Consider the following 144,179-nt stretch of genomic DNA (forward strand, 5'->3'; position numbering starts at 1 on the left):
TATTCTGGACTTGTCAATATTAGATTCTGATACAATCTGAACTGCAGATAGGTTGCTACGGATAAATGCGTAGATCAGCCGAGTCCAAATCTGATCAATAGTATATTAACTCGAGTCCTTGGGCAGAAACGCTCTTTTCACGAACTATTTATCTTACCAATGCCCTCGAATATGAAGGAATGAAAATATATATATGTCTTCGTATTTGTTGCCGGTTTCTAAAAAGCAGTGTGGGCATTCCAACCGTAAAACATGTGAGCCTCTGAGAGAAAAAAATAGGCACCATCAATCAGCAGTTCAGGCTCAGCAGAAAGAGGTTTCATTTTTCCATACTTTTTTGGGAACTAGCCAATGCGTATCTCTGCTGAACATACGTGCAGACGCCATTTCCAATTTGAAAAAATGCCACTTTATTAATAATGCACAAATACTTGTCACCACAGTCATATTTCTAGCCAACTTTCTCTCGGGGCATTCTGTACTCAGAAGCACTAACAAGTCGTCGCATCAGTTCCGTTAAAAACAGGCTCACTTTCCGAGCCTGGACTCAGCACCTTCATACAGGCTTTTGAGAGTTGGGAGTATTTTAATCTTTTAAACAACCTTTCAGCAAAAGAAATGACATGGAGCACCCATGCTGTATAAAAGTGGAGTAACGCCAGTAGTGGCCGGTATCTTGAAGGCAATGGAGTGGCTCATGACCAGTACCGATAATGCAGTGTTAGCACCACGGATGGGAAGCTGGGAGCTGCCAACTAGGGAGAATGGTCTGCTTGTGAGCTGTAGCTACAGTTACAGGTCTGCAGTGGGAGCATTCTCCAACTCCCAAAGTCCCGCTGGTGTGTTGTGGGCACTGGGAGCACTGCAGGAATAAAAGCTCTGTCTTAACTAAAGAAATAAGACAAGCATTGGCAAAGCCAATATGTCTCGCCTATGGAAGGTAATTTAGCCATGTTGTACACCAGTGTGGCTGCTGTTCAGCATGGTTAAAAGTTAACAGCGTTGTGTGTGGCGGGGGTGGGGTAGATTGGAGTGGGATAGATTGAGTAGGGTGGAATGGGGCAGATTGGGGTAAAGTGGAGTAAGGTTGATAGGCTTAGAATTGAATGGGGTTAGAGTGGGGTATTTTGGAGCGGGGTAGATTAAATTTGGGGAGTTGGGTAGATTAGCCTGGTAGATTGGGGTGGGGTAGATTGAATTGGGGGAGTTAGGTAGATTCAGGTGGTAGACTAGAGTGGTGTCGTTTAGGTTGGAGTGGAGTAGATTGGGGTAGATTAGAGTGGGATGGACTGGAGTGGAGTAGATAGCATTAGGGTAGGATGGGGTAGATAGATTTTGAGTGGAATGGGATATTTTGGGATAGATTGGAGTGGAGTGGGGTAGATTGGGGAAGTGTGGTAGATTGGAGAGTTATGGGGTAGATTGGAGTAGGGAGCAGTTGGGTGGGTTAGAGTGGGGTAGATTGGAATAAAGTGGAGTAGATTGGAGTGGAGTAGATTGGAGTGGGTAGTTTTGAGTGGAGAGGGATAGATTGGAGTGAAGTTGAGTGGGGGCAGAGTAAATTGGAGTGGGGTTGATTTGAGTGGGATACATTGGGTGGAATGCTTGTTTGAATGAAGTTGGATACATTAGAGTCAAGTGGGTTAGATTGGAGTAAGATAATTAGGAGTGGGGTAGTTTGGAGTGGAGTACATTTGAGTAGAGTAGATTGGAGAGGAGTTTGATAGAATGATGTGGGCTAGAGTGGGATGGGGTGGGGTAGAATGGAATAGGGTAGATTGAGTTAGGGTGGGGTAGATTGGAGTGGAGTGGATTGGATTAGATTGGGATTTATTGTAGTGGGGAGATTGGATGGAATAGATTGGAGAAGGGTAGTTTGGGGTGGAGTGAGGTAGATTGTACTGGAGTGGTTATTACAGACAGAGCAAAGAGGGTTTCACCGGCACTCTAATTGTACTGGAGTGGGGTCGTTTTAAGTGTCAAGCGTTAGTATGGTGTGAAGTGAAGTGGAGTGGGGTAGATTGGGTAGAGTATAATGGAGTGTGGTAGATTGGGGTAGAGTGTAGTGGGGAAGATTAGGTTGACCAGAGTGGGTAGACTGGAGTGGGGTAGATTGGGGTACAATGGAGTGGAATAAATCCAATTAAAAAAATCTATTGCGCCAGAGCTATCGCTTCTGCATCATATGGCGCAAGGATATGGGGTATAGCTAAAGTTGATTCGCTACAGCAAAAGGAACATATGTTCTATAAAAAGCTATTTTCCATCCCTAAAAGTTGTTCTAATTATATTATGCACCAGGAACTACAAGTCCCATTTATATCTAATTTGACCTTTATAGCTCCGGTTTTACTCTGGAATTCAATCTGGACCAGAGATAAAGTGGGACTTACTCAAAATATTATTCAAGATTGTTTATCTCTTTATAAGGTAAATCATGTCCCATGGTTACGTTATGTAAAAGACATACTGGTAAAGCTGGGCTTAGAGACCCTTTACTCCGACCCATCTGCATGTATGGGCATATCAGAAACTGTAATTAAAACACTTCTACGAAACTACGTGGCATTATACCTAACCCTTCCATTAATTTCAGGAGAAATGGACTCATATTTGACATTTGTCACAATTCCCCAACATAGATTTGTTTTGTTAAGGTTTAGATAAACTGTTATCCCATGTATGTTAGCTTATCCATCAGGGCTGTACTCAGTAAATGAATTTCCAGTTTGCCCCTGTGATGATATATTTACTCAATCTAACTTACATTTTATATTTTTCTGTAAATTTTATTCCAGCTTTCAGAAAAAGTATATTCGCCCACTGCTGTTAATATATACATTTATTCAATGCCGCCAGGCCCTGTTTTTTATCCAAACACTTCCAAATCCATATGTTAATTACTGTGTTGCATCGTATTTATGCTTGGCTTTTTCTAAAAAGAGGTCCATTAGATAATATATTGCACCTTAATGAAGACTGTATGGCAAACACTTTATGAATATATGCTGCTGGGTAATAAGTATCCCAAGTTCTTATAAGTATTGTAAGCGATATTGGACAATTTGAATTTTATGTATTTTACCTAATGCGATGGTATTGTTTGCAAATGGCACTCTTTAACCCTTTTACATGGTATGCTGCTTTTTTTTGTACAAAGAACTTTACGATTGTTGGTGATGTTTTTTAGCTATTAATTATGATCAATGTATTTTCCTTGTACTTTTATGATCTTAATGTTTAAAATCAAATAACATTATTATTGATTGATTGACTGAAAGATTGATTGTTTGAGTAGAGTGCAGTGTTGTTGGATAGATTGGGGTGGAGTCAAGATAAGAAAGGAGTAAGATAGATTAGGGAAGAATGGAGTGGCTTAGGTTGAATTGGAGTATAGTGGGGTAGATTAGGGGGAAGTGGAGTGGGGTGGATAGGGTGAGTTAGATTGGAATGGAGTAGGGAACATGAAGAGGGATGATTGGAGTGAGATAACTTGAAGTGGGGTGGCTTGGAGTAGAGTTGGGTAGAGTGAAATAGAGTGGGGTGGATTTGATTGGAATGGGATAGAATGGAGTACGGTGGGCGGGATAGATTGTAGTGGAGTAGATTGGAGTGGAGTGGGATAGAGTAGGGTAGAATGGAACAGAGTTAGTGGAGTGTGGTAAATTGGGGCAGAGTGGGGTTGATTGGAGTGGAGTGGAATAGGTTGCAATGGAGTGCAGTGGGGTAGATTGGGGTTGAATGGGGTACAGTAGATTGAAGTGGGGTAGATTGTAGTGGAGTGGGGTAGTTTGGAGCGTAGTGGAGTGGATTGGGGTAGATTGGAGAGGAGTGGGTTAGATTGGGTTAGAGTGGGGTAGATTGGAGTGGAGTGTGGGTGAGTAAATTAGCGTGGGGAAGATTGGAGTGGAGTAAATTAGAATGGGGTAGATTGTAGTAGAGTGAGGTAGAGTGGGGCATAGTGGAATGGATTGCTGTTGATTAGAGAGGATTGGAGTAGATTGAGTTAGAGTGGAGTAGATTGAAGTGGGGTAGCTAGGAGTGGAGTATTGGTGAGTAAATTGGGGATGGGTGGATTGGAGTGTGGTGCAGTAGATTGTGGTGGAGTGGGGTGGATTGTTGGAGTGGGCTAGACTGGAGTGGAATAGATTGGGACAGATTGTAGCAAAGAGAAGTGGAATGGGTTGGTTTGGAGTACATTGGGGTAGAATGGTGTGGAGTAACCCTGAGCGTAGTTTGCGAAGTAGCGGTACGCGTAGCTACGCGAAGTGCACTTTGCACTACGTGAACGATGCGCAGCGCTACGCAAACCGCGTAGTGTGCTGTTCGCGATGATTGCACAGTGCCGGATGCTTATCCGCATTGTGCAATCATTGAAAACGGCATCTTGCACAGTGCAAGCTGTCTTTTACTGCCGCTCGAGTAGATTTTTACTCTAGTTGCAGCTTTCTCAACGCAAACTGATAGTTTCTCATTGCGAGTGGTCACGAGCATACACAACCACTCGGAATGAGAAACCTGACTTCCCCGCGTTGAGAAGCTCGCGGGAGGTTTATTTTCCACGCTCGCGATTCGCAACTTGATGTTGGGGATTGCGAATGAGGAAAAAGTCTCGCCGGGATGTCAATTTGCTTGCTCGCGGTCACCAACTTGAAGTTGAGGACCGCGAGCAAGCACAAAATGACCGCTGGACTACGCTACGTGTGTTTGCACTGTGCTACATGCAATTTGCGTAGTGCGAAGTAACTCAAACTTCACAAACTACGCGAGCGTAGCGTAGTGCGACTGGAGTGGCATGTCATAGAGTGGAGTGAAGTGTTGTAAAATGGAGTGGAGTTGCATAGAGTGGAAGGGTGTTAGATTTGGCATCCTTGGTGAGGTTTCACCTAAGTTTTTGCCTCTACCTCCTGTATTTTGACAGTATGTTGGACTTTCTTTTTGATGGCTTAGATGCTTTCAACACTTTGGCCCTGCTGATCAGTGTCAATGTGCAAGTGCTCCCTGTGTAAATTGTTATTATGATTGGTTATCTATTATTGTCATACTTCTTTTACTGCTAAGTCCCTAGTACTGTACACTGTGTGTGCCCAGGGCCTGTAAATCAAATCCTAGTAGTGGACTTGCAGCACTGATTGTGCCTTCTACGGGAAACATCCTAAACAACGAAGTTGTAATGACGACTTACCTGAACAACGAAGTCCGAACAACGACAAGTCATGAACAACGAAGTATTAAACCGCGAATCTTCTTAACAACGATTCCCGGACTGCAATGCACTCTTCTAACTTGGAAACCCCCCCCTGACTGCCCCCACAAACTGCTGCTAAGGCATGTCACTCTTCTAAGCATGTGTGGCTCACTCTCCATGCCTGCGGATCTGGCAGGGTCACATGATTTAATCAGGCAAGCAAGGAACGTGTCACATCCTCAACGAGCACAGGTTTGCAGTGTGCATGCAGACCCTCTCCAATCATGTTTCATGTTTCTCCTTAGGAACGTGACGTCAGCAACACGCCTAACACTCCTCACAGGTTGTGGCTTTCATCAGCTGTAAACTATGCCAGGGCATGTGCAAATGAGCAGGCGAAGGCGGAATATTATAATGGTGTACGGAAATGGGATGCGTCTATGGCAGAATTTCATGAAACTGTTTTTTGTGCTGCTAGTTTCTGTTCGAAATTCAGCAGCAATGCAGTGTGCCTGGCAGGAGGGCAGAGCAACTGGGGGAAGCGTTTAACATATTTAAATTTGTGAGTGCCATTAACAAGAAGAAATGCATAGCACAGTTATCCGGAGATGTAAGTTAAAAAGGCGCCCTATAGCAGGGCTCCTTGGATTAATCAATATTTTGTTCTCCCATTGCCAAAGTTAATCAAAATCTACTTTGTTTAAGTAAAAAGAGAGTGAGGCTTCGAAACTAAGCCCTGTAACAAGATCTCTCTCGCCAAAGGAAAGGAAGGGCGGAGAGGGATATTCGAGGAGGTGAAAGAAAAACATAGCACAAGATTTGCCTCAGGTGTGTGTGGGTAATCGTGTTTATAGGTTTTTAGGGTGGGTGCAATTAGTTTTTAAGGGGTTGGGGATCTGCGTAGTAGATGTAAAGCAATTTTTTAAAACACACATTCATTTACCACGAAAAAACGTGGTAAAAGAATGCGTGGAAAAAAAAGTCGTGGTTTAGACTAGGTCGTGGTTGCGACCTCGTTATTAGGGAAGTCGTGGTTGTGGAACTCGTTGTTCCAACATACAACCGCCTCCTACATGAGTAGCTCTGTAAAAGTATCTCAGACCTGCCACTGCAGTTTCTGCACAAGCAGTTTTAAACTGCCATGTCGACCTGGCTAGTGCACCCACTTGCCAGACCCCAACCATCCCTTTTTTAACATGCAGCGCACCTCTCGGGAAGGCCCAAGGTACCCCTACGGTGCACTATTGAAAGGCTATCTGTCCCATAGGCTAACACGGTAATTGCTTTGTAACATCATTCAAGTATAGCTTTTCATTAGGACAAGATGGAGAAATGGAGTTTAGGCTCTATGAACTCAGAATTTAATAACACATCTTTTTAGGGAGTTTTTTACTTGTGTGTTTGAAAATGACACTTTTAGAAAGCAACCAAATGGTTCTGTTGGGTAGTACAATAATAGAGTTAATGTGTATTTAATATCAAAGCAAGCAACCAGAATAACCAAAGTATTACAAAACAAATTTGAAAACAAATGGCAGAAACACACCAAAGAAGGTAGATTTGCAAAAATGTGAGTAATTTACTCCTTTGTTATTTACAAAAAAGACAACCACGGTTGTCAAAATGGAAAGCCTTATTGCTGCATAACTGAAGTGACCTTTGTGAAATTAAGTGAAGAAAGTGTGACAAGTGAAATCATTGGTGAAATATGTACAGGACAAATATAACTGACATGAATTTACAAGGTACAGACATCCGGTCCAATACATACAATTGTTACATGAATACTAATGTAAATGTAAATGTAAATGTAAATGTACAGGAATTTATATAGCGCAAATCACCAAGCGGTTTCTAAGCGCTTGCTTAGGGAACCCGTCCTGGTATTCCCCTGTGAGATAACCCTGGCAGGGTATCCACAAGGTGAAAGCCAGGCATCCCGCCGCGAGGGGCCGTTGTGGAGATTAAGCAAGCTATTGCCCAGAGTCGCAGAGTGTGAACCCGTGAATTGAGTAGGCACCGGAGCGAGAATTGTCGAGTCCATGGACATTTTAGGACTCAAGACCCCGCCGAGCCGGGAATTGAACCCTGGTCCCGGGCTGACCTCTGCTTCCAGGTCTGCCTCCTCTAACCAGTGAGCCACACTTCTCCACTGATTCCAATGTTAATTTGAAATTTAAAGGAGACTGTATGGACATAGATAACATTAATGTTGATTTTTCGACCCTTAAAGTAGCACAGAGTATACAGCGTCAATGCGGGTCAGGACATATAAAAGACGAAGTGGACAGCCTATTAAATTAATTAGGAGAAGTCCGGGGTATTCTTACTGGTGAAAGGAAGTGATTTTATATATGAGGGTAAGTAAGGACATGGCTTACCACAGACACAATAAATCCAATGAATAGTTTTGTGAAAAAGCTTGCAATGGTTTCCACTTGATGTCGGAAGGCGTGGGTTTTACAACCAGAAAGAACCACCATTAGTGTCATGGCGGTGTCATGCTTAAGTCTATATTAATGACTTAGCCAAGCATACTTTGCTTTTGTGCTCAAGGGATACACATTATTTGAAATGAAATTGGATTTCCAAAGTTAATGTGCAGCAAGCTTTTTGCTGGCATTCTGAGGGAGACAGGGTCACCCCATTAACTTTAATGGTACTTTTAGAAAGCAGGCATTTTCTTACTTAACCATTCTGTGCGCCTCTGTTGTTTGTGTATTGACTGTCTGGTTTTGAGTGACAGGACCTGGCGATGTGCATTTACTGTACATGGCCACAATGGAGGTTGAGATGTGTCTTGCCTTTCCTGGGTGGCTCATAGCTGAGCTGAATAGACCTTGGCTGCATTTAGAGCGGTAGGAGTTTCACCAGCGCCTGAATAGGCTGTGTCTCTTCAGCACACTGCTATCTCCACTTCCTATAGTAAGGCCGGGCCAGAGAGGACAGAACTGGTTTTGACTGGGCTCAGAGACCCTCGCCACAAAGAGAACAAAGAAAAAATGGGGTATACATATTGTACCTTAACCCCCCGGAGAATTAGATCACTTCTGGATTCAAGAGGACCCTCTGCCAAGGAGAAGAGCTGGAAAGCTGTAAGGGGGTGTACTGCCCCATTTGCTCTGTGTGCTGTTTTGGATGGACCTGAAGTTGCTGCTTCTGTCAAGGAGAGGGCAAGGACTGGAACTTTGTTGTGAACCATATTGAAGAAGAATCTCCAAGCGTTTGTGTGTGCTTTCTTCCGGTTTTGAAGTCTCAGGGCCACAAAAACTTCACCTGCACTGACTGACCAGCACCTGTACACTGACTGACCAGCACCTGTACTCCTCTTCGAACTCCTGCATTAAAAAAGGCACCAGTTCTTGTTCCTGGGCCTTGAGATTTGTGTGGTTGGTGCTGCAAAGCAAGAAAAATAGCTCCGATACCATCAGCGCTGGCGCCATTGATGCTGCAATCTGCACCCAGGCCAGGGACACTGCTTGTGAAGTGCACGGTGCACAGCCCTGCCTGCACCACGGCTCTGACGCCTACCGACGCATGCCGTTGACTGCAACTATCAGCCTTCCTGACGCCAGTGCTTGCACCAACACCGTCATCGCTACCATCACGTTATCGTGGAGTCGATAACCTACGAGGGTAACCCACAAACTCTAACAGGTCGCATCGCCTCACTGGAACTGACTCCTCACCTCTGACACCGCCTAACATCTCCTGTCCTGGATTCGACACCTCGCCTCCTCACGGACACAATGCTTTGCCTTCCCCATGGCAAAAAGGAACCAGCTTCACCTTGGCACCGTATAATTGCAGGGGAAACCCAATACACCCTTGGAGGCTTAGGAAAAACTGCTAATAACAGGTAAAGAAGCCTACAAGGGACTTTGTTTTAGAAAAAGATAAGTAGTTATTTATATAGGATCTACTCTTAGGGTGAGTATAATCAGAATAGACACCCAAATGTCTTTTGACAAAGTCAATAACTGAATATATAAAGCACAACACAGGGGGATATCTTTTGAAAATACAAAAATATTTATATGTATGCAGATCAAGTTAAAAAGGAGTACACGTGAAAAATGAATGCAGCAATAATTCATGAAAGAGGTGAAATCAAATCTGTTTTACAATTCATGAAAAAACATCTATTCCAATCGAAATATCAATGACATCTCTCCTAATGAGAATAATAATCACTTGGATAAAATCAATATTTTGGAAGTAGATGATGGAGTCGAAGTTTCGGTCTAGGGTGGCGTCAGTCCATCGGACCATCTTCAGGACAATGGATATTGCATAGGAGGTAAGACCCCTATATAGATATAATACAATCAGTTACATTCATGTATACATGATTGAGCTGTGACCATTTGGTGCAACAGTAGATCAAGATACCCGTGTGCAATCAAATTTTGAGGTGGCAACCAAATTAGACCAACATATTGTGCAGTGTGGAAATCTATATACATTCAAGGTGATAGCAGATAGCATGCTGCATGTCTATCACCAACCTCAACTGCAAACCTGTTTATTAAATAATAGCTTTGCTTACTATTCTTAGTTGGACTCAACACAATAAATCCTTGTCGTGGAGCTGTATTCAACCCAGCTCTTGTAACTATCAGAGCTCTCACTGGAAATTAAAATGAACAGATGTAATCAACTCATATCTGTTTAACCCCTTCCATGCTCATGACGAGCTCAGCTCGTCATGCAGTACACTGCTTGTGTGCTCATGACGAGCTGAGCTGATCTCGTCATGAACAATGGGAAAGAAGGATCTGCAGTACAGAGGATGAATTGCTGTAGCATCCATGTGGTTAATGAGCTAACTTCAACTCTAGAATTGTTATCATGACATACCTGATCCTTAGATCAAAGTCAATCCAAATTTAAGGTGGCAATATGAGGCTCAGTCCAGATGTATGGCGGCCGTTATAGGAGAGAATCTTGACTCCTCCAATCTTAATTTACCAACTGTGTCTCTGTAATGTAGAACAATATCATATACTTGTCATGTTGGAACTGATATCTATGACATCTTGTTAATGAAGCTGTCATGATTTTCTCCTCTTGTGATGATAACCAAATCTGCAAAGTTGTTCCACATATCTATTTGCCTCAACAGGTCGAGTCTTGGATATCAAGATTATCCAAGTGATAATATAGCTTGTATGTAATTTGCACCGAAAGTGGTGCACTGCATACTTGTCACAACCAAGAGTATTTCAGTCCCTTCTTTATCTACTGTGTTGTGGTAAAATTAACAAAGAAGAATTGTAACTCTATTCTTGGTATGGGCCTCGCAGAATGTATTCACGTAAGACATTGCATGTAACAACTCATTCTGTGATGCTGAACAATGAATTATTTATACCTTGGCACCAACACCTCACCTTCGCGATGCCGTGCATTGTCTAATGACTTAGTTTCCAAGGTACCATTGTTTCGGGGTCCATGGGACTCTTTGCCTCACTCCGCTCACCCCTTGTTTGGTGCCGTACTTTGGAGTTATGCCTGTCATGGTGTAGTAATAGCCCCAGGTTGAGCTATTTGTTTCTACAACTGCTATTTTTGAAATATAGGTTCTAAAAGTAATATCTTGATACATGAATGTTGGGTTTTTGTCATTTTCGTTTTGTTTAGTTTAGATAAAGATATTTTATTTTTCTAAACTGGTGTGGTCACTGCGGTAGTGTGTTTGGGTACAAATACTTTACACATTATCTTTGGGATAAATCTGTCTGCTTGTGCCAAGCTACCAAGGGGGTGAGCAGGGGTTATCTTACATGTGTAATCCCCTTGCCCTGACTAGAAGCAAGGGCCCCTACCTCAACAAAGGTGCATACCTCTGCCAACCAGAGAACCCATCTCTAACAAAAGGCATAGAGTAGAGTGGAGTGGCATAGTGTGAAGTATGCATGGTGAGGTAGCACACTGCCATTACAGGCAACACATTTTCAATTGAACTCACCATTACATTTGCCCCGAAATACAGTTTTACTGCACACAAATGATAATGTTTGCAAATGCCATTACCTAGTGTATTGATGTGTTTTGATCATATTTTAATATTTATATCCCCCACGCTTTAGAATTACAAAACAAAAATGTGCATCATTTGTTCTGAAATATCAGACAAACTATTGATGGACGGAATGCAGAACAAATCAAAACATTCACACCCAGTCTAAAGATCTGAGTTAAATCCATCATTCTATTTCTCACCATGCCACCCCAGTTTAGACCTGGGCATATGTAAATCAGTCTGGACCCTCATGGGAATCATGGGAACAGTCCAGCCCGAACTGCCAAGCCAAGTCCCCCCTGGACCGGAAACAAGCATTCTACGACCGGTTTTGAAGTTTCACCCCTCATCAGCCAAGATAGCTTGAATCCAGTGGCACAGTGAACCCGGGACCCACGTCTGGGCATACCCAGCGCACTTAAGGTGAGAAAGCAAAAAACAAACAATTGATGGGCAGAATGCAGAACAAAAGTAAACATCCGGTCTATGCTAATTGGGGAGGTGTGGAGGTGTCAGGTGTTGAGCCCATTCCCTGGACCGACCACTTTCTGGTGGCATTCTCCATACAGGGCATAAATCCAATAAAGCCAGTCAGGTACCCCCCAACTACCTTAGGAGGAAGTGGGCTAAATTCTCGGTGGAGGAGTTTAATCAAGCCTTAACCAGGGATGGTCAGCCTGGAGGCGAGGACATAGAAACAGCGGTCTCCAACATGAATCAGCGCATCACGGAAGCGCTTGATCAGATAGCCCCACTTTGCCGTACAACCACATGTGCGCGGAAAGATCGCGCAGCTCCATGGTTTAGTGTTGAGCTGAGATCAACAAAGGCGGATTGTAGGCGGGCAGAAAAAGTGTGGAGAGGGTCCTATGACTACAAGGCCAGGGATTTGTTTTTGGAAAAGAGGCGCCTTCATCATAGGCTGATAAAAAAGTCTAAGGCAGCCTATTATGCTGGGCAAATTCAGGGGGCGAAAAACTCCGCTAGGGAACTCTTCGGCATCTATAAATCCTTGACTTCGGTAAATGTACCTATAGAGCCGGAGAGCTGCTCTACGGAGTCATGCGATCGGATTGCCGAATATTTTTCCGCTAAAGTAGAGAAGATCTACTCAACCTTCCCTATCCGGTCGACAGGGTCTGACCTGGAGGTTGCAATGGGGGATACAGAGACGGCAGGGCATATTACACACTTCTGCTCCCCTCCTCTTGAGGAATTAATAGCGGTGTGCCGCTCTGTTACATCAGGGTCCCCGTGGGATCCGGTGTCGCCAAAACGCTTGGCAGACAGCCTGGAAGTCTTGGAACCTTACATAAGGCATATCCTCGACGTTTCTTTCAGATCGGGAAAACTGCCGGAGGGGTGGAAACAGGCGGTGGTGCTCTCGCTCCGGAAGAAACCCCACTTAGGCTTCGAGGTATTAGAAAATCTGAGGCCCATCTCCCTCCTGCCTTTTCTGTCAAAAGTGACGGAAAAGGTGGTCAATACCCAAATTATGAAGCACGTGGAAGAAAGGGGACTGCTCCATGCGACGCAGTTTGGCTTTAGGCCACGACATTCAACCGAGTCCGCCCTTCTCATGGCTACGGAACATCTGAGAGAGGGCGTGGATGCAGGCCAAACTATGGCTTTGATCCTGCTGGACCTCAGCGCGGCGTTCGACACTGTAGCACATACCATCTTGCTACAGTGTCTGACCAGAGGTGGCATCTCTGGCACCGCGCTGAGATGGATCCAAGACTTTCTCCATGGGAGAAGTTTCCGAGTCAGGCAGGGAGACTGCTATTCAAAGGGGGTGCCTTTGGGCCAAGGCGTGCCGCAGGGCTCGTCTCTGAGCCCAGCCCTCTTTAATATGTATGTCGCGCCTGTTGCCTCGATTGTGGAGAGCCATGGCCTCCAACTGGTCTCGTACGCTGACGACACGCAGCTGGTGATCTCCCTATCGCATGCGCCCTGTCTTGCTGCCGATGGCTTCCGTTCGTGCATGAAAGATCTAGCCGAATGGATGGCCATCAATTGTTTGAAGCTGAATGGCAGCAAGACAGAGGTGCTGGTGGTGGGGAGAGCCCAGTCTGCCTGGTCGTCGGCGTGGTGGCCTTCCTGCCTTGGACCTACCCCAACCCCCTGCCAAGAGGCACGCAATCTGGGGGTGTGGTTTGACACGGGTCTCACTTTTGGCCCCCAGATTAATCGGGTGGTGGGAGTCTGTTTCGGGATTCTGAAGAAGCTGAAAAAAGTCTTGGACTTACTCCCGATTGAAGCCCGTCAAACCCTGGTCCATGCCCTGGTGACAGCTAGGTCGGATTACGGGAACCTGCTGTACCTGGGCGCTCCAGAAAAAAGCATGGCTCGTCTGCAAGTGCTGCAGAATGCGGCAGCGCGTCTGATTCTCAGACTGCCTAAAAGGGCGCATTCTAAGGCGGCCCTTCAGCAGCTACACTGGCTCCCTGTGAGGAGAAGAGTGGAGTACAAAGCCCTCTGCACATGTCACCGTATCCTGAATGGTAGGGCACCCGACCCTCTGACAAAATTGATCGAAGTGTACAAACCAACACGTACGCTTAGATCCACAGGGGGCGGCCTACTGAAGATTCCAAGAATTAAGAAGGCCCGCATGGGAGGCAGGTCTTTCAGATGCCTAGCGGCTACTAACTGGAATAAACTGCCAGCGGACCTGCGCCTGGAACCAGAGGAGGCCAGCTTCCGAGCGAAATTAAAAACATTTCTCTACACTAGTTAACGGCCCGCGCAGATTTTGTGCCCCTGCTTTTTGCCGCTCCCACTGTTAGCGCGTGGACACGCCGGTGTGCGTAATCGCTGCGCTCTACAAATATCCCAATAAATAAATAAATAAATAAAATTCACACCCAGTCAAAAGATCTTGGTTAGATCATTCATTATTTTGTTCACCATGCCGCCCCAGTTTAGACCTGGCCATAGGCAAATCAGTCTTGACCCTGTGCCTCATTGGAACAGTTCAGCCCGAACTGCCAGGCCAAGTCCTCCATGGACTGGAAACAAGCATCCTAGGACTAGTTTTGGGGAATGGCATGATGAGCAAAAAACCGATGGATTTAGGCCCAGATCTCTGTACTCGCGTGAATGTATGACATTCGTTCTGCATTCTTTCCATTAATTTTTCTTTTTGCATGTGGCACCCCGAGTGGGACAGGTATGCCCAGATGTGGGTCCCGTGTTTTCCATGCCACTGGAGTCAAGCTATCCTGGCTGATGAAGGCTGAAAGCCCTAAACTTTTCCTAGGATGCTTGTTTCCAGCCCAGGGAGGACCTGGCCTGGCAGTTTGAGCTGGACCGTTCCCATTGGGCGCAGGGTCAAGACTAATTTGCATATGGCTCAGTCCAAACTGGAATAGCCTGGTGAGCAAAAAAATGATGGATTGAGGCCCAGATGTCTGAACTCCGGTGAATGTATGACATTGTTCTGCATTGTGTGCATCAATTGTTCTTTTTGTATTTGTCACCCCAAGTCAGACAGGTTTGCCCAGATGTGGGTCCTGTGCTCTCCATGCCACAGGAGTCAAGCTATCCTTGCTGATGAGAGCTGAAAGCCCGAAACCGGTCTTAGGATGCTTATTTTCAGTCCAGGGAGGACCTGGCCTGGCAGGTCGGACTGGACTGCTCCCATTGGCGCAGGGTCAAGACTGATTTGCATATGGCTGGGTCCAGACTGGAATGGCATGGTGAGCTAAAGAACAATGGATTTAGGCCCAGATCTCTGTACAGGGTTCAATGTGTGACATTGTTCTGCGTTCTGTCCATCAATTGTTCTTTTTGCATATTCTGAAACATCAGCATAGTTCATTTTTGTTTTTGATGTGTGCAAGGAAAATAATCATCTTACATCCTCTCCTCTTATATGGGTACTCAGCAGAATTGTCACAAACTATCTCGAATTGAAGTCAGAAAAAGAAAAAAACTCCAAGCTCCCTGGAATAGAGAGCCTGACTTTGACCTCTGTCTCTGAATGCAAGAAATTGTGACAAGATAATAACAAGATTCAAAGGCCTGTTCACAAATAGCCAGTTTGTGAAAGAATACAGCAAACAAGGTTTGGGCCACTGAAGGGACAAACTCAAACTGAACAGCCTAAAACAAACAAAGCCAGCAAATAGAAAGACAGGAAATGTGAGTTACAAACCATAAAGCCCATGATAAGCAACAGGTGGAATGCATTCCTAGGTCAGCTTTCTCAATGTCCCCAAGATGTCTTTATAAAACCAGACAGCTGCACTCTCTCATAGGCTTTGACCTAAAAAGGGTCAGCCTCAACCATAATGAGTTCACCAACTGACTACCATTTGATCAGCCACCTACTACAGAAGGATCATCAAGAAGGGATTCTCTCTCCAGCTGCTGTTTGAATCAGGAATATAATCATTGAGAATAACCATCAATGTAGAACAGCGACAGCAAACATGTCATCAACAAAGTAGTCTGAATCAAAAACAATGTTGGCATCTGCAGTCTAGACTTCATCAACCTCAATCCAACTTTTTTTAACACAGCTGATTACCAAGCCTTATTCAACACCCACTCTACTTAAATGGGCTTTGTTTATACTGCCCTGCAGCGATTTGCTTCCCAACCGCCCAATAGAGACCGGTGGATATACTGAGTGTATTCTACTACAGAGGACTGCTGGGTTCTATTCTCTTGCTGGTTATATGAAGTCTCTGGATAGAACCATTTGGCATATTCCTGTATGACAATAGCAACAAGATCAACCAATACACAGATGAGACAGAGCTGCACTTGAAGGTCTCAACTGATAGTGGATCAACCACAGAAGGTTGTCAGACAACACTGGTCTATTCTAAACTCCGACCAAGCCACTCTACAGACTCCCCTTTTTTCATTGAAGAGAGGACCAAATCTTAGAGATAGACTGATCCACACTAGACCACGTATTGAAGAACCCAGGGCTCTGGGTTCCCTCTGGGACCTTCCTCCAGTTACAGGTCATCATCCCTGTGGGGCGTGTCATTCCTGTCCACAAACCAAGAAATCAACTGAGATAGACATAGGGACCACGAGACCATGTATTCAGACCAGATTCACGAACTGCAATAGCAGTAACCTTGTCTATCTCATTACCTGTCCTTGTGGGCTCAAATATATAGGGATGACCACCCGGAAGATCAGGGTCAGAATATCAGAACATAAGAGCACCATTAGGTGTAAAAGACAGGCTACGAAACTGACTAATCATTTTTTGGAAGCGCGCCATCGATCAACGGCGTTTCAATGGACAGTAATTGAGCAGCCATATATCCCTGCACATATTACTGATGTGTCCAAATATCTCCTTCTCAGGGAGCAGAAGTGGGTGTTTAAAATGGGCACAAATCGTGTCGGCCTTAATGATGATATACCGTGGGCTATTCTAAAAATCTAATTTCAGGATTACTTTACTCCACTCTTATCATCCTGTGAGTCCTCATATACACCAGAGCATTCACATAGTGTCTGTATTCCTACTGTACTTTTCTGCATAACCCCCTTCTGTATAACAATCTGTCTTTGGGGATGTTACATACGCTTTTTTTTAAGAGATGAAATTTAAGAGATAATGCTCTTTTCAGATAGGGGCATTTATGTCTTAATGGATTTAACATTGGGCCATTTAGATCGTTATTGGATCCATTTTTATACTTTTTTGGTTTGAAAACTTTCCATCTATACTTGGTGAGGAGGCAAGCACATTGTGCTTTTGTTAATAGTTGTTAAAGTTTCTCCTTTTTGAAATTCAGGTAAGACAACCCCTCTCGTCTTTGAGCGCCATTCATAAAGCACTATTGAAAACTCTGTGCAGGTTCGAACTTGGTGCAGTTTTTCCAGGTTTCTGATTGGCTGCCCTCTTGCCCAATCAGATACCCTGTTGAAGAACTTGAGTAACACGTGATCAACGTTTGACCAATCACGCGCCGCTTCTTGTACAGACTCGATGCCTGCCCGAGTACCTCCCCGATCGGCTCAGAAGTTGAGTCGCGGAGTACCGACGGACAGGTAAGGTGCCCTTTCGTGAGCGCGTCACTTTGAAGCTTTGCTTGTGTTTTTAAAGGGGGTCTTGTTTGGTACACGCGTTGTCATGCTGCGTGTCTAGCGACGTTTGAGCTAATCTATCTGGCTCTTCACGATCGACACTGAAACAAGCCTATTTCTCATACTTATGGCAGCACTATCAGCCGCTTATATCTGAGTTAAACAGTTGCTTATGGTTTATTTTTAGCGAGGCATTTCTAAAGGTGGCGCTGATTATTTGGTATTTAGATAAACGAAAGAGTGGCATCAGTCTCATGTTTGTGCCTCTTCTTTCCCTAGAGCGGTGCTTCCCCTTTTCCTGAGCTGTGGCCAGGTGGGGTGAGGTTTGTACATCTCCCAGATCGGGTAAGGTGTTTTTCTCCCTTGATCACTTGTAATTTCTAGTTTATGTGGAGACATCAGTACTAAATCACACGGGGTAACAACATTATATGTTACTTAGTACTTAATGCAAGGATGCCTAATTTAGCACCTGGTAGACTCATGCAATGGTGTGAACGCGACATTTATTGACAGGGGATTTGTTCTAAATCCTTCTCTCTTTTTTCACCATTCTTAGATATTGATCTGAACTGGGAAGGTGGAAAATGATACGGACACCTAGTGGATTCAGGTGATCTCTGTATTATGTATGGTTTTGAGCACAGTTTTTTTCATTATCACTAGGTTGCAGTAGCTGTGAGTAGAGATTGGTCCTGAAGAAAGCAATGGCAAACTGCCTTATTTGCTGAAACATGTCGACCTCAATATACATCTAGAAAGTTATAATGCTTTGATTGTCTCTGACTACTTTTTAATATTGGTATAGTGGGTAACAACAGAATAAAATTTGCTTTCAGTGTCCTCTAATCCAATTTTAACGCACTTTTTCTTTTTCACACACACTTCTTTGCACTGCGACATCAGTCGCTGATACTTGTACATCCTCACAAATGAGTAGTAAGACCACGTAAGATCTGTCTGAACGATTGAAGGCTTCTTTAACATCTGGGCCCTCCTCGTGAAAGACGAGTGGCACCCTTTATGGTGGTCTTAAAAGAAACCCAAATGATGAAGGGCGGTTTCGTGTGGTGACTGATGGGCATCCTTTCCTGACCACTATGAGGGTTTTGGTGAAGGGTGACTGTGGGTGGACCATACACGAGGGATGGTGATTTCGTTTCTTGTTTATTTTTTGTCTTGCGTTCACTTAGCAGCCCTGAGACCCTCTGGTATTTCTGTAGTTCAACAGCTTACTTTCACCTGGATGAATAATACCTTTGCTTACCAGTTTCCCAGCCGCCAGAACTCCACTGGATGCTAGCCAATCCACATTTTCTTTAGAATCGGTTTCATCTTCTTCAAGGCAGTCCCAACCAACACAATGCCCTACCAGGTAAGCAAACACTCTGGCAAGAGTCTTGCTTTGGATCAAAACGTAGATTAATGATTATTGCTAAATGTTATGAATTATAGGATTTTACTAGATTTTGCCTGATGTTTTATAACTATCTCCTGATCACTGTTCACTGTATAAATGTTTTAATGCCATTTGCTCTGCTCAATAAAAAAAATCAACAACAAAAAAAAGAGTCTTGACCGAGCCATTTTAGAGAGCAAGAAGGTCAACATACACTTTTTGATCTAATGAACAAAGGTGAGACCCTTGGATCCCACTCCCCTTGGCCTTTACTTGGACTACTACCTTCAATGCTTACTGAGACCTTATCAATGATACAATCTGTCACATCAGGGAACTTGAAAGAGGTGTGTTGTACTTGGGGATGTACTTTTTTGCACCTTAAAGGTAAAAGCGGAACCACAGCATTATGACTTAAGCTGCCCCATAGCAGTTTATGTTTCAAGCTGAGTCTCACTCCTGAACAATATATGGGGATTATCAATTAACATCCCTCCCCATCACGAATCTTTTTTCTCCAATTTATGACCCACCCTCCTCAGTTTAACCCTTCTCGGACAGATATTTGCCCAATCTGCCCAATCTGCTTCTGTTGCGCTAACCTGCATTCTACAAGGAGGGACAACTCACCTGTTGCAGTGGTGGCGAACCTCCGTTGTCACTCTGGACCAACTGTTCATGGAAGGGATTTCGGTCTCATTTGAGGACCTTTGAGAGATATATACTATCCTTGCGGGACAGTTACTGACTCATGCAGCTCTTGGGGAGGAGGGGGGTTGTTGGGGAGGTTTGGGGAGACGTGAACAAAGAATCCAAAGTAGATGATGTACTGCCGCGCTCACATGGGGCCCAGAGAGATGTCGTATTGCCAATGTATACACAGTGATGGGTCAAGCAGTGGGCCTAGCATTATCAGGTCTATAAGACGGATGGAGTCATGATCTACAGATTGCCCTAAACGATGAAGACCGGAATAAAATATTGAGCCACATCCTGCACGTCTTGAGGACGAGCTTCTGAAACTGTTCCAATTCAACTATGTCCACCGCACATATCTAAGCACCACACGTCTGCACAGGATGTTTGGCATGGTGCCCCAAGAATGCCCTAGATGTGAAGCAGCGCAAGAAGGCTTTTACCATATGATGTGGCTGTGCGCAGCTCTGCGCCTCTTCTGTACTGATGTCTACACCTATCTCACACCCGTCACTGGTAGGCAGCACATCAATAAGCTCAAGAAATGTCTGTTGGGCTTGATGCCTAGCCCCAAGGCGGACAAGGAAAGGAGTAGGCTTATAGACCTGGCAGTCGTGCTGGAGTGCTGAGCGATAGCGATGCATTGGCAGGCGACCACTGCACCGGCTCTAGCAGTTTGGAGAGACAATTATCGATGCTGACCAAGAGCAGAAAACATGTGCTCTAGTGGCTCTGCCAACAGGCTGGGCGGGACACCTTTAGCATGGGATGGGGCGTGTTACTGCTAGCATTGGAGTCTGATTCAGACGTGGGGCTATCTTGAGATGGTGTGACTAAGGTGATACTAAAAGTTCTACCCACTAATGTCTTAGCGTTTGGCCCCTTCCTTATGTTCCTGTGTAATGTTCAATGTGGCTCCAGGATATTTAATCCCTTTGTATATGTACTTCTAAAGTGCATGACCGTCTGTGTACGATACTGTTGTCCTTGTAAATGGCCCATGTCAGTTTCTTCCTTAACATGTAAACTTTTAATAAAGAATACTTTTTTAAAACCCAGGGGATATAAGTGGTTTACTAATTGTCTATAAGCCGCTTCCCAATGCGTTGTTTGCTCCTTCTGTGTTTTGTCCATCTTGTTATTTTCCTTCAGCATATACTTAAACTATATATTGTTTTTCTACCTGTTTGCGAAGGACCAGTTGCCAAAAGAACTAAAAAAGTGAATGGAAATAGAGAATAGGTGACATCGTTGTATTTACAATGTGGGTCATGTCAGAACACTTTCTTGCTTTGTGCGGCCACAGTCACCACAGAATCAATGTCTTTCTCGCTCCCTTTACCACTATTTTTAATTAGCCTTTTTCTTCAAAACACCCACAATGCACTTGTCCATTGTTCTGCCACAGCAACCAATTTAGAGTGGCTTCGCCTACTAAAGTAGTAGGGATTGAGGACAACACTCTCTAAAACTGTGATATTTTACCTATTTTATTCACGCAAATAAATGATTTTTTTTACAGTGTTAATAGAAGTTTTTGTCCATCATGTAATATTGTTTTATTGTTCCCCTGATGTGTTAAAATTGCGTAAAGTTAGTGGGTGTGTCACTAAACTACTAATTCACGCACCATATAAATGTGAGTGCAATTTTCCGACTTTTGATCGATATCATTGACAGATGTCTGCTTGTAGCTACGTAGAACCTGGTAGGTCGCCATCGAAGTGTTATTATTAAAAACTGGGCCAGTGTGCCCCACTTGCAATGGCCGTTCTATGAATGTCTTCCAAATTGATTGCTGTTTTAATCTCTCACTACTGTGGAGTATTTAATAACCCTCACTTCTTTCAATGCTGTTTTCAGCCCAAATCATACGTTACCTCTTTTTGGATTATTTTCGTGAATTTAAATGTAATTGACTGATAGTCTTCCCTCTAAATAAGCAGTATCATGAAATGATCTTTGTCGGTCGGCACAGAAGCTGAGTATCCTTTGTTCTAGTCTGCCTAAGACACCTAGAATTTGCTGAAATTTCTTTTTTTAGATATTAAGTAAGATCAGGGTAAATAATAAGCATGCATTACTTTATGCACTTAAATAGTGTTCTCTATTTGAAGAGATTGGCCTCACTCGGTGTAATAATGAAATCCGGATAGCATACATCCAGGTTTATTTGCACATTTGAATGTGTTGCGAACTTGTGCCTTATCAATGCTGATGTGTTGAATGCCATGCCTTTGAATGAATGAAGTAAATGCTAGCTTTACTTCGCGGGACCCGACACAGAAAATACTAATAATACGCACTTTCATTCTGTAGGTGAACAATACAGGGTGAAACATGTCACTTCCCTGAGTTTGTCCAATTAGTTGATGGCCTAGTGTGCGCCACATACCAAGCAATAGATTTAGGATGTCATTTGCCTGGCAGGCCAATGTCAAGGTTTGCATAGAAGGCACTTGAAATGAGGGCGCCATGTTGTTTTTGCCCAGATTATCAAACTTTTTATTTTTCAGAAACAAATTTTCAAATTTGGGGTTTGTTTCTGAAAAGCAGAAGGCTAAAGGGTCTGATGCACTGTAATATTTTAACCAGTAAGTGGGGGTCAATAATATTGTTTCCTGTACTAGACTACCAGCCCACACCTAGAGGTCCCGTCCCAGACAAGAAACATGTACAAACGAAGGACCTTGTAACTTACGCTGAGGCTAATTGCGTAGGGCCAATGGTCAGAGGTTTTTCCACGGTAAATCTTGCCGAGCCTCGTTTACCAATAACATTGGACTTTGTAACTTCAACATTGAGGGCCTCATTTATGAGGCTCTTGCATCATCGGAACGTCACTTTTTGTGACGTTCTGTGGCGCAGAAGCCTGCGTGATATTTATCAGGCAGCACTATGCCACTTTTTTGGGCTTAATGCTGCCTGATAAATATCAGTCCCTCTAAAGCAGTTTTCTGCGTTAAAGGGGTGTTGCTGGGGGCGTTCCCAGCAACATACATGGCCTTTTGACACTGCCCAGGATTTACGAGAAATCGTAAATCTGAGGCAGTGCCAAAAGCTTATGCCTCCCCAGGGGAGGAGTAATGGAGGTGCAACGGGTAGAAATATCTTTATTTCTCCTCGTTTTTCCTATTTATATGTGTGCTGCATTCTGCAGCACGCATAGAAAGAGTAAAATACTCTTGTGATTATTTTTGTACAGAAAGGTTTCCCTTACTGTACAAATATAATCATCCCCGCAATACAGGCACCCTTGCACCATTGTGCAAAGGTGCCCGCATTGGCGCAGGAAGCCCATGGTGCGCCGGCGCAGAGGAAAAGGACAGGAATGCACCATATCTTATAGAGACGGCGCATTCCTGCCCTTTTCTTTTGCCTTGGGAAGCGCAGCAGGAAGACCTGCTGCACTTCCCTATGGCAAAACCTCATAAATGAGGCCCTATATTCATAAGATATTAAATCAGACCATATATCAGAAGGCTACAAGTGGGACAAAAATTACTATTCATTGAACAGTTGATGTGAGGTGTTGGTAGTTGAGAATATAGATCATATAATGTAGGAGCATGAACAATGTAAGCATCGTATATTTTGGATTTGTTATTTGGTGCCTAATGCCTATCTATGACTTGAACTCCAAAGAAAGTCATATTTCGAACTATATATCAAGGATAAATGGACATTGTATCTACACAATTGAAGGTTTAGAATATTAAAAAGTAAAAGAGTGTAGAATACATATGATTTAATTAAGTTACTAGTTTACTAGTGGACGCCTGAATGGTGGCCATCAGACCTGGGCCCCAATCCTGCCCCCAAGTTTGTGGTGAAAAACCTAGGCATCCGGCTAGATCAAGCCCTAACTCTAAAAGAGCAAGTAAATTAGACAGCTGGCTCATGCTTCCATGTAATCGGATTGCTCCGAAGAGTCTTTCCGTTACTTCCGGACTCCACCCGGAAAACTTTGGTCCAGGCCTTAGTGCTTAGCCGCTTGGACTACTGTAATGGGCTGCTGATTTCAGCTAATGATACCTTACTTCAAGTAGTCCAAAATACAGCGGCAAGGCTAGTCCAGAATGCGCCACCTAGGTGGCCATCGCGCCCTCTGTTGGTGAAGCTCCATTGGCTGCCTATCCGCCAACAGATCAAGTTTAAAACGTGCTGTCTTATCCATAAAGCTCTCCGGAACATGGCCCCCTCTTATCTTGCGGAAAAATGTACACCTTATACCCCTTTACGTGCTCTCCGCTCCAGCAGTAAATTTCTTCTTGAAGTTCCTACTATTAAGAGGGCAAGATTGGGAGGGAAGGCCCTCTCCTACCTTGTCCCTAGCCTCTGGAACAAACTTCCTGTTTCTCTTAGACTATGTCCAGAATACGCTAAGTTCAGGAAACTGTTAAAGTCCTTCCTGTTCCGCACTTACTAAGTATTCTAGGATCTTCAACCTCTTTCAAGTGTCCATTTAAACGCAGAGATAATCCTTTGGGAGCCGATTCTAGCGCTATATAAACATATAACTAAAATAAAATAAAATAAATAGTATGCTTTGTAGATAACCACAAACAGTAAGGGGCACATTAGAATGGCGGGCGGGCTTTGGCCGGCAGCCACCCTAGCGGAAATTGGGACCGTCCGCTTAAAGGGCGGGGGTCCCGACATTGCCATTAGGATGCCCCCGCCACAGTGGCGGGCGCACTCCTCAATTTAACATTGTGGCGGGCGGTGCTCACTGCACCGCCCGCCACAATGTTAAAAAACAAAAGCACGCCTTTGCACAATCGAAGAGGCAGGCACCGCGCGGTGCCTGCCTCTTCGATTATGCAAAGGCAGGGGGGTACCACAGGTACCCCCCGTGTGCCACTCCCCTTTGGCCTTCACTCTGGGGGCCCACAGGGGCCCCCCAGAGTGAACACCGCATGCCTTTCCATGGCAAGCTATTGAGAAAAGCCCATAGTAATATGGTGGGCGGGGTCTAACAGACACCGCATCCATGTTAGTCGTTTTCCGCCCCGGCCGCAAGGCGACATGGGCGGAAAACAGCCGGGCGGTGTTTTTCACCGCCGCCTTCCCCTCCGCCATCCTAATATGGCGGGGGGGATTTGGACTAGCGATGTCGGGCGGTTTGCCTCCGCCAGGTCGGCGGTGGCCACCGCCAACCTGGCAAAGACAAACCGCCCGACATCGTAATGGACCCCTAAAGCTTTTTCACTTTAAACACTGTGACTCAGGATATTTATTTTCAGATGTAGCAGTGGAAACACAGATCTCTATGCATTGAAAACTGAATTAGGCTGCCGGGACAATACCACAATGTGTGTAGAAAATGTAATTTCAGAATAAGGGAGAGCTACCTCCGTCACAGTGGCATCAATATAGAAAACATGTGAATGGGCCGCGGATGGATATATTTCTTTTTAATGGTCTTTAAGCCTTGGGACAAGTTCATTACCCTCAGAAAAAGTCAAAACACTTGGATTCATTTTTGGCCGAGGCCTCAGTGGTACTCCTAAACTAAATGAAGTGATTACAAATATTGACTTTTTACCCTGAACGCCGAAAACCCCAAAAGAACCTGAAAACAGCGAAACAAGGTGAGGAGCATATAGTGAAGCGGATGATACAATCTGGGCCTTAAAAACAATTCACTGTTTCCTGCTGGAGACTAGGATCACATTAAAAGCTGAAGGACTACCAGGAAAAAGGTCTGTGGTACATAAACTAGTGCCACATTATACCCCTTTCAGATCCTTAAGAACAGCAAATTTCCACACATTAATCTAGCTAATGCCAGATGGATGGAGATAGAGCCCTCAAAGAACATGGTCATGAGATTTCCAATACCTTAAATTCAACATTGAAAGCAGAACCTGTTATATGGCCTTTAGAGACATTGTCGACATTGCTAAGTTAGCATGAGCTTAGCTGCCATGATGCTGCTTTTGCACATGTTACTACATGACTTTGTTTTGCAAGACTAAGGGGCTCATTAGGATGGCGGACGGAAGAGCCACCGCGGCCCTGGAGTAGGCGGAAATAGCCTTTTCCGTGTCCGCCTGCCGCGGATACTCCGTCCGCCATATCAGGATAGGAAAACGTGTCAAATTTCCGTCCGCGACGGAAAAGCACGCTCCGCCGCCGAACTACACACGAGACCGTGGCGGACCGAACACATCCGGAGGCCCCGCCGTACGTACTGATGTCGAAGACCGTCCCCCAAATCAAGATGGCGGAAAATACACATAAAACCGCAGCGGAAAAACAACCTGTCTGAACACGGCGGAATCCCCACTGCGAAGATAGGTGACATAGCAGAGATACCCACCGCAAGCTGACCACCACCATGGACCCAGCGCTACACGCTTTCCCGATGCTCTTCGCGATCCACCACGTCCTAGTCATGGCCCACCATGGACGACGACGCAGGTAAGGCACAAACCATTGGCTGTCTGCAGGGGAATACCAGTAAGGGACGTGACGTAGGGAGGGGGAGTGTCATGTTACCGAAACCACTGATGAGAAGCAAATACAAATACACATTAGTAGTACGCAAGCAGGAATGACAACGACAGACCACGAGACCTGATAGACTACCTTTATTGTACAAAATAGGGGTATAATCACAGTGTATGCGTGAGCATGGGCAAAGTGGGCACCACAGCAGCTACATCATTGGCAGTCAACGAGAGGGCAGAATGCAGTATCAGAGCATCAACAGGGCATTGTGGAGTACAGAGCAGGTACATCAGAGCAGGTAACGAGAGGGCATAATGCAGTATCAGAGCATCAACAGGGCATTGTGCAGTACAGAGCAGGTACATCAGAGCAGGTAACGAGAGGGCATAATGCAGTATCAGAGCATCAACAGGGCATTGTGCAGTACAGAGCAGGTACATCAGAGCAGGTAACGAGAGGGCAGAATGCAGTATCAGAGCATCAACAGGGCATTGTGGAGTACAGAACAGGTCCATCAGAGGCAGTAAACAAGAGGGCAGAATGCAGTATCAGAGCATCAACAGGGCATTGTGGAGTCCAGAACAGGTCCATCAGAGGCAGCACGTGAGAGGGGCTAAGTGCATCAACAGTCCATTGCACAGAACAGGCCCATCAGAGGCAGCACGTGAGAGGGGCTAAGTGCATCAACAGTCCATTGCACAGAACAGGCCCATCAGAGGCAGCATGTGAGAGGGGCTAAGTGCATCAACAGTCCATTGCACAGAACAGGTCCATCAGAGGCAGCACGTGAGAGGGGCTAAGTGCATCAACAGTCCATTGCACAGAACAGGCCCATCAGAGGCAGCACGTGAGAGGGGCTAAGTGCATCAACAGTCCATTGCACAGAACAGGTCCATCAGAGGCAGCACGTGAGAGGGGCTAAGTGCATCAACAGTCCATTGCACAGAACAGGTCCATCAGAGGCAGCACGTGAGAGGGGCTAAGTGCATCAACAGTCCATTGCACAGAACAGGCCCATCAGAGGCAGCACGTGAGAGGGGCTAAGTGCATCAACAGTCCATTGCACAGAACAGGCCCATCAGAGGCAGCACGTGAGAGGGGCTAAGTGCATCAACAGTCCATTGCACAGAACAGGCCCATCAGAGGCAGCACGTGAGAGGGGCTAAGTGCATCAACAGGGCATTGTGGAGTACAGAGCAGGTACATCATAGGCAGTAAACGAGAGGGCAGAATGCAGTATCAGAGCATCAACAGGGCATTGTGGAGTACAGAGCAGGTACATCAGAGCAGGTAACGAGAGGGCATAATGCAGTATCAGAGCATCAACAGGGCATTGTGCAGTACAGAGCAGGTACATCAGAGCAGGTAACGAGAGGGCATAATGCAGTATCAGAGCATCAACAGGGCATTGTGCAGTACAGAGCAGGTACATCAGAGGCTGCACAACTACGTGTCCCTACCAACCCGTCACAGGGACCACAAGAGTGCCACGCAGTTCTCAATGGACACACCATGTGAAGTAACATTTGAGTGAAGTGTACAGCACCTCACATCACAGAATCAGGGGGACTGCGTGAACTACCTGCCTCGGACACACTGGCAGCACCAGCAACAGGAGTGTGAGACACAGCCACAGCCCGAGTGACACACACATGGGCCACGGACCCAGACACACTGGCAGCACCAGCAACAGGAGTGTGAGACACAGCCACAGCCCGAGTGACACACACATGTGCCACGGACCCAGACACACTGGCAGCACCAGCAACAGGAGTGTGAGACACAGCCACAGATGTAGTCACTGACACGTGAGCCACTGACCCAGACAGACTGCCAGCACCAGAAACAGGAGTGTGCAACACAGCCACAGATCTCCTAACTGACACGTGAGCCATAGACCCAGATACCCTGCCTGGATCTGCTACAGGAGAGGGCACAACTGACACTGTGCCACCATCTGATACATGAGAGTCAACTGCACCAGCGCCACTGGGACAACTGAAATGATGAGCCACAGGGCTGTATGGGCCAGGAGGCAGGGTGGGCCTGAGAGCTGGGGATAGCTCACCTAGAGCCAAATCGGGGTTGGCAGGTGTCAATGGTGTGTGTCTGCGTTTCTTAGGGAGGTGTGAGTGCACCCTGGACAGGACTGGACTGCCAAGTGGTGGGGACTCCAAAGAATCACCACCCAGCATAGGTGGAGCAACTGCTGCCGGGGATCTGGTTTCTGGGGACGTGCTGGAGCCTGCTTGTCGTTTGCTCTGTGCCTGCCGCCTGGACTCGGAATGATGTGTAATGGGGGATGCAACAACAGGGGACACCCACCTCTGCTTCTGACTGGCCTGGATGGGAGTGGAGGTATGGGGGGACTCCGCCGCGGAGACATCAGTTTGGCGTGTAGTAGAAAACATCAGCCTCAGTGCAGCCAGGGGTGAAGTATGCCTGTCCTTGATAGCGCCATTGTCCATGCTAGATGCCTTGTCCGTAGGATGTGCCTTATCCTTAGGTGGAGTGTTGTCTCTGGATGTAGCCTGTGCCCTGCTCGCCGCTTGTCGTCTGTGGTGCACCTGTCTCCAGCAGACACCTGCTCTCTGTGTGTGTCCCTGCCCTTGGGAGTGGTCCTATCCACTGCTGTGGGCCTGCTCTTGGGAGTCTCCCTGCTCTTAGTAGGTGCCTTAGTCTTCTCACTGTCCTTGGGAGTGTCCCTTACCTCTGCTGTGGGCCTGCTCTTGGGAGTCTCCCTGCTCTTAGTAGGTGCCTTAGTCTTCTCACTGTCCTTGGGAGTGTCCCTTACCTCTGCTGTGGGCCTGCTCTTGGGAGTCTCCCTGCTCTTAGTAGGTGCCTTAGTCTTCTCACTGTCCTTGGGAGTGTCCCTTACCTCTGCTGTGGGCCTGCTCTTGGGAGTCTCCCTGCTCTTAGTAGGTGCCTTAGTCTTCTCACTGTCCTTGGGAGTGTCCCTTACCTCTGCTGTGGGCCTGCTCTTGGGAGTCTCCCTGCTCTTAGTAGGTGCCTCAGTCTTCTCACTGTCCTTGGGAGTGTCCCTCACCTCTGCTGTGGGCCTGCTCTTGGGAGTCTCCCTGCTCTTAGTAGGTGCCTTAGTCTTCTCACTGTCCTTGGGAGTGTCCCTCACCTCTGCTGTGGGCCTGCTCTTGGGAGTCTCCCTGCTCTTAGTAGGTGCCTTTGTCTTCTGACTGGCCTTGTCCAAGGAACAGTCCATGGACATGTGAGTATCCCTTGCCTTGGGAGTACCTTTCGTGTTGAATGCCTGTGTAGCTCTGGAAGGCATGTCCCCCAACAACACTTGTGGATCCTGTGTGTGTACTCCAGTGCATCTGACGTCGTCTACCTGAACAGATTTAGCTGATCTAGGGGATGGGGTCTGTGCCCTGCGTGCCCTGACGTGGTGTCTGACGCTGCTTCTAGTGCAATGACCTGTATTTGAGTCCTGCTCAGAATAATCACTACCCCCTGAGACATCCAGCGGTGTAGATGGGGAAACAGAAGTAGCACCCTGTTCGTTCGACTGTACTATTGCAGACGACACACTGCTTGCCAATGACTGCACTGTCCTGTGTAGACCTGCAAGATCGCCATGCATCCCTTCCATGAATGCCACCACCTGCCCCAACTTCCTATCATGGTCCTGGAAAGCATTTGTCATATTGGTCTGCCCCACACACAGCTGTCGCAGCAGATCAACGGCCTCAGCACACAGTGCATTTTGGCTCACCGTGGCAGGGGCAGCGGTGCCTGCACCGAACGCCACTCTGCTCCCCCTACTCCTCCGGCCACGAACAGTACATGGTGCAGTTGGCGGAAGTGTGGGCCCTGTGTGCTGTCTTACGACAGAAGGTGATGAGTGCCCACTCCCAGTCTGTGACAACAGTGCAGGCTCACCAAGAGTGTCCGACGAGGAGGACGATGGTGTCTCCACATGCGAGTCCTCAGGGACGGTCCTGTCCCCCTCTCCGGCGCTGGCCTCCTCCGTGTCAGTCTGCGTGTGTGCGAAGTCTGAGCCGGACTCATTTCCTCGGCTACTCTCCACCGTCTGTGGCTGAGTGTCCTCTGTCAAAGCTGAAATGCACAGAAAAGTTGTGTGAGTCATGGGCACACTCACGTACAGAAGGAACAGGATAGCCAACTCACATAGCAGACAAAGGTTTAGGAGCCCTCATCCTGCACATGGCCCACCCCTACCAGTCATCCTCACATTTTCTGCCATGGGGCCATGGACCACTAGGGGATGTGCTTTAACACTCAACTACTGAGCAAGTGGCGTGTCAACATGGCGGACCTGGATGTCAAATGAGTACCACCCAATGGGACCAAAATGGCATCACAGGCATACATACGCAACACGGAACTCAAAAGTGTGTCTGTGCACCAATACATGCATAGCACTCACAAGTTTCCTACACAGACAGTATGCTCACCGCTAGTTTGCTGTTGATCGGCACTCAGACGTTCGGCCAGTTCAGGATGCGTCACTGCAATGATACGGTGCATGAGAGGGGTCATGGAGCGTCGGGCCAGACGGGGCGTCCTTGGAATCAGGCCCAGTGTTACTTCCGCTACATTCTTGCTCAGCCTGGAAATGTCGTCCCAGCGTTTGTGGCAGTGTGTATGTCGTCTGTTGCACACCCCCAATGCCCGTACTTCCCGTGCTATGCTCCTCCACAGGTCCTTGCGAAGGTGCAGCTTGACCTACCATGATGGGAGACAAAAGAGTTTAAGTCAGTGGACAGGTGGCCTGTCACACACATAGGGGCAAGACGTCACTGTCAGCAGCCATGCACAATCAGGAACATATGTCTAGCCCACACTACACAGCTAAGATAGAAATAGGCCTGATCATTTGGCCCCCTCATGCACACCAACATGTCCCACACTGCACTTACCACCCGTCCCGGTGCGCCGTAGAGGCGTCCATAGTTGCGGAGTACACCGTCCACGAGGACATCAAGCTCCGCGGCGGTGAAGGGTCGAGACCGGATCTCTTTGCCACGCGACATGGCAAGATCACGGAGTATGGCACTAGAGCAGCAGTCGGTGGTCAGCTCAGCAGCAGCAGCAGGTCGAGGTGATGGTCACAGGCAGCAGTCGGTGGTCAGCTCAGCAGCAGCAGCAGGTCGAGGTGATGGTCACAGGCAGCAGTCGGTGGTCAGCTCAGCAGCAGCAGCAGGTCGAGGTGATGGTCACAGGCAGCAGTCGGTGGTCAGCTCAGCAGCAGCAGCAGGTCGAGGTGATGGTCACAGGCAGCAGTCGGTGGTCAGCTCAGCAGCAGCAGCAGGTCGAGGTGATGGTCACAGGCAGCAATGGTCCCCAGGGTAGGAAGTTTCATTTTGCCCAACACACATATATAGGGCCCTCAGCACGTGTCAGTGGCATACGTCGCCAGCAATTGGTCAACCCTGGAAGCGTGATCGTGAAATGGGCCAATGACTGGCCCTGTTGTTGCGGTGCACAGCTTCCGCTACTTGCGATTGGCCGTATGCGGCCAGCGTCCCTCTTCCCATTGGCTGCATGTGCAGGGACCGTCACGGGCACACATCGGCAACCGCACGTGCAAGCCTCAGGCACGGATGCTTCAGTAGCAACAATGTACTATCACTGGCGCCTCCATGGCGGTGCACGTACACAGCGGGGGAGGTGCAGGCCTATACACCCTGTAGATGTACTCAATGGACATGCCAGTTCATGACCCCCCTTACAGTCACCTTGCATCAGCCACCGTACACCGGCCGGAGCGGCCGGCCCATGAACAACCGCCGTGCCAGGCCCTGCCCAGGACCGCCGTGCCGGCCATGGCAACAACCGCCATTGCACGGACCGCCAGGGAACGCCGGTAGTGGAAGGGCCGTGCAATGGCGGTGGTTGCCATGGCCGGCACGGCGGTCCTGGGCAGGGCCTGGCACGGCGGTAGTGGAAGGGCCGTGCAATGGCGGTGGTTGCCATGGCCGGCACGGCGGTCCTGGGCAGGGCAGGGCCGGCCGGCCGGCCGGCCGGTGAAGGCTGGATGATGCAATGGCACTGTAAGGGGGGGCATGACCTGCCATGTGCATTGACATCAGCTAATGGATGTGTTGGCCTGCACGTCCCCCGCCGATCACGTGCCCCGCCATGTTGGCGCCAGTGATACAACATTGTTGCAAATCGACCATCCGTCCCGGAACCTTGCACATGCACTTGCCGGTGTGTGGGCGTGACGGTCTGTGCACGTGCAGACAATGTGAATGTCGAAGGCGGCCCGCGTATGCCCAGACGTAAACAGCGGATGCAGTGCACCGCCATGGCGTGGTCAATGTTTGCATCTTAGCCGATGATGCACCTTGTACCATTGTCTGCAGCTGCCTGCTCACGGTTGTGTGCGTGATTGCGTGGCTACACATGTCATGCTCCATCCCATGTGTGTCCATACCATGGCCATCGGTGAGCCACAAGTGTCCATCACGTGTGCATGTCCACATCGGGTAGTACCCTACACAAGTTTGTCGTACCTCACATGTACACAGTAGATCCCGTATGTATGGGCACCTGTGAATCAGTTGTCAGTGAGTGGTATGTGTCAGATGATGACTATGGTGGGGGTTCTGTTGTGTACTGTACATGTGTGTTGCCTATTGTGTCCCCATGCATGTGATGTCCGTATGCCCACCATTCCTGGTGTTGCCATTTGTGCATCATGAAATGGGGGGGTGGGGGGGTGTTTAATTTAGTATGTGTGCATGTACTTGCATGTGTGCATGTGATGTTGGGCCTACACATGTGGGTCATGTCACATGTCTGGTTGGCAGTGATGTTGAGGTGAGACACTGTGCATTGCACATGTTGCTAAACATCATGTTGCTAGTGGATGCACATTGTTGCTACGTCAATCCATGTTGTCCTGACAATCAGAGGAGTCACACATATGACAAGCATACAGTGGATACTACATGTTGGTAGAGGGCGTTGACATGTGATTGAGTTGCACACACATGCGTTGTATGTGATTTGACTTCCATTCCATCTACTCCCACACAGGAGGGCTCCAAATGTCCTTCGCCCATACACTGTGCTGGAGGATATGGTGGACGAAGAGGTGATCCGGAAATTCAGGCTGGATCGCCGTCGATTGTTGGAACTTGTGACCCTATTGTCTCCTCACCTGCAGCCGCGAAGAACCTATCCAGGTTCCATGACACCCACGCAAAAGGTGATGGCGGCACTCCATTTCTTTGCAACAGGCACATTCCAGTACACAGTTGGAGATGCCGGGGGAATGTCACAGGCCATGTTCAGCACGGTACTCCGGGATGTACTGACAGCCATGATGCTGTACAAGCATGACTATATACATTTCCCTCAGGCGGCGGAGTTGGCAGCGGTCAAAGCTGACTTCTATGCCCTGGGTCGTATACCACACGTTGTGGGTTCCATTGATGGCACGCATATCGCTATCATTGCACCACGGGCACGTGAGCAGGTGTATAGGAATCGGAAACACTTCCATTCCCTGAACGTGCAGGTGGTGTGCCAGGCCGACAACATCATCTCACATGTGTGTGCAAGATTCCCTGGCTCTGCACATGACGCCCACATCATGCGGAGCAGCATGGTCCCCCAACTGATGGCAAATCTGCGTCCGGCACAAGCGTGGCTTGTTGGTGAGTATGCTGTGGTGACAGGAGTGATATCTGTGTGGCATGGTGTGCCCCACAATGCAGGTTGTGAGGTTTCTCTCTCTCTCTCTTCCACCAACACAGGCGACTCGGCTTACCCAAACAGGCCTTGGCTGCTCAGTCCCTTACGCAATCCCACTACAGCTGGAGAAATGAGATACAATGATGCCCATGGTAGGACACGTCGAGTGGTAGAACGGACATTTGGCCTGCTCAAGTCTAGGTTTCGGTGCCTGGATAAGACTGGAGGGGCCCTGCCTTACTCACCAGGCAAAGTATGCAAGATCGTGATAGCGTGCTGCATGCTTCACAACCTGGCTGTGCGCTATAACATTGAACTGCTCTTTGACCCTGATGAACTGCAAGTTCCTCGCCCTCCCGACCCACCCATGTCAACTGATGAGGATAGTGCTGAGGAGGAAGGTGTGGACCAGAGGCGCCAGATCATTGATCGCTACTTCCCTTGATTGTGAGTGTGCTCCTCTTGTGCTGCTTGGGTATGCCCTGTGAATGTGTGCTGGTGTTGTGGCATAGTGGTGTGCTTCATCTCTGTGTTCTGCTATGTGATGCATGCATGTGTGTGTGTGTGCTAAATTGTGGCCAATGCACGTCTCCATGATGTGTGTCGTCTCATCCATTACTGTTGTGATGCGTGTGGGTTGTTAAATGTCGCACTGCAGTGTGTTCTGATGAGTGTGATCATGTTTCCTGACGTGTCTTTGCGGTTTCTATTTTCCCTAGGTCACTCCCGCAGCGCCATGATTCTGTACCAGTTGGATACCTGTACCTAGTAACATCTGTTTCTGATGCATTCATGTGAATAAACATGGAGGCAACACATGATTGAGTGAGTAAGTGGCTTTTATTTACAAATTGTGCATGGGTGTAGGTGCATATTTACAAATGAGTGAAGGGGTGGGGGAGTGAGAGTAGAAGGTTATGGCAGATGAAATGTCCGTGCGGACACCACATAGGGTGGTGTCTGCCTAGTACAGCAGGCCTGTGGCAGGTGGGACCGGATAGTTGGCAGGGTGAATGGCATGCGCAGGTACTGGTACAGTCATTTTCTGTTCCTCTTGGAGCGTGTGGCAGCTGCTTCCACACTGCTGTCGCCCACTTCCAGCCTCGGACGGCCCCTCCGTCTTTGTGCCGCTACGGAGTCAGCTGGTTGCGCTGGGGCATCGGGTACCACATCCGCCGCAGGTGGCGGTGGCGGTGGCGGTGGCCTGATTGTCCTGGTGAAGATGTCCACTAGTTGGCCAAGCCGCCTCTCAATGGCCCCCAACATTGCAGTGTTATCTACAAAGTCCTGGTGGGCCCGGTCTGCCTGTGCCTGACCACGTTGATAGCTCACCTCCACCCTGCCCAGTGCCTCCAATGACTGTTGCACTGGATTGGGTGTGTTGGTATCCTCGCGTCTTTTTTGGCGTATGCTCCTGCCTGCCGGATCTGGCCTTGCATCTCTGCCTTGCCTCACACTCTCCCTGCGTGGCTGGGATGGCGCTGGCACGGCGTTGGCCGTTGGGTTGGGCAGGGTGGCAGGGGCAGGAGTGGTGGTAGTAGTGGTGGTAGTGGAGGTGGTGCTGGTGGTGGCTGTGCAGGTCACAGTGGCCGGTGTTGTCACAATGGCAGAGGCCGTAGTTGTTGGTGCAGGGGTGACCTGGGAGCCAGATGGCCCTGGCTGGCTGCTTGTGCCGGGATCATCCTCTGCCCCGGAGGTGGCTGGCCAATCGTCCCCTGAGACGTCTGTGATTGGCGAGTCTGGAGGGCGGGTGTTGCTTCCAGCTGTCAGATTTGGATGACCTGCAAAACCAAAATGTGAGGATGAGTAATGTGGACTTGACAGGTTGTTTTCATTTCTTTGCCGATTCTGTCTGCACTGGTACTCACCCCACCCACCACCACCACCGCCATCCCTATGGACATGGGGGCCTGTTGGGAGTTGTAGTTACATCCCCTCACACCCACCACCACCGCCATCCCTATGGACATGGGGGCCTGTTGGGAGTTGTAGTTACATCCCCTCACACCCACCACCACCGCCATCCCTATGGACATGGGGGCCTGTTGGGAGTTGTAGTTACATCCCCTCACACCCACCACCACCGCCATCCCTATGGACATGGGGGCCTGTTGGGAGTTGTAGTTCCATCCCCTCACACCCACCACCACCCACCACCACCACCACCACCGCCATCCCTATGGACATGGGGGCCTGTTGGGAGTTGAAGTTACATCCCCTCACACCCACCACCACCCACCACCACCATCACCACCGCCATCCCTATGGACATGGGGGCCTGTTGGGAGTTGTAGTTACATCCCCTCACACCCACCACCACCGCCATCCCTATGGACATGGGGGCCTGTTGGAGTCATTTCGACGTTGGTGAGTATGTGGACTGCATGCATGGGTTGGGGTCTGGGAGATGTGTCTTCACAGTTGTGTGAGGCACACCATGTAGTTGTGCTCGTGGTGCTTGGTTTGTACTTACCAGCCTCTTCTCCCTCAGGAAGTCCATCAAGGCTCTCAGGGTGGATGATGGTCATCACCTTCTCCTCCCACTCGGTGTAGGGTAAGGGCTCCGGGGGGGTTCCACCGCCTGTGTGATTAGCCCGGAGATAGTTCTTTGCTCGTATGGATTTGACTCGGGTCTTTAGATCATGCCACCGCCTCTGTATGTCCTGCTTCGTCCTCGGGACGCTCCCGGAGGCATTCACCCTGGTGACTATCCGGTCCCACATGCTGTTTCTCCTGGCTATGCTGGTCTGCTGCACTAGGGCCCCGAATAAGTGGGGTTCCACACGGATAATCTCATCTACCATAACCTTCAACTCGGTGTCAGTGAATTTTGGTTTTTTTTTTGGTGCCATGGTGTGTGGTGCTCGGGGTGTGGGTTTGCGTGGATGGGGAGGTGCAGGTGTGTGGTGTGTAGGATTGGTGTGGTGGGTGTTTGTGTGGTGGGTGTTTTTGGGTGTGGGTTGTGTGAATGCTATTTGTCTTTGGTCTCAGTTCAGTGGTGTGTCCTGCTAGCAGCTATGCTGTGATGCAGAGGAGTTGTGGAGTGGGTGGGAGTTCTTTTATGGTGTGTGTCTAGGCCGTGTCTGAATGGTTATTGGCAGTCAGGTGGTAGGTGGGAGTGTTGCCAGGTGTGGATTGTGTGGTGCTTGGCGGTGGATCATTGTGTGTTGTGATTGGTTTGGATGTTTTGGGTGGGTGGCCGTTTTTTTTCGTGTGTTTGGTGATAAACTTCCGTGGCAATGTATGGCATTGGTTTGACAGTAGGGATGTTGTTTGTGTTGTCGTTCCGCTGTGGAGCACGGATTCTCGGTGCATTGGTACCGCTGCGGACGTGGATGGCGGTGACTACCGGGGTACTTGCGGAGTTATCCTAATTGCGGACACGGACATTGCGCAGGTATCGCGGGGGTAGTGGATGTATTCGCGGTCATGTGCGTACGCGGCGTTCGGTGTTCTTTCTGTTCCGTCCGCCTGCCGCGGACTCTGGTGTACTCCGACCGCCGCGGACGGGGATTGGTGTACTCCGTACGCCGCGGTTGGCGTTTTTTGCATGTTTTATCCTAATTGCTGTTGCGGATTTTCCGCGGACAGGTCCGGAGTATCTTGCCACCTTCCGCGGCGGACGGTACACGTTTCCGTCCGCCATCCTAATCGACCCCTATGTTTGTGCCTTTCACATGAGAACGGTCTGCTGTTTTGGCGTTCTTTGCTAAGTTCCTGGAGTTTAGTCTGAACACGATGTGCAAGGTCGATAAACAATGCCCCTTATTATTCTGTTCTGGTCAGTCCCTAGCACCTACACATAACATGCTAAACACAGCTGCAATGCTGGAGACTCATGCTTTGATATCATGGGGATGCATGTTGTTTTAACACACACTTGGAGAAAGCCTTTCCATTGAGAAGAGCTATGCTGTTCCTATGAAGTAAACCTTACATCCAGGCTTTAAGATATGTGGTCTGCATTCAAAGCTTAGTGATCTTCCTTTATATAACTAAACCTCTACCAGTCAAGGGGAGGGTGGTTAGGTCTTATTGTCCTTTTTCCACTATCTTTATATATTGAGTTTCCATTTTGTACTCCATGGAATTGTAACAATGCTAATTGTTTTGAGTTTTTGCATTTTGCTGCTTGTAGTGTCTCGTATACTGTATTGTAGAGCATGATAGTTAAAATAAACATTTTAAACTATTACAGTGACTCTGCCAAATCTTATTGTGGACAAGTAAGAGTGAGTGAGTGAAAGAGTTTGTCTTGCTGCCCTGATTCTTGAGAGAGTCAGGACTGTTGTGTTCTGGGTTGTCTAATCATTTGTAGCTTAGTGATTATTGGAGGAGAACAAATGAGACACTATAGATAGTCGGTTTGGGGATTTTGGGTACTAAGGTGGTAGGTTGGAACACACCTATACACTGACGTACTGTTTTCGTGCGCATAGTTCTATGTATGTGCAGAATCCCTGCAACATGGTGCTGCCAATGTTTGGTCTGGTTCTTATCTGCGAGATGATTGAGTAGTGCTTGTCCACAAAACACTCACTTCTGTTTCCGGAGACAGCTGTGATGGAGTAACCTCCTATATTGACGTTTTATAGGTTCTTTCAAGCTTGAAGTTTTAAAAGGTTCTTTCTCTTAGTGACCCGTTATTGCATTGCAGTATTTTAGGTTGTGTTGTATCTTTACCTTTAATGGTGTACATTCCTTGCTAGGAATGTCATTATGTCATGGGTTGAAATGTGATGATTTGAGGGTTGGACAGTTGTAACTTGGACCTGGACTGAACGACTTGCCTCCCTGTTGGGCGTAATTAAACTACTTAAATATCACTTGGTGATGTGTGGATCTTTTCATTACTGGCAACGATGAGCCCAACAGGCGATGAAGAACCCTGCGTGATTTGAATTTAAGGAATTGTGAAAGAAAAGGATTTCGAGGGCCACTGCGGTGTGGAAGTACTTTTATTATTTTTTTTTGGAATCCTTTCGAGTGGTTTCGACAATCTGATTTGATCTGCGAAGTGGCGCTGTCACATGCGGCAAGTACAGTGTGGAAGTGTTTAAATTATTTAAAGTATTTCGCGGAAGTGCCTACCTTCATAAAGTGCGTGTTTTGAAACGTCTGCGCGAGCGGTGCATGCGCCCTTGATCGGATTCCATGGCATTCAGTTGCAGACTTGCGCGGAAGAGCCGTCACGTTTCCTCTTCCGTCACACGTATCTCGTTGTGACACGCACGCTTGTTACACGCATTTTGCGGAAGTGCGCTCCGTTGTAAAATTTTCACTCGGATGTCACTGTATTATAATTGGATCGAGGCAAGTTGTTTAAAGAAAAGAAGGAAAACAAGTGTAGTTTAACCAGATGTCCATTGAAGCGAAGTGAAGAAGTATATATATATATATTTTTTTTTTTTTGGGGGGGTGAAAGAAAAGTGAAGTTCCTACCTGATGTGCACTGTGAAGGAAGGAAGAACCTGCTGAAGAGAAGTGAAGTTCATAATTATTATTTTTTTTAAATATTTTTTTTTGTGTTTGGTTAAAAGAAGCAGAACTGTTGTTTTGAAATCCTTATTTTAGGTTGTTGTTTTTCCTTCATTATTTTGAATTGTTATTTTAGATTGTTGTATTAGCTTGTTTAGTTAATTTTCCTTTTCAGGATGTCGTCATCAACGAGTGGGATGAATCAACCACCTCAGTTTTTGAGTGAGCAAGGTGAACCAATTTTACCATGGAAAAAATGGAAGCCAATTTTTGACTCATACTTGCTTGTTATTGGTGGTGAAAAGTTTTCTGCAATCAGGAAACAGGCTGTTCTATTAAACAATTTGGGTATTGAAGGAAGGAACATTTACGATAGTTTAGATACTATACCTATTGGTAGGGGTGCCGGTGAACCTAGTGATGTGTACGAAATGAGTGCGCTTCTCTTAAAGAATCATTTTGGAGCACGGATTAATGTTGTCATGGAGAGACATAAGTTTTTTATGCGTACACAGGGTAAGAACAAAAGAGTTGGAAATTATGTGGCAGCACTCAAATCTCTTGCGCAAACTTGTGAATTTGAACTGTTGACTGACTCCCTCATTCGTGATCAACTTGTACATTGCACTAATGATCAGAAGATTCAGGAGAAGTTATTGGCGAAAAACCCAAACTTGAAAGAGGCCATACTCATTGTGGAGAGTGTTGAACATACTTCTACTCGGGTGAAGGAGATTAGGAAGGGTCCTACCCAAAATGATTCTGTTTCTAGTATTGGCAATGAAAATCGACCAATCTTTCAACAGGAAATAAGTGTTTCTGCAGTAGGTAAAACTCCTTCAAAACAAGAGAAGTCTACATTAAAATTTAAAAGACATAAACAAAACAACAGTTTTAACAGAGACAGTAAGTTTAGATGCCCCAGGTGTGGTAGTGAGAAACATGGACCGAACTATGCAAATTGCTTTGCCAAGAGTACAGTTTGCAGGAACTCTGGTAGGAAAGGCCACTAGGCAAGGATGTGTAAAAACAGCAAAGTTAATTTTGTAGACGACGAAGAAGAGTACATTAAAGATTCTGTTCATTGCATCACGAATTTGCAGGGTGATGTTGTGAATGGTGTGAAAGAAGTAGATGAGGATGTTGTAATTATGCCCTCTTGTGACATTTATATTGCCAATAAAGTTGTCCCTGTACTGGCTGATTCGGGTTCACTCTTCACTCTTATTAGTGACAAATTTTGGTATTCTAATTTTGAGGCGGACAAGATCAAGCTTTTAGCTCCAGATATTAATCCTGTGGGGTATGCGTGGCAGAAGATTGATTTGATTGGGTATTCTATTCAGACCATTTCCTTTAAGGGTAGAGAGACTGTTGGGAAAGTTTATGTTGCAAAAAGGGGGGATAATCTTCTTGGTTGGCGTCACCAAAGAGACCTAGGGATTATTTTGAATCCCAATGCTCCTGAATAGGTTATGTTGGTCTCTCAACTAGGTGATTTTCTTGACATTTTTGAAAAATTTCCGGAGGTTTTTAGTGATGATTTGGGTCTCTTGAAAGGTTTTAAACAGAAAATTATTTTGAAAGGGAATGCAAAACCTGTAGTACACAAAGGTCGGAAAGTGCCAAATCTTATGTTGAAACCACTCCAAGATGAAATTGATAGGCTGTTAAAGCTGGGGGTGGTTGAGGAGATAGAATCCTCAGAATAGATTGCGCCAATTGTTTTGGCACCTAAGGACAAGGGTAGCAAAATTAGGATGTGTGCGGACCTCAGGAGTCTAAATAGCTCAATTTGGGTTGACAGGCAGCCTTTGCCTAATATAAATGAGATTTTTACCAAGTTGGGTGGGGCTACTGTGTTTAGCGTGATGGATTTTTCAGCAGCGTACCACCAAGTTTTGTTGCATGAGAAATCAAGGCATTTAACATCTTTCGTAACTCCTATTGGTGCTTACAGATTTATTAGGATGCCTTTTGGGCTAGCTAGTGCAGCTGCTTGTTTTCAGAGGATTATGTAAAATGTGCTATCTGGAATTGATTCTGTTTTGTTCTTTCAGGACGACATATTGGTGTACGGGAGTGATGTTGGCAGGCATGATGACATTCTTCAATTTCAATTTCAAAAAATCTTTATTTCGATCACGGATCATAAAAGATACAACGCAGACAAACATTTTAAAAACTTATTAAACATTAAGTGATCGGTAAAAAATCATTGAATATTAATAACATTCGGGGAAATCGCTGGAGGAGTCCATTATACCAGTCTTTTCAGCATGCGAGTTCGAGTGACCCATAATGCAGTTAAAAATTTTGACAATGCAAAAACTACATGAGGAGAAAGATCAGATTTTAAAACTCTATACGCAGTATGAAAAGATCTAAACCCTAGGTTCCTGAGCATAGGGACTAGCCAATATTTTCTACTTCGGTCATAGCCCCTACAGAAGAAGATTGCGTGGATGTCATCCTCTATCGGGCAGGCGCACATCGGGCACGATGGTGTCGTAGGACACGCTGTCCAAGACGCTGTGTACGAGGCCAGAGGCAGACATCCATAGCGCCACTGGAGGAACAATTTCCTTGTTAGTACGGGGAAAATATTGTCCAATACCTTTTCGAGAGTGTAAGTGTCTTTAATTTTCAGGAATAATTTTGTCAGGGACCCCTCAGGGGAATTATTGAAGGCTTTGGTGAGCATTAAGTCATTATAAGCGCTAGTAAGTGCCTTCTTGGAGGTTTTTGTACATGAATTAATAGGGTCAGACCATAGTTCTGAGAGCCCAATTTCTTCGAGCCTTCCCTTGACATAGGTCAGCCAAGGAATCTTCTTTGTCTTCCCTGTTTCCAAGAATTCCTGTAATTCCTCTCTGTAAGTTATAAGATCAGGACTAGACCACAGCCGCCTCCAGAATTTTAGGGGTTTAAGTCCCAGTTCCTCTGTGATTGGAATGATACCCAGATCTAACCTGAGTGGAAGTAATGGGGTACTCTGGGGAAGGGTGGCTAGCTGTCGCAGAAATTTGTTCTCACTAACCTGCAGCTTCGGGTGTTGAATATAGCCCCACAACTCACCCCCATAAGTAACCCCTGCTCTCGCTTGCATCTTGTATATATGGATGATGGGGGCAAGGGGTCGATAGCTTGATTTATTCGCCAGGCGCAAAGTGCCACCCGCCAACTGTGCCAGTTTGATGGTCATTTTGGCCAGGTGAGGTGACCAAGCAAAATATTCATTTATCGTAATGCCCAAATATTCAATGTTATGGACCCGTTCTAACTGGATCATTCCTAGGATGGGAGGGGCTCTATTTCGGGCGCTCGGATTTAGAATCATAAATTTGGTTTTTTGGGGGTTTATTTCCAATCCCCTCTCAGAGCAAAAGTCAAGGAAGCCGTCCAAAATACGTTGGATCCCCATCGGAGATTTAGACAGCAGCAGGGTGTCGTCCGCAAACATGATTGCGGGCACCCTGTTGCCAGTCAACTTTGGGGCATCGGAGTTAGCAATCCTGTTGAGGTGGGCAACTACCCCGTTCACAAAGATACAAAACAGGGTGGGTGCAAGCACACAACCCTGTCTTACACCTCTGCGAACGGGGAACCTTTCGGTTAGCTTGCCACCTTTGCCACACCTGACTCGAGCATAATTGTTAGAGTGGAGTCTCATCAGGATTGCCAAAATATCCTCAGGGACATTCAGGTCCTTCATGACGCTCCACAACCTTGCCCTGGGAACCAAATCGAAGGCGGCACGGAGGTCTACAAAGATGGTATATAGACTGCCGCCCTCGATAACCGCTGTTCTCCAATAAAGGAGTTGAAGCCTAAAAATTTGGTCAGTAGTAGATACACCCTCCCGGAATCCTGCCTGGTATGGTGACAGGATGTCCATATCATGGATCCACACCTGCAAACGATTTAAAATCAGTCTGCCAAAGAGTTTTTGGGATATATCTATCAGACTGATGGGGCGGTAGTTGGATGGGAGCAGAGGGGATCCCTTTTTAAAGATTGGGACTACCTCTGCTCCCATCCAAGTATCTGGTACAGTCATTCCACCCAGAATAGCATTGAACATGAGTGTGAGGTACGGTGCCCAAATCCCTGGTTCTTGTTTGAACAGATCCCCCGGAACCCCATCTAATCCAGGTGCTTTTCCAGCAGGTAAGCTCTTAATAGCCTGCCTCACTTCTTTCTCTGTAAAAGGAGGTCCAGAGGGGGTTGGAGAAATCAGAGAGGGCTCGAAGGTAGGATCCCCAACACCCTGCTCATACAATGCTTCAAAGTGGGCCTGCCACACAGAAGGGGCTATATTTGGCTCAAGTGCAGGGGATAGCTCAGTCGTGCCATTCGCTACTACCCGCCAGAATTTACGTGAATCTCTGGTTGATAGTGCTTTCGTAAGGGTCTCCCAGTAATCATGATCCCATTCCGCCTTGGCATTCACCACAAGGCTCTTGTAGTTTTTTCTCCTGTCACTAATTTCTTCCCTGCCGAGGCGTCCCCTAATAGCAGCTATCAAGTGCGCCTTTGCATTTCTACACGTGGCGTTATACCACGAGGTCTTAGTCTTTAAACCCTTCTTTTTTACGGCGGATGTGAACAAGTCATGTTGAAGGGAGTCTGTAATATTTTTGTGTATTGTTGCTAGTTCGCCTCTAGATACTTCATCTAGGTCTTTAATACCTAGCTCGAAGGCACACTCAAAAAATGGAATTAGCCTTTCATAGAGGCACGGTATTTTATTTGCACTAATGACTAGCGTCTCCCACTTGACTTTCCTACGATTATTTTCAAGTAGGAGGCCTGACTTGTCACTGCCAGTTCCCTGTGACGGTTCCTGGTTCCAGTGAAGGGAATAAGTCAATTCCAGGGAATTATGGTCACTATCCCTTCTTGGGCATACTTTAAAATCAATTATTGCTGGCCACATGAAGGTTTTGACCATAATGTAATCTAGACGGGATTCACTACCAGGTTTGTTGTAAGTCGGTTTACTTGGAATGTCCGAATTACAGCGCCCATTACATGCCCGGAGTGCCAAGTTAAGGGTGAGGGCGTTTATTTGTAAGGCCAAGGGGGTCCAGGCCTTTGGAGGTGGTGCCGCCGACTCTGGAATCAGCCAGGTGGAGTCTTCGTCCAGAGAAGGACCATCCCGTAGTCCGGAGAGGGGTTCATAATGGGAATTAAAATCCCCGCCCACTAGACAAGGGTGATCACACGGGAAGTCTTCGAGAAACTTTGCCAATTCGTCTATAGTGGGTGATTCTTTATACATTTTAGTAGGCCTAGAGTAGATGTTGATAACTAAAAGCTTTAATGCGCCGGGCCACTGTAATAGGACGGCCAACAGATCATCGGAAGCGGTCTCCCGAACGGAGGCCTGACAACCGAGATCCGTTGCTATCCCAATCAATAGTCCCCCGGATGGTCTCCCCTTTCCCTCCCACTTGGCTATTTTAGTAAAAACAGCAAAGCCAGATAGATCTACTGGATCTCGCGCCCAAGTTTCCTGTAGTAGTATTATATCCTTGGAACTGACATAAGCACCCCACTCTGGACAATCTAATTTGCTAGAGAGCCCAGCCACATTCCATGAAATTATGATTAAGTGTGGTACTTCTGTACAGGGCAGGCTCACAGCCATGTCGTTGGATTCGTGCTGGGCCGTAGAATTAGAAGAAGGAAATGTAAAGCCAAGTGGGCTAGATACACTCGGTGGGGACAGATTTGTCATAACTGGCATCTGGATTGGTTCGTCTAGCGTTGTTGCCAAACTGTCCTCCATTCTATCTGATAAGGTGAGCGGTGAAGGACTCTGTTGCTGGGGAGCGATCTCAGGGGGAGATGGGTCTCCAAACCTCCCGAGTCAATCCACCTCCTCCAGGCAGCCGTACCTGTTTGAAGTGGGGGCCCCCTGCCACCAGTTGAGTTGATTTTGTCCGACCAGTCTATACGTTGGTCGACCAGGGTTTCTAACAGTGGACCATGGCCCCTCCCTCACATGTTGTTGCCTAGGAGGATAAAAAAAGGTGAGTGGCCTAACCACAATCGTAGAGTTAGGCTCAAAGGATGGCCCTGCGCATAGACACCGGGCTGTGAGGGGGTCCGCAAAAGATACCACCACACAGTCACCGGGTATAGATTTATGGGTATGACCAATCCAGGGAACTCTCCGCACCATAAGTATATTACTTCTTTGGTGATCGGGTAGTTGTTTATTAGAATTGAGCCAGTGAATGACTTTATTTTTTAAGGAAAAATCATTTTCCTGTGATTGCTGATCTAACTCTGGAACACCCGCTAGAACAATAACGTACGACCCTGCTTCTGGCGGGAGGTCAATAAACCCTCCGCGAAAATTGTGACGACTAACCTGTCGTGTTTGGTTATGCACCGAGGGTGGCCTGGAAGGGTGGTTAGCCGGTGCCCTAGATACTATATTCGGCCTCTGTGCTGGTTTCTGGGAATGAGAAGGTTTTCGAGTCACTGTACTCGGAGTAGGGGGAATAATATTTAGAACAGTGGTACGGGGTTTAGGAATAGGCTTAGGAAGGGTCTCGGGAATGCTAAGGATTCCTTGTGCGGGAGGTTGGACAAGTTGTGTGTCTCTAGGCTGTGAAGTGGGTTCCGTTACGCCTTTGAGCTTAGCGTCCATTTCCTTAAGGCTCAAACTAGCTAGAGTCACTATAGTCCTATCCATTTCTAGGAGGTTATTCTCTATGCGAGAGAGCCTCAATTCCAGAGGGGAAAGTAACTGCTTTAACGTGCCCCATACTAGTTGAAGAAATTCACTGTCACTCTCCCTATCGTGTACGGATGCACTCCCCCGACCCTCCAAGGTGTTTATGCTATTCTGACTAGGAGGGATGGTGAGAGTATCATCTTCAACCCGACTGGGTAATTCAGTAGGGATTTCCCCGTTAAAAACAGTGTTGATCAATTTGGGGTTAGCGTCATTCATTCCCAGCGAACCCATGACCCTTCTATTGTTAAAAAACTTTAGCCTTGCTATTCTGGCTTTTTTCCTGGCGTGTATAGTTCTTGCCAGACATTTCTTTTTGCGTGCCGCAGCTTTCTTGGCGCTAAAATGACTGGGAACTTGGCTTGTTTTGGGGGAGGGGAAGGAACCCGCAATATTAAATATAGGGGCAGGAGCAGTGTTCTGTAACACTGGGTCAGAGGGGAACTTTAAAGGGGGATCTAAAGGAATAGTGGAGGGAGCAGGATGCATGACTGCCGTTATTATCAGAGGGCGTGGGGCAGCTGGGCAATCAGGGGAACGAGCAGATGCAATTTCCCCCAAGGAGGATTTTTTGGTGTTAGCAATATGCGCCGACAACCTACGTGCAGCATCAAGTTCTAACGAGACCTTGTGCTGCATTTTGGTGATCTCCTGGTCAATCGCCAAATTGGTTTTGACCAGGAAATCATCTATCGATCTATTGGAGTTGCTGGCCGCCATGAGAGTTTTGCTCCGGCTACCCCGAGAACACATCTTACAGAGTACAAGTTAATAAATAGCTATACACACAACAATAAAACTGTAAAATGTGACAATAATGCTGGAATGCAACAAAAAGGGGGGTAGCCCAGCCCAGCCCTCTCAGTCCTCGAACGGCCTCAAACGGCCCGGTCTTTGCCCTGTCTTCGCCCGGGCTGCGTCCCGCGCTGCGGGAGTGTTGAACCTTAAAATAGTGGGCGTGCTATGCAGGGGGCGGGCCGGCGGGGAGAGCGGACCGGATGGTGAGTCCGTGGTCTTCGCAGGGACTCCTGGGTATTGGAGTCCCTGCACACTCGCAGCCCACGCCTTACCTCGCACCCCTGCCTCCGCCCTCAGTAATCAGCTGCTGGTGAGAAGACACGCACTCCTGTGCGCAGCGGCTCCCGCGAAGCGGGAGCGGCAAGCCGTGGGATAAAAACTGCCCCAAAGTTCCTACAACAGACAAGTAAGTGACTAGCACTCCGTTCAGCGTCCCAGGGGTTTGCAGGGAAGAGCGCCTTTTGCAGGTTCAGGTGTGCAGGGGGCGGGCCGGCGGGGAGAGCGGACCGGATGGTGAGTCCGTGGTCTTCGCAGGGACTCCTGGGTATTGGAGTCCCTGCACACTCGCAGCCCACGCCTTACCTCGCACCCCTGCCTCCGCCCTCAGTAATCAGCTGCTGGTGAGAAGACACGCACTCCTGTGCGCAGCGGCTCCCGCGAAGCGGGAGCGGCAAGCCGTGGGATAAAAACTGCCCCAAAGTTCCTACAACAGACAAGTAAGTGACTAGCACTCCGTTCAGCGTCCCAGGGGTTTGCAGGGAAGAGCGCCTTTTGCAGGTTCAGGTGTGCAGGGGGCGGGCCGGCGGGGAGAGCGGACCGGATGGTGAGTCCGTGGTCTTCGCAGGGACTCCTGGGTATTGGAGTCCCTGCACACTCGCAGCCCACGCCTTACCTCGCACCCCTGCCTCCGCCCTCAGTAATCAGCTGCTGGTGAGAAGACACGCACTCCTGTGCGCAGCGGCTCCCGCGAAGCGGGAGCGGCAAGCCGTGGGATAAAAACTGCCCCAAAGTTCCTACAACAGACAAGTAAGTGACTAGCACTCCGTTCAGCGTCCCAGGGGTTTGCAGGGAAGAGCGCCTTTTGCAGGTTCAGGTGTGCAGGGGGCGGGCCGGCGGGGAGAGCGGACCGGATGGTGAGTCCGTGGTCTTCGCAGGGACTCCTGGGTATTGGAGTCCCTGCACACTCGCAGCCCACGCCTTACCTCGCACCCCTGCCTCCGCCCTCAGTAATCAGCTGCTGGTGAGAAGACACGCACTCCTGTGCGCAGCGGCTCCCGCGAAGCGGGAGCGGCAAGCCGTGGGATAAAAACTGCCCCAAAGTTCCTACAACAGACAAGTAAGTGACTAGCACTCCGTTCAGCGTCCCAGGGGTTTGCAGGGAAGAGCGCCTTTTGCAGGTTCAGGTGTGCAGGGGGCGGGCCGGCGGGGAGAGCGGACCGGATGGTGAGTCCGTGGTCTTCGCAGGGACTCCTGGGTATTGGAGTCCCTGCACACTCGCAGCCCACGCCTTACCTCGCACCCCTGCCTCCGCCCTCAGTAATCAGCTGCTGGTGAGAAGACACGCACTCCTGTGCGCAGCGGCTCCCGCGAAGCGGGAGCGGCAAGCCGTGGGATAAAAACTGCCCCAAAGTTCCTACAACAGACAAGTAAGTGACTAGCACTCCGTTCAGCGTCCCAGGGGTTTGCAGGGAAGAGCGCCTTTTGCAGGTTCAGGTGTGCAGGGGGCGGGCCGGCGGGGAGAGCGGACCGGATGGTGAGTCCGTGGTCTTCGCAGGGACTCCTGGGTATTGGAGTCCCTGCACACTCGCAGCCCACGCCTTACCTCGCACCCCTGCCTCCGCCCTCAGTAATCAGCTGCTGGTGAGAAGACACGCACTCCTGTGCGCAGCGGCTCCCGCGAAGCGGGAGCGGCAAGCCGTGGGATAAAAACTGCCCCAAAGTTCCTACAACAGACAAGTAAGTGACTAGCACTCCGTTCAGCGTCCCAGGGGTTTGCAGGGAAGAGCGCCTTTTGCAGGTTCAGGTGTGCAGGGGGCGGGCCGGCGGGGAGAGCGGACCGGATGGTGAGTCCGTGGTCTTCGCAGGGACTCCTGGGTATTGGAGTCCCTGCACACTCGCAGCCCACGCCTTACCTCGCACCCCTGCCTCCGCCCTCAGTAATCAGCTGCTGGTGAGAAGACACGCACTCCTGTGCGCAGCGGCTCCCGCGAAGCGGGAGCGGCAAGCCGTGGGATAAAAACTGCCCCAAAGTTCCTACAACAGACAAGTAAGTGACTAGCACTCCGTTCAGCGTCCCCTGTCCCCTGATGACATTCTATTTGGAGTTCTATCTAGGCTTAAGGAATCTGGTTTGACTCTAAAAGATGACAAATGCAAATTCAGGGTGAATTCTGTGTATTTTTTGGGGCACACCATTTCTGGGGAGGGTATCAGTCCCAAGATTGATCTGGCGGAGGCTATTCTTCAAGCTCAACCCCCTTCTAATAAGGATCAGGTAAAATCTTTCAATGGGTTATCTGACTATTATTCGAAGTTTATTCCCAATTTTGCTAGCGTGATGCAGCCTATTAGGCTTCTTTTGAAAAAGGGTGCAGTTTTTAATTGGGACAAGGACTGTTAAGGAGCTTTTGAAACGGTAAACACACATTACAACGCATTTTTTACAACGCACTACCATTACAACGGAACTTTTACAACGCAAATACCATTACCACGCATTTATTTACAACGCATGTTTTTACAACGCAGGTACTTTTACAACGCATACCATTACAACGTAAGTATTAGTAAGTATATAATTATATTTAAAATGTTATATGTTAGGTTTTTTTTAAAGGGGTATTTTTAGGGTTCAGGGTCAGTTTTAGGTTTTTGGGTAAAGGGGTATTTTTAGGGTTCAGGGTCAGTTATGGGTTTTTGGGTAATGGGGTATTTTTAGGGTTCAGGGTCAGTTTTGGGTTTTTGGGTAAAGGGGTATTTTTAGGGTTCAGGGTCAGTTTTCAGTTTTTGGGTAAAGGGGTATTTTTAGGGTTCAGGGTCAGTTTTCAGTTTTTGGGTAAAGGGGTATTTTTAGGGTTCAGGGTCAGTTTTCAGTTTTTTGGTAAAGGGGTATTTTTAGGGTTCAGGGTCAGTTTTCAGTTTTTGGGTAAAGGGGTATTTTTAGGGTTCAGGGTCAGTTTTCAGTTTTTGGGTAAAGGGGTATTTTTAGGGTTCAGGGTCAGTTTTCAGTTTTTGGGTAAAGGGGTATTTTTAGGGTTTAGGGTCAGTTTTCAGTTTTTGGGTAAAGGGGTATTTTTAGGGTTTAGGGTCAGTTTTGGGTTTTTGGGTAAAGGGGTATTTTTAGGGTTTAGGGTCAGTTTTGGGTTTTTGGGTAAAGGGGTATTTTTAGGGTTCAGGGTCAGTTTTGGGTTTTTGGGTAAAGGGGTATTTTTAGGGTTCAGGGTCAGTTTTGGGTTTTTGGATAAAGGGGTACAGGGTAAAAATAAAATAAAATTAAATTTAAATTAAATTAATTAAATGAAATTAAATTAAATTAAATTAAATTAAATACAATTACATTACATTATATTAATTTTAAATAATATACAATTAAAAAAAAAATATATACTTACCAATACTTACGTTGTAATGGTATGCGTTGTAAAGGTACCTGCGTTGTAAAAAAATGCGTTGTAAATACATGCGTGGTAATAGTATTGGCGTTGTAAAAGTCCCGTTGTAACGGTATGCGTTGTAAAAACATGCGTTTTAACGTCATATATCCTTTTGAAACTGTTAAGTCTGAGATTGCAAAATGCCAACTTTGGGGCATTTTGATGTGCACAAGAAAACAATTTTGTCTACTGATGCGAGTATACGTGGTTTGCGGGCTGTACTATCTCAACTGGTGGATGGCTCGGAGAGGGTCATTGGATTCGCTTCTCGTTCTTTGAAGGGTGCTGAGGAGCGCTATTCGGTTATAGAGCGTGAGGCTCTGGGTTGTTTTTGGGCCATCAATCATTTCAGATTCTATTTATGGGGTATATCTTTTGTTACACACATTAGTGACGAAATGCACACAAACCTTTGGTGCAGTTGTTCTCTTGCAGAAATGTTGAGTGTACAACTCCAAGGATTAAGAGGTGGGTTGAAGGGCTCATGGAATACAATTTCTGTGTGGAATACTTACCTGGACTTAAAAATATACCTGCTGATTTTCTTTCAAGATCGCCCCTTGATAAGTTGGTTGTGTGCGATTCTGAGTCTCCAGGTGTTTCATGGGTAAGTGAGTCAGCATTGAATGAAGTAGAATGGAAGGATAGTTTTTCAAGTGATCCGGCCAGAGATTTTGTTTTGGAATCCACGGTTAGTGGATGGCCTGTTTTGAAAGAGGTTCCTGATCCTGCTAAGGGTTATTGGAATGTAAGGGATGAGTTGAACATTGTTCAGGGTGAATTGTTCAGAGGCGACAGGTTGATTCCTCCTTTTGGGATGAGGGAGAAGATAATAAATTTGGCACATGAGGGACATCTTGGTCGTAGTCTCACGAAGGCGAGAGTCAGGGAATCATATTGGTGGCCTGAATTAGACGGTGAAGGTGAGACTGTTGTAAGAGACTACAGTATTTGTGCTGGTAATTATAAGTCCAGAAAAGTGAGCACCACCCCTCTCTCCCCTGTTGCCATACCTGAGCATCCTTGGACTAAGGTGGCTGTGGATATAGTTGGACCTTTTGAGAAGCTAGCTCCTTCTGAGAGGTTTGTTGTTGTTTTAGTAGATTATACATCGAAGTGGTTGTCTGCTTCTTGTATGGGTTCTGTGTTGAGCAGGAACGTTATTGAGTTTTTGAAGGATGCTATTACTTGCGAAGGGGTTCCTGACATCCTGGTTTCTGATAACGGTGTTCAATTCACTTCACAGGAAATGGCTGACTTTTTGAGAGATTTATCCATCACCCACCATAGAACTGCTCTTTATTCTCCGCAGGCAAATGGTTTAGTGGAGAGCATGAATAGGCTAATTAGAGCTTGTGCTCAGACTGCTTTGGAAAAGAGGCTCCCATTTAAACCGATTCTCAGGGGGAAACTGTGGGCACTAAGGAATACTCCTAATAGCGTGACTGGTTTGTCACCTTTTAAGAAACTGAAAGGAAGGGTTGCTGGTTCTAAGCTTAATCCTTTGTGGCTGTCGGTGAAGGATAGGAGATGTGTGGTCAATGATTGGAAGTTGAAGAATTATCAAGAGAAGTACAAGCGGAGTTTCGAGTATGTCTCATTTATCAAGGTGTGCAGAGGGTGGTGGAGTTGTGAAACTTAGTTCTGATGGTTTTGTGAATCAAAAATGTTTTAATCATTTAACACAGAATGTTCCTTTCCACAGCACTAGCACTAGAACAAGAAGACCTCCTTTGTATTTTACAAGATTACTGTTCTAAGTGAATCTTTTGTGTTTACAAGACCATTGTTTTATCGACTTTCTCCATTTTCTTTCTTTTGCATTCTTTATCTTTTCCTGTGTTATTTACATTGTTTTTTCTTGTTTCTTTTTCATGAATATTTCATCTTATGTCTTTTGTTATTATAATAAGGGAGATGTGTTGTATCTTTACCTTTAATGGTGTACATTCCTTGCTAGGAATGTCATTATGTCATGGGTTGGAATGTGATGATTTGAGGGTTGGACAGTTGTAACTTGGACCTGGACTGAACGACTTGCCTCCCTGTTGGGCGTAATTAAACTACTTAAATATCACTTGGTGATGTGTGGATCTTTATATTAGGTTGTTGTTCTTTTTTTTTAATTGTGGCGGTCGATATAGCGCCTCATCGCCACCCATAGACTCAATATGGATTACCTGATGCCGGTGTTGCACTTATTTTTGTTGTAGAAGCGGATGCAGCATACCGCTTTGAGGTGTTTTATTCTTGGGTCACCTTTCTGGTGGTGGATGAAACAGATAAATTATTTCATGAATAAACTGCCACAGCCCTTCTTCAAGCTTATCAACCATATAGTACTCTTGAGGTTCCGCTCATGGCTTGGCAACAGCAAATTTGGTTTAATGGCGCTCTTCCTCACCCAATAACTCTGTACCATTTAGGTCCTTTATCGATAGATGGGGCCACGTGGCCCATTTTGGCTGGGTATACCTCACACCACGTCGTCTGACAACAGCAACGCTTGCAGAACTGCGCGTGTTACATACGTCTCTAATACGCTTGGATAGAGCTGTTATACAGTCCATGTCGCGCAACTTCCAGGTAGGACCCCCTGGCATTGCTGAGCAACCTGCGGGTCCTGGTGGTGTGACCATCAGTCCCCTTATGGTTAATTCAGTGACGGGCAAGCATCCATAGAATAAGGATGAGTTCCCTTATTAGGTGGCTGAGAAATTTGTACAAATAGACGCTGTTTTTCCAAATACCAGTCATGTGGAGACGCACAGGATCTTAACTGTAAGTTTGCCTAAAGACTTACTTTCTGATTTAGCTGATTGAAACACCTGGGGCAAGGTGTTTGCAGCAGTATATTCGAAGTGTTTCGGCATTTCCTCCATGACCATACTTTCCTCCGTAATCAAGCATGCTCAAGATGAACATGGAGCCAAAGTAGATGTAAAGTTGAGAATGAGATTGGTGGGGGTGTTCAACGTGGTTGCTGATATGAACCTTGCTAATGTCAAGGGTGATATGGTAAGCTTTCAAATGGCAAACCGCTTGGAGGCTGCCCCAGATGCAGACAAGCCACGCGAAATGTCAAACATTTTTGCAAAATCTTACATAACCATAGGCCACAATAGTCTGGGAGTTAAGCCTTTTACTCAAATGCAAACATAATCTTAAACACAACAAAAAGCCCAGTCTGATAAAGATGGGCGTCTGTTCTTTCCTAAAAAATACTAGAAGAACAAGAAACTGTGGCAGCAACAGCAGAAGCAAGGTTTGCGTGCTGGTTCACCAACACCTGAGTCTTCTGAGTGTACTTATGACTTGCGCGACCGCACAAAATTTTAGACTACTGACAGATTTCAGGTCCCCAATCAGCACTCTCCTCATTCTTTACAGGACCCATCAGGCTCTTAAATTGGTAGAGGTGAACGCCAGGATCGTGGTAAAAGTCAACCTGCGCCACATCGACAGGATCAGCCTCCACAATTTGATGTTAAAGGAAAACATGGAGATCTGCCTTGTTTTCGACCCCTGTTTCAAAAGAAAAAGGTTGCTGCTTTAACAGTGAGATATCTCTCAGACGGTGAGAATGCGACTCCTGGATCGGACATGGGGAGGTTCTCTGCTAGACAGCGCAGCAGAGGTTACCATAGTGCGGGAGGCTCTGCGTCCCTGTCTGGAGGCGACAGCAACTGATGCATTCATTACAGTAGAGACAGGAGATACCTGGCTTTCCCCCCCGGATAGGCTCTATGAGATTATTTTCCTAATTGAAGATGATACACCTCGTCCACTCAAGGTGGTTTTCTGGGAGAAACTAACCTCCTCGTATGACATTTTGTTAGCGGAGGCAGATTTTTCGCGTTTTGTCCCTGAGAAGCGTGTAAAGGCTCTCACAGTGGAGTGGGCTTTGGCCGTTGCCCCGGCGGTGTACCATAAACAGGTGGGTTAGGATGTTGATTTACTGGCCCAGGAGACACCTTTACAATCCATGCCACACCCACAACCTCAATATCCAATCAGGCGTGAAGCAAAGGCTCACGTTTGTGACATTCTAACACAGTTAGAGTATCAAGGAGTGATTGAATCATGTACATCACCGATGAATAATCCTCTTTACGGTATTGAAACCTGACGGTTCACATTGGATTGTTTTAGATTACCAAAATTTGAATAGTCATTGTCTCACTTTTGCCGTGCAGAACACACATAGCTCTGCGCTGGTGAACAATCTGGTTCGCAAAAAATACAAAACTACACTGGACATTTCCAATGGTTTCTACAGTCATAATCTCGCTCCTGAGAGCCGTGACTTGACAGCATTTACCGCCGTTGGAAATCAGGAAAAATATATACATTTGCCTATGGGGTATACAAATAGCCCCGGGGCATTTGAGGCACGTGTCGTGTCTTTGGTACACGACATAGACCCAGATGCGTTCTCGTACATTGATGACATTTACTGCAATGGACAACGAACTTATGCCGCAACTTGTCAGAGTTGACAGAGTTATTTCTTCCTTTGCTGACTATGGATACAAGTTACATTTTGCAAACTCGCACATCGCCTTTTTTGGCGGTACTTTTTTTGGGCTACATGCTCAATAACTAAGGCAAGGGGCAAACCCCCCCACTTCTTGGAGAAATGTGCACAGTTGCAACCCCCTTCTACACTGAAGAAACTTCAGTCTTTGCTGGGATTTTTGAATTTTGGAAGGGCATACATTCCCGATTATGCCTAGCATATGAAACCGCTTTATGCATTGATACAACCCACATATTCTTCTGCCAGCTGGCTTCCGGAACATACCTCTATCTTACAATATTTGCAATCTGAGATGATTGCAACTAACTACTTGTTGACACGTGATAACACCGCAAACCTGGTGAGACGTATAGTTACAGGGACGGTGGGTTTCACTTACGTGACGTTCGATGGGGGAGACACAATACTTATTGCATACAAGTCACATAGCATCGTGCAGCACATACTCTTGGTAATTCTTTGGCTGACGAAGCTGCCAAATCAGCAGTAGCCATGTATTCCGTAGCAGCAGTTACAAGGTCCATGACTAAAATGGATAATAATATTCTGGCAGGAGTGGCAGCTATAAGGGAGGGAACTGATTATCCTCACTGTTTCCCTTCGAAATAGTCTTACCATATAACTCCCGAACAGGTTTCCTATGCTATGATTCCTTCCGTTGGGGATTGGCTGATTTCCAAGTTTGGACCACAGACTTGCTCTGATCAAAGCAGCACACGAGGGCATTACATCAGTGCATGCCGGTGTGTCAGTGACGGTCTTGATTTTGCAGCAATGTTACTGGTGGCGTGGTTTATATAAATAGACGCATAATTATGTACTTTCTTGTGACCTTTGTGAACAATTTTAACCGTCTACGGTCACACGCCCACCTCAAACACATCTGTGTATTTCTAATCAACCTTTTGGCTGTGTGTATCTTGATCACTGCGGTCCACTCTCTTTTGATACTGCGTATAAATATATATTTGTTGCAGTTAATTCATGCACTAGATTCCTTTGGGTTTGGCCACAACACAGTGCTGATGCTCGAAATGTCATCAGGTTCTTGCGTTTCTTTGTCGGAATGTTTGCCTGTGGCACCTTCCGTTCTTAATAAGGTCCAGCATTCGCCTCTACTGTGTACCAGGATGGAATTAAGTCATTGGGGGTGCTTGTGCAGTTTTAGTCTCCATACAGGCCTGAGGGCAATACAATTGTGGATCGAATGAACCGCGATTTAAAGCAATCTTTGACAGCTAGAGTCTTAGGTACTGGCACGAACTGGCTGGCACACTTGTATTGGGTTCAACGTGCACTTAATAAACTCATTAGAAGATCTCTAGGTGGGCAGACCCCATACAAAATGCTCTTTGGCATTTAAATGGTTGTGCCAGATCTTGATGGTCTTGACGTTGTGGTGGCTGCCGCAACTTTTGACGTAGATAATCATGCTACTGTGTTACAGGATCTACAAAAGACCTGTGACAGCTATGCAACTGAACATTTACCCTCTTCCACTGATGCAGCACTGCTGATTCTAGTTGCCAGCTGGCTTCCCAAAATCGGAGATCTGGTACGAGAAAAGCGGGAGAATAAAAACAAATTTGGTCCCTCTTATCATGGACTGGTTCCAGTGCTTGGACTGAAGGATACTCAGTAGTCATTTTACCACCTTTATCTGGTCCAAAAGACAACAGATACATCTCAGTAGACAATTTCAAATTACACCGTGTGGCCGATTTTGAATAGTATCACGCCTTCTTTTCGTGCAACGCAATTTCATTGGCTCCACTGACTTCATCCTCTTCCACTGGTCCTCGTGCGGCTAAGGAAGTGATGGACACTGTAATTTACATTTCACCCATCCAACTTATATCTTCCAATGCGGACGTTGAGTATACATATCCTACAGATGAGTCCATTGGTGAGGTGCCGACCATTCCTCAACAACATCAGGTGGACCCGGCACTGCCACTTCTGGCTACTAGAACTACAACTGGTTACTTTGGAGATCATGTCAGCTTCTCTTCTGACTCATCCTCCTCGACATCCAGTTTGGCAGTCCCACCGACTAAATTATTTTCTTTTCCTGGTTCAAAAAGACTTACCTGGTCCCTCCATGGACCTACATTTGGTTGGTGCTGATCCTGATTATCCTCTTCATGTCAATTGGATTTGTGACTGTGTTCTTTTTACTCATCAATGGTCATTATTTGCCAGAACGCTCTCCTGTGAACTTGGACGATGGAATCCTGGCCCCTCACACATTGTACCATATCATGAAACGTGATCAGACACTTGTGAACATTTCAGCATTCTCAGTTGCAGATGGCATTGTTTGACAAAGTAGCCTTCAGAATTCACGGTCTGACCGAGTAACTCAGGGTACCATACATGTTTTGCGTCTCATTAGGAGATGTGGTGACATGGGACATACTTTCTGATGATTGGGACGGGCAGACAGTACATTCATTGTTTTCATATTTAAAATATTATGCTGCTTTTGATGCTGAAGATTTGTATTTAAACTCTGCCAATTATGCTGATCTTTTTTGGTATCAACATTATGGGCATAATTTTTTGCACAAAACAAAGATGTTAAGACCTGTTCTTAATTACCGTTCAGTGACTAAATATCGAGGGACAGAATATCGACTGTCCAGAATATCGATTTAAAAATATCGAGGGACAGAACATAGAATCCCTATCAACAAACAGGTAAGTACTAAAATATCGAATACAAAATGTTGATAGTTAAAATATAGTTAACTAAAATATCAAATTTTTTAAATGTTTTAAAAATAATATAAAAGTAATTAAATAATAAACACAATTAATTAAAACATAGTTAAAACAATGTAAAACAGCTTAACATGTAGAAATAATAAATGTTATGTTACAAAACATAATTTTTTGAAAACATATATTTACTTATTAATATTATAAACTAATTATTAATCTTAATTATGAAATATTTAAAATAGTATCAAAAATATATTTACATATATATAAATAAACCTATTATATAAAAAATAAAACAAAATATTATATAGTACTTTAAATAATTAAAGTAATACTTCTTATGTTAATTAATAATTTACACTACATTAAATATAACAAAACTAAAAACATTACATAGCTAAGAGAATAAAATTAGTATTCACACTCCAACAAGTGCAAAAGTAGAGAATTTGTTGGATAGCGGGTGGGTACAAATTACTATTCCCACTCCAGTGAGTGCAACAGTAGGGAAAGTGTTGAATAGCGGGTGGGTAAAAATTACTATTCCCACTCCAGTGAGTGCAACAGTAGGGAAAGCATTGGATAGCGTAGGGGTAAAAATTACTATTCCCACTCCAGTGAGTGCAACAGTTGGTAAAGTGTTGGATAGCGGGTAGGTATTTACACTCCAACAAGTGAAAAAGTAGGAATTTGTTGGATAGCGGGTGGGTACAAATTACTATTCCCCCTCCAGTGAGTGCAACAGTAGGGAAATCGTTGGATAGCGTAGGGGTAAAACTTACTATTCCCACTCCAGTGTGTGCAACAGTAGGGAAAGCAATGGATAGCATAGGGGTAAAAATTACTATTCCCACTCCAGTGAGTGCAACAGTAGGGAAAGCATTGGATAGCGTAGGGGTAAAAATTACTATTCCCACTCCAGTGAGTGCAACAGTAGGGAAAGTGTTGGATAGCGGGTAGGTATTTACACTCCAACAAGTGCAAAAGTAGGAATTTGTTGGATAGCGGGTGGGTACATATTACTATTCCCTCTCCAGTGAGTGCAACAGTAGGGAAATCGTTGGATAGCGTAGGGGTAAAACTTACTATTCCCACTCCAGTGAGTGCAACAGTAGGGAAAGCATTGGATAGCGTAGGGGTACAAATTACTATTCCCACTCCAGTGAGTGCAACAGTAGGGAAAGTGTTGGATAGCGGGTAGGTAAAATTTACTATTCCAACTCCAGTGAGTGGAACAGTAGGGAAAGCGTAGGATAGCGGGAGGGTAAAAAATACTATTCTCACTCCAGTGAGTGCAACAGTAGGGAAAGCATTGGATAGGTAGGGGTGAAAATGACTATTCCATCTTGAAGGAGTGCAACAGTAGGGAAAGTGTTGGATAGCGTAGGAGTAAAAATTACTATTCCCACTCCAGAGAGTACAACAGTAGGGAAAGAGTTGGATAGCGTTGGATAGCGTAGGGGTAAAAATTACCATTCCTGCTTCAGTGAGTGCAACAGTAGGGAAAGAGTTGGATAGCGTAGGGGTAAAAATTACTATTCCCACTCCAGTGAGTGCAACAATAGGGAAAGCATTGGATAGCGTAGGGGTAAAAATTACTATTCACACTCCAGAGAGTTCAACAGTAGGGAAAGTGTAGGATAGCATAGAGGAATAATTTAGTAGGCCCAGTCCTACAATTTAATGAAAATTAATTTAAAAAAATATATATTTAAATTTGATTTACTTCTCACTATTTTACACTATAAACGTCACCTCCAATAATCTAAAATATGAATAATTAATTAACATGTAAATATTTAGCTAATCAATCAATATTAATAAAAATGTATTTTCAAGTATTTTAATAAACACCATCCTCCCCTATAAACACTCACAGACTCCGCAAAAACGTACACAATTTACATATTTATCAATTGATTAAACACTTTTATTAATAAAGTTTTAAATATTTAATAATACATTAATTAACGTTATTAGCTAAAATAATTATTAACCAAAAAATTATTAATTAATAAATGATTATTCTTTTTTGTTTAAATTACATTACTTCCCACCCTATTCTCCTATAAACTCACAACCCTCTACAGAACTAATATATGCAAAAATGCATTACGAATATTAAATATTAACCATAACTTTATTAATTAATATTTTTTTATATTTTTTATTTTAATTAAATTACTTCCCACATTATTCCCCTATAAACCCACAACCTACTACGGAACTAATATACACAAAAATGAATTAACATATAATTCGTTATCTTAAAAAAAATTGTAACACATTAAAAAACATATTATATATACTTTTAACACATATACTAACATACAATATCATTTTTTTTAAAAATCGATATAATGGCATTCTATATTATGACATTCTATATTACAACATACTATATAATGACATTCGATATTACTTACCTATGTGTCAATATTATTTCCAACTATATTTGGGCCGATTTCAATGTCGGACGGACTCAGGTCCGTCCGACATCGGTCAGGAGCCGTAACCGACCGACCTGCTGTCATCGGTTACGGCCCTGCGAGTACGATAAGACCGAACAGGGTTCAGTCGCACTCATATACTTCACAATGCAAGCATGCATTCTGAGCGGAATGCATGCTTGCATTGTGAAAAGCAGGGGTGCAGTTCATCCCTAGACCCTGTGGCCAGCACCCCAAGTTGCCTGTTACCGGGTGCAGGATCCACAAAGGGGCACCATAGGTGCCCCCAGGCTGCCATTTGGCAGCCTCACACCCATGGGGGCCCTACTGGGGGACCCCAAAGACAGTTTCCGACTGCCTTTTTGGCCCGGAAAAACCGGCACAAAAAGGCAGTGAAAAACTACCATTATACACCCTCGGTCGCAAACAGGCAGCTGGGGGAGTACTGAGGGATTTCCGGACGGCGGACGGGCTCTGCGAGCCTGTCGTCCCCAATCCTGAAATACGAGTCATATTCCTTTCCGACCAAGCCCATCAGAATGGCTCGGTCGGAAAGAAATCCGGGCGACACATTCCGGTTTGGTCGGAAGGGCTCCGACCATCATTCGGAGCCCTTCAGACCGATAACGGAATCCGCCCCTATGTTGTGTCCATTCTATATCCTGTCCTTTCGATATTTTTCATTTGATATTATGTCCTCTCGATATTTTGTATTCTATATTTCGGGTGTTTACCCTTAATTATACTCAATGGGAACATTGTCCTTCTCCTGTACAAGGGAGTTCTAAAACTCTTCGAAATAAGTTCACTTATTTTACAGATTATGACACGTGTAATCCGGAATCCTATTTCTTTAAACTACAATTGTCTTCTCAGTCCAAATTTATATTGACCCATACTAAATTGATTCACACAAACTCATTTAGGACTAAATTAGCTACACAGGGTTATGATCATTGGAAAGAGACAGTTGATTTAAAATCAATCTGGGGCACAGAGCCTTGGCAGGTTCAGGGAACTGAGGCTTTACATCGTGCCTGCCTGATCCCATCTCAAATTTTGTTTTTAAATGACACAGTGTACCAAATAACTTGTTGATGCATTACAAGCTTTGTTTCGGAACAAGACTAAGCATGGGAGAAATCTGCAAAATCGCGGTCCGTGAAATCATGCGAAAGCGAATTAGCGATCCGCATAATTCGCGAATTCGTGCGAAATTGTGAATTTTGGGTTTTTTGCGTGTTCGCGGGGCTTTTTGCGTGTTCGCGGGGCTTTGTGCATGTTGCGAGCCGCTTGCACGGCGAAGTTACCCATGCGGTTGTGTATGGGCACAGCACCCTCTGGTTCACCACTGCCACCCTCTGGTTAAGCACTGTCACCCTCTGGTTCACCACGCCACTCTCTGGTTCACTACTGCCACCCTCTGGTTCACCACTGCCACCCTCTGGTTCACCCCTGCCACCCTCTGGTTCAGCACTGTCACCCTCTGGTTCAGCACTGTCATCCTCTGGTTCACCACTATCACCCTCTGGTTCACCCCTGTCACCCTCTGATTCACCACTGCCACCCTCTCGTTCACCACTGCCACTCTCTGGTTTACCAATGCCACCCTCTGGTTCATAACTGCCACCCTCTTGTTCATCACAGCACCCTCTGGTTCACCACTGCCACCCTCTGGTTCATCACTGCCACCCTCTGGTTCATTACTGCCACCCTCTGGTTCACCACTGCCATCCTCAGGATCATCACTGCCACCCTCTGGTTCATTACTGCCACCCTCTGGTTCATCACAGCACCCTCTGGTTCACCAGTGCCACCCTCTGGTTCATCAATGCCACCCTCTGGGTCACCACTGCCACCCTCTGGTTCATCACTGCCACCCTCTGGTTCATCACAGCACCCTCTGGTTCACCACTGACACCCTCTGGCTCACCCCTGCCACACTCAGGTTCAGCACTCACCACTGCCACCCTCTGGTTCATCACAGCACCCTCTGGTTCACCCATGCTGCCACCCTCTGGTTCAGCACTCACCACTGTTACCCTCTGGTTCATCACAGCACCCTCTGGCTCACCACTGTCACCCTCTGGTTCATCACTGCCACCCTCTGATTTGCCACTGCCACCCTCTGGTTCACCAGTGCCACCCTCTGGATCATCACTATCCCCCTCTGGTTCATCACTGCCACCCTCTGGTTCATCACAGCACCCTCTGGTTCACCACTGCCACCCTCTGGTTCATCACTGCCACCCTCTGGTTCATTACTGCCACCCTCTGGTTCGCCACTGCCACCCTCAGGATCATCACTACCACCCTCTGGTTCATTACAGCACCCTCTGGTTCACCACTGTCACCCTCTGGTTCACCATTACCACCCTCTTGTTCATCACTGCCATCCTCTGGTTCATCCCTGCCACACTCTGGTTCATTACTGCCACCCTCTGGTTCACCACTCTCACCCTCTGGTTCATCACTGCCACCCTCTGGTTCATCACAGCACCCTCTGGTTCACCACTGACACCCTCTGGTTCACCTCTGACACCCTCAGGTCACCCTCAGGTTCAGCACTCACCACTGCCACCCTCTGGTTCATCAGAGCACCCTCTGGTTCACCCCTGCTGCCACCCTCTGGTTCAGCACTCACCACTGCCACCCTCTGGTTCATCACAGCACCCTCTGGTTCACCACCGTCACCCTCTGGTTCACCACTGACACCCTCTGGTTCACCCCTGCCACCCTCTGGTTCAGCACTCACCACTGCCACCCTCTGGTTCATCACAGCACCCTCTGGTTCACCACTGTCACCCTCTGGTTCACCACTACCACCATATTGTTCACCACTGTAGATTATGGTGGGGAAAGCACACCTTCCCAGCCTCAACTGAGATGAATTAATTTGGTGCTGGTTAATGTGTCACTGAATTTGAGCTTCAAGTCTGGCACGTGCTTCCTTAGCTGTAAGTGCTTCCTGTTGCAGTTTAATTTTTATAGGAGCATTGTGCCATACTTGTAACTATTCTCTGACCCTGCTTTGAGGGTCAGAGCAGGGTCACAGAATAGTTGCAAGTAGGCAAATGAACTCTGGAGGGGCCCCTCAGGAAGCACTACAGGGAATAGTTACAAATTAGCTTGAACTTTTGCACCTGCTAAGTGCTTTCAGTTTTCCAAAATTCGTTTTTCTGCCATTTTGCGACATTCGCGGGGCGCGAATTAGTGCGAAATCGAACTTGCAATCCGCGAATTCGTGCAAATTTGCGGATTTCTTTTTTTTTTTGCGTGTTCACGTGTTTTTTTGCTTATTCGCGGACCGCTTGCAGCGCACCGACCCTGAGGTTGCCCATGCGGTCGTATATGGGCGCGGCCATCTTGTTTGCGTGACGTGTTTCTGTTTCCGGGCGCTAGTTGCATGCTCGCGTTGTATGCGACGCGCGATTACGTGTTCGCTGGCGTTTTCGCGTGCTCGCAAGGGAAATATCGCGCAAACTTACCCACGTGGTCCTCAATGGGTGTGGCCACCTTGTTTTTCATTCATTGCTATGGTTCTGTGCATGCTTTCTAATCCTCCTTTCATCTGTGCAATCCTTTGTTTCTTTGGACTTTTTTTGATCTTTTCTACTCTATATCTATCCCTCTTTTTTTCTAGATCTATATTTTGTGTTTTTTTCAACTTTTCGTTACTTTTAAAGCTACTTTAAAAAAAAAAAATGTACTTTACTTTTTCCCTATTCTTTCCTTTTTTTCTTTTCTTTCTGCTGTACAGGACCAGGGCAAAGTGAGCCGGGAAGGAGAAGGGGAAGGGTCCCATACCCCGTAGCCGGCTCCCAAGCGGGCGATTGCGGGGGGAGAACGTCACAGTCCGGGAGATCTTTAGCATGGAGGAGGTGGCCGCACTGATTTTTTATGTCTAGCGCCGCCTCGCCAAGACCATCGCGGCAGGCGGCAGGATCGCTGGCGGGTACGGGCTCCGGAGCGTCGGAAGCTGTGGGAGAAGGTGTGCCGGGCCATGTACAAACACTCTTGGATCCGGCACACCTACAACCAGGCCACGCACCGGTGGTCCGACCTCCTGGACCGTAAACGCGACCTGCTCGACCTGCTAGGCGTCGAGATCACCGGGCTTGGTGAGTAGTAGTAGCTATTAAATCACTACTCTGTTTTCTCCTGCTCTATGTGTTATCATATTTCACATTTTTTGTTTGTTTCCGAAGAGCAATAATGCTGCCGATTACATTGTAGGTAAATTATGTTTCAAAATGTTCTGTGATTGCATTTCAGGTGCACTGCTCTCCTCCTCAGTGGCGGTGCTACTATGCTTATTTGTTTTCGATTTTTTGTGTTCATTTCATTGGCCTGAGTAATTTTGTATGAGTCTACTTTACAGAACTGCGTAATGCTAGACACCAAGGGGCAGATTTACAATTACTGGCGCATCCCTGCAAATTAGCAGGGATGCGCCGGTAATTGTGCGCCACGCCTCCACCACCCGTGGTGCGCCGCATTTACAATGCGGTGCCCCATGGGGCAAAACCAACTTAGAAGCGTCACGCATTTGTGCCCTAAAGTCAGCGCATTGCTGGAGTTGCATCGCAACCACGATGCAGCTAAAGCAATGCTCTTGGGTGCCCTATCTCCCCAATGCTGCGTCAAGCTGTATATCTGCTTCAAGCAGCCGCAGGGTTTAGAGTGACGCAGCATTGGCCTAAAAGTGACTGAGTGAAATATTGTAGATTTCACTCAGCCACTTTTAGAATGCGTTCCTGCGTAGGAACGCCCTCCCTTGCGCCGGAACGCCCCCTGATGGCGCAGGGCTTTACAACGTGATGCATCTCCCAGATGCGTCACGTTGTTAATATACCCCACACCATGGTGCCTCTTTTGCGCTGCCGCTGCATCACAAAAGTCACGCAACGACGGAGCAAAAGAGCCGCAAGGGACTTGTAAATCTGCCCCTAGAGACTCAAGTCCAGTCCTTCCTTTGTACACCTGCCACTAATAAGAGTGGTGGTGGATTGATAGTTTGAGTCTTTTAATGACTGGTTATGTAGTAGGAAACTTACTTTTTAGTGTTCTCACTGGTCTGCAATCACGATGGACTTTGTCACTTCGCATGCTGCGGAGTGCTGCCTGCCAGTCATAGTCGAACCTTTTTGTAGTTGGTTTAGTGAGTTACATATCTTTCCAAGTCGGCGGTCCGCGAATCCAGCAATACTAATATCCTAGTAGACCACACCAGATAGGTCAATAAATGTAGTGCAATTGTTGTCTATTTGCTATTTCCCCAAAATAATTTGTTATTGTTCTTTTGAAATGTTTGATTTAGTTGACAACAATCATCCATGTTTGGGTATTTCTTTCATGTTGTACATCAGCTCCCCCCTTGGGCATGAGGACAGAAGGAAGAGGAGGTAGCGGCGTCGGCGGACGAGGACCAGGAAGGCCAGGCTCGGTCCGGTGAGGGCTCCTCTGCTGGCCCCAGTAAGTTTTCATGTTAATATTAATAATTATACTTCCCTACCTTTTAGAGTACCTATTTTTTACTAATGTTCCTCATTCGATTTTTCCTATATCGTCTTTGATCTTCTTGGAGACTGTTTCTAAATTCTTATCCTGCCTCTACTATGACTCCCTGTGGTACTACTAGGTAATTATTATTAGTCTGTCTGTGTAGCTAACTAAGCTTGCACAGTTGGCAAAAGGTGTTAAGCGAAACTCCCATTCTATTCATCAATAGCTCTATGCACTGAGTGCAGTCCTCTGGTTTGTCCATAATGTCTTTTGAAGTCTTCTAAATGTTTATGCTTTGACAATTCCCAACAAGAAACTGTCAATGACCACCAAGAAAGAATAAGATACTAGTTTACTTTTTGATTGAATAGGAGGACAATCCATACTACTATTGTTGCAGGGACAATTCTGCACAAACTGAACTATGGACACTAAATAGTGCATTGTTCATCAATTATAATAGGCGCAGTTAGACTTTCCACATACCTCAGTCATAACAGAATTTGAACCCCCCATCTCCTTACTGACTAGTTAGTGTGACAGAGTCCTTTAGCTCCCTAATTCATGGATGAGTGATCCCCAATGATGATTATCCAACCCAGGACATAAGACTACGGAGTCAGAGTCCTGAACTGTCAGAGCCACGGACTCATGCTTGCAAATTGCAAACCCTTTCGCTCACTCACTCATGACTAAAAACCACAGAGTCTATGTAAGTTTTAAAGCTTTATTAAAAGTAAAAACATTTATTAAAATCAAGTTCATCATACAACATAAACGGTGGATTGAAAATGGAAAAGTGCTTACTGATTTCACACATTAATTGTGAGCGAGCCCTCACCTGGTTGGAACTTCAAATCTTCTTTGTGGTGCTGAATCGTTGATGACTCCGTCCTAGTGATGATGATCTGATGTTGCTCTTGTTTTTAGAAGGGAAGCTTCTGTCTGTTATGAGAAAAACGGTGCATGTTAAAAAGCAAGCATTCATCAGTTGTGCCAAAAACTGTAGCAAGACAAGCAACACCCTTCCCTGAAAAAAAGTGCAATTTTTAGTTTTGAATAGACAGTCACTAATTATTACATTTGTTTGTGTAGTCGTAGTGACATTTTTTCATTCCTAGACAAAATAGTAGGGAGTGGTGTATATGGCATCTAAGAATCTGAAATGTATTTTCTAGGCGGAACATCGGCACAACCATCCACCGGTGCCGGGGCCAGCGCGGAGGTGGGCACTCTTGGGGCGGAGGCGGTGCAACAGCCAGCGGAAGCTGCTGTGGGGGATGCCACGGTAGTGGCGGACAGTGGTAAGCTATTATATTCCTTACTTATTGAGATAGCAGACTGCGGAGTGTGCTCTCTGCACGGGTGTATATGTTGTTCAGTACAAGTATACAATACTGTTAAGAAGACTTACAAATTTAGAACTAAGTTTTTATTAACCAGGTAGCAGCCTCCTCTAAATTGACTTCAACTCAGCTGTGAAAGTTTTTTTGAGAATCCAAGTCAGATCAGAGATGAACTTAATGGATGGGATGAACGAAAAGGGAAAGAAGGGTGTAAGTAAGTGTGGAAGGACGAGCGAGTTAAAATTAATGATGATTGGCAAAGAATGATACGTGTTTTTCAATGCTGCCCGAGGTGGCTGGGTATATGATGCATGGCCGGTTGAAGGATGAAGCAATGATGGGTGGAAGGAGAAAGGAAAGAGGACTACCTGGGTGGGTGAAACAGAAACTGTATGTGTGCGCAATATATCCTTTGGTTGAAATTCAAATGCAAGTCAAGCACGGATGCATGGCTTGCGGTTTCCAAAATAAAATGAAAATGTTGTTTTCCTGTGAGAAAAAGTAAGATTTGTCCACTTGAGACATTAAGAAGAATGATTGACATTTACTTTGAATGGATGGATGCCTGGATCATGGTACTATCTGACTCATAGATAGCATATGTGCATGTAAAGAGAGTAGACGGTCACTGGATGAACTAAGTGTTACTTTGAAGAGCATGTAACACCGCACCCGCACGTCCGTTCCAGTGTAGGAAAGGCAAGGAAAAGAAGTTGTAATTTTTCTGAATACTACCATGAATAGTAGCAGTACTTTGTATTGCAAGCACAGCATATATCCGGCGATTACGGGGGCCACTCACTACCTCTGTTAATAATTTTAGTACAACCCTGTCATTCATGTGTGGCATATCAGTGTTCACTCAATAAAAAACAAAGCACTTAAAGTCATCCCATATGTAATCAAATACATATCCTGTGAAGGGATAGATAATCATATTATTTATTTTCTTCATTTTCCTTTTCTAGTAGTCATTGGCACTGTAGGGTGAAATTTAAATTAATTAAGCAGTAGCCCTTGTAACAGAGTATTCTCAGTGCCACCCGTCATAGAAAAGTAAGAGCTTCAGCACCTGCATGTACTGGACTGGTACAGTAACGCAAACCCGTGTCATCATGGCGTGCATCTGTTTTTCTCGGGTGCAAGTTGACTGCGCTGGCATTATGCCGGCTTCCAGAAGTTTACGTACTAATTTCGCTAAACAAGAGAGAAGAAGAATAAGACTGGTGTATTGTCATAGTCGACTCTAATGTAGTGAGTCCATAGTGCTCATAGAAATGATTCCTGAAACTCCCACTAATGTTAGAGCAAGGCTGAAGAAGTGGGAGGTTAGATAGATACAGGCCACAAATGTTATGTACTGTGCTTGCAAGTTGCTATTTCTACTGTGACACAACTTTCTGCTGAAATATTTTGTGTTAATCTTAAAGAGCAGTGGTTACAGACTATGTTTTTCTTTCTTCATATAGATGCTCCTTCCAAACTGTCACAGAAGGAGCTGGCTAGACGGGCCCGGCAACGGAAACTGGAGGCACCTGTCGACAAATATTGGCGGCTGGTGGCCCAGGAGGAGGAGGAAACGCAGTCGCAGACCACCACAACATCCACAGAGACAGCTGCATCCTCCTCCGCTCTCCCTGGGTCAGCCAGTCAGCGCAGGCCTCCAGCGGTACGGAGCCGTGGTACCGCAGCCACCCGCCACCGCCAAGCAGCAAAAAAAAACAGCTGCCCCCACAGCAGGTGCAAGGCACGCATGCACCGCCTAACCCTCAGGGTGTCCTACCTTGAGCAGGAGCAGAAGAAACTAAGAATCCTGCTCAAGAACCTCCGCAAGGAGCATGACCACCTGGCCCAAAAAGTACGCCGCTGCCAGCATTAGAGAAGGAGAGACTGTCCCTTGCCCCTTTTTTAAAGACTTTTGGGGGGTGGGAATTGGGAGTTGGGTTTTTTGGACTTTGGGGACTTTTTATTTCACGGACATTCTTTGGGGTTAGGGAGGGGGGTGGGTCGGGTCTTGCAGGATAGTTTATTTTTGTTAGGGATATAAATAATTATTACTTTCAACTTAAACATAGCATACGTGTTTTTACTGCAGTTGAGGCTGGAGGGGGGGTTAACTGTAAGTTTTTTTTCCTAAAATTTAAGTGGCTTCTTGATTCAAATTGTGTTAGTAATTGCCCAAATGTTTACAAAAGTAAGTGCCTCTCACAGAGTTAGTGAATTCAATTGTCCTAGGACTTTACTAGTACTACCGCCAGTCTCTCGTCTCTCATACTACTCCATTATTCTTCCTCCCCCCAAACGCTTATCTTACCTGTAATTCGTGTTTGAAATTAGGGCTAGGCACAGGGCTGGCTGCATGGCAAATGGCGATTAAGGTTGGCAATCCTTGGCGGTTGAAATGGCATCATTGCGGTGGTACTAGCGGTGGTACACAGTGGCAGTTGTAGCATATGAAAAAAAATTAATTGAAACCTTGATTGGCTTTAGCGGAGCATTAGAACGGTGCAATAGATACTATAGCACGTGACAGTACACTAGAACAGTGCCAAAATGTAGCCTTACAAATGCTAAAGTATTGAAAGTATAACTACTACTTGCGTGGAATTTGACATTGGCTACTACTACAAGAAATAGTACTGAAGGTGAAGGACACAGCAGCATAATCATTTGCCACGTGTAGGAGGAGGATGTTCTTCAAGATCAATCCAGTTGATGGCGCCCATGAAAATCTGCTTTGATTTGCCAATAGTCATGGGTCTGTGTCAAGCTGAGTAAGAATATATCCTAAGATTCCTTCACCAGCCTTGAAATGTAATTCATTTTCAGTTGCTATGACCTTATCCTTCCCAGCAAGTGTGTGGAATATTGCTGTCATTTACTCACACATCAATGAAAACCACACAGCCCGGGGGAAGAGGGTTAGGGTTTGGAAATTGGATGGGAATGGGGTTTTTTGGGAAAGTTTTGTTGAAAGAGGAAAAAAAACACAGCATGGCCAAACAACAAATGAAGATAAACAAATCTTTGGATACGAAGATATCCATAAATATTTTAAGGGACATAAAGGAAGTGCATGCACTACTGCAGGCATGAAGTTGATTGCTAAATGGATGGTTAGGTTACTTAAACTAAGTAGTACTTTCTAATGAATGAAAGAATGCGACAGTACAAGGCTGCAGTAATTATGCATTTTCACTTGCCTATCTCTGCACTCAGAGAAACAATGTGTTCATTAAATTAGTTTGAAAAATAGCAAAGTAAAACTATACAATGGCTGGAGGGATGAATTTAGAAGCAGAGAGCAAAGAAATGCAGAGTCAAACTCATCGAAGTTCACAGCAATAACATTACTTAAAAGATAAGTAGGAATGAATGGATACTGTTACTGTATGTTGTTGTACTTGTCCTGCTGAATTTGGGAAGTTGCATGCAGCAAGCCATTCCTCTTATTTGCGGTACTCCTCCGTTCCATCTGACGCTTCGTCGATCAATGTTGGTGACCAGAAGACACCCTGTCCACTGCCTGCCTGGCGGATGCTGAATTGTGGGTCGCTAATGTGAAGCCTGACTTCATCCTTTTTTCCTTTGCACAGGGTGAAAGCTGCCCTGTAAATGTTGATGGAAAAACAGGAAGTGATATTAAAACACCACTGAGACAAAAATATAAGGTACGTACGCTGTGTAGTGCAAAAACTCACACTTTCAGTTTCAGAATCGACAGTACAATAGTTTCGAAAGGGCATACTCTGAGTCTCCTTTTGAAGGATAAATAAGTATGAGCAAATTTTCCGGATCTTTCCCTTCAAGCTAGGTGTAGTGTGTAAACTACGATTTTAGAACAAAATTAGACCTTCCCAGCAGTGCTCCCAGACCCTTAAACACGGACGCTAAAATGTAGAATACCCCCAATCAGACCCCAAAAACGTGCGATACTGCTACCTGTCTGAGGCCTACTGGAAAATGGTGACAAAACGTACTTTGAAAGTAAAGTAGGCCAAAATCCCCCGTATTGGATGGTCTTCAAACCACTTGCAACCAAAATTAGACATTTCTCGACAAGTGCTCCAAGAGTAGACCCCAGAACCCAGTTGTCAAAATCTCGAACACCCCCAAACACATGCAATAATGCTAACCCTAACGAGCCCTAAATTAAAAATAGTGTCAAACGCTTTCTTCAACTAGGCCCTAACTCCCCTTTGCCACCATGGATATTCTCCAAACCACTTGCAATCAAAAGTATCCATACCCAGCGTTGCTCCAAGACCCCCCAACCACCCCCCAAACACCAGGAACCCCCCCCAAGCAGGCCCCTGAAAACACGAAAGTGAGAGAAAACTCTGTAAAGTGAAAAACTTTTTCACCACGGATTTTCTCCAAAACACTTTTATCCGGTATTAGACCTTCCCAGCAATGCCCCCAGACCCATCAACCCAGGCGGAAACAAGTTTAACACCCCCAAACAGCCAAAAAGCAAAACCTTAAAAAGTGAGACTTAGCAAATTTCGGGCCTACCTGGAATTCAGTCCGAATGCGATGTGCAGCTAGGTCCTAACTCCCCTTTTCCACCATGGATTTCCTGAAAAACAAATGCAATCAACATTAGACTGTACCAGCAGTGCTCCCAGACCCCAAAACCCACCCACAAAAACCTAGAAGCCCCCCAAACAGCACCCCAAAGACAAGCAAGTGAGCAAAAACGCAAACACTTTTTCACCTCCGATTTTCTCAAAACCACTTTTATAAGGTATTAGATCTTCCTAGCAATGTCCCCAGACCCGTCAACCCAGGAGGAAACAAGTTTAACACCCCCAAACAGCCAAAAAGCAAAAATACAAAAATGGGGACATTTTTAGGCACATTTCTAAAATCACTCCATGCATGCTCTGCAGCTAGGCCCTAACTCCCCTTTACCACCATGGATTTTCTTCAAACCACGTGAAATCAAAAGTATCCATACCCAGCGTTGCTCCAAGCCCCCCCAAACCCCCCAAACACCAGGAACCCCCCCAGGGAGGTCCCCGAAAACACGAAAGTGGGCGAAAACTCTAAAAAGCTACAAACTTTTTCACCATGTATTTTATCCAAAACACTTTTATCCGGTATTAGACCTTCCTAGCAATGCCCCCAGACCCGTCAGCCCAGGCAGAAACAAGTTTAACACCCCCAAACAGCCAAAAAGCAAAAATACAAAAATGGGGACTTAGAAATTTTTAGCCACATTTCCAAAATCACTCCACGCGCGCTCTGCAGCTAGGCCCTAACTCCCCTTTGTCACCATGGATTTTCTTCAAACCACTTGCAATCAAAACTATCCATACCCAGCATTGCTCCAAGCCCCCCCAAGCCCCCTCAAACACCAGAAAGCGAAACCTTAAAAAGTGAGACTTAGCAAATATCGGGCCTACCTGGAATTCAGTCCAGATGCGCTGTTCAACTAGGCCCTAACTCCCCTTTTCCACCATGGATTTCCTCAAAAACAAATGCAATCAACATTAGCCTGTGCCAGCAGTGCTCCCAGACTCCAAAAACCCACCCACAAAAACCTAGAAATAATCAGCACCCCAAAGACAAGCAAGTGAGCAAAAACGCAAAAAACTTTTTCACCTCCGATTTTCTCCAAACCACTTTTATCCGGTATTAGACCTTCCCAGCAATGCCCCCAGACCCGTCAACCCAGGCGAAAACAAGTAGAAGACCCCCAAACAGCCAAAAAGCAAAAATACAAAAAGGAAAATAAGATGAAGACAGTGCTGATGATGGACTTGTTGTGATTAGGCGATTAGAGTTTTGTTGTGGCAAGAGTAGCAAAACAAAGAAAGACACACAGGAATAAAAGTGAATAAGTACGGAAAAAAGGAAGACATTTTCAGGCCTTGGTGTCAGGGAAGCAGAGCTCGTCCTCAAAGTCTATGAATTGAGACGGGATTAGGTCTGGTGACCGAGAAGAACTTCCGTTGGCGTCCTCTTCTTCCTGCGTGCATTCACGTATTTTGTAATCGGGTGGTATGAAGTGCTCTTTCATCTTGATTATTTTTAACCTCTCCACATTTTTGGGCAAAAGGCGGGTACTTTTTGAAGTAACAATGGCACCAGCAGCACTGAAAACACATTCAGAAGACACGCTTGCGAGTGGGCAAGACAAATAATTTAGAGCCAGGTTGGTGATCAGTCGCCATACAGAGCTTTTTGTATACCAATATCCCAATGGGTTCTCATTATTACAGACCTCTGTTGGGTCATCCAGATAGGCCTGCACCACGACTCAAGGTTCTCCAAGGTGGATCCACTTTGCGTACCATCTGTGACCTTTGCATCAGTGGACCGAGCAAACCCTTGCTGAGTTAGCCAATCCCCTTCCGACAATATTTGTTTGCGGCCTGGTGCAGGTGAGGATGATGATACGGTTGCTGGTGTCGTTAACGGCTGTGAGGGAAAATGACTCCCTTCGGCCACGGATTGAGAAGTGGAACTTGACGCCAGATGGCCTGCTGATTCAGTTGTATTTGTGCTGCCTCCTTGAAGGTTCTGCCGCTCTTTTTTGAACTGAGTGGCTGACACAGCTAGCCAATGTTTGTACTTTGAAACATCTGCTTCATCAAAAGGAATGAATGCTTTGCTAGCCACTGCCTTTTTGTACCGTGGATCCAGAATAGTGGCACAAATGTAATGTTGTTCTGTACGTATCTTTGTAAGCCTTTCATTGCGAAGTAGGCTCCTTAATAACTTCTCTGCCAAATCATATGCTTCTCGCTTTTCACCATCATCTCGGAACGTTGAAGACACCTCCTTCAGTTGGTGCTCTAGCATGCGCAACAATGGGATAGCTTTGCTCAAAGAACAATCCTCCCTGCTGACTTCACGCGTGAAGAGCTCAAAAGGACGAAGCATGTCTGTCAGGCTTGCAATTAGCTTCCATTCCTCCAACTCTAGCTTCATCTCTTTGTGAGTAGAACCCAGTTTATAGACATACTCATTTATTACCCCCCACTGCTCAGACAGACGCTCAAGCATGTAAAAGGTTGAGTTACAACGTGTTGCCACCTCCTGGATTAGTCCTTTGACTGGCAGTTTACATTCATGTTGAAGGCTCCTCAGCTGCTTCCGGGCCTTAAAAGAATGGCTGAAATGTGTGCAGATTCTTCGGCAGATGGTCAGTAATTTGATGACTGGCGCTTCTGTTTTCAAGAAGCCTTGCACCACGATGTTAATACTGTGCGCTAAACACGGCACTCTGAAATAGCCACCTTCCTCCATGGCCTTAACTATATTACTGCCATTATCTGTGGAAACATAACCAACTGTGCGATTTCTTGGATGCAGCCATTCATTGACCTTCCTGTTAAACTCCTCCAAAAGGTAAGGTGCAGTTTGAGATTTCTCCATGGCAAACATGCCTACTGTTGCATGTTTGCAAATAGCTTGAAAAACTTCCCCCGTGTCAACATCTTTGTGTTTTAACTGTTTTTCGACCCCTGCAAAAGAGACCCAGTGTGCAATGATGCACATGTAATCAAGGGCTTGGCAACTGGTCCACACGTCTGTTGTCATGTGGATAGTGTGAACAGCACTCTTCAGAATAGCTGCGCCAATCACCTCCAGCACATCTTGATGTAGTGCTGGAACAGCAACCCTGGCAAAATAGGACCAGCTAGGAACCTTCCATTTAGGGCAGACTGTTGCCACCAATTCACGAAAACCCACCCCTACCACGAAAGAGAAAGGGAGAAGGTCCAGCGCTAGCATTTTAGCCAGCTTTGCGTTATACAGACGTACCGTTGGGTGGTTGCGTTCAAATGGCGCATCCGACCAAAACATGCTGCTAATGGTGGGCTGGACCGTTTTACGTGATGATGATGATGATGCATACTTCAAACCAGTTAGGCTCATTGATTTAGTTTTTTGCATTGATGTCTGTACCAGACTCTTAGTGTGCCTCATACATGTTGCAGGGGTAGAGGGTGTGGGCGCTACCACTGCAGTGCTGCTGCCAGGGGTACTAGGTGTACAAGAAAAAATGTCGGTTGGTTCTTGACTTCCCTCCTGCACAATCAGCCCCTCGTCAGCATAAGATGCAATGTCAATGGATACATTTGGATCAGTTCTACTTTGGACTTCCTGGATCTTACTTAGGTGCTCATACCACTGGATAGGGTGGTGTTTTTTGAGAGGACCTCTCTGGCCTCCGGTACCATAGTTGGTACCAAGCTTACCCCGACTAACTGATACTTTACAAATCAAACAAACGACCATGTTTTCCACCTTTTTGCTAACAGTAAAGAAGTCCCAAACTGGGGACTGGAGATGTCTGCTGGTGGTGGAGGTGCTACTTTTATTTTCAATGCCAGTTGAAGTGGAGGATGGGCGTGGCTGAATTCATTTCTGTTGTTCACTTACTGCACCACCCCTTGAGGTAATGGAGGTCGAGCGGTATGGAGGTCCCTGCCGGCCCTTCTGACGAGAAAATATGGAAGCTGTAGGTCGTTTTGGTGTTGTAGTTAACTGCGTTGGTGGTGGTACCAGTGCCACACCGCCCATATCCCGCTCAGCATCCATTCGGGCTAGGGTCAAAATGTTTGTCTGCTGCATGCCCGCTGTGGCTGGAGTGACGTCTGTGATGACTGGGTCATCGTCAGACTGTTCATCAGCAGCAGAAGACACCACTTCTTGTTCATCGTCATCAACCATAAGTCGAAGCCTTGCGGGAACCTTCATTTTAGGCTTAGCCACCTTTGTCGGCTCATGGCGTGCCTCACTGTCAGACTGCATTGCTGGGTTCTAATCACGATCAAGGTCATCAGAATGAAGGGGGCTTGAAGATGAACTTGTAGTAGTAGAAGTAGCACCCCTCATTGACCTTTTTCTTGCTGGGGATCTGGATGGCAATGGATCATCCTCAGGAGGAGTGGCTTCCTCGGATGATACCTCCACTTGAATATCAATTTCCTGATGTGCCCCTACTTCTGGATGAACAATCGTTGTAGGCAGTTGTGCCGCTCCATGAACCTCTACTTGTGCCTCTCCTTGTGCATGTACTAGTGCCTCTCCTTGCCCATGTACTTGCGCCTCTCCTTGCCCATGTGCTCGCGCCTCTCCTTGCCCATGTACTTAGGCCTCTCCTTGCCGATGTACTTGCGCCTCTCCTTGCCCATGTACTTGCGCTTGTACTAGTTGCACTTGTGGTTGTCGTTGCGGCTGTGGTTGTTGAACACTCGTCAGCTGAGTTACACCCGGCGTTGATTGGATGGTACTTTCTTGTGATGAGCCAACATCACTGGTCGATGGTGATTGAACAAACAAAGTGGCTGCCTTTGCGGCACTCATAGGCTTGGGCCTAACTTGGCGTGGTGGAACTGAGCCCAATGAAGCGGCGGTGCTGCTTCCAGCTTGGTCCCCTGCGGACACCGCTGCTGCTGCAGGCGCAGTTTTTCTTTCCCAAAAAAGGTGTCGGCGGGCACACCAGTCTCCTTGGTAGGTGGTGCCACTTGCTTCTTCTGCTCCTTCTTACTGGCAGTGGCACTGGCAACTTTTTTCGCTGAGGCGCTACGGCCACCTTTCTTTGGGCCCATCTTCTTCAGATGTCAGAACAGCAGGCCGCAGTTGCACGAGTTGCAGAGTTGTCTTGTCTGTGGCCACACATGACGTCGCGTGACGTTGTGCTACACACACCACTGCAGGACTTCTTCCTGGCACTGGTGGTTCTCTTGTGCACCTAAAAGCAATGGAAGCCAGAGGAACATCAGTTAAACACCCCAAAAAGTCGAAAAACACAAAAAAATTACCACAATCCCATGCCATCCATGCCCTCAATGATGATTCAAGACACCCCACAGAAAGACTAGGCCCATGCAAAACTGAGTACCCCTGGGCATAATGGTTGAAAGCAAGGCACACTTGGTGCAGGCCGGAGCACACTGCCTGGCTTCCAAATGGGTTCTTGATCCCCAGTAACATGGCCAGGCCCTGCCTGCACCAGGCCTCAAAGTGCCCCCCACCCACATGGTCAGGCCACAACAACACCCCCAAAACTCGAAAAACACACAGAAATCACCACAATCCAATGCCATCCATGCCCTCAATGATGTTTAAATTCAGGACACCCCACAGAAAGACTTGGTCCATGCACCACTGAGTACCCCTGGGCATAATGGATGAAAGCAATGCAAAATGGGTGCAGGCCTGAGCACAGTGCCTGGCTTCAAAATGGGTCATTGACCCCCAGCCACATGGCCAGGACCTGCCTGGACCAGCCCTCACAATGGCCCCCACCCACATGGCCAGGCCCCAACAGCACCCAGCAATTCGAAAAACACACACAAATCACCACAATCCAATGCCATCCGTGCCCTCAATGATGTTTAAATTCAAGACACCCCAGAGAAAGACTTGGTCCATGCACCACTGAGTACCCCTGGGCATAATGGATGAAAGCAAGGCAAAATGGGTGCAGGCCTGAGCACAGTGCCTGGCTTCAAAATGCGCCCTTGACCCCCAGCCACATGGCCAGGCCCTGCCTGGACCAGCCCTCCAAATGGCCCCCACCCACATGGCCAGGCCCCAACAGCACCAAAAAAGTCGAAAAACACACAAAGAACACCACAATCCAATGCCATCCATGCCTTCAATGATGTTTAAATTCAAGACACCCCACAGAAAGACTAGACCCATGCACCACTGAGTACCCCTGGGCATAATGGTTGAAAGAAAGGCAAACTGGGTGCAGGCCTGAGCACACTGCCTGCCTTCAAAATTGCCCCTTGACCCGCTGAGTTGTTTTTCTCCCGGTTTTGCATGTGCAGCGCCATTTTCAATCTTGCTGCGTGATGGCGTGAGAGTTTTTCGAACGCAATTACGTTGGCTTGCCATATTGCACAGCAAGAGTTTGACAATGCGAGTACGTCATAAAGGCCCGCGATCACGCATCGCTGGAGTAAACAATGCCGAACACGTAGATGCGGCGCGCAGCTGACTTCCGGCGGGAGATTTGAACAGCTCAAGTTCCCGAAATTGCAAAAATTGCAATTCTGCACAAGAAATCCACCACAGGAAACATAAACCTTGTGAAAATGATGATTTTGATCAGAATAACTCCTCAGATTGACATTTGGCTGCACTTTTTGGTGCAGGAGTCCATTTTTTGGGGTGGGGTGGGAGGAAGGAAATGCCCCAGAGTCTCCAACTTCCTGTTCCTGTCCAGCAGACTCCTCCCAGTGCTTTGTCCATGTCCTGGTCATTTTTCATTTGGCTGTGGAGCTGGAAGGATTACTTTTTGTGGCTACTGCTAGATATTTGTATTTGAGGACTTTTTGGACTTTGGAGTTTGGATCACTTTTGGACTTGAGATTTTACAAGTAAGTTGGTGTTGTTTGTTTGGGGCATTGCAGTTGAGGCAACTCCAGTTCTAAAACTTTTTTCACAACTTTAACAAAATATATATTGTGGTGGGTAGCCACAGTATCCAGTAGGCCCAGGGTTAGTCATGGGTGCATGATACAACTGTTTCTGTGATTTTTTTTAACTTAATTCTCATTTATGTCATGGAATTTTAGCTCACTGTTATATGTTGATTTTTTTTGTTAATTTTGGGGTGCCTGTAAAGCCTCACTAGACTGTAGGCCCAGGGGTAGTGAGTGGTGCATGGAACAAGTCTTTCTGTGGGGTGTCTTGAATTTAAACATCATTGAGAGCATGGATGGCATGGGATTGTGGTGATTTTTGAGTGTTTTTCGACTTTGTGGGGTGTTGTTGGGGCCTGGCAATATGGGTGGGGGCCATTTTGAGGCCTGGTAGAGGCCGGGCCTGGCCATGTGGTGGGGTTCAAGGGGCCATTTTGAAGCCAGGCAGTGTGATCAGGCCTGCACCCAGTTTGCCTTGCTTTCATCCATTATGCCCAAGGGTACTCAGTGGTGCATGGACCAAGTCTTTCTGTGGGGTGTCTTGAATTTAAACATCATTTAGGCATGGATGGCATTGGATTCTGGTGATTTTTGTGTGTTTTCCGACTTTTTTGGGTGTTGTTGGGGCCTGGCCATGTGGGTGGGGGCCATTTTGAGCCCTGGTGCAGGCAGGGTCTGGCCATGTGGTGGGGACTCCGAGTCAACGCCGCACGCGCGATATTGTATTTTTCAAGCGCGACCAAGCAAAATAATTCGTAGCTTGCGAATTTGCGGATTATTGGGCAAATTCGCACGATTCGTGGATCGCGAAATCGCCAAAAATCCGCGAATTCGCCCGCAAAACGGATTTTACGCCCACGCTTAAACAAGACCTTCAATGTGCCTGAAATTAATTTATCCGGGTGGTTGGTTTGGCAAACAAATGCGAATGCATGCCAATTGTGCTTTTATAATGTAACACCTAGTTTCGCTTAGACTAGACCGTACCCTCTTTACCCAAATTGGCATCCGGTCACCACATACTCGGTGGATAAATTATGCCAACATTGGTTGGAACATTCCACCTTAGCAACAGTGAAACAACACGTCACACTCTTGTTGAATGATATCAATCTGGCTGATTTCATCTTAGGACCTAGAACGCCTAGGTATAAGAGATTTATTTATGCAGCTTACAATGAAATATGGAAACTTTCGCAGATAGTGGCAGCTCTTCGTCTGCGCCAAATTGATCAAGCCAATTTAGAAAAAGTTCTTGCTGTGGTCGACAATATCATCAATACACTTTCATCACACATTTTTATGTTAGATAATATTGTTTCATCTTTTATTGATATTGTTCAAAGTGATGTATCTGTATTATATTATGATCAAAATCAGTTAGGATATGTTATGCAGTTTGCATAGACGTTACAGACTCTCAAAATGCATAAGGCCCCTTGAGATTATTTGAATACTACTGATTGGTTTTTCTCACTTAATCTTACTGCTAAACAGAGGTTTATGTCCATGAAGGATGCTGCATACACACTGTTGCCTATTGAACAATTGGAGCCTTTGCCGTTCTCAGTAGCGGAAAAGGACTGTGCTGTTTGGTTAATTCATGGGTTTATCTCTCTCCCTTTTTCGCTGCTTCAATTTAAATCATGCATTGAACATTTTCCGATTGGCCATTTTGAACCATTGGGTAGTGCATTTCTACATGAATTGTGGTCACTACCTTTCATTTCCAGATGTCAGCGGGAGGGTAAGGACGTTTTTCTTACAGGGGAGGACTGACAATCCACAGTAGGACATTCCATGGCGCATGTAATGTATCAGCACCGAATCTGGCTTGATTTTTAAAAGGAGTACCAGTACTGTCAATAATTCCTGCTTTCACCTTGCTTACTTACTGCTGTTATCTTATTTTGAACAACCAAGACTGCTGTGGTTTACAGGCAGGAATCCTGTATTTAGTAACAGTGTCACAGCGAGTAACTTGTTGTAGCAATGTGCTTTTCCGCCCCCGCATGGGAGTCTATATAGTTCCATTTGGCCTTTCATTCCGACTTTGAAAACAAATTTCAGCAAATTGAGGAGGCTCAAGGTGCTATTATTCCAAAAAGAAGTGGCTCTCACTTACGCCCGAGAGACCTTCGAGTTACAGGTGGTTATAACATCTAGCTATATTCAGTCCCTTATGAACACTAACCTTCCATTTCACTTTGGGGAGCTTATACATCAAATATTTAATGTGTCTGACACTAAAAGCCTTGCACATGTTTTTAACCATGTGGGATCTGACCTTCGGTCTTGTAACTTGTTTTCAGCTGAGATTTGGAGTAATACCGGCTTTTATTAATTCTATGTTTTCCAGCGTCTTTGGAGTATTCCCCTTATTACTAGCGTTAGTTGGTGGAATCCTGCTTCTCTGTTCCTGCTGCGCAATGGCTGTTCATCTTGTAGTAATGCACAGACCAGGCCAACTGCAACTGTACAGTGATTGGATCCAACAGGTTTTTGGATGCTTCCCATTAGCAATGCTTGATGTGAGTTATGGATTAACTTTTCACTTTGCCTACTTTACTGGCATGCAACCAGTGTTCTACTGTCGACAATGCCCCTTCTATTGGGCTATGAATGTATGCCTCTCCAATACGTCACGTGTAGTCCCGTATTTTAACCAGTTGATGGGACCCTTAGAGACTCATAACCAGCCTTTTTCTGGGAATGCCCATATGGCGCGTGCAGCAGCATTTGGAGTATTGGCTGCATCGGATATCTGTACGGCTGCACAGAACTTAGTGCATCAGAGTTTCATCAAATATCATGCAAGTTGTGCAGTTATGCTTTTGGAGGCATCTGATTACGAGTAGCACGTCTGTTCCTTCGACTTACTAAATTGGATGGCATTCCTTTTTCTACCAACGTATAGGGATGATCTTTTGGAGAGAACTGCATTCTTAGGTCCACATACTTTGATTGATTCACTACCTCATTCTCAATAACTTTATTATCCCGGAGACAGCACTCTTTCGATAGCCGTAATAAGAAAATTAAATATTTATTTTTATTTTTTCTAATTTGGTTTTTTCAAAAACTTTTAACTCTGCTTGACTTTTGAACTCTGTTGTAGTCCTTTGTCTATGTCCTATGACCTTACCAAGGGGAGGGTGTTATATGGTTCTAAGGGACACTGTCGACATTGCTAAGTTAGCATGAGCTTTCCTGCCATGATGCTGCTTTTGCGCACGTTACTACAGGACTTTGTTTTACAAGACTTTGTTTGTGCCCTTCACATGAGAATGTTCTCCTTTTCGCGTTCTCTGCTAAGTTCTTGGAGTTTAGTCTGAACACGATGTGCAAGGTCGATAAACAATGCCCCTTGTTAATCTGTTCTGGTCAGTCCCTAGCACCTAGTTATAACATGCTAAACACAGCTGCAATGCTGGAGACTCATGCTTTGATATTACAAGGATGCATGTTGTTTTAGCACACACTTGGAGAAAGCCTTTCCAAGGAGCAGTGCTATGCTGTTCCTATGATGTAAACCTTACATCCAGGCTTTACGGTATGGGGTCTTCTGTCAAAGCCCAGAGATCTTCCTGTATATAAACTTCTTCCAGTCAAGGGAAGGGTTGGTAGGTCTTATTGTCCTTTTTCCACTGTCTTTTTATAATGACTTCCCCCTTTTACTCTATGGAATTGTAACAATGCTAACTGTTTTGAGTTTATGGATTTTGCTGCTTGCTGCGAGTAGTGGCTTGTGTACTGTATTGAAGAGCACAATAGTTAAAATAAACATTTTAAACTATTACAGTGACTCTGTCAAATTGTATTGGGACAAGTGTGAGTGAGTGAGCGAAAGGGTATGGCTTGCTACCGCGATTCCTGAGAGACTCGCGAGTGTTGTGTTCTGGGTTGTCTAATCATTTGTAGCTTCGCCAGAACGAATGAGACAATATAGCTAGTCGGTTTTGGGATTTTGTGTACCAAGGTGATAGGTACACCCATATAAACTAAGGTCCTGTTTTCCTGCGCATAGTTCTGTGTATGTGCAGAATCCCTGCAACAAGCCCAGCCCCTACACTTTAGAAAACTACTGAAAATGTATTTTGTAGTACAAATCTTTAATAAATGGCTTATACACATTCTCAGAACTACTGACATCCCAGAAAAACAAGGAGGTGCAATGCAAAAGAACACCATATACAAATAGCCATTGTCTTGTGCACTTTGTGGTACAAATGAGTATTTGGAGGAAGAAGATACAGGCAATTCTAGTGGCCAGAGAACCCTGGTTTCATGGCCCATGTCACTTTGGGGCCAACTCTAGCTACTTACTATTTAGATCACCAGAATCCATCTACATCTCACCCCTCCATCTTATTAAGTTTCCCAATTGTATTAGTGCCAAGAACCCCATGGTGTACGACAACGTTGTAAGTGTTATTAACATGAGATAACTAAACTGACCTGTACTCTAATAAAAGTATAACATTTGAAATGTGCTTACCTATACCACAAACATTTACATTACTAAAAATGTAATCTGTGGTCAAGGTACACTGTTTTTATTAAATGAGATCACCCCACCTCCTATAAAACTCCAACAATACATACACATATATTCTGATATGTGAATTTCATAGATATGTGTACCAGCATTAATTTGCAATCCGATCATATTCCCTCTTACTTTGACATGACTGCCAGACCTTCATAATTTACGTAATTTCATCATCCGAAGTGTATTGCATGTGTCTTTATAGCTCTACTTTTAAATCAACACAGGTTAAGTAAGGATAGGAACCAGGAGTGTGGGATGTTTCCAATTGATTGTCGCTGAGAAGGAGCATGTTCTTTTTTTCTTACATGTTTTCCTTTTATTTGTTGTTTTTGTGTTAGCAGGCCACTTCTGCTGCCTTTAAGCTTGATTGAGCATTATGTCGTCTGTCATGGATAAGTACCAGGCGCGCAACAAAAGATCCTGGCACTGCGTGCATCCTTCGCGGATGTGAGGAGTACTTTCATGGACCTGGGTAGAGAGAGATTGGAGAACCTGTATTCACAATATGCATCTGTGCGAGGCTGTGCAATTTCATAATGATCACATTCAGAATCCAAACCATTTATCTTCTTATTCCGACATTTCAGAATTCACAAAATAAATATTCAAAAATCTATACTCGGATTTGCTTGGTCCAAGTACCTACCTACTTTCTATTGTAGTTTCCGATGCTGTAAGAGTAAACCATTTACTCTGGGGATCCACTGATTGGTTGCACATGGGTGTCAGTAGAAATGGGGTGAAGACACTTAGGTGGTATCACAAGTAGATGCTCATATAAGAGCTGATCACTGACTGTCATCCTGTACATAATTTTTACAAAATCTAAGCACACAGACATTGACACCAGAAAAACGGTATGGGTAAGTTATTCTGTCACACTCAATTGTTTACAAATAGACTGAGGTCTATAGCTCAGGGTGTTAATGCGCCAGCTGCAGAAATCTATGCTGAATGGTAAAACTCAGGTGGTTAATACACTTATAGCAGAGATCTGTGTTTGTTGTAATGATCCCTATTTCCTTTACATGTTTCAAGCTAGTAAACTGGACCACTAAATTATGCAGTGACTGAATACATCTGCACGTTAACTGCTTTGTTTTGATCCGGTATCTCAATCTTTGTTATTTAAGGGTAATAAAATGGCTTGGTTAGATAGTACTAATTACCACTAACAGTAGAAAGTATTCACGTTTTATTGTGTGCTATATCAATGATTGTTAGTCTAACTACACACACATATGTGACTGACATTCCTACAAAGCCTACCAATGAAAAAAGCTTGAGTCAAAATCCCTTTCTTCCTTGGAAACCCACAATGTGACAGCTAAGTGTGCATTTGTTTGCTACTGAATCGGGAAGCACATGTCTAACTGATCTGGTCTGTGACCTCCAGCTGCTTGCAGCAAGACCCTGTACTCGGACAAAAGGAATCAGAGATTGTCCATGAAGTGAGTCATTTACTACCCTTATTCAGTCCTCAGCTCTGCATTATCCGCCATTTTGAGATGAATTTTTCCTCACAAGCTTACAAGTGATTTCTCCTTATGTACTTCCTCTGTGGCTAACGTTTTCCCTCCGGATAGAGCATATTCTTTCCTTTACCAGAGTGTGCAATACATCTTTTTATCACCAGTATTTGTGGTTATGACAAATTCCCTCTCCTGCAATAGACTAGTTGCCTCTCTCTTGAAAATTGGTTTTTAATACTCATTCTCCATTTAGTTTTTTTTATGGAATATTCAACTTCTGGAACTTATTGCATTTGCTTTTTATTTTTTGTTCTTTCAATGGCAATGTCATGCTATAATCGTTATTCCTCTCAGCAAGTCAATTCTTCTGCATTGTCCCTGGAGGATGCCAACCCCTTCAGTGTTCTGCAGGAGAATTTAGAAGATGCACCCAATGACTCGCATTCCACAAAATGCACCTCTCCTCAGACTTCTCGCTCAAACTCCAAATACTGCTAAATTATCCTCTTCATCTGCCTCCACAGGAAAACGAGTTAAAACGAATCCCCCATCGCCTACTAATACACCTTCTTCTGTCTCTATGGAGCTTATACTAGAAGAAATTCACTCACCTAAACCTTACATGGAGTATATACGTTCACTCAAACCCTACATGGCAGACACCAATGCTCGCCTTCAAAGTCTCGAAGACAACTGGTCTCATATGGAGCAAAAAGTTGATCTACTTGAGAAATCCATCACCTCAGTTCAAGTTTTTACTGACCAGTTCCCTATATGCAGAGAGAGATTCAATGTCTTAAAAACCAAGTGGAAAATTTGGAAAATTGAAACAGGCACAATAACCTTTGAATTTACGGTCTTGCAGGGGGTCTTGAATGATCAAACCCAATAACCTTTTTTCATTCTTTCCTACCTCAGCTTCTTGGCCTCCCAAATTCTCCAGTTTTGAACATCCAACGAGCTCTTCACCTGTGTCCACCTTCTCGCACCTCTACTTCTTCCTCTTCAACAGTAAAACATAGAGGTGTTATTTTGTACTTTCTGGAGTATACTGACTTGCTCAAAGTTCTTCAGGCTGCCAAGCTGAAAGGGAAAATCACTTGGAATGGTCCCAATCTCTTTTTTGCACAAGATTACGCCAAAAACACCGCAGATTGTCGTAAAACATTTTTGGACATGAGACCTGCTCTTCGCTCCTTGAATGCTCGCTATGGTTTATTCCACCCATGCCTATTTAAAGTGACTTGTAACAACAAGACAACGAATTATGAAGACACGGCCATACTTCAGCAATTTCTTGACTCTTGTACACATGAATCGATGGAAATTCCCTGTTCATAATTTTTGTGCTTACATTTCTTTTTGTTCTTGATTATGTCCCGTCATGGCATCCTGTCTACACTTCTTCACTTTTGTATTTTGCGTTTGGTGCTCTGTCTTCTATATTTTATATTGTACTCTGTTTCTGTTGTGATTTTCATTTGTTAACATTATTCTCTTGGCTTTTTCTAGTTGCGGTTTTGTGACCCCTTGAGTTATTCATTCTTCCTGTTCACTTGGAGGTCGTTCTCCTTGCACGCGTCATTGTGGTCTCTTCGGTCCAGTGTGCTCATTTCCTCATGTGGTTCTACTACCCCCAGTCTCACTGTTTTCTTGTGGTATGTCCCTTTGTTATTCTTCAATGTCATATGTCAATTTCGAATTACATTTTTGGTCTGTCTTTTCTTCTCTCTTTATTGCTTCTCTTCCTGTTTCTTCCCTTTTTCTTTTCTTCTGTCTGTATTTCTAGGCTACCCATTTCTCTTTTTCTTATAATATCTCTTCTCTTTATCTTTTTCCCGTATTTACTCCTGAATCTATTTTTCTTTTTTATCTTCTCTCTTCTCTTTTCCCTAGGGAATAATGATTTGCAATATTATATTGTTTGTTCAGTCGTTGATTGTATTCTCTTTCACAGTTATTTTTTACCTGTTTTTAGAAGAATTGTGCATGATCTTGTGAGCAACAGAACTCTGAATTATTTTCTTAACTGTTTTAAAATCATTTTTGTTCATGTTCAGTTTCAAAGTTGATATATTGTTGCTTTTGTACTAATTGTGCATGTTCATTTTAACTGTTTTCATTCAGAGTTTTAACTTGGAATGTAAAAGTAGTTAATAATCCTATAAAAAGATAACGCATGTTAACCCACCTAGCTAGATTAAATACTGATATTGCCTTTATTCAAGAAACCCATTTATCAGAGGTTGAAGCAGCTAAACTAAAAAGAGGTTGGGTGAGTCATGTTTTCTCTTCCCCCGCCTTAGGAAAGAAAAATGGCTTATCTATACTATGTCAGTAAAAAACATCAATTTTCAGAAGTTCATGAGGAGAATGATCTTGAGGGTCGTTGGGTACTTGTTAAATTACTTATTGATCTAATTCCCATAGTACTGTTTAATGTCTATGCTCCTGTTAATATTGAAAATATATTTTGGAATCAGATTTTGGATAAACTTGTCATGTTTGATGATGAATATATTATCTTTGGAGGTGACTGTAATCAGGTACTCGACCACATCCTAGATAGGCATTCCTCTGTAAAATTCTCTAACACCAAGATGCACTCATATTTCACTTCTGCCTTACGCCGTGAAGCTTTTACTGACATTTGGAGGCTTTGCAATCCGGCTTACAGGAATATACATGTTATTCTCCCCCTCACAACTCCCAATTTAGAATAGATTATTTTTTCTTCAGTAAACCTCTGTCCCAACTCATCTCTCATTCTGAGATTAGCTCTATCCTGATGTCAGACCATGCCCCAGTTTGTGTAGACTTTGATTTGTTGCCTTTTTCCCCTCATGCTGGTGGATGGCGTTTCAATAATTCACTGCTATCAGACCCTAACTTCACAGGCCAATTCACTTCTTTTACATCTGAATTCTTCTCTATTAATTCTACTTCAATCTTCTCCAGTAATGATTAAGGACTCCTTTAAAGCAGCAGCTAGGGGTTTTATTATAAATTTTGTTTCTCGGAAAAAGATGTTTTTTTAAAACAAACATACCCAGTTACTCGCCAAAATTAAACATCTTGAATATTCTTATTATCGCTCTAACTCTGTAGCCTCTTTAAAGAATCTCATTGAAGCAAAAATAGCTTTTAATAAATCTTCTACTGATGCTGCTTCTTCTTATCTTTTAAGAAGTAGTGCCCGTTACTATGGAGGTCAGAACAAAAAGGGCAAATTACTTGCAAATTATTTAAAGATTCATAGAGAGTGGACTAAAATTGAATCCTTCCTTAACACTGCTGGCGACTCACTATTCAAAGACGATGATGTTCTTAATGAATTTGTCTTCTTTTATAAAAATGTATACACACCGGAGCAACAACCTTCCTCTGATGCACTTTCTTCTTTCTTTCATTCGATTCTAACCCCTCGTGCTCATGATGCGGATTTTACCTCATTCGGATATTAATCTATCTAAAATTAACAATGCTGTGTCAAAATTGAAAAGGGGTAAAGCACCTGGCCCGGATGGTTTTACTATAGAATTCTATGCTCACTTCGCCTCCTTATTACTTCCCCATCTTTTATTACTCTATCAATTGTTTGTAAAGAACGGTTCTTCTTCAGGTTAGTTTCAAGAAGCCGTGATTTGCTTAATCCTCAAGGATAACAAAGATCCCTCTTTCTGAAAAAATTATTGCGCGATTTCTTTGGTTAATTTAGTCTATAAGATATTTGCAAAGATTCTTGCCCTACGCATGGATCCTATCCTACTTGATATTATAGGCCCGGAACAATACGGCTTTGTCAAAGGTTGTTTATCATCCGACAACTCCAGGGTTTTCTTTAATATTCTAAGTAAAGCCTCTTCTCTTAATTATCCTATTGCTGCTATAACATTAGATGCTGAAAAGGCATTCGATAGGATTGGATGGGATTTTATGTTCCAAGCTCTTAAGTGTATTGAGTTTCCTGCTAAATTGATTTCTCTCATTTCGTTATTATATTCAGGACCGCAAGCCTCCTTATTTGTAAATGGGAAATCCTCTGATTACTTTTCTCTTTTTAGAGAAGTTCGTCAAGGCTGCCCCCTATCCCCCATTTTAATTATAATTGCCTTAGAGCCTTTTTTAACAAAGATTCGGCTAGATGACAGAATCTCTGGTTTTAACCTTGATGCTTCACATGTTAAAATGTCAGTCTACGCTGATGACATCCTTCTTTATTGTTCCAACCCCTCCACTTCTCTTCCAGCCTTTCTCTCAAGTTGATACTTTCTCTCAACTATCTGGGTACCGACTTAGGGGCCTATTAGGACGGCGGACGGACTTGCGTCCGTCCGCCAACCCCGAGGTGGAGGGACAGTCCGCAAGGGCAGCGGCGTTCCCTCCATGCCAATTAGGATGTGACCGCCACCCTGGCGATCACTTCCTGTATCTTTAACATTGCGACGGGTGCTGCTTCAAGCAGCACCCGCCAATGTTAAAAATGCATGCATTGCATTTGCATGCACAAAGCGGCAGGCACCCCATGTGCACCCCCACCCCCTTCACCCTGGGGGCCCGCAAGGGCCCCCAGAAGCAAAGGTCCACATGCTTTTCCACGGCGGATAAATGTGAAGTTCTTCCTTTAGATGTTCTTTGCTTAAAACAAGATTTTGTCTCTTCTGGTTTCTCTTGGAAAACTTCTAAAATTAAATACTTAGGCTTATGGTTCTCTCCTACCATCCCAAAACTTTGAAAGAAAATTTTGATCATTTTTCAAAGACTGTGTCTGCATCTATTGATCATTGGCATCCACTGTTTCTCTCCTGGTTGGGTCGCCTAGACTCTATTAAGAAGATGATCTCTTCGCTAATTCTCTATCTTTTATCCGTGATTCCAGTCCATATTCCTGGTTTCTACTTTAATAAAATTGACTCTTTATTCAACAAATTCCTTTGGAAGAATAAATGTCCCCGAATAGCTCTTAATGCTCTCAAAGCCGATAAACTTTCTGGTGGTCTAAAATTTCCTGATTTCAAATCTTATCATTATGCTTTTTCTTTGAAGCAATCTTCTCGCTGGCTCTCTCATGATCAGGATCATAATGTTCATCCTCCAATTTGGTTGACTATTGAGAAATGCTTTATGGCTCTATTTCATTTTAATGAATCTCTTGCTTTCACTAACAATAGTTCTTCTTTTTGCCCTCAAGTGATCTCCCATATGCATAAAATAATAATACCTATCCTTCCACCCTCCTACCCTGCTTTTCCTTCATTAGATCAGCAACCTATTTGGCACAATCACTTATTGCGTATTAAGGGCCGTACCATTTATTGGAAATCTTGGAGATCTAAGAGTTTACTTTAGACTTCTCAACTATTATCTCATAATCTTCCTCTCTCTTTTTCAGATCTTCAATTTAAATTTTCTTTACCTTCTTCCTGTAAACCTCAATATGACTCTCTTCTCCCTCCTCTTTTGCACTATCTTCTTTCCCTGCCACCTAATCCCACTGTTCCCGCCAAATGTTCCAATCTCTTTTCTTTATTGGCTTCTACTACTTTGGCCTCTTCTCTGTATAGGAATTAATTTTTCTCTTCTGACAGACCCAAGAGTAAATGTGAGTTTGCCTTGGAAAAGGATCCTGTAGAATGTTGGTCTAATCCTTTTTGGGACAAATTATGGTTACAAATTCATTAAAAACGTCCAGAGCTGCTAATACCTCTCAGACCCTTTACTGCATCTATAAACGCCTTCTTTTTACTCCTATGAAAGTAGACTCTTTTTCTTCAGACCTCTCCTCAAACTGCTAGTCATGTAATGGTCCTTCAGCCGATTTAAAGCATATGCTTTATTATTGCCCCCCTCTTTCCCGTTTTTGGCGTTTAATTTGGTCCCAAATTAATAAGATTTTCAATATCCAAATTCCTTTTTCCATTTCCAACATCTTTTTGGGCTCCTTGTCATCCTCCTGGCCACACCCTACCCCCATACCCTCATTAACTGATTTGCTGTTAGTGATAGCTCTTCACCTAATTACTTGCAGCCAGGAGTGAGGATGCTCTGAGTGAGCATCACCACGCCTCTCTCATATGGCCTGGTAGTCCCTGAGTCCCCTTTAACCTTTTGGCCCCACAGCCTTTGTACGAATGGGGTCTCCTTCCCTCAAGGCAAGCATTAGGACCACACTGTTTTTGGATTAGGGGGTGTAACCTCAGGTCGTATTTCTTACAAAATTAAAAAACGTTAGTTGTTAACATTATGTACAATCATGCAGAAAGTCCAGATACATTTTTAGACAGATGATGTCACGTGGCTAACCTTAACAAACTCTAATACACACAACACTCCTACCGTAAATCTAACAATGCATATATTCACTTTCTGTGTGTCCCCTCTAGAGCCTACAGCAAGGTCAATGACTGACAGTCTCCAGATACCAGCAAACTACGAAATGACTCCGCCGGAGTAGGCTTGCGCAGGAGTTACAGCTTATCGGATGGATACTTTCCCCCTGACCCCCCACGCCCTGTGCCTTAGACTACATAACGGGGGCCGCAAAATTCAGCCTACTTGCGCCCTGATGCACATGAGCGTGTGAGAGTGGCCTCGGGCCCTCTGGAAAGAGTGACTCTCCCGGACCCCACACCCCGACAGCCTACCTACAGGCTGTCACTGCCCCTGGAGTTACATGGTTCTGACCACTAAGGACCGAAGACAATGCTTACCAATCATGACCTTACTGCCTGACCGGAGACACACACAACTAAATAAGACATTATTACCTGAAATCAAATACCATGCACTGACATTTATTAAACCTAACACATTTCAACTAAATACCTCTGCATTAAAAATCCTGTACTGACGAACTGACGAATATTGACACTTTATAACAAATTCACCAAATCATCATATTTACATTAATTCTATCTCCTGAGATACCTGCGGTGAAAAATACAAAAACAAATCAAAAACATTACTGACAAACACATTGAAAATGCACCAAATCATCAAATTTACATTAATGAAATGAACATTTAAAAGAACAAGCAAATACATTACTGACAAACACATTTAAAATGCCTGCCTTAGGGAATGGTGGGTGGGGAAAATAAATTACGGGCCGCTGGTGGCCCGGGTGCTGTGCCTGTGGGGAGCGAAGGAACAAGAGATTGCTCCACTCCCCACACCCCCTTTTAAGGGGGGGCGTGGGCCCGGCCGGTCTGCACCGGTCGGACCCCAATGCTGGATGCCGGTGTGAACCGGAAGCTTCCGGTTCTTGTCCCGCCGAACAACGCCTATTGGACGCGCAAGGGAGGTGGGAGTGCTCCCACCTCTTCCTTGCCCCCGGGGACCGGTCTGACCATCATAATGGCGGCACACGCTACTTAGCGCTCAGCCTTGCCCATGGGATCCTCCCTTCAGCACCTCCCATTCTGAAAAATGGATGCCCCACTGTGCCCGTAGTTGAAGCTGCCCCTGTGAAGTGCTGCAGCTGGGACAGCCAAACCGTGGACGCACATCGGTGAATAAAAGATAACATTGAAAAGTTGTTGAATGGATACATGTGGGGTGTGTTATACAATGCAATGTTTGCAAACCTTCCAATGTTTAAAAGGATAAATAAAAGCATTACTCTAACCAGCTGCAGCTGATACTTTAAGGGAGAACCTTCAAAAAATATCAACACGTTCACCAAGCAGGCAGATGTGTCCTGGTGCTGTTGATTTGTGCCCCATGAATGCCCTGCACCACAGAGATTGTCTCGGAGGACAGGCTGCAGAAGCAGGAGGTGGAGGAAGCTTTGGTCTCTAAGGGACCCAGTTAACACACCTAAGCAAGGCCAGTGTTGTATAGTGGTTTGGGACCCTAGTGTAATTGTCCCGATTTATGCCCTTATATAGGTATAAAGTATTGTATCTTTTTATAGGCATAGAAATCATAACCATATTAAGACATAGCTCAAGTAGTCCTAATACGGCTTGGCTACTTCCACTAGTTTCGAAAATCTACAACAATTTCTTGGAAAAACCCGCCTTCAGCAGTCAGGGAGTTCCCCCTGCATGAATATTAACTTATCCAAGAACTCAGAGTTTTCAGAGAATTAAGGGGGTCATTAGGATGACGGGCAGACTTAGTCCATCCGCCATCCTATCGGATTCGGGAATGCTCGCCATAAGGGCGGGGGTCCCCTGGGGGATATTAGGATGCACCCGCCACAGTGGCGGGCGCATCCTGCATTTTTAACATTGTGGCGGGTGGTGCTCTCAGCACCCCCGCCACAGTGCTAAAAATACATGTAATGCATTTGCATACACAAAGCGGCAGGCACCGCGCGGTCCCTGCCGCATTGTGTATGCAAATGCAGGGGGGTACCACAGGTGCCCCCCATGTACACCCCCACCTCGCCTTGACCATGGGGGCCCGCAGGGGGCCCCCAAAGTGAAAACCGCCTGCCACGGAAAGGCATCTCCCAAAACACATACGAATATGGATGGCGGTGTCTGATAGACACCGCCACCATATTAAACCTTTTCCGCCCCGGTCGCAAGGCGACCAGGGCGGAAAAGTGGCGATGGTCTTTCCGTCGGCTGCGGTCCTCCATAGTGATATGGCTAAGGGAAATGGGTGGCGGGCGGGTGGCGGGCGGGCAAGGATGTCGGGTGGATCGCCACCACCAGCATGACGGTGGCGATCCGCCCGACATCCTAATGGGCCCCTATGTCTCTAATGACATTATTATGTCCAATCTTACGGCAAACTCTGCACCTTCAAGGTATAAATATGCCCAAACAAACACACAGTGGTTTGGAGCAGTTCGACTATCTACTTGCCCAACGCGCCCTGCTGCAGCAAGTTCCGAAGGAAGCCGACCCTCCAGCTGACACACTGAGAGACGCTGTACTTTTTCCAGCCGAGAAATCCAGCTCTGGTGTTTCCAGGCTATCCTTGCAGGTTGCTGGGAAATCCAGTCCTGAGAGAGAGATACCAGACCTCCTACATTCTAAAACCAAGGTACGGAGCTGATTAGACCCTAAGATAATTCTTGGATTATATTCTTGGCAAAGAATACTGAAACTAAGCTACACCTCACTTACTTTTTCCCTTGTACTAGTCCTAGGTTAGGTACACCAGGGTAGGCGTATTTTAGAAGCACCAGTTGAGTACTTTTAGTCATTATTTATCAATGTATGTATTTTATGTACTATATGGCTTAGAAACCACATCATGCTTTTACAGTATTATTTTATAATACTCTTCGTACTGTACGCATTGTACTTTACAACAAGTATTACGATTGTAGCAGTTCATTTCTTATGCTTGAGAAAGAAGACTGTTCAATAAATACCTTTTATTGAAAACGCCCATCTCCCTATTTCTCTGCACTTCTGGTGAAAGGAAGCATGCACAACTGACTTAGTGAAATAACTATCTATTGTTTCAGCGACTCTAGAGATATATTTCTTATTCTTGGGGAACAAAGTTGTCCTGTTTTAAGCGGTTGTCAGAAACTAATCCCTTTTTTTCATTTGAGAAAGTTTCTAGTGACCTCCGAGCTAGCTGGCACATACACAATTAAGTCTAGTATATTCGGTAGAGACCTAGTCGAAATCAGGCCTATGTCTAAACTACAGGATATACTATTCCTTTTATTTTTTTTTATTTTTTTTATTCAAGATTTTTTCCCCATTTTCTTTATAACATGAGCAGGGCACAATAATTACAGTAAAATAGAACACAAAATCATACATACATATTCAAATATCCATCTAGACAAGTTCTTAGTCTTTTAACAATCAGTACCTAATTTCCATCGAATAAAAGGGCCCCAAATTTGCATGCCCAATTTCTTACCCTTTTTTCCCTTCCTAGCATATATGGCTATTTCCAGTTTTTGAATTGACAATAGTTTGCCTAACCATTGATGATATGATGGAGGGTTAGGATCAAGCCAAGCAGAAGCCACTAACAATCTCATGATCGCCATTGCTACAAATATAAAATTTCTACAACTCGACTGCCCATCGACATCTATCCCCAATAACATAATTGCTGGTGTTAACTCTATTGTTGTTGACAGTGCATTCCGAAACAAATTCTCAATATCCTGTTTCATCTTATCCAAATGGGGACAAACAGAAAAAATATGTAGCAGATCAGCATCTGTACTACCACATCTAAAACAAGTAGTACCAGATAAACCTCCCCACTGGGCAATCTTCGCGGGTGCATAATATAGATGATAACGTATCTTATAATGTTGGGCCTGAAGGGAGAATGAGCACAGCATTTTACCCCCCATTTCTAATGACTCTGTAAAAATATCCCTGCCTATATCTAAATCAATAGTCCACTTATCTATCCATTTCTCTAAATCATCCTTCTTTAATTTTGTCATTTCTAAATAAAACCTCTTAATAGTGCAATCACTGCCACCTTCTATAAGGTCCATAACCACATTTCTTTCGAATCCCGATGTACCCCCTTGTTTATTTAGTATGCAGCTTCTTATTTGAAGGTATTTAAAGAAATGTTTTGTATCCAAAGCATAACTGTTTTGTAGTTCCGTGAATTGTAATATACCATGAAGACCCAACATATCTCCAAACTTTCTTATCCCCCGCCTCTCCCACTCTTGAAAGACAGCTCCCGAAAAAACCTCACTAGGAAGGGAGGGGTTATCTTTTAGTCTAGTGTATGCATTGTACTTCCCTATTCCCAGCTTTTTAGAAAACCCTTTCCATATATTATGCGCGGCCATAACCGTCTTAAATCGTGTTCTTTTGAAGTAACTTCCCTCCGTGAATCTCAAAAATAAATTTTCTGCATTCGAACCCAATACCAAACCATAAATAGCAAGCGAACCAAACCTGTCCCAACCCTCCACTTCAGCGCCTCCAATCAAGCCAACCATACATTGCAGTGCTGCTGCCCAATGATAAAGTTTTAGGTCCGGTAGTGACCAGCCTCCTCTTTCCCGCGGGAGCAACATAAATCTCAATGCCCTCCGCGTCTTGCCTTTTGCCCAGATAAAACGGTTGACCATCTGTTCGCAGATTTTAAACCACTTATTATCAAATGAGAGTGGAATCGCTCTAAAAACATACAAAAATTTCGGAAGAACCAGCATCTTGATGATAGTAACACGCCCTACTAGTGACAAGTGAAGATTCTCGTATCGATCCAGATCTTTCTTAATTTGTCTATTATTGGGACAATGTTTTTTTCCACCAAAGCGTCAAGATCAGCTGAGATATTAATACCTAAATACAGCCCTGCCTGAACCACTCGGTTATCATCACAGAGAGTCATAGAGTTTTTGATGATCTGAGTCTTTGAAGTATTCAGGGCATAACCTGAAACTTGCCCAAATCTACGAGCCTCTGCCTCAATCAACTCAGTCCCCTCCGTGGGTTTTGGTGTTATCACTGCCACATCGTCAGCATAAGCAAGTATCTTACAGGGGCCCAAAAGTGTATTTAATGGGGTGATATCTACACATGACTCTATCCTGCGGATTAATGGATCCATGTACATGGCAAATAGCAACGGGGAGCAAGGACACCCCTGCCGTGTGCCTCTCTTAATCTGAAATTGTCCCGTAATGCCCCCGTTTACTCTTAAAGCCGCAACCAGTTCCCTATACAGAGTCTGTAGGGCTTTCACGAAACCCCCCTTAATCCCAGCTCTTATTAAGGTGTGCCATAGATAGTCCCAGGAGACCCGATCAAACGCCTTCTCAGCATCTAACAACAGTACAGCCATCGGGTCTCCTGTGACCTGGGTGGCGTCAAACATAGTTATAACTTTCCGGGTATGATGTGTCGTACCTCTTCCGGGAATGAAACCGTGCTGGTTGCTACTGACTAGGGCACCTATTATTCCTGCGAATCTCGTCACAAGGGCTTTCGAATATATTTTTGTGTCATTATTCATCAACGTGATTGGTCTGTAAGACCCCGGCTCAATCGCCGGCTTCCCTTTTTTTAATATTAGAACAATATCTGCACCCCCCCAAGATTTTGGGATAGATTCCCCCGTCTGAGCAGCTTGGATCGTTCCCCCAGAAGGTTTTTATAAAACTCTGAAGGCAGCTGATCCGGGCCAGCAGCCTTTCCTGAGGGGAGATTGCCCATAGCTTCTTTGATTTCAGTATAATCCAACAGCCTCTCTAGTCCTTCTGCATCTTCATTAGTTACCCTCTCCGCTGGAATATTCCGCAGATATTCACCTATCTCTTCAGCATTACTGGGGTATTGGTCATCATAGAGTGTCTGATAAAATTTCCTAAAAACTTCCCTAATTTCCTCAGAGTCTGAGTGTAGCCTTCCATTTTCATCTGGAATCTCCCTCACAGTCCCAGCTGCCGCTATCTACCTAGTACGCATGGCAAGAACATGTCCGACTTTTTCGCTAAACTCGTAGCAGCTCTCCCTTCTAATAGTATAGTACTGAGCTGCCTTGTTTGCCAAATCATCCTCAGCTTCACTTTTTGCTTTCATCAATTCTATATTTGGTTGTTCTATCGGTTCACCCATTATTACACACTGATGAAGCTGTTCCTACGCCTCTAAGATGGCCCTCTCTATGCCAGTATCCCTAAGTTGTTCCAGTTTCCGTTTATACGCGCTAAAACTGCATGTCTCTCCACGAGCACCGGCCTTAAAGGTGTCCCATATAACTCCCACCGGAGCACTTCCTCTGTTAATCTCAAAGAACTCATTAATCCATTTGGACATATGCTGAATATAATTATCATCCAGGAGAAGCCTTCTCTCAAAGGTCCAGACCCTACTTATTCTAGTTTTCCCTTCTAGCTTCATTGTTAAAACTAGGGGGTTGTGATCACTGAAGATGCATGGGAGCCTATCAATTTCTACTCTAGTCATTAGATCATTAGATATCAAGAAATAATCTAGTCGGACGCATATATGATGTGGTGCGGAGTAGTATGTAAAGCCTATTTGATCCGATCTAATTCTACCCCAAACATCTTGCAGAACATTATTCTCTAAAAGATCAAACAGTGCTTTATGTACTCTTTTCTTCCTACCTTTATAGTCACCACCTATAATAACCCGAGGAGGCCAGCCCACTAACTCTGCATCTAAAAACTGCAAAATTTCTGGATCATCCTGCGTTGAGCCATAAACTGCCACCAAGGTTGTCCATACTCCCTCTATTAAGATCTCAACCATAGCCCATCTACCCCATTGATCTTCTAGTTTTTTTCTGGTTACCACATTTTTACTTCTTGAAAGAATAGCTACCCCTCTATTTTTCGTCCCTTGCTTGGATCTTACTATTAAATGGAACCCCAGCTGATTAAGACAGAACTCCTGGGTACTCATTATGTGTGTTTCTTGCAGGAATACGTAGTCTACATTCATCTGCCGCAATCGAACTGCTATCTTTTGTCTTTTTTGAATGTCATTTAAACCACAGACGTTCCATGTTACGAATCTAAGGGACATATCTAGTTTTTAAAGGGCTGCAAACTAACCACTCCGTACTAATTACCAATCTTTCAAGCTTGTTCTTTACTACCTCTATTTCAGAAACTCCCATTTTAACTCTCTCAGCCCATTCCATTCGATTCTCAGACTCGTGCTTCCATTCTAGATCAAGTTCTTCATAATCCTGACAATTTCCAAAGCCCATGTGCCCTGCCCCGACTCCCCTCCTCCCCCACCCCAGACAGCCCTCCCACAGATACCCACCCCCCCTACAGGCAAATAGGTCCAAAGGACCTATGTCTGACCGACGATGCCTACAGGATGTCACACCCTCCCTCCCCTGATCCTCATAAACCATAAATTTCACTTATGGTGCTCTCCCCGAGATAATATTTATCCCCATCTGCCCCCAATATAACCTAGAACCACTGACACCCACCAATACACAGCTGCCCCTTTCCGTTTTTTTTCCCTTTCCTCCTTTTTCCTTTTTTCTCCCCCCCAATGATACACATCCTAAACATCCTATTTTAAACCAAAACTAAGCATCATAACCAACCTGAGCATCCTATACAAAAAAAAGAATAGAACCTCCTAGGAGTATACGATCTTAACTCATTCATCAGATATTTAAACCAAACCTTAGGCTTCTCCTACTTCATAAGGTTATTAATCTTTTCTTTTTACTACTTCTTCCGGGGAATGTCTCTAAGAGCAACTACATGGGCATCATGCTCCATATGCTCCTTATGTTGTGCCTTATGTTGTTCCTGATGCTGACCTCTGGTTTCACGCAAAAAACTAAGGTACTCTTGTGCCATAATTTCAGAATAAAAGATCTTAAAGCTTCCATTTAGTCCAACCTTCAATCGTGCTGGAAACATGAGGTAAGCCACACAGCCAATTTTCTGAAAGGAAGTGATCATCTGCCTCATATGCCATCGCCTTTCCACAGTGGCGTGGCAGAAGTCAGGACGGGCAAAGAAAACAACATCCTTATAGGTACGCTTGGCCTGCGGTTTTGCCTTAATGATTATCTCTTCACGCAGTAGAAAATTCCCAACATAGAGCAATATTGCGCGCGGCTTACCCTGCGACTCCCTCCGCGTCATTGGGAACCGATATGCCCGTTGTACCTCGTGTTCCCAATCCCATGAAGCCATCTCTGGAAAAGCACCCTTCAATAACTCAACAACAAATGCCCGTACATCCTCCTCCTCCTTTCCTTCCTGTACCCCAAGTAATCTGACATTATTGCACCTTTGTCTGTTTTCGAAATCTTCCAATTTCCAGAGCATATCCGCTGATGTCTTATCCTGATCTCTCTTAGTGTCCTGCAATTTCACGAAGTCATCCTCTAATTTTCCCGTTCTGTCCTCCACCTCCGATACTCTCCCAACCACTTCTTCATACATTTTATTGATTTTACGCAAAGAAGTTTGGATTTTTTTATTTGCGTGCCTGGCTCTTCTGCTTGCCCTTTGACTCTCAGCTCGAGCCTCACCCTGTATTTGCCTTAAAGTAGAAAGCAGTACTTCAAAGTTAGAGGCACTTCCCTCAGGCCCCTGAGAATTAACATCGTGCATACCAATAGTCGTATTATTGGCCCCCCCAGTAGACAGTGCATGGCTTTCCAGTGTATTGTCCCAATCCAATTTCTTTGCAACTGATTTCGCCGGGGCTCCTCGAGATGCTCTGGCCAAGTTCTTTCGTCTACACTTATTCTTACACTTGGTTCTGCTTTTCAGTACTGGCTTATTCATCTCTATGGCAGCGGCCTTTTGTCTTACCTTTGGGACTTTTTGAACTGTCTCTTGCTCCAAATCGATAGACTCCGTGTCACTGTCCAAAAAAATTGAAGCACTATCCGACTCTGTCTCAATATCTGAATCAGTGGCCACTTCAGAGCCAGCTGACGTTTCCAAATCTGACTCTGAGTCCGAACCACTGTTCTCGCTCTCACCCTCATCATCGTCGTCATCTGCTTCATCATTGCCAGTGTAAAAAACGTCCTCACTGGGGGAAGCCAAGTTGGGTCCAAAGGTGATTGGTACTTTCTTACCAGATTTATGGGTTACATTTGCAGATTTCATAGCCCCTGATTTCACCGAATCGAGGACTGCCTCTTTATCTGCGATTTCTTGGGTCGGTTCTGATGCCGCAATGATATGCCCGATCTTATCAGTCGCGTCCGCATTAGCATTAGCTTTTAGCTGACTCGTGGACTGTCTCTTTAAATGCAGTTTCTTGAATCCCTTTAGATGCCACAATAATACCCCCGATCTTGCTGCTCATTTGATTTAGCCAAGGGTTGTGTGTCATGATTTATGTCAGGTTTTGGCCCTGTACTTATCTCTTGAGGCTCTTGTGTATGCAATACCTGTGATTGCACAGCCCCGCCCCCTACCAAAGCCGTAGAAATCCCTCGCGATCTCGAGGGCTCTGTAACTTTACTGTAGCCGACGGGCTCCACCGGACAGATCGCTCCCTCAGTCGCTCCCGCGAGGCCACCAAGCTGTTTCTCCCCGACCAAGCCACACAGAGATGCCAGAGACGGAACCACGAACACCCGGTGCACAGCAGATTGGGAACTCGGTAAGGGCGAAAATGTTTCAACAATAGTAGATTGTCGGAGCGAAGTCTCTTTCACTATTGACTCGCCAGTGAGAGCCTGCCCCTTGTTGACTTTTTTAAATGGGGGCGTCATCTTTTTCTTCTCCATTTCGTTTTCTCGGATCTTCCGCATTTTACTCTCCTTTGCGGCCTCTCGTCTCTGCTGCGCCTTCGATCTCGCTTTTCCTCTTAAGTTAGAGGCTGGGGCTCCGGAGTCATCTGTGAATACTTCCTCTTCATCATCGCCCCATCTATCTCGAAAATCACGGTTTTTCTTGGGCGAACGCTGGAGTTTAGGAGCCATTACTCTCAGTAGTTTTTTCCAGTCAATCTGCCCAGACCACACAGTCCGCGTCGAAAAGAGGGAGATAACCTTGGACAGGGTCTTTTCCTTAAGCTGAGTTATGTACTCTGCTCGTACAGGCCAGAGAATAGACATTCCGAGCATCGCAACCAGCGCCTGACTGCTCCTCTATTTTCTTCTGTTTTTTTTTTTATATCAGTCCAGTGATAGTCAGGTATTCCATTTAAAGTTCCAACTGAGGGCAAAACCGATTCCAAACCGATTCAGAAAAGCCAGGGATAGAACACCAAATACACCACCATCAGGAGGAGAGTCAGGCGTGACTTTCCTCTACAGCGTCTCGGCGGCCATCTTGCCCCCACCATCAGAGGATATTATATTCCAATGCGCAGAGCCTATTGGGAATTTAGGAACTACACTACACCAGTTTCAGTGACTCACGCAGAACCCGCTTTTTGGCTAAGAAAAGGCTAAACCTCGCTGAAAGGAGAGCCTTATCAAGGAAACTTTAAAAGAAGTGCAATGAAACCTAAACAAATAAACAGAAAAGCAATAATAGAGGTACCAGGGCTCCAGGGACTGGAACCCTTCCCGGTCCCCGAAAGGCTGGACAAATGGGAAAATTATCCACAGAAAGGAAGACATTTTGAAAAAGCTCACATAGGAACCAATGGGAAGTAAGGGGCTTGGTCAATGTCCCTAGAGAAGATACAGCATGCCTCCCATTCGCGCTGCTATTCTCGACTTAAAAAATGGCTCCATTCTCTACTTCTTTGCAGTATGTAAGTAGGTTTCTACTGAAAAGGCTGAAGGAGTACTGCAGGTTAAGACAAAGCACCTGCTCATGCAGTGCACTCATGTTTTTAAGGAGAGTGTTAATAGACTTTAAGGGCCTGATGTACAAAGTGAAGAATAGCGATTTCCAAATAGCGATTTTATCCAAATTGCTATCCGGAAATCGCTATTCCTTATGTGTAAAAGTTTTTGTTTTATACTTGTGATTCCTATGGGGTCGCAAATCAACTTACCTCATGAATATCAATGAGGGAGGTCACAGTTTGTGACCCATTAGGAATGTAAACTGTTTTCCTTAAAGGAAAATAGGATACATTTCAACAATATAAAATAAAAGGGAAGATGTACATCCCTCGGTGTTTGCGACTAGTAATTTGCATTTTTATGCGACTCGCAATTTGCGAGTCGCAAACACTGATGTACAACAGTGTCTGAGATGTACAACAGTGTCTGAGACACTGTATGTGATTCTCAAATTGTCACAAATGACCTGCCTCATTAATATTCATTAGGCAGGTCATGTTTTGTGACCCTTTGGGTCACAAAACATTTCAGTTTTATTTCAATTCAGTTTTATTTTTTAAAAACAGACTATGGTCCATGGGACCACAGCCTGCTCTTAAAAAACATTCTTGCTGCCAATCACAAAGGGGAAAGGGTACCCTGAGTGCCTCTTCCCATTTGTGACTGGCTTACCAACAACTGGCTTATCACCAATTTGAAATTGGTGGGATTGCGATGGTTTTGCAACCGCATTTACGGTCGCAAAACATTTTACATACTCTTGCGACTTGCTCTTAGGATCGGATGCCCTTTTCCATTAGTGACTTGAAGAATCTTTAATCTACAAACCTTTTCAGAGGTCACAAATGGGTCAATTTCCTGTTCGCAATCACAAAAAATGGTCGTACATCTGGCCTGAAATGTTTTGTTTTCAAATTTTTAGAGCAGGCAGTTTTCCATGGGCCCACTGTCTGCTCTTAAAAAATGTTTTTCCAACATTCACATAGGAATTTGTGAATGCATGACCACCACATTTTGGTTGCAATATTACCTTGATACATAACACTGGAAATTGCTATTTGGAAGGGACGCTCTAAACATGCCCCTTCCAAATAGCGATTTGTACACCCACACTGCGGTTCTGGTAATCACATTTTGGGTGTTTTTTACTTTTAGAAAAGGATTTTTGCCATCGCAAACAGCCTGATTTTGTGAATTAGACCCTTTGTGACTACAACAATGCTTTGTACATATGGCCTATAGTTCCCTTACCTACAGAGCAATAATGGCTGTTAATTATTCCCCCTTGTTATGCATCTTCATCTGTAGCTCTGACTTATTACCAAGGGGAGAGTAATAAACAGACATTATTGCTCACAGAAGATGGCAATAATGTTTAAGTATTGGCCGTTTCCGACTCGATTTTCTTCAATGTAGTTTCCAAGATTCCAGTGTTCCATTACAGGTGAACTGTATGATTACTTCATAAACACATTGCATCTGGATCATTTTTAAACATATGTATATATCATAATTTTCCTTCATAAGCCCAATACCACAAGTGTTTGCAGTATGAAACAAAAACTAAAATAAATATACAGAACAAATATCTAACTATACATTGCTAGACTCTAGATGAATCACTAACAAAATATCGACTACCGCAATATTGAGGTACAGAAATATTGTGACAAAAATATCAAAGTCAAGAATATCGACATACTATCAACATCATGGTAAGTACAAAAATATCTTTAAAAAAAATATTGTTGTCAAAAATATCATTGTTAAAAATATCATTATATTTTAATGTAAAATAAAGTAAATAATACAAATAATTAAAAGAAACATAGGGGCCGATTACGATGGTGGGAATTCCACCACCGCTGGGCCGGCGGTGAGGACCGCCGGCCCGGTGGTGGCAGAATTCCTACCATCACCCTTAGAATTCCCACCACCAAATTCGGATGGCGTTGGGAAGGGGAAAGATACCTCGGCAGACGGAAAGCCCGTCCGCCGTGGTCTCGCAAGGCGGGCCTTTCCCGCCCGCCTTGCGGGACCAGGTACAAGGGGTCTATGGAGGCGGTGCCTTGCAGGCACCGCAGTGGGCATTATGATGCCTGTCTTTTGCGGCGGAGTTCCGGCCGCAAAAAAACAGGCATCATATGATACCCCCCTACATTTGCAGGTACAATGTAAGACATGTATTTTTACATTGTGGCGGGTGCTGCCACCCGCTACAATGTAAACATACAGGATGCACCTGCCAGTGTGGCAGGCGCATCCTAATTCATTTTGCGGGACCGCTGCACCTATGGCGGGCGGTCCCTTTTCCACCAGCGATGGCAGGTGGGCTTTGTCCGCCCGCCATCGTAATCGGCCCCATAGTTACAAATATTGTAAAATGTTTAAAAATAATAACTAATTCATATAATGCAAAAATTAATTAAACATATACATTTAATATATCAATATATACTTGCTTAATCATATACATACATGATTATTTTAATAACTTATAAATTGTTAAAAAACATGTTATGATTTATAAATACATATATACACATACAACAATAATATAAATACAAATATTAAAAATATATATAACAAATTAAAAATTACAATATTTTTAATCTTTTTAATATAAATTATACACTGCATTAACTAAAACAGTAGAGACAATATTGCAAAGCGGAGGGAATAAGATTACTATTCCAACTCTAGAGAGTGCAACAGTAGGGAAAGTGTTGGATAGCATAGGGGTTAAAATTATTATGCCATCTCCAGAGAGTGCAACAGTAGGGAAATTGTTGGATAGCATAGGGGTAAAAATTACTATCCCCACTCCACAGAGTGCAATAGTAGGGAAAGTGTTGGATAGTGAAAGGGTTAATTTTACTATTCCCACTCCAGAGAGTGCAACAGTAGGGAAAGTGTTGGATAGCAAAGGTGTAAAAATTATTATACCAACTCCATAAAGTGCAACAGAAAGGAAAGTGTTGTATGGGGTTTAGGTTGAACTTACTATTCCAAATCCAGAAAGTGCAACAGTAGGGAAAATGCTGGATAGCGAAGGGGTAAAAATTACTATTTCAACTCCAGGGAGTGCAACAGTAGGGAAAGCATTGGATAGCATAGGGGTAAACATTACTACTATTCCCACCCCAGAGAGTGCAACAGTAGGGAAAGTGTTGGATACCATAGGGGTAAAAATTACTATTCCCACACCAGAAAGTATAACTGTAGGGAGAGTATTGGATAGCAGAGGGTTAAAATTAACATGCTTATGAATTACATTTTGTTTAAATTAAATAACAAATTAATAATCAATTAACAATAAATTATTTATGAGTAACATTAAATTACCTCCCACCATATTTCCCTATCAACCAACAACCTGCTCCTAAAATTATTTAACAGAGTCAATATCATTATCAATTAATCAATTAATAAAAAATGATTATGGGTTAATATTAACTAACAATAAATTAATTATCAATACCAAAAAAAAATATTAATTAATGTATTATAATTAAATTACTTCCCACCCTCTTCCCCTATCAACCCACAACCCGCTCTGTAAAAAAAAGACACAATAAATGTAAATATCTATTAATGAATTAATAAAAATGAATTACCAATTACTTATTAATTAACAATAAATTAATTGCCAATACCAGTAAATGATCATTAATAATTACTTAATTATAATTAAATTACTTCCACCCTTTTCTCCTATAAACCGACAACCTGCTACAGAACTAAAACACAAAATGTAATTAAAAATATTTAATCATTTCTAAAAATTATTATTTAATTTGGTATAATTAAATTACTTCCCACTCTATTACCCAATAAACCCACAACCCGCCTCGGTACTAAAACATAAAGTTTACTGTGAAATAAATTACTAACGTCTTAACATTTAATACATATATTTAAAAAAAATACAAAACAACAAATAATGTGGAACACATACATATAAAATGCATACTAAAATACATAACCCTAATATAAACATCGATATTATTAACAACAATATTTTTGCAAACGATATTTCTAACTTCGATATTATCAAAAACTATATTTCCTACCTTCAGGTCGATATTCCGGTCACTGATATTCTTGATGTCGATATTCTGTCCCTCCGATATTTAATCTGTGAAGGTACAACAGAGTTCTAACAATCACAGTTAGAACTAAGTGCCATAGCAGCAAAATTACCACCCATTATCTAAGACTGACCCAATCCATAGAATTTATGCAAAATAAATTCCATTGCTCAAAGAGGCAATAACAGTGCCTATTCAAGAAATTGCTTGAGTCAGAATACCATAGCGGCATGGACACTGACTCCTTCATAATATCCACATTGTGCAAGTAAGCTGTAAACATACATCAAAGTTTTCACAATAACTTCTGCTACAAAATACATATGAACACCAGCTGGATCATTATATTGCAAAATTCAGAGTAAGCAGGATGGGGTCCCAGTACATCATAAAGGTCTATTGTCTAAGACTGACACATTGCATAGGATTTATGCCAGTAAACTCCATTGTGTAAACAAGCTATGATATTGACATTGTGCAAATAATCTGAGAAAAAACATCAGGGTTTTCACAATTGCATTTGGAACTAATTGCCATAACAGCAATTTTGACGCTGTGTCAACTTGGAGGGTACCATGGGTATACCCCAAGTGCAGCCCCCATCCCCCCAGGGACCCACAATGGGCCCCCAAAGCAATACCCGGATGGCTTTCCATGGCAGCGTCTCCGCCATGGAAAGGCATTACACCGCTCACATCATAATATGGATGGCCCACCACCATATTATAGGCTTTTTCTGCCCAGCAGGCAATTGTGATGATTGCCTACCAGAGGAAAAGCGTTGAACGGTCTTTCCGTTTGCCACGGTACCCCCGCCATGCTAATGTGGTGAGGGGGTAAAAGGACGTCTGGCAGGGTGTTTTGATGGGCAGATCGCCTCTGCCGGTCGTGCAATCCGCCCCCAATCCTAATGGGCCCCTAAGTACTATCACTTTAAGGCCATTATACTGTAGTAAAAGGCATTGCAACCAATCCATCTGCACATCAACCACTTCTACCATTAGGTTTAATCCGGCCGTGATATACCACAAGAGACCGTACTTTGTATGGTCTGATTTATTAGTGCGCGCTGCTGGGAGATTGAACTCATTAAACCCAAGCAGTAGAGTGTCTTGTTCTCTCCATGTTTCTTGGGACAATAAAGTTGTAAAAGAATTTCAAAATAACATAGTTTCTGGGTTGGTCAATAAATTAACCAGCCCATGCACATTCCAGGAAAAGATCCTCAGTTGTAGATCTCCTCCATCTACAACTGGCAAGATTTAGTTCTCATCATCAAGATGCATGTTTGCAAGGGTAGTTGGAAGCCAAGACCAGTCCTAATCTCATATTGTTTTTAGGTAGCAATTCACAGGTACAGACTCCATTTAGAGTGTTAGTAATGAATCCAACTGGATTGGATGCTGATTTTTGTGATGGACCAGTTACTCCTCTGAGTAGAGGATTCAACTTTTTTCCTTCAAACATTTTTCTTTCTTTTTCACTTTTGGGGCTAATGCGTCTGGAATTGAGGGATATTTTAAGGGGGTGCAATTAATAACCTCAATGACACATTCCTTAAAGTAGGAACTTACATTTAGAATTATATTTACAATGTCATGAGTAGACCAGGTTGTTATGGTAGACTCACGAGTTGAGTTAAATATATATTTGTTAAAAACTGGACTGAACGAAGATCAGTAGTCTTAACGAAAGATAAATCAGGGATGGTAGAAATAAGTTTTAGCATTAGGCTATGATTAAGTCTATCATGGATGTCCCTGGATTCATTCAAAGGATGAAAAACTAATCTCACAATAATTGATGCTTCTTTTTCCGACATAACCCTTAACAATGATGTTGGGCCTGTTTTACTATCTTCGCTAAATGGTGCAGGCTCAAAGTTACACAGGCCTTAATCATGTTGGCTCTGCAGTCTCCATGCATAAACTGGGTTACATGATCTTGAGGCTAGAACATAGCCTCATTATGAGCTATCAATTCAGCCTGGGCTGAGGGTTACGGACTATTTCACTACGAACATTTCCAAGGCTCGGCTTTCTCCCATTCCCACTCAGAAACCTACTAATTTGCTTTAACTCAACTCCATTGTTAAGCCAGCAATATTAGAAGCTGCCGTATCTGCCACATTCGAATAAACCTTTTTACTACCCCTTAAAGTGTAACGTTCCTCGCTACTCAGTTTAGGGATCTTAGATTTATGTTCATTAGAATCAGTGGGGGGTTCCGTACCCATATTGTAAATATCCTTGGCCTGAGTTTTCTGCCTAGCCAGTTTTAAATAGGAAAATCAATCCCTTGTTTTGTCAACTGAGACCGCTGGAGCAATGAGTTTTTTTGCTTTATTCTGAGCCTTGTGTAAACATTTCCTGGGCCTTTTTGTCAATGGGGGAGCACCACTGAGACAATCTCTAGAACCCGTAAATTTGGCAACCTGGTCAATCCTTATATTAACATTACCTGATGGAATGGTGCTTTCATGCCTTGCAGTAGCAACACCTAAACATACTTCAGAATCCCCCAACTCCCCTGCTGGTGTCCCAAATATAATTGGAGGCATAACTTGCAGAGTCTGTTGAAACTTTGTGCTCACATTTGCTACTCCTGATCCTAATTCGTTACGGTGAATTGGAGATTGATCTATGTTTCAATGCACAACTAATTTCTAATTTCTTAACTTCTTCAATGAGTGATCATACTATTGTCAGGAGGTCACATCTAAAATATGTGAACACGTGCACGTGCATTTGATTAATTAATTGTTAGCATTGGTGTGGGCTCTTGCCACCAAGTTGGGTAAATTGTGTAATTTTGTATCTATACCTGCCACATAGCAAAAGACACACAATTGATGGACGGAATGCAGAACAAATCAAAACATTCACCCCCAGTCAAGAGATCTGGGTTACATTCATCATTCTTTTGCTCACCATGCCTCCCCAGTTTAGACACAACCATATACAAATCAGTCTTGACCCTATGTCTCATGGGAACAGTCCTGCCCGAACTGCCAAGCCAGGGCCTCCGTGGACCGGAAACAAGCATCCTAGGACCGGCTTCGGGGTTTCACCCTTCATCAGCCAGGATAGCTTGACTCCAGTGGCACAGTGAGCCCAGGTCCCACGTCTGGGCATACCTGGTGCAATTAGGGCAAGAAAGCAAAAGACACACAATTGATGGACGGAATGCAGAACAAATCAAAACCTTCACCCCCAGTCAAGAGATCTGGGTTAAATCCATAATTCTTTTGCTCACCATGCCACCCCAGTTTAGACCTGGCCATATGCAAATCAGTCTTGACCCTGTGCCTCATGGGAACAGTCAAGCCCGAACTGCCAAGCCAGGGCCTCCCTGGACAGGAAACAAGCATCCTAGGACCAGTTTCTGGGATCACACCACTAATCGGTCCTGAACCCTATAAAACAATTTGTCCCATATGGACTACACACAATACCATAGGAGTTAGTTACTAAAAGGCAGGCCTACTGACTTTTGTCAGGATGTCACCACTTTAGTAAATGCAAAAATGTGACATAATTAAACAATGGAGCACCATTAAATAAAATGTAGCAAGGCTGGCCGTTCTAGAGAGAAACACTGGGATACACTATTAAATTTACTAATGCTATCTGTGGTTAGGAAACACTTAGAAATGTTATTCTTTGACTCTCAGTAACATTTATTAAAAGTCCAATACACAGGTGTTGTCGGAGTTTCATTAAACATTTAAGGAAAGGTACTTTAATTTGCAATGGCCTCCAGTGAAGGCCTCTGACTGCTCAAGCTCTAAATGGGGCATGAATACTGATTCCAGAGCAGAGCCAAAGGCCTGGATGTGGGGAGGTGTTTCTGTTTCTCTGGCAAATTAAGTGTCCAGGAAATGCAACTGCACAGGCCCTTCTTTGTTCCCTCAGTCAATTAGGTACCAATCATAATGGGGAGGGAGCTACCCCCAGAACAGGCTTGAAGTGGCCACAGAGAAGGGGGAGCCCATTCTCCTGGAAATACATCTTAGGTGGACACAAATGCTCCGAACAAGGGGAGAATGATGTCACTGTCTTTGATTTAATCAGAGAGGGGCATTGTGGGATTGTGTGCATTTGGGCACAGAGAAAACGCTGCAAAGGTGGGTAAGGTATTGGCATTTTTACCCATTGGTTAGGGAGGTGCCAGGAGTAACTATCACCCACAAGCTGCTGCCAAGCAAAAATGCTGCATCCACAGTGTCTCCTCAGAACACTACTGGACCTGAGGAAGATGAGAAGACAACTGAACCGGCTGTCTGAGACCTGACCTGAAAAGAGCCGAGAAGGACTGGACCTGCACTCTCTTGTACCCAGCACAAAGAAGTAGACTCCAAAGGTAATAGGACTGACCTCCTGTTCAAGCTGAAAGGACATACAAGTTACAGAGGCCTTCCCTGAAAATTTTCAGTATATCACTTCCAACCGGGCCTGCCCTTGGACCACGAAGGTGGCCTCTGCTAGAGTGAGCCCTGACCCCAAAGTATTGTTCCTGTGGTTTTGGAACCCTTGGCAGTGTGAAGATTTACCCCCCCCTGAGTACTTGGAACTTAGAAGCGTTTTAGCTCCAGAGACAACCGGACGACAGGGACCAACCCGCCAAGCTGATCTGACCAAGGTCCATTGTAGCTGTGCTGAAGATTCTTGTTTCTCTAACTATGAGCTTTTCTGCTTTTCTGCAGCAGCTTCGATTTAACTGGACCTCGTAGAGATATTATCAGGCTGTAGTGTAGTTCCTATGTCCCTGATAGGCTCTGCGCATTGGAATAATATACACTATAGTTTTGACATAGGACTGAGGTCAGTATGTCTCTATCGAGTACATTAAACTTAATTACTTGTGTGTGCCAGCTAACTCAGAGGTCACTAGAAACTTTCTCGAATGAACAAGAAGGGATTCGTTTCTGACAACCGCATAAACATGACAACTTTGTTTCCCTTAGAGTCGGAACAATATCTCCAGAGTCATGGAAACAATAGATAACCATTTCACTCAGTCAATCGTGCATGCTTCGTTTCTACAGAGTTGTTGCACAGTTCCTTTTTAGGAAACAATTGAAAACTTTTCTGTTCAGCCAAAATTAGCTGATACAAGTCTTTTTGTTTTAGCACCTAGTATCTGTCAGAGGGCTTTTATCTGTAATCCCAATGCTACTGTTTTTAAGTTTACTTGCCGGCTGTCTCAAGCGCGGAGATACTTCTGCGGAAGTCTATTCCTAGCGCTATACAAACTTGCAAATAAATAAATAGCGAGACAGGCTTTTCAATAAAAAGGGTTTATTGAACAGTCTTCTTTCTCATGCAAGAGATATGAACTGCTACAATCATAAGACAGAATGCTAAGTATAATGTGTACAACGTTAACAGTAATATAAAATAATACTTTGATAGCATGGTCTGTAGCTCTGACATATATAAAAATACATAAATAAATAACACAGGCTAAAATACTCAACTGGTGCTTCTAAAATAATCCTACCCCATTGTACCTAACCTAAGTCTAGTACAAGAGAAGAAGTAGGTGCTGTTTTAGCTATAGTTTAGTTGTGCCAAGAATTGCCAAAGGTTTCCCTGGTTTCTAATCAGCTCCATACCTTAGAATGAGAGAGGTTGGTATCTCTTTACCGGGACTCGATCTCCAAAACCCCGCAAGGGGAGTCAGAAAGATTGGAGCTGGATTCTTGGCGTGGAGGATTACAGTGTCTGGTCAGTGCGTCAGTTGGGGATTTGACATCCTTCTGGACTTGCTGTGGCAAGCTAAGTCGTGCAAGTAGGTAGCCGAACCGCACCGTGCCTTGCCATTGCAAGTGAAGGTATATTTATACCTTGAAGGTGTTTGGGAATGCCAGTATTGACATAAAAGTTGGGCATAAGAACATCATGAATGAACCCCTAAGGAATAGATGTTCATGCATAATAAATGAGTTCTTGGAGAAATCAATATTCAAGCAAGGGGAACTCCTAAAGGCTTAAAAGTCTGTTTTTTAGGGAACTCATTGTGAGAGTGTAGTTTTCCAGGAACTCGTTGTGATGTAGATGAATGGATGTAAGTAGCCATGCCTGTATTTGGGTAGCATGGACTATGCCTAAATAAGGACTGGATTTCTATGCCTTAATAAGGGCAATGTGAATTGTACCTCTATAAGGGCATGAATCAGGAAATTCATACGAAATCTAAATCAAAACACAACACCCACATTTGTATGTATGACGTTACTAAATTCTTAACATGGTAAACATATCTGAAAAATATCTACACATGAAGTGCTAAAAACATGTCCAAAATCCATTGAAAAATGCATAGGTGGTATATACATTAAAGTAATATTTCATTCTAAGCAAATGTTGATATTTGAAATGCAAATTGAATAAATCATAAAACTATACATTTATGAAATAGCTTGTAAATACAGAAGAAAAAGGGCCGAAGCCATTTCATGTCAGATTACATAAAACTGTTTGTTTGTGGACAAGGTCACATATTGTCTCTAAAAGTATTCAAGTCATTCTTGTTCTCTCTGAATCGTTCTACTATAAGCAGATTAGTTGTGCCAAAAAATGAAAATTACAAATTTTGAAAAAAAAATAATCATAAGAAAAGTTCCAAAGTTAGTACCTTGTTTTTGAAAAATGAAGGTCAAATTCAAAGTCTCTCAGAACACTGTGTGCCAAAATCACAAGTCAGTGTTAGGGCTGGGAGAAAACATGAAATCTTCTATGTCTGCAGACAAAAGTCGTCTACCATCGTAGGTGAAAGTTGGAATACTCCGTTTGGAAGATTAACTGCATATAGATGAGAAGTATCGCCTTCAGCATTGGTCACATTAGCAATGTTTGTACTGGATGTTACCTGCGTGCCTGTTATTTCCTCTCGTACCTCAGCATAAGCATTTTGCTTCTGTGAGATCTCAATAAATGCCGTCATCAGAATTGGTAGCCACTGGGGACAACACAAAGCATGGGCTGTTACTGGATCCAGCAGAGAATCGATATCCATAGGCATGACTGATGGGACTGTTAAGCAGATGTCTAGCACTCATTCTTCACCACAAAGCAGGAAGCGTAGAACAGGTAAGATGCAATCTTACCAGATTGGTCTGAATGACAGAAACCATGTGGTATTTAATTCTCGGAGATGAGGTAAACCCAGAATTTGAAATATGCGCTCACAACACTTCATCTCAAAGAGAGCTCTCTCTGTGGTGCTTGGAGTGGCGTTGGTGATTTGGCTTTCCATATCGTAGCAGTAGGAGCAAAAAAAGTATTCCTGCAAAGAGTCCCAAAAGAGGGGCGGTCCACCAAACACAGACTGCATGAAGTTTGGAATTACTCCCAGGACTGCTTGAAAAGGTGCTAAAAGTCCTGAACATACGTTGTTAAATAGATGTACAATACCGCTTGTATCAGACAAGTTTAAGATACAACCAAATATTTCGGAGAAATGTATAGCGCAGTTTATATTCAAAAGGGCACGTATCGTGGCAGAAGTCCTTGCGACTTGTAGATCATAGGTTTCTTTGGCCGAGGTCAGTGGCACAGTCTTTTGCAAAAGAATGGCTTTCATTCTGCTTAGAGTATCAATTTGTATAGAAGAGATGTTCAGTGAGGGCCATAAAGGCAACTCCCAGGCTGTGTTGGTTTGTGGAAACAATACTTGCATACAGCAAGTGACCCTGGATGACACAGTTACTAGATATGGAATACCTGGCAACATGCCGCAGCAGCTGTGATCATTCAACATGAGGTAACTTCCATTTAAAAGTTGTCCAAAAATTGGATCAATCACTGCAGCTGGTGAACCTTGCAGGTGATAGGATAAGTTGTTAGAAGAACCATCACAGGCCCCATGTAAATTAATACCTCAGCAAAGGAGAGAACTGCTTAGTGCGTTTTCACAGTTTGAACCGCTAAGAAACACTTCATGCCCTCCCACTCCAACATCTGTGTGTGTATGGTAGTCCCAGGAAGTCTTGATGTATTTCATATTTGCCTGCTGGTATGTGTTTTAGGCAATACTGAAAATGGAAAATTGTAACAGGCAGAGTGATTTTACCATGTATGATTCATTCAGTAGCTGGTTTTTCTGCTACCGTAAATGGTAATCTTTCCAGTTTTTCAATGCTCAGCACCGTAAAGTCTGCTCCCCTTTGTGCCAGTTTAATTTGCTTATCAGTGAAATTGAATTCTGAAAACAGTGACGTAGTATTGATTAAACGCCAAGGCACATAGCCTGAATGCAATGCAATGCTGTCTAATAAATATATCCTGGATGACAGAGTCGTTAACCCATTGTCTACTACAGAGAGAGATTTATCTAAATTAATACGATCAATTTCTCGTATTCGTTGTGCAGTCTCTGCTTGTGTAATCTTCCTTACTTCATTATATGTAGCATGTATACTGGCATATATGAAACGTTTTTGACGTGGTTTTCTTGGTCCTAGCAAGAGTTCCCTAAGGTCTGCACCATCTTTAAGTAAAGATAAGTGTTGTTTTATAACCTGTAGTGTAGCTGTCTGTAGCCAATCAAGGCATAGCTTCCCTACAATGTATGTTGTTATTACCCCAGGATGCTGTATTTGTGTCCGGCCTATTTACTTTGAAACCTTGTGTTTTGTTCAGGAATAGTTCTTAACAGTTATTTGTGTCTGTGGGCCAGAGCAACCATTTTTTTCATTCTGGACCTGATCTGTTGTGATGCAAAATATGATGTATGTCGACCTTCCCCCCTCATAGTGCTATTACTAGAAGGCACTGGTATGGTCGGTGTGTTCATGTCCTTGATCTTGGCTAAATCAAGTCAAGATATTTGTTGGACAGTGTCACTAAAAAACATAATTTGCTCAGGGATGATACAGGCTCTAAACATAGCTTTTATCCCTTGCACTTGCCAATCTTTTGAACCCCGTACAGTTTTTGTCTCAATGTTGGCTTTCCAAAAGTTGAAACCTTGTCTAGACAGTTGGGCATAAAAGGCTGCAGAATAAATCTGTTTTGAATCAGTTAACATAGTTTTCATTCATGTTCTGTTGACATTTCTAAAGAAAATATTTTTCTGCATTGGATACATTGAACCCTGACAAATATGGAAACCTATTCTCAAAAGTTTTTGAGCTACCCTTTGGAGGTGTAGGACAATGTTCCCATTGGTTATACATATATACATTTCTAGGCATTGTAGATTTGTGCAAGAAATGAGGACCATAATGGTTATAACAATACATTTGTTCATAGTCTGATGAACCTTCTAAATATTCAGGATTTGTGAATACTGCAGACATCTCTAGATCAGACATCATATTATTAACAGTCTTGAAGGGCCAATCATCTGAAAAGGTACTAGAGTTTATTTGCTTAATGAAATCTTGAATAAGTGTGGAATCTCCAACAGCTCTGACGGGCCAAAAATGTCATATTCAGTTCTGTCCAAACCTATACCATCTGGTATAGGTGCGGCTGTGATGTTCACTGCTGACAGGTGTCTTTGTTCCCAATGGGATGATTTGTGTGGCTGGAAAAGTCAGTTCACTCTTTTATTTGCTGTGTCCATTTGAATATATCTTCCATTTATCAGCATACATATAGTTATTATATGAGCTAACCAAAGTAGAAAGAAAAATATTCCCAAAACAATCCGAAGTTCAATCCATGGTGAAACCAGATTAGTCTTTTTCAGGAGATGGAAAAAGTCTGTTGCTTGTTCTTTGAAAGTTCTTTTTGCTGGCGTTGTTTCAGGTTCGCTGGGATCCTCAGAAAACGTTGCAAAGTTAATGAAATAGCCAGAGGCAGTTCTGTCAATGGTTGGAATTGCATCCAGATTTGTTGAAATCGCTGAAACCACTTGGTCACTTGTTACTTCATTGTAGACAGGTGCTTCAGGATGAACTGTTATTTGGGTCTCAAGGAGAACGAGTTCCATAGCTTTGTTGCCTAGTCCTTCTTTTCTCACTGCAGATTCTTCAAAGGTGATGAGTCTCTCAGTTTGAACCTCTTGGATTGTAGCTAGAGGAGTGTGTCGGCTACATTGTCGGAGTCCACTTGGCCTATTACTGCTTAGTATCGGCCACATAGTGTGGTTTGATCAGGTCAATAAACACAAACCTGTGTTTTGTACCTGGAGGCAGTATCACTGTTCTTGTTCCGTGGATTGCTAGGACAGGTACTGGTTGTCTATAAGAAGGCCCAAATTCCTTCTTGTCTGTGATGTTTTCTCAGACTAGATCACCAAGCTTTGGGATCCAGACAGGCTTTGCTGGTGACAGTTGGTTTTTCCACAGTGGTGGTTGGCATCAGGAACACGTTGCTTTGTTTTATTCTTAGTTCATGTAAGTCCTGTAAAACAGTCAAACGATCTTTGATATCAAATTTCTTAGTTTCCACCACTACTGTATGACAATCAAGTTCCGGAATCAACATTCTTGTCCCAAATAACACCTCATATGGAGTGAAACCTCCTAAAGAACTTCTTGGAAAGTTGTTAAGAGCACTTTGAACCCCAATTAGATGTTTGACCCACCTGTCACCCGAACCTAATACCCTAGCTGTTATAGACTACTTTATGTCCCGTTTTTTTCTTTCCACAACAGAATTTCCCTCAGGATGGAATAGAGAAGAGTACAGCAATTCAACGCCTAAACTGGCCAGGGCTTCTTTATAAGCTCGAGAGCTAAACACTGGGCCCTGGTCAGAGTGTAGTGTGCCTATTGTGTATGTGCCGATAAAGACTCGCAAATCTTTTATAACAGTTTGAGCGTCAGCCAAGCACTGGGGCCACATCCAAAGGAACCTTTATTTAGTATTCGTGGGACTGCATTCGTCCATAAGGACGCCTGCATGCACATAGTCTAATGCTGTCTAACAATGGTGTCTGTACTGGGCTGGCTATGGTATAGTAAGGTATCTGGAGGCCTTCTGTGCTGCGATCTCTATTGCAGTCTATGCAGTTAATGACAAATATCTGAATGTGTGCATTCATTCCTGGCCACCAGCACATCTCTTTTACAGTTAATATTGTTTTAGAGATCCCCTGATGTATCAGACCCCCTCCCAAATGCGCTTTGTAAATCAAAGCTGCTCTTCGTTCCCTGTTTGGAATTACTCTATCCCCCACTCTAGGAATTCAAACAAACGGAACGCTGTTCGCATCAATTCTATATGAGTGGACATTTTTTAGGTAACGCTGCACCCCTGCCTTTGCTTGTAGCATTGACAGCCATTATTAGTTCACTGTCTATTTTAGTTTTTGAACAAGTGATTTCAGCTACTTAATCCGATTGCACAGCCTCCTTCGCAGCTTCATCAGCCAATGAATTCCCTTCAAAGTGAACGCCATCACGTTGATGACTCAGCATGTGTATCACGTGAGTGTTTTGTAGTCTGTTTCGCAACTGAACTACTTGTTCCCAAACCGTTTTATGCTTGATTGTGCCACCCTTTGCATCTTTGAAACAATTTTCAAGCCAATTCTGTAAATATTTATTGTAAGATTGTACACAGCAGAAGGAATCGCACACTATGAGTGTGGGGAATTTGTGAACTGTATTTTCAAGTGCCATTATGAATGCTTGTAGTTCAGCTCACTGAGGTGTACAATCTCCTGGAGATTGCGTTTTTGTGAATAGGTCTAAATTTGCCATCACGCATACGACCTTTAATGCTCGCGCATGCAGCACTATAAGCTTGTTTACCCCCATAACAAGTTGTGCTGATCCATCAGTATAAATTATACATTCATACTCTTCTAGAGGTAGGATTTCAGTAGGCAGAGGTCATTCTTGTTCGTATTGCAAGAATGCTTGTGTTTTCAAATAAGGATCAAAAACGCATTCAAAATCAGTTCCAGCAAGAGAATTAACCCATTGTATCCATCTCAAATGGAAAGCTTTAGCATTTGGAATGCTCGCTATTGTCACTGCCTCTAAGGCAGGTACAGGAGTAGCGACCATTATGCGTTTCCCCTGTGCTAGGGCTCTTTCTTTCGCTCCAGCGGTTTGAACTGCTGCCACAATTATTTTTGTAGAAGAAAATTTCATTTCTGCTTGTGTGTAGAAATATGATTTGTATGCGATTGGTACTTTTTCACCTTTGTTAAAAGTTAAGTAGGTGAATCCACATTGACCCGGAATGATTTGGATCACTAAGTTGCCTATGTTTACGCGTGTTTGTAAATGTTTGGTTGCTAACATGTCTGTTTGTAGTGAACCCAAAATTTCTGTGTGTTTTTGTGTCCAATTTACTGTTTTAAAAACAGGTCTGATTAGTTTGTTAAGAGGTTTAACCCTTTCTGCGTAGTTTAGAATGTAAGTTCTTCCAAAATTCAGGAAACCTAGAATCGATTGTGAATTCTTCAGCAAATTTGGTGCTTGGAGCAGCGCACACTTTTCTAAAAGGTTGTCTGCCAGGCTTTCACTTGATAGTTCATATCCTAGAAAAAGGATGTTGAGATGGGCAATTCTTGATTATTTAAAATTGAATTTGTACCATTCAGAGGCGAAGCCCAGTATAATGGTGTTCACACTGTTCAAGTGCCTATCCAGGTCATCGTCTGTCAGATAGATATCATCGACATATGACAATGCCTCATCATCATAAGTTTGTAGTAACTCTGTTACCCTTGCTGAGAATAACCTAGGACTATTCTTAAATCCTTGAGGGAGACGACAGTAGTGACGATGTGTCCCCATTATTGAGAAAGCGGTCGAATACCTACTTTCAGGTGCAATGTTTTGACAAAAGAAACCGTTAGAAATATCTAATGTGGTTTTATATTTTTTAAGCACAATGTTATTCATTAATGCTGTACTGTGTGCATTTTGCACTGCAAATGTTTTGCAACAAGAGTTTAAGGGGCCCATTAGGATGGCGGGCCGACTTTGTCCGCCCGCCATCCAGACATAAAACGGGACCTTCCGCCATAAGGACGGTGGTCCCATGGGGGCCATTAGGATGTGCCTGCCACACTAGCAGGCGCATCCCGCCTTTTTAACTGAAAGCACCGCCCACCGCAATGCTAAAAATGCACATTCTGCACTTCAATGCACATCATGACAGGTGCCGCGTGGTGCCTGCCACGTTGTACAGTGAAGGGCAGGGGGGTTCCATAGGTACCCCCCATGTGCACCCCCACATCCCCGGAGTCTCCGGGGGCCCGAAATGGGCCCCCACAAGACATTCCTTTCAGTGGCGGCAACAGCATGTCCCCGCACCTACCCTAATATGGATGGCGGTGTCTAACAGACACCGCCACCATATGAAACGCTCTTCTGCCCAGGCAACTCCTTGACCGGGTGGAAAAGCGGCAGACGGTCTTTCCGTCTGCCGCAGTCCCCCCCACCATAGTAATATGGTGGGGAAAATGGATGGCGGACGGGGAAGGATGTTGGGCGGATCGCCACCGCCCTCATGGCGGTGGCGATCTGCCCGACATCCTAATGGGGCCCTAAGTGTCTGTAATCCAAAACTAGACGATATGTACTGTCTGGTTTGGAAACAGGAAACAAAGGTTTGTTCATTGATGAGGTGCATGTTTCAATCACCCCTTGGTATTCAAGTTGATCTAAGATCTCTCTGACCTGTTTTTTAGCTTCTTGCTTTACTGTATACTGCCTTTGTGCATTTGGTTGATTTTTTAAGTGGATTTTATGGTGAGGTGAGTCATCATCCCATCCTACATGATTTCTGTATAATGCTGGGGCTTGGGCAACTGCCCATTGCCTGGCATAAGTATATTTTAAATGCACTGGAATATGGTTGGAGAAGGCTGGCATAATGATGGCTTTGCCATGTGGGTACTCCCTGAAAAATTCTGGTGCCCAGTCATGTTCTGCTAGAAGTATATCATAGCCCTTGGAAAGTCGCTCCCAAAAGAGTGCTTTCACTTTTCTTTGTATGTCTCCCTCCATCCGGAGTGTTATTTCATATAACCCATGTGGAGAGCTAACCCTGGTGTCTGCAGTTTCAACTTCAATGTCTTCATTCAAGTCCACTGTTTCCAGAAGTCTCTTCAGGTTCTGGTGAGCTATTGTTACTTCTGCTGCGCTGTCCAACATTGTCTGAGTCCATTCTCTGTTCTTGAGTTGTACCTTCAAGATCCTCAGCATGTCTGATTTGGTGAATTGAGGTTTTGGTTTACTTTTCTGAACGTGTTGATCGTCTTTGGACTTCACGCGTTCTTCCTTGTTTTCTGACCGTCCTCATCTTTACGATGTCTGTGACGATACCTGAAATGTGCGAGAGGAAGAAGTATCAGTATCTTGATACTTGGAAGGTTTTCTTAAATTATCCCTATACCTAAGAGTATACCTCATTTCAGAGTGCTCCTTTTGAGGAGACCTACCTCTGGAATGAGAACTTTTCTCTTTGGAAGGTTGTTTGCTATTTTCCCACTTCTTTTTAGAAGAGGTTGGAGTGTTTTTAGAAAAGACCTTTTCAGGACTTACGGACAGTTGTGGTTTTACTGGTTTCACACCCGAACTGTCTCTGCCTAATTCTTCATAGAATGTTTCAATTATTCTGGCTAGTTCTTGTGGTTGTTCTGTTACATCAAATTCCCTTAATTTCTAGCTGATTGCCACTGATGCTGCTTCTCCTTTAATATTAGACAATATTATTGATGAGACCTGGTTGAAATTTTTCAGTAGTTTCATACCTGTATTCAGAGCAGGCTCTGCCCTGTATTAGTTTTGAATCTGTTTCAGGACGTCAGGTATTACCGCCATAGACTGAACACCATGTGTTTTAGTGTAGATTGCAGCGAAGACTGTACCCCAAGTGGTGCAGTCTTCCAGATGTGGTGTGAGCCCCATTGGTAAACAGATTGTCAAAATTCAGTGTTTCTCATGAGGGCTAATGTTAGGAAATACTGCTCTGATTTGAGTAATTTTTTGAGCTGTCCAGAATGCAATTTGTTCACGTTTTGTGCGTAATTTACCCTTGACCACGTGTAAAGTCTGTGGTGTAATTTTTAGTGTACTCCCCTGGTGAGAGGTTTCTTGTGGAATAACTATTGGAGGTTGGACTGTGAAAGTCTGCCTGACATATTGGACCAATTGTCAGCACATTATAATGAACTCTTTGAGTTGGGTAAGTAATTCTACATCTGTCATGTCTTCGATTTCAGGATGAGGTGTATAACCTGCTAAAACTGGCCATGTTGCTCCTGGTCTACCTAGTAAACCGAGCCTGGTAATGTGATTTAAATGTTTTAGGGCGCCTTTAAACAAGAGCTCAGGCTCCTGGTATGTGAGTGGAATTTTAATATCCTCGAAGGGAATATGTTCCTCTGTTAGATCATCTTCTTTGTAGAAGTGAAACAAATGTGTTACTGGATTTGATTCTGGGAATACTATCCATGAATAGAATACCTCTGTCTGGTGATATTCATGTGCCTCTATCACAAAAACTTCTCTACCACCTCTTGATGTTAGGCCATGTTTTATAAGTTTTAGAGTGATGGCTCTCCTTAAATTTGAAGGAATCATTACAGAATTCTCATCGGTTTCAGTAAAACCTGTTCAATTAAAAGCTGCTTCGACTGGATCAGCCGCAGCTCCACCGGTTTCGGTGTTGTTGCCATGTTCCGTCATTGTGAAATGAAAATTGAAGAGCACGTTTCAAAGGAACAAAGATAAGGTGCACAATATTTTGGAACACTGTATCCTTCAACGTTGAACAAACGAAGAAGCTAATACATACGATTTTCGTCCTACTCAGCTTTGGCGGATATTATCCCTACCCACTCCAGACGTCTATTGGAGTATTTATGAGTGGGGATCTCTGAAAAAAGCACAACTGAGTTACTACAGTATCCAGCATTAAATTAGTGCCTTACCAAACCGTTGGGCGCCATGTAGTGTAGTTCCTATATCCCTGATAGGCTCTGCGCATTGGAATAATATACACTATAGTTTTGACATAGGACTAAGGTCGTTTCTGACAACCGCATAAACATGACAACTTTGTTTCCCTTAGAGTTGGAACAATTTCTTCAGAGGCGTGGAAACAATAGATAACTGTTTCACTCAGTCAATCGTGCATGCTTCGCTTCTACAGAGTTGTTACACTGAAATAGGGAGACGGGCGTTTCAATAAAAAAGGTTTATTGAACAGTCTTCTTTCTCATGCAAGAGATATGAACTGGTACAATCGCAAGACAGAATGCGAAGTATAATGCGTTCAGCGATAACAGTAATATAAAATAATACTGTAATAGCATGGTCTGTAGCTATGATATATATATAAATAGATGCATAAATAACACAGGCTAAAATACTTAAATGTTGCTTCTAAAATAATCCTACCCCAGTGTACCTAACCTAAGTCTATTACGATGGAAGAAGTAGGAGCTGTTTTAGCTATAGTTTAGTTTAGTTTAGTTGTGCCAAGAATTGCCAAAGGTTTCTCTAGGTTCTAATGAGCTCCATACCTTAGAATGAGAGAGGTTGGTATCTCTTTCCTGGGACTCGATCTCCAACACCCCGTGAGGGGAGTCAGAAACACTGTAACTGGATTCTCGGCAAGGAGGATGACAGCGTCTGGTCAGTGTGTCAATTGGGGACTTAACTTCCTTCGGGACTTGCTCTGGTGAGCCACTTCGTGCACGTTGGTAGCCAAACTGCACCATGCCTTGCCATAGCAAGTGAAGATATATTTATACTTTGAAGGTGTTTAGGAATGACAGTATTGACGTAAAAGTCGGGCATAAGAATGTCATGGATGAACACCTAAGGAATAGATGTTCATGCATAATAAATCAGTTCTTGGAGAAATCAATATTCTCGCAAGGGAAAGTCCTAAAGGCTTAAGAGTTAGGAACTTGTTGTGACGTAGATGAACGGATGTAAGTAGCCATGCCTGTATTTGGGTAGCATGGACTAGGCCTAAATAAGGGCTGGATTTCTATGTCTAAATAAGAGCAATGTGAATTTTACCTACATAAGGGCATGAATCGAGAAATTCATACAGAATATAAATCAATACAGAACAAGGTCTCATGCATCCCTCTTTGGCTATACAATGCATTCTTGCCTTGCAGGAGGAATTCAAGCTACTTGGCGAGGGAACTTTCCTGGGTGCAAAATTCAAATTTCTTCTGGCCACTAAGTTATGAAATGGCTGCAAATCCTGCTGTCAGTTCTTAAAGAATTGCCAGGAACTGCAGTCATGTCCGTTTGTGGCAATGCTTTCTTCAGTTTGACTCAAGGCTTTGTCAAGTATTATGGAGCCACACAGCAAACAGTTTGTTTCTTTTTTTTTCAAAAATAAATTTTAGAAGCAGGATTTCCTTTTCAAACATAAGCAAGCCAATGCTCCCCTTACCATGAGAGTCCTCTCCCAATACAAGCAGGTCATTTTGTAGTTTTCATTGCTCCTTACTGCCAGGGTTTTCCAGGAGCTGACGGGCAGCAAAAACTGACCTCTAATTCCGCCCATCAAAATCTGGTGGGTGGATTAAGAAGTCAACCTCCGACAGCCCTATCCTCTATCCGGCCATCGCTGAGATGTAATCACTGCGGTGACGTAGTAGTCTCCACTATGATAAAACCAAAGGTCCTCCTGAATTTAAATCGGGTGGGCAGACCCCAGTCTTTGCCATTGCGACAGAGTATCCAGCCCACCTAGTCATAAATCAGGCCCTTAGTCCTAAATTCAATCCTTCAACAGGGTTCAACCTGGTCCCTCTATCCTACCTAGGCTTTTTTGTGGTATCTCTCAAATCGTGTCTAGTTCCAGGTCTTCCACAACCAGTAGACCATGGTTGGCACTTAATGCATTATGATGCCAGTTTCATTTAAATTGTAGAAAATGCAGATCTCTAGTTCCCCCCATTAGACCGTTGTAGTGTTAGTGTCATTTTATTTATTAAAATGTACTCAAAATTTCTAAATTGGTTTGGGATTTTATGGTGTTTTTTTAACCTTATTACTGTTTTGTTTCTGCATAAATATGTTACATATTCTCTTCAAATTTGGCCTGCCTTCTCTGTGACATAGCAATCAGGGGATTCATCTCAGGTTGATTTAGTGACCTTTAGTGGTTCACCCCGAGTCAGAATGTATTTGTTGTTTAATGTGGGTCGTCATCTCCTTGACTGACAACCCACTCTCTTCTTAAATGTATGAGGGAAATCTGGTGCAGTTTGGGAGGGTGTCTAAGACTGCCTTTGCGGGACGAGAAGGTTGGGGGGCCTCTGGGGCATGAATGCTCTACTCCCCATATGGTGAAGGAGGAGGCAGGCAGTATGAGGGCTGTCCCCTGCTCCTCAGCCCATATTGCTTTGTTGGATGAGGCTCAGCGCCCAGTAAAATGTGGTCCAGACGATAATTATGGGTCCAGAAACATCAGACAACTCACAGTTTACTGGAGCAGTATTCACTCTCAGCGATGGCTACTACCTGGAAGCAGCAGTGGGGTGTGTGGAAGGAGCGGGGGATCGGGTTAAAAAGAAATAACTTACTTCAGGACTGGATGGCTGGGCGGCCGCCACCGCCTCTTCATGACACGGTGCTCAGCCAAGGGCTGAAGGGGTAGGCATGTTCTCCACGCAGGCTGTAATGTAACCTGGATGGAGATCATGCTATGTGCGCATTACTGTTTGGTCGGCCCAAAAGGGCGGGACAATCATTCATGCTCACATAGGGAGTGCAAACTCCTCCTCCTTCTCTGAGAACAGACCCGCCCCACGAAGAAGCCGCAACAGGAAAAAATAAAATGATAATAACCTCGAGTTATCATTTTATTTTTCCTTGTTTTACACTGCAAAAAGCAGTGGGGCTATGGTCCTCCACCTCAGCGGAGGAGCCACCACTGTCCACTGTAGGTGTACCGCTCCAGGCAATACATATGAGGGCTTAAATGTTTCAAATATACTATGTAAGCAATCAGGCTAAAATGTCTAAGATTAATGTTTCCTTATGCAGTCATCTTCCGACTATCATATTTCTGGGCGAACATCTGGCTTCCCATCTGCTGCAGTGCTGGTTGAGCACGGGGAACTCGTTGTATATACTTAGAAGAATGTAGTGAAAAAAATCAGTTGACATTGAAGTTATAGTTACCTTTTTATATACCACATAAAGATGTGTAAAAAATGTACAACGTTACTGAAAAAAGACAGTTAAAGTGGAGTTATCGTTACAAATTGAAAGTGAGAAAACCATTAAAATTGGAAAGTTCTGGTTAGCACCACAATCCATAACTGACAAACAGAAATGCAAACTATAACTCGCACATCAAATCCATTGATTATGACCCAAAATTCCAGCTGGGAGTCAGGTCACCCATGGAGCCGACCCTTGAGAGTCAGAGAGAATCCTAACCCTTTTAAATCCCAATGCAGATATGCTTTGGGACAGCGCACTACACTATCTCAAATAGCCAGTGACAGCAGAATAAAAGGAATCATCTTACAAGCTGGAAACATGCTGCTGCGTGGAGTGCTAGATCAAGGAGGTGGTATCTGCTAATCCTTCATAAAGTGAATTGACGAATAATGATACCTAGATCAGTTTAGTGCTGATGTTTGTTTCGGAGGCTTGTGTCTTACACTAGACACTGCACGATGCTGATAAGCCATATGTCATATCTGGTTGATGGGCAGTTAGGATATACGATACTTGCATTACTTTTTATTGAAAAAACACTTGAAACACAGCACTGCAGTGTGGACACGATGACGCAGCTGATTCTGAGAAGTACTGGATGTACACCCACATGTGAAATTTGTTTAGTACAGCAGGACGGTATCCCTTTCACTTTCAGAGAAAATAGCCTACGCATCACAGTGACACCTTAAACTGCAAAACAAAGACCTCAGATGACATTTCTCAAAACGTCAGATGCGCGAGGAGTTCATGGTGCACACCATATACACGAAAAACATAGACAGAGGGAAGGGGGAATCAAATCATGTAAGGAACACGGAACAGAGGGGGGACAAGGGTCTGAAAACATCCAATTTCGGTTTTATCGACGGTGATGCTGTACTAATGCTCTAAAAAGCCCGGTGGAGGCACAATTTCCAGTGAAAGAAGTGAACTTGGCAACTACTGCAGCTTTTCCAAGGTTATAGAGATTCATTAATATTTAACAAATGGAACAGATTTAACTTGACTCATTGATTGATTTTCCATTAGCTGTGTTGTGCTGCAATGGAACTATATACATGTGTTAAACTGCTGTGTCTGAAAATGTTGAAAGTTTTTGTACATCAAGAATGAAAATATAAAACACTATTTCTTGCTTGCTGGGAAGAGCCAGCAATGTATATGTGAGTCAGACGTTTTAATTTGGTTTCAAGGGAAATAAATATAATTTTACCTTTGCCTTACAAGAGACATATAGCGGTTAAGATGCTAATTGTGCATCCCAAACAGAATCACAATCCTTTTATTGAGTAGTGCACTGTTAAAAGAGGGAAGGTGTCTGCACCCTGCATGTACATACTTGGTATTGTTGTTCAATCGCAATCATTGGACATTTAGCACATACAAGGGCTCTAACTTAACAAATCTAGCTGTATGTGCAAATGTAGGTAATTTGTGTGATTTTAGTACAAGTGTAGTTTAAAAGATGCGGGACATGATAACATACTAGTAATACCACCAATTGTAGCACCAATATGCCTGAGGTCAGGTTAGATCAATCGCTCACATCAGGATTCGCTAACGAGTGCTATGACCAATCAAGTTCACTCTACTGCAGATAAAAATTTAACAAAAATGGGCCGGAACTCCTACCAACTAAACTACCCTCCGAACCTAACCAAGACAGCAACAAAAAATTTCAAGCACAGACTCCTGAAAGACACCTTAGACACTCTCATTTGGGACAAATATATTTCTGTATGACCAAAAGATCCCCAAACACTGATCTCATCTTCTTCAAACACCGCACAGCCTGGTGTAGAAACTAACTTAACACACTTCACAGGCTTTTTTTCCCTGTTTTACTGTGTTTTTTTATCTGTTTTTATATTACTGTGTTGTGTTATTCTGCTACAGGTTCTCAATAAAAGCACCGGGACACTCTTTTTGAGTAGCCGTGCGCTATACAAGACAATATATAACATAACATAACATAACATAACTTCTGGAGGTCTCAAACTCAACCAAAATAACCATGGACTCAAAACTCTTCATTGTTGCCTGGCCCTTTTTTAGGCATAAGTAGTTATATCAATTTACAGGCATGGCAATATACTTGTTGAAGTGTCAGACCTGAACTCAGCTAAGTTTCTTCAGCTTGTCCACAAACTAAAATAGCACACAACTTCAGTTGGTCATCCCACCACACTCTACAATATGTCTCATGAACTCACCTGTCAAGGCCATCCACCCCCTTCAGGAACTAATAATTCTATGTCCCTCAGCCCACCATCCACACCAAGTCATCACCCTTTAGGTTTGGCCATTGGATTTGCGCGGACAGTTATCCTCAGTAAGAGTTCAGGTCAAGGCCTGGTCCCACCAATCTGAAAGAGTCTCCAACTCTACCCAAAAAGAAACCTTTCAAGTCTCTGATATGTGGCTGTTGCTCAGTTGTCAGTCGAAAATCAATTTAGCAGAGACTTCCATAGCTAAAATGATATTAGCCCTTGCCCCCAGACAAGCCTGACTTAGTGAACTTTCATTCTACAGAAGTGGCCCTTTGACAAATGCAGGCACTGATCTCCTTTCAACCCCTCGGAATCGAAATCCCAGGTACTAACCCGTGCCATCATTAACAAAACTCACACACAACCCCACACGGCCCCCAATGAGGTACAGCAAGGTGTCAAGCAACTAGGGTATCAATGATACATGAGTCAGTCATCCTGAACACTGTTGCCTACCTAAAAGTTTCAGTAGAACACTGCCCTCAACAACACCATCACCTATGGAGACATACACCCACTCGACTGTAAAACAAACATCTTCATGTCAGGAATTCACAAAGCAGACAACAAAAATGTCAATGCTCTCAGTCACAGAAGAGCCAACAACTTGACCACCAAGAACTACAACATTGCAATTCACACACTAAGAACCAGCAGCTCACTACAGCCAAGAAATGACAGACAAAAGGCAGTAATACAACTTGGCACACACTTGGTTCAACCAATAGTTTAACGATGACAGGAGGACACTAAGGGGCCCATTACGATGTCGGGCCGATCGCCACCAACATGGTGGCGGTGGCGATCCGCCCGACATTAATGCCCGCCCACCACCTATTTCCCTCCCGCCATATTACTATGGCGGGGGGACCGCGGTGGACGTAAACACCGTCCGCCGCTTTTCCGCCCCGGTCGCCTTGCGGCCGGGGCGGAAAATGTTTAATATGGTGGCAGTGTCTATGAGACACCACCAGCCATATTATGATGGGCTTCCTGACATGCTTTTCCGTGGCAGCAATGCCACCACGGAAAGACATGCGGAGACTCCCTGCGGGGACCCGTTGCGGGCCCCCTGGGAGTCCAGGGGGTGGGGGGGTGCACATGGGGGGTACTTATGCTACCCCTCCGCATTTCAAAGTGCAACATGGCAGGCACCGCACAACTTGCATTTTTACCATTGCGGTGGGCGCCGCTTCCTGTACCTTCTGCCGCAATGGTAAAAATACAGGATGCGCCCGCCAGTGTGGCGGGCGCATCCTAATTCCCAAGGTGGGACCGGCGCTCCTATGGCGGACGGTCCCGTTTTGCACGAGCCGCCCGCCATCCTAAGGGACTGAGGGGTATATTATCAAGGGGTTTATCTCCGCTTTTTTGGCTTTAAAAGCCAAGAAAGCGGAGATAAAATTATCTCCCTATTACCAAGCTGTCGCTAACACCAGTTAGTGACAGCTAATAGGAGATAGCGACCATCTTGGGCCCCGCTTTGCATGTCAGTGATATTTATCACTAATGACATGCAAAGTGGGCGTGCCAAGATGTTAGCGACTGGAAACAGTCGCTAACATCGCTATCTCCTATTACCAACTTTTGGAGATATTCGCGCTAAGCGCGAATATCTCCAAAAGCTAACACCTGCCCTGAGCAGTTCTTCACCATGTTATCCAATGGGAGGTGGATAACATGGCTAAGAGCATTTGCTCGATAATGCATGAATATCGCTGACTTTTCAGCGATATTCATGCATTGCGGCCGTTTTTTATCGCATTTGCGATAAACCTTGCTAATAGCAAGGTTTATCTGCGATAAAAATCGCCGATGTGCGGCGATAATTTTTGTCTCTAAACAAATTAGAGACAAAAATTATCGCTAGTTGTTGGTAATATACCCCTAAGAGACTAGCTGAGAGGTCGGGGAGGCATAATCCCTTAGCCATTAACCTGAAACAACTGCAGGAAAGAAGAAACAATTACAAAAAGAGTATATGTAATGCCAAAGTGACCTTCTACAGATTCTAACTAGAATCCAACTAGATAACGCCAAAAAACGCCACAGGAAACTTTGAATTTGTCAGATAATAGACAGGAAAATCAAATAGTCTATTGCAATTGACATGAAAAGTAAACAATAATTGAGTCCCAAAAATACTCTTTCCAGGTAGGAAAATATACGTTTGAGAAGGCTGAAAAAGTAAAAGAATTAGGCTATTTAAATGCAAATTCAAACCCTCAATGAAGATGGGGTCAATAATAAACCACCCTCGTATTTCAACGACCCCAGCCCCTCTATGATAAATAAGGACATAAGTCAACTTGTTTCCCCAATTGGACGAAGACCGTTAACTCATCAGTAACATAAGGCAAAATCCCAGGGCTAGTAACTTTGTTCCTGAAAAAAACGGTGCTGACCAGACAGACCTGAACAATTTTTGCCTGGTCTCAAACATGCTCTTACTTGCTAAACTAATGGAAAAATGTGCACCCAATCAATTATCTCAGCACTTTTTAATTATTTCAATTATAGCAGCACATTGAACAGTTCAATTGGCTCAATAAGCTCCAGTCGACATTCATGCCGGCACAACGAATGGAAAAAGCTATCTTGCACATCACAGATGATGCTCTCAAAATCCTGGACCCTAATGACTCCTGCCTACCCATCTTCCTCTAACTTTTCTCTGCGTGTGACAAGGTCAATCATATCACTCTCCTAGAGTTATTGGAAGGCTGAATAGGATTGTCTGGAAACATTCTGAAATTGTTTACCTGTTTTCTCCAATCAGTTAAAGTGGGCAGCCCACTATCTACCACGTCCCCAACCAGATGCAGAGACCCACAAGGATCAACCATCTCTTCCCACTCTTCTATCTTAATTTAGGGCCTCTTATGGAGATTCTGAAACAAGCGAACGCCACATAGCACATGTGTGGTGAAGACCCCAGTTATACCTAAAGATTTCGGCCCTGGAAGAAATCAACAATATCAATGATGCCCTATTAATTTTTTTTTTTAAACCTGGTTGACATGAAATCACCTCAAATAGAATGCAGTCCAAATATAATTTCTACCCATCTCCCTACACAACAGCTCTACCCTCATTTCACAATGGATCAACCACCTAGACTCCCTTAGTTGCAAGCCAGTTATTACTGAATCACAAAAATGCCTGAAAATCTTAACCTGAGAGCACGAGCACACATTAATTGCATCCAGTCATAGTGCAGCTCACCAAATAAACCTTCTCAGTGAAGCGGTTCATTCGCCTCCTGTTTCAAGATCATAGTTCAATCTTTAGTAGTAACCAACTAGATATGGTAGTGCAACCATTACAGGTTTACAGATATCACAAACAGCTCGGCTTAAGGCAACCCTCAGCACCTCAGTGAGACTGGAACAAGACATTTTCATCATATCACTTCATCTTCCAAGTCAACTGGCTCCATTTCGAAGCCAGAATCCAACTGAGAATTATGTACCTAATGCACAACGTCATGCATAATGATTCACAGATGTATCTTCAAAAAAGCTCACAATCTCAGGAGGCTGCTGCTCACTATAGAGTGCCAACTCCCCATGGCTGAAACCCCCAAGATTTAGAAAAAAGAAGGCATACTCCAGTGCCTTATCAGGGTCCATCCAAACAGATCTTACCGTAGCAACTGTGACCAGAGTTGAACCAGTGACCACTTTACACACTTGTTGTAAAAATAGAAACCTTGAGCCTAATGTACGCATCACTGGAGAATGATCACTGATAATGAACCTTTAGTCATTTGGAATATACTTGTACAATAACGGGGTGGGCTTTTTCAATGCACAGCACTTTGATACCATTGGATCATGTTTTCGCTTTATAAAATGCTTTAAATAGATAACTAAATAAAAATACATATGGAAGGTAAATATAGCATGTAACACATAATTCAAAGAACAGATTAGTCTGGGCTGCACAGGTTCAGGGAGCAGGATGGTCTGGCCAGGAGAGTGGTGGAGAATGTGGTCCTGGTCCCCAAAGATTAAAGCATGGCCCACACCCTGCCCATTTGAATTTGACAAGCTGTTGATTGTATTTTTTAAGTTTCAAATGGGGTTGCACGCCCTACTCCCTCTTTGTAGTCATTTAAGTTTCTAGAGATGTATGTGAAGTTGGTAGGGGTGGAAGCAGGTATTACACCCTCAGCAACTAAACAGCAAAGCATTCTGTGACTCTCACACAAAACAAAAATAAAGTAGGTACCTGCTTCAAAGAACTTCAGGAAAAAAACCCTGGTAGGACTTTAACACCTTAAGTGAGACCGTCAGGCATTGACATCAATACTCAAAACTGGAGTGATAAGAAGAAAGAGGTGAGTGCTCCCCTCCACGTCTGCTGGGGATTTTAGCCCTAAAGAGGCCTCCACGATCCACAAAAATGACACACTAGACACCAGAGGTTTATGCCATTTTTTGGGGGTCAGCCCCAATGGGGGTATTTTTTGGGATTTGAAGATAATTTCCCTTGGGAGGTGTGATTGCGCCCCTATGGCAGGTGGGATCAAACTTCCCATTGGAGAAAGGTGACAGGCAAAAGTTTATTTGATTTTGGGGTCACCTTCCTGGTATTTGGGCCGATCATATGAGGGGCTTCAATTTTGGAAAAAATACATTTGTTTTACCCTGGGGTGCAATTGCGGGTAAAACAAAAAGGCAGCCATGAATTGATGTACAGTGCGGAGGCGGCCCCAATGATTCATGGGTCGACTTGTCAGGAGGCAGAAAAAATATATATATATATGAGGGAAATTCCCCATCACAGGTTGTTCCCCAACGGAAAGAAGACTCACACTCCACGATGTCTGTAAATGCAGATTACTTTACTGGCTGATGCGTTTTGAGCAATCAATCAATCAATCAATCAAGACATTTATAGAGCGCACTACTCACCCGTAGGGTCTCAAGGCGCTGGGAGGGGGGGGGTGCCGTTACTGCTCGAACAGCCAGGTCTTGAGCTTCTTCCTGAAGGAGAGGTGGTCTTGGGTCATGCGCAGGTCGGACGGGAGTGAGTTCCAGGTCTTGGCAGCCAGGTAGGAGAAGGACCTTCCTCCTGTTGTCGCTCTTCGGATGCGGGGGACGGCGGCGAGGGCGTGGCTGGTTGATCTGAGGAGGCGCGTGGGAGTGTAGAAGTTGATCCGGTTGTTGAGGTAGCTCGGGCCTTGGTCGTGTAGGGCTTTGTGCGCGTGGGTGAGGAGGCGGAAGGTGATTCTCTTGTTGACCGGGAGCCAGTGCAGGTCTCTCAAGTGTCCGGAGATGTGGCTGTGTCGGGGGATGTCGAGGATGAGTCTTGCTGAGGCGTTCTGGATCCGCTGGAGTCTTTTCTGGAGCTTGGCGGTGGTTCCGGCGTAGAGGGCGTTGCCGTAGTCCAGTCGGCTGGTGACGAGGGCCTGGGTGACCGTCTTCCTCGTCTCGGTGGGGATCCACCGGAAGATCTTCCGTAGCATGCGCAGGATGTTGAAGCATGACGAGGAGACGGCGTTGACTTGTCTGGTCATGGAGAGGGAGGAGTCCAGGATGAAGCCCAGGTTGCGTGCGTGGTCCGTTGGTTTAGGTGCGGTGCCCAGGGCGGGGGGCCACCAGGAGTCGTCCCAGGCGGAGGGCGAGGATCCCAGGATGAGGACCTCCGTCTTGTCTGAGTTCAGTTTCAGGCGGCTGGTCGACATCCATTCGGCTACCTCTCTCATCCCTTCGTGCAGGTTGGCTCTGGCGGCGTCGGGGTCGTTGGTCAGGGAGAGGATCAGCTGGGTGTCATCGGCGTAGGAGATGATGTTCAGGTTGTGTTGGCGTGCGATGGTCGCGAGGGGGCTCATGTAGACGTTGAAGAGGGTTGGGCTCAGCGAGGATCCTTGGGGTACGCCGCAGATGACTTCGGTGGCCTCTGACTTGTACGGTGGTAGACGGACTCTCTGTGTTCTGCCGTCGAGGAAGGAGGTGATCCATTCCAGTGCCTTGTCCTGGATTCCGATGTTGCCGAGGCGCTGTACTAGGGTGCGGTGGCAGACAGTGTCGAAGGCCGCGGAGAGGTCCAGGAGGATGAGGGCCGCTGTTTCTCCATTGTCCATCAGAGTTCGTATGTCATCGGTGGCAGCGATGAGGGCGGTCTCGGTGCTGTGGTTCGCTCGGAAGCCAGACTGTGAGGGGTCGAGGGATCCATTCGTCTCGAGGAAGGCGGCCAGTTGTTTGTTGAAGGTCTTCTCGATGACTTTGGCCGGGAACGGGAGGAGCGAGATGGGACGGTAGTTCTTGAGGTCGGTGGGGTCTGCTGTGGGTTTCTTGAGAAGGGCGCTGAGTTCGGCGTGCTTCCAGCTCTCAGGGAAGGTGGCGGTGTCGAAGGAGGTGTTGATGATGTCCCGCAGGTGGGGTGCGATGACAGCGTCGTCCTAGTTGAAGACGTGGTGAGGGCAGGGGTCGGTCGGAGATCCGGAGTGGATGGAGTTCATTGTGCGGATGGTGTCTTCGGTGCTGATCGGCGTCCAGGTGCGGAGGGTGGTGGTGGGTGGCGTTGTTGCGGTTGTGGCTTCCGTTGGTTGGTTGCTGAAGCTGTTGTGTATGTCCGCGATCTTGTTGTGGAAGTAGGACGCGAGGGAGTTGCAGAGGTCTTGCGACGGGGTGATGTCGTTGTTAGCGGCGTTGGGGTTGGAGAGCTCTTTCACGATGTTGAAGAGTTCCTTGCAGTTGTGTGCGTTGTTGTCCAGCCGGTCCTTGTAAGTATTTTTCTTGGTGGCGCGGATCAGTTGGTGGTGTTTCCGGGTGGCGTGCTTGAGGGTGGTCATGTTGTTCGTAGTTGGTTCCCTCCTCCAGACTTTCTCGAGGGCTCGACAGTTCTTCTTGGAGCTCTTGAGTTCGTCGGTGAACCATGGTGTTTTTCTGCTGCAGGGTCCGCGGGGTGGGGTTCTCAGAGGGGCGAGTTCGTCTGCGCAGTTGTTGATCCACATCGTGAGGTTGTCGGCGGCCTGGCTGGGGTTCGCTGAGCTGGCGGGAGGGTGCTGGCTCAGGGAAGCGGTGAGCTGGTCGGCTGTGATCTTGTTCCAGCTTCTTCGGGCAACCTGTTGCTGGTGGTGGTGGATCATCGTTCTTTTGAAGGTGAAGTGGACACAGCTGTGGTCCGTCCAGTGGAGTCCTGTCGCGTGGCTGAAGGTGACGTCTTTGCTGGATGAGAAGACGGCGTCGAGTGTGTGTCCGGCGAGGTGGGTGGGGGAGGTCACCAGTTGCTTGAGTCCGAGGTTGGCGAGGTTGTCGAGCAGGCTGATGGTGTTGCGGTCGCTGTTGTTCTCCAGGTGGAAGTTGAGGTCCCCCAGGAGGATGTAGTCGGCGGAGGGGAGGGCATGCGGGCTGACGAAGTCGGTGATGTCCTCGCTGAAGCGTGTGCGTGGTCCCGGGGGTCGGTAGATCAGGGTGCCTCTGAGGGTGGTCTTCGGGTCGGTGCTCTTCTTCACAAGCCAACGTTTCACCACCAATGCTCACCATTATACAGTGTATTTACAAAACATAGAGGTAGGACCATTCCAAGTGGATGCAATAGAAACAATACTATCGTCACTGTGGTAGAAGACAGGCTCCATGTCTTCTTGTTAGATACATCTGACAGCATGTTGGCAGCAATTTAAATGTTACAAAACAAATTCAAATGTTCATACATTTGCATTGTGCATATTGTAAATTAGCAACGGAGTGGTGTGGTAAATCAAGAAATGTTGCTGTACACAAAAATAAACGCCAGTAATTTTGTACTCGGTATAACTTTCAGGTTGTAATTTCGAAAACTGATAAAAAGGACGCGGCACTGTATTTTGAACTGTAACAGTAAACAACAAGAGTATATGAACAGAGGGAGGCAGGCAGGTGCTGTTACAGCACCTCCAGTGGAAAAAACGGATGTGAGAAACAAAACAGCAGGGAGAGTGGTTGAAGCTCGTTCCCTCTTCTGTGAAATGGAAGAGGAAGAGGGAGAAGGCAGACATGAAAGGAGCGCATCAACTGAAGGGAGAAACAAAACCCTGAAACAAATGTTATTCCTATATGAAAAACTGCAGAAAAGAGAAATAAACATGTGGTGGGAGGTTTCCTCCCTTAACAACTATATCGAAGTAGGGAGGGTCCCGAGGGGGCTCAGGATTTTGATCACACCCACTTATCAGAACCCGCATCCTAAATTACTTGAAGATTGGTCAAGCTTGATGGCAGGCACATGTAAGAACGTGCTGGGACTACTGTCGAAATACGCTGCCATGGAATTGGAGACAACAATAAAAGAAATCGACAAACTTAAGGAAAAACTTGACAAACACCCAGGACAAAAGGAAATTGAAGTGGCCCTAATACAGATGGAGCTGAGATTGGACAAGTATGAGGCCAAAATAAACAGAACAAGAAATGTAAATTTCTACGCGATAAACAGGACTATGCCAGTGGGCGGATCCTGGCCTTTGGGAGGCGATATGATGGAGCAATCAAGCAGTTCAAGCAAATGGGTGCCATGAGACAACAGGAAGGAGCCAGATCAGAATCCGGATCAGAAATGTATTTGGACCTAGAGGAGGTACCGGATGGTCAAGGAAGAGATTCCCTTACCTTCCAACCCCTAGAAGAATACCGTTTTTTACAAACAAACATGACATTGAGGGCGAGACCACCCAACGGGGGAGAGGAAGAGGAAGAGGAAGAGGAAGAGGAAGAGGCAGAAGCACAAGAGGAAACCAACAAGGAGGGGAGGAAGAAAGCACAAAAGACACAATGCCGTATGGGAGGCCAACGAGGCAGACGGAATGGAGATGATGCGTGAGGAAAATCTAACAGTTGTGAACCTTTCTTCGCACAAATTAACTGAGTCAGAAAAACATTACTTGAACTGGGCCTTACGTTCTGTCCAACAGCAAACTTTGACTACAGTAAAACCAGAATTGATATGTTTTTATATGTACGTAAACTAAAATTGATGAAAGAGAAGAGAAGAGAAACGCAGCACAGGTTTAGGGGCTGCAGGTACGAGTAGAGATGCAGCACTGTCAGAGCACATATGCCTTAAAGATGTTGAAGCCCTGGCATGCTTAGCAGAACTGGGAGGTGAAATAAGTGAATGGGAAGATGAACGGGACATCATAGAACAGATGGGCTTAGATACTAGGGGAACAGTGCATACCAACTTCAGGCCTAGGTCCACTTTCAACACTAACTTACCACACGACAATCTAGATACCTTTCATGAGGTAGTTATAAAAGACCTCATGAAAATCTGGAAAAAAAACTCTAACAAACATGCACATAACTTAACACCTGAACAAAGAGAAGCGCTCGGCACGCTTAACAGTGACCCCAACCTCATCAGCAAACCATCAGATAAGGGTGGGAATGTGGTCCTGTGGGACATCAAACTGTACAGAAAGGAGGCAATGAGACAACTGACTCTCTCAGGTGTGAAAAAACAAGAAGATAAACTGATGAAAATATGAATTCTTGATCAAAGTTATTATGAAACCACATCTGAATTGGACAGAGGCAGCCTGACCTCTCTCCTTTGACATTCATGGAAACATTAGAGAAAAATTAAGATACGCTGCCCTGTTGAACATATATTATTACTGAACAAATTTGTGTTGCAATCAAATTGGAAATGAGACTGATAGTGTGGTCATACTCATGCATAATTTATAGTGGCTATATAGTAAAAAACAAAGATCGCAAATGTATTTTGTTCGAAAAACCGCAATCCAGCAGGTGGCAAATGCACTGCAGGGGCCAAGGGCACTTAGCCCACTACATTTTCTGACACTCAGTCTAAAATCACACACACGATCAATGCCGAGTAAAGGTGGCATTAATCAATGGACTCATGGCCATGAACCAACCAAGCGCAAATTTTCTAACTTTAGAAAAGCGCGGTGTATCTTTGATAATTGCTAAACCCTGAATTGTGGCCGTGAACAGGAACTTTGGTTCGAAACTCGTAGGAATTTACGATCTGAAATAAAAACATCTTGAATGAACAAGTGCTGTACCGCATATATATATATATATATATATATATATATATATATATATTCTTTACCATACCAAACTTCTGATGAAAGAAGGCGCTGACTCCGTGAGTTTCAATTCAAACGTTTTATTTCTTTGCTCAGTTTCTGCTCAGACGCGTTTCGGCGGCCTGCTCCCGCCTTGCTCACTGACATATGCATACTGACATTAAAGCTTTATATACCTAAGCACATTGTCATTAATTAGGTAAGTTCAACTTGTTGCTACTGGCAGTTACTATGGTTACATGGTTACACCCAAGGTGATGACGCTGCCTCCTACATGACTTGCACATTCTAACATCATGGCAGTCTTTTTACTGTTATTGTTAATTCACATATACCGTAATTTATGACATGTCTCAACAATTCAAATAGTGCTTAAATTCTAACATGTGAATATCATTATCTAACACTGTGTAAAAACGAACATTTTAAACTGCCTCGTTATACCGAGTAACAATACATATGTGTCAGCACAAGTGTAAACGAATCCCGTGTGTTCCTACAAATGGTCCGAACATGCCTGCTCATATAAGCACAGTGATTGGTTTGGCGCTGTAACTTCATTATTGCGAGTTCCCTGGGCGCGCTCTGAAGTGAGATGTACACGCTCCTCATCCTAACTCGGTAAGTCCTAACCTGACGGTACACCCACCCTGTTGAACCCTTATCTAGCCGAAGCATAACTAGTGTATTAAGGATTACAATCCTGCTGCTAAATTGGGATAGCGGGCGGACCTACCACTAAAGTGTGTCATATTCGGGTAGTATTTGGTAACGGGAGGTACCTCGTGCCTGGCATGACTTGATATGTTCGGTGCAATGTTAGTGTCATCACCCTATAGTGACAAATACGTGCGCAGTGTATTTACAGTGAAACGATCATATGCAAATGTTCTAGGGTACTAGGGAAAGGAGAGGCGGAAAAGACGCTCGGAAGTGTTTACTTAAATGTGGACACTCAGGGCTTCATCCGCATTCAAACCTGAAGGGATTTTGGAGTTCAAGAGAATGATATATCTCGACTCCAGGCGGCGTAACGCAAGTTTTCGATTCCCACCTCTTGGGCTCTTGGGGATGCTGTCTATGACAAAATATGTTAGCCCATCTGCATTGCCCCCATGGGACTCATGAATGTGCCGTGCCACTGGATACGCTTGGTCCAGATTAGCAATTGCCCTCAAGTGTTGCAGAATCCTTACATGGACGGGGTGAATGGTAGACCCTACATATCTTTTGCCACATTGGCACGTCAACACGTACACAGCAAACTCCGTTTTGCATGTGAAGTGTTCCCTTATGGAATACTTTTTCCTTCTGAATGGTAGTTGGACCTCGGTGGTGTTGATGCCATGATTGCAGGCTTTGCATTTCATGCATTTTTTGAAACCCTTTTGGGACTGTAGCCAATTCTTTTTCTTTTTCAGAACTGGTGCATTAACCACCAGGGTGTTGCGCATTGATTTTGCTTTTCTGAATGATATCAAGGGACTCTCTCCTACCTCGTTCCCTATGGTAGGGTCATTGTGTATTAATGGCCAGTGCCTTCTTAGGATTTTTCGGAGGTTTGAGTGGTACCGGTTATAGCCTGTTATGAGTCTAGGGGGTTGTCTCGCCTGGCTCTCTATAACGGCTTCCTTTGCCACCGGGAATAGTAAATCCTGTCGAGTCTTGGTGCTACACTTCACTTCTGCTTTCTTGCATGTTTCTGGTGTGTACCCTCTCTGTTGGAGTCTCGAGAATAAATTCTTTTTTGCATTTGCGAGACCCTCAGTTGTGCTACAATTACGTGTCATCCTAAGGCATTCTGCATATGGAATTGATTGTTTGAGAGAAGTGGGGTGGAAATATATATATATTTCCTCTCAAATGCCCTGAGCTTTACAGAGGTCACACGATGCAGCTCCTACCATCCGGTCTAAAAGCGAGGCTGCTTGCAGTTTTTTGCATCCATTTCATTTTAAGGATTCCCTTTTCTGTTCCCTTAAGGATTCCCTTTTCTCTGTTCCTGCTTTTAGACTGGATGGTAGGAGCTGCATCGTGTGACCTCTGTAAAGCTCAGGGCATTTGAGAGGAAATGTTAAATACACGGCAGCCTTGGCCGTGGCAGAGGAGCACCATTTCCAACAATTGAAAGGGAAGGCTTGAAAGGAACTTTTTCTCTCCGTGTAAGCATGCAGCCCCATGGCAAAACGAAGCCTGCAGTTTGGCAACCAAACCTACTCAAGGACTAAAACAAGCTTCAAATTATTTCACAGAGACAATGAATTCTTGACTCACCTTAGAGACTACATGAACCAGCATGCTATTGTGCAACTCTTGTGTGTAACGCCCAAAGTGGGTGGTGTTCTCAATAAAGCAACCAAAGAGACAACACTGGTGAGTCAGTCATTTCCCCTGTGTAGCAGCCCATGAAGAAGAGGTGCTGGCCTCGAAACGCGTCGGGAACAGAGAAAAGGGAATCCTTAAGGGAACAGAAAAAGGAATCCTTAAAATGAAATGGATGCAAAAAACTGCAAGCAGCCTCGCTTTTAGACCGGATGGTAGGAGCTGCATCGTGTGACCTCTGTAAAGCTCAGGGCATTTGAGAGGAAATGTTAAATACACGGCAGCCTTGGCCGTGGCAGAGGAGCACCATTTCCAACAATTGAAAGGGAAGGCTTGGAAAGGAACTTTTTCTCTCCGTGTAAGCATGCAGCCCCATGGCAAAACGAAGCCTGCAGTTTGGCAACCAAACCTACTCAAGGACTAAAACAAGCTTCAAATTATTTCACAGAGACAATGAATTCTTGACTCACCTTAGATACTACATGAACCAGCATGCTATTGTGCAACTCTTGTGTGTAAAGCCCAAAGTGGGTGGTGTTCTCAATAAAGCAACCAAAGAGACAACACTGGTGAGTCAGTCATTTCCCCTGTGTAGCAGCCCATGAAGAAGAGGCGCTGGCCTCGAAACGTGTCGGGAACAGAGAAAAGGGAATCCTAAGGGAACAGAAAAGGGAATCCTTAAAATGAAATGGATGCAAAAAACTGCAAGCAGCCTCGCTTTTAGACCGGATGGTAGGAGCTGCATCGTGTGACCTCTGTAAAGCTCAGGGCATTTGAGAGGAAATGTTAAATACACGGCAGCCTTGGCCGTGGCAGAGGAGCACCATTTCCAACAATTGAAAGGGAAGGCTTGGAAAGGAACTTTTTCTCTCCGTGTAAGCATGCAGCCCCATGGCAAAACGAAGCCTGCAGTTTGGCAACCAAACCTACTCAAGGACTAAAACAAGCTTCAAATTATTTCACAGAGACAATGAATTCTTGACTCACCTTAGCGACTACATGAACCAGCATGCTATTGTGCAACTCTTGTGTGTAACGCCCAAAGTGGGTGGTGTTCTCAATAGAGCAACCAAAGAGACAACACTGGTGAGTCAGTCATTTCCCCTGTGTAGGAGCCCATGAAGAAGAGGCGCTGGCCTCGAAACGCGTCGGGAACAGAGAAAAGGGAATCCTTAAGGGAACAGAAAAGGGAATCCTTAAAATGAAATGGATGCAAAAAACTGCAAGCAGCCTCGCTTTTAGACCGGATGGTAGGAGCTGCATCATGTGACCTCTGTAAAGCTCAGGGCATTTGAGAGGAAATATATATATATATATATATATATATCCAAAGCACAAGTCTCCGAGAAGGGAGCCACCAACCCTGCAGGGCGGCCTCTCAACCACGGGCACGGAGACGCCCGTTACTTCACTCTCCATGATAAACAAAACGAGAGGCCCATTGCAAGATACAGGAGACTTTAATTCAGGCTTGAGCACAGTGCTTCCTCTAATGCCCCAACTAGTTTCGGCAAAGCCTTGATCACGGGCAGGAAGTGTCACAAAAAGTGCCTCTGTGCTTCCGTTTTTCAAATGCAGTTACAGGTCACATGACTGCTATTAACTACATCTCCCAGACTGCATCATTCATACAGTTTGTTGTAAATTTGGAAAAGAATGTTCTTTATGCTCACAAAAAGTTGTACATTTTGCTCAGACGTAAATGATGCACTCATTGTTAAAAGATTCCAAATGGAAAGCAGTCAAAACGCTGGTGAACAGCAAAGTTCTGAGTGCTGTAAAAACTGTGAAACATCGTCTCCCTCTTCTTGCACGATTGGAAAGGGAAATCCTCCCATGCCAAATCCCTTCCAGCGCTGCCGTTGTTTTCGCCGGGTGGCCTCTCCCAAATGGGTTTAGCGGCAGCGTGTGGGTCATGCTCTCATTATTAAATCAAAAGCACAAGTCCCCGAGAAGGGAGCCACCAACCCTGCAGGGCGGCCTCTCAACCACGGAGACACCCGTTACTTCACTCTCCATGAAAAAACAAAACGAGAGGCCCATTGCAAGACACAAGAGACTTTAATTCAGGCTTGAGCACAGTGCTTCCTCTAATTTCCCAACTAGTTTCGGCAAAGCCTAGATCACGGGCAGGAAGTGTCACAAAAAGTGACTCTGTGCTTCCGTTTTTCAAATGCAGTTACAGGTCACATGACTGCTATTAACTACATCTCCCAGACTGCATCATTCATACAGTTCGTTGTAAATTTGGAAAAGAATGTTCTTTATGCTCACAAAAAGTTGTAAATTTTGCTCTGAAGTAAATGACGCACTCATTGTTAAATGAATCCAAATGGAAAGCAGTCAAAATGCTGGTGAACAGCAAAGTGCTGAGTGCTGTAAAAACTCTGAAACATCGTCTCCCTCTTCTTGCACGATTGGAAAGGGAAATCCTCCCATGCCAAATCCCTTCCAGCGCTGCCGTTGTTTTCGCCGGGCGGCCTCTCCCAAATGGGTTTAGCGGCAGCGTGTGGGTCATGCTCCCATTATTAAATCCAAAGCACAAGTCCCCGAGAAGGGAGCCACCAACCCTGCAGGGCGGCCTCTCAACCACGGGCACGGAGACGCCCGTTACTTCACTCTCCATGAAAAACAAAACAAGAGGCCCATTGCAAGATACAGGAGACTTTAATTCAGGCTTGAGCACAGTGCTTCCTCTAATGTCCCAACTGGTTTCGGCAAAGCCTTGATCACGGGCAGAAAGTGTCACAAAAAGCGCCTCTGTGCTTCCGTTTTTCAAATGCAGTTACAGGTCACATGACTGCTATTAACTACATCTCCCAGACTGCATCATTCATACAGTTTGTTGTAAATTTGGAAAAGAATGTTCTTTATGCTCACAAAAAGTTGTACATTTTACTCAGAAGTAAATGATGCACTCATTGTTAAATGAATCCAAATGGAAAGCAGTCAAAACGCTGGTGAACAGCAAAGTGCTGAGTGCTGTAAAAACTCCGAAACATCGTCTCCCTCTTCTTGCACAATTGGAAAGGGAAATCCTCCCATGCCAAATCCCTTCCAGCGCTGCCGTTGTTTTCGCCGGGTATATATATATACTGGTAATATGGACACTTAGTCCCTTACTTCTTACGCGGTGATAATTTGCGCAGTAGAATGCAAGCGAAAAACAGCTACATTAATAACAGTCCGTAGGACAATAATTTGCGCGATGTTTTTCACTCTTTAGAAAAAAAAATTTTTGAGTTCTATTTGTGTTGTGTAAATGCCGCGATCTGGGAACTCACTTTGCACTGTTTGGAAATAATTTGATCCAAAAAACTACTGAGCACACAATGCATCTTAAATAGCCATGTGGTGTCTACAGGTATTTAAGGTAAAAAGTAATGATGGACTATTGTTTGTTACCGTGATCAGGGACAGCTTCTTGTCCGAAATGCGTAGGTGGGGATACCTACAGAAAATAAACTAACTAATTTCAACTAACGAAGTAGTGTGCGGCGTCTTTCTCCTGGGAGAGAAGTTATTGCTGAATAGTAATTATCGCGAGGGTGTCCTGAACCTTGCCACCAGCACCAGCTATTGTTGCTCCTCTTATCTTGGGACATTTGCTTTACGATATATATATATATATATATATATATATATATATATATTACCTACTGGCGGTCGCCAGTAGGTATATATAGTTAGGATTTTTTCCCTATGGGATTTTTGAAAATTCTATGTCTAATAACTTTGGCGTTTGTGGACGGAATTGGCTGAAATTTTCAGGAAAATGGAACATTTTGTTTCTGAGCAGCCCCTAAAAATTTGGGGGGGGGGTTCGTCAAGGGGGGGCTGAGAAAAAAGGGGGGTCCCAAAACGTGTTTTTCCAATGTTAATTTTCATAGGGCGGTTGGCCTCACTTTTAGCCCGAATGGCTGAATGGATTTGCACGAAACTTGGCAAAATTGTAGGGACTGTTAGCCCGATGTGCCTTTGCTAGGTCTCAATATATGTGCTCCAGTGGATTTTAAGAAATTAACGTTTAAAAAAAGATATATATCTGTAAGCGGGCTCTGGGCAGCGCTCCGGTTCGCGTACTTTACGCGTAACGGAACTTCGCGACGCGAAGCTGATTGGCTCTCCGGTGTCTGTCAACATTCTAAACAGTCCGGAGCGGCCGCCATCTTGTCTCTCGGTAGGATCGAGAGACAAGAGGAGGCCAAAAGAAAGGGGGAAATGACCATAAGGGGGCATAGTAGATGCTCCCTGACCCCCTAGGTTTGATGTGGAGGCTTTAAAAGGGCCCCGCAGGGCAAAAAAAAAATATATATTTTTTTTTTTTGCGTGGGGAGCGCCCGGTTCGCGAACCGGGAAGCGTACTGGGGAGCGTACTATAAGGAAAAAAGAATGATAGACTTTTCGAATACTGTATGTTAATTGATTGTTGGTTTTGTTGATTATTTTTTAATTTCTTTATTTTTTAAGCAATTATTTATTATTGTGATTGTGTTTCAAAATTTAATAACATTTCTAACATTTCACTGTCTGAAATGTCGTCATTTTCCATGAACATAGTTTGTAATCTCTGAGGGTGTAAAATGTCCTCATTTTGAAGGAGGTCATCTACTGCTTGCACACATTGCAGTAGTTCTTGGTCCCAAGTTTCATCCATAAATTCTATATCATTTGGATCAATTAATTCTTGGCTGCTCTCTTGCAGGAGAATTTGAAATGAAACTTTCTGTTCGCCTTCCATGTCGCCTGAAATTTGGGGAAAAAAAAATATATAGTAGTAGAGATAGGGCACTGTTGGGATTAATTTTAGATAGGCAGTTTTTATCAGTGAATTTATCTTTGGGCAGTGTATAGTATCAGAGTGGAAGTAGGAATATAAAAAAGTGTGTGTGATTTAACGTAAGTAATTTCATAATTATACAAGAGAAACCTAACTCCATCCATAACTATAACAGAGAAGTCTATC

This window comes from Lissotriton helveticus, chromosome 3_1 (assembly GCF_964261635.1).
Source record: "Lissotriton helveticus chromosome 3_1, aLisHel1.1, whole genome shotgun sequence".
In the NCBI taxonomy this organism is placed as follows: domain Eukaryota; kingdom Metazoa; phylum Chordata; class Amphibia; order Caudata; family Salamandridae; genus Lissotriton; species Lissotriton helveticus.